The sequence below is a fragment of the Pantherophis guttatus genome, chromosome 7 (assembly GCF_059756535.1).
Source record: "Pantherophis guttatus breed Tessera chromosome 7, ASM5975653v1, whole genome shotgun sequence".
NCBI classification, from domain to species: domain Eukaryota; kingdom Metazoa; phylum Chordata; class Lepidosauria; order Squamata; family Colubridae; genus Pantherophis; species Pantherophis guttatus.
Genome location: NC_142069.1, coordinates 34,588,885 through 34,707,061, shown reverse-complemented (window position 1 = coordinate 34,707,061; position 118,177 = coordinate 34,588,885). Strand labels below are relative to the sequence as shown.

The following is a 118,177-nucleotide window of genomic DNA, read 5'->3' as shown; positions in this document are numbered from 1 at the left end:
ATTTAAGCTCCAGTCCATGCCTGATGCAGCCTTAAATTGTCTTTACCTGGCCTGGGGTTATAGGAGTGATTTCCCCCTTACCCAAATACTGATTTTGTTTTAAAGCCAATCTGATCCACTTCACTAAATGGTATGTTAATGATGCAGTCAGTGACTTCCACAGAGTGAGATTGCCTTATTTGCCACCTGAAGCTGATGCAGGTACAGATTTTTCTGCTTTGGGTAGCAGAAATGTCTTCTCCTTCCAGGCCTCTGACAGCTCTTGGCTGCATGTCATTTTGATTATCAGCTGACCAGAGAAATGCAGGGTTGGGAGGGCATCAGATTGCCTAATGAATTATGGGAAACAGAGCTAACTCTTTTTTTTTTTTTGCAGGTTCATGCACACTATCAATGTTTTTTTTGTTTGCTTATAAAATACAAAAACAAATAATAGGAAAAATAGGGGAGGGAAAGGAAAAGGGAAGAATGCAGACAAGAAGGGAAAAAGAAAAGGCATTGACTTCCAACCCCCTTGGTGCAGTATAATAAGATAGTAACATACAATCTCAACTTTTTACTTTCACATAGTAATATAAACTAGCCATTTCTCCATTTCTATTGTAGAAAGTTAGCACCCACCCCTCTCCTAGAAGAATGAAATATTCTAGGAAATATTAGAAAGACAGAATATTATATTTCCCTGGAGGAGAAATATGTTTTTTGAGACAGGAAGCAGACTCACTCTTAATAGCCCCTACCCTCCTCAATAGTCCACAGCAGATGTCAGCACTTAAGATATAAAGAGATGGCTAGGTCTATTCATAAGCAAATACCCTCACTCAAGATCCACAATAAAAATTGCCCAAAGCCCCTTCATTACATCACCCAGCAAGATTCAACCAAGCCTGGGATACAGACAGCTTACAAAATTAGCTAAGACCCCCGCCCCCTGGGAGTCTAATAGCAAATCGGATACTTGCCCTTGCCACAGGAACAGGAAGCTCAAGTTCAAAGACCAAGAGAGGGTATAATTAATTCACTTTCCATTCCATGTGTTCAGCTGTCCAGGATCAAAGTTTCATGTTTTCCACCTCAAGCACAAAATCCAGAAGCGGTTTCCGGGTAGAAACAAAAGTACTTTTAATTTTTTCTTTTATCAAAGAAGTCAATTTAGCCATCTCTGCTAACTCCATCAACTTTTGCAGCCATTCTTCCATTGTGGGGATTGAAGTGTCCTTCCATCATATTATCAGTGTTTGGATTGCTTTGTGGTACGGATTTAAACTTTAAATTTGAATCCAAAGGGAGTTTATCATTAGATAATGCTGGTAGTCAATTTCTCTTTAAATGCCCTCATGCAAAACTCCTGCACATAAACTCATTAGGTTTTTACAGGGATAAATACAAGGGTCTAATCAATTGTCAGATCTCATAACCCAGGTCTACTCCCAGACAATACAATATTAAGGGGAGTAAGCAGGGGATATATTCCCACTGGTTGATGATTTAATTTAATTTAATTTAATATTTAAATTTATATACCGCCCTTCTCCCGAAGGACTCAGGGCGGTGAACAGCCAGAAGTAAAAAACATCAAATACAAAATATAAAAACAATTTAAAAATGAATTAAACAATTTGGCCCAACAGTTAAAATCATCCATTAAAAATCCAAATTAAAATACACAATTGGAGAGATTAGGCCAGCCCGACTTGATGAAATAAAAAGGTTTAGAGGGCCCGACGGAAAGTACGTAAGTTCGGAATCGTCTGTATCTCCGGGGGGAGCTCGTTCCAGAGGGCAGGTGCTCCCACAGAGAAAGCTCTCCCCCTGGGGGCTGCCAGTCGGCATTGTTTGGCTGATGGCACCCGGAGGAGCCCCTCTCTGTGGGAGCGTACTGGCCGGTGGGAGGTTCTCGGTGGCAGAAGGCGGTCCCATAAATATCCCAGCCCTAAGCCATGGAGTGTTCTAAAGGTGGTCACCAACACCTTGAATCGCACCCGGAGGACCACTGGGAGCCAGTGCAGCTCACGCAGGAGAGGTGTTACATGGGAGCGCCATGACGCTCCCATAATCACCCGCGCAGCCGCATTCTGGACCAGTTGGAATCTCCGGGTGCTCTTCAAGGGGAGCCCCATGTAGAGAGCATTGCAGTAGTCCAGGCGGGAAGTGACGAGGGCATGAGTGACCATGCGTAAGGAGTCCCGATCCAGAAAGGGACGCAACTGGCGAATCAGGCGAACCTGATAAAAAGCCCCCCTGGCCATGGCTGTCACATGCTCTTCTAAAGACAGCAGTGCATCATGATGAGAGGAGGAAGATAAACCTTGTAAATTGTAAATTATCTTTAAAGTACCATTTATATTTTAACAAGGGTAGCACCACTTGGCTAGCATCATGCTTGTGGCAGGTTAGAGATTGGTATTGGAGGTAGAAAATATAGGTTGGTATAAATTTATGCTGGGGCAGGATGTGGTCGATAGGCTTTAAGCTTTGGGGAGTCCCAATAGACATTCTTCCAGAAACTAGTGTTTTCTCTTTTCAGTGGCTAATGCTTTTTAACTACAGTGCAGATCATTCTCTCCTAGGAATAGTAGCGTTTTTAAAACTTCTCTTCCATAATTCAAACGTTTGCAGAAGTTGAACGTTTGTGTCTTCTTTTTTGCCTTTTTTTGTGGCTCCTAATACAGTAAATGCATTACCTGACTACAGAGCTAGATTTTTTTCTGATGGAGCAAAAATGAACTATATGAACTATACTGAATAAACTAGGGCTGCTGTATATGGACCAGATTTTTGTACAAGTCCTACATAGATTGTTCATGCTGTTATGAATGTAACTGAAATGCAGAAAGCATTTATCAAATTGCAAATCTAACATAAATTAGTGTCTGTGTATTATTATGAGTACTATGCTACAGTTGCAGGTGGCTTTAAAAAGCTCGGAGTCGCAACCTCTTTAACTTGAGCCCTTGTTATTTTGTAGTGGTGTTAATCTCAGATATTTGTCACTTTTCGAATTGTATACAATGTGTATCTGAATAACCTTAAACATTAATCCAACAATAAATACCTTAAAGCAAAATAAGATCGTGTCTTAAAAACAGTAACGGCTATCCCCGTCGCTATCTTTTCCCTGTTAACACTTTTAAGTTATGCACCGAAGATGGTGTACAATTAACCCGGAAATTATGCGCTAGAGGCAAGTTTATCGAGTCTATGCGACCAAACGTCACTCATTTGGCCGGAAGTCGGCGCCGTGAGAGGATCTCTAGCCCGCTCTCGGTTTTGTTGGTACAGCCGTGAAATCGCGTGGATTTTTAAGATGGCGCCTGAGTAGAAAACTCTCTGGAAGCGGATTCGATTTCCACCCCACCCCCCCCGGGCTGGGCTAGCTGGTTGGAGGACTCCGTTTGAATGGGCTCTGTGGAAAACGTAGCCCGTAGTTTTGCCTTGGTGGCTGTCTGGGTGGTTTAGGACTTTCGGCCTTGGCGGCAGGTAAGGAAAATAAGGTAGAAAAGGTGATTTTTCTCTTCGGGATCTTCTCTGTCCTAAACAGTTACACTCTTTGCCCATCTAGGGTTGTTTATGTTGCACCTTCCGTTCTCCTGTCTAGATTTACAAATATTTCACGCTAGACTTGATTAAATATTAATAAGTGGCTGTTAATAGACTGGAGATTGTGGTTGTGCAGTATTGGATCTTTATTTTAATCTTATTCAGATCGTGAGCCGCCCGTTGACAGAACCAAGTAATCTCAATGCAGGAAAAAAAAGAAGATTAATTTGGATTCAGCAACTGTGGAGGAAAGTCTTCTGCCTTTCCTCTTTTGTTAATCAGGGATGTGTTTTAAGAGACTCCTTGGCAGAAGCAATGGTCACAAGAGATTCGAGGAAGGCCATGGGAAACTGATGAAGATGGCTTATTATTATTCTGTTAGGATATTACAGGAATTATGTTTTTTCTCTGGTCTAGTTTCATCAAGTGGAACAGTAAAAGAGATAAATAGTCAAAATGGGAAGGAGATCTACATCTTCCACTAAGAGTGGGAAGTTCATGAACCCCACGGACCAAGCTCGTAAGTACCTTGAAATCTTTTTCAAGTTTGGACATGGGATAGAGAGGATTTGTCATTGTTGGTTTGTAATATGTTTTGTGTATTTTAACACTATTCAGTTTTCACCAGTAAACCTGATTCTTCATATCCATATTCTTCAGTTCAGCAGTAAACAATATCACTTATTTAGAAAAATAAAACTATGTATGAATACATTGCATATACCTTCTAAATTTATGGGATGTAGACAAAAATACATTGCAAGGTGACCTCTAGATTGGAGAACCTAGCTTGCATAGAATAGCATGACCATGCTTCGAGTAAAGTTGGGATTTGATTGTGCTTAAGTTTACTGGACAAAATGTGCCCAAACTGACCAGACTGTCCTTACCATTAGCAGGGAATGTTTCATATGGCGTGAATGTTATTAAGGCTGGTAACTTAATCTACAGCTTCTCTGTTATACTTATCTCACTTAACCAAAGCCAGGATGCACACTGGGGATGAATACCTATAAAGCCCGCTAGTGACAATCGGGGCATATGAAGATTATGACTTGGAATATAAGAGGAAAAATAATAAATAATATGAATTAATGAAATGAAAGTGATTAATGAATTAAATTATATTGCATGCCTTTGAATCAAAGATGAATAATACAGTAGATCTGAATAAAAGTAATACCAACTTTGGAATGGGATTGATGCATCTATGCAGAAAGTGGAAGTGTAGATTTAATTATGAATGAAAAATTAAATATATATCAGAAAGTCTGAATTGAGGTTATTCAGATTGTACTGGAACATTTGAAAAAAGGAATCAATCAGTGATAGTTGGTAGAATATTACTTATAATGGAAAATGGATGGAAAAGTTTTAACCCAAATCCAGAGAGTTTCATTTTCTGCAGCAGTCCATAATTGGAATGCTGTCCTTCAAATGGATTATGAATAGATATATAATGGATTGTTTAAGTGCTGTAAGGTGGTATCCATTCTAAATGAACATACCAAATATAAAAGTAAATGAATACAAAAGACAGCCATTTGTTTAGTGACTTCAAAGTTGCAGTGGAACTGAAATAAACTGAGTTATGTCCGCTTTTCACTTTTATAACCATTTCAGCATCCCCATGTGATCAAAATTTGGGTGCTTGGGAACTGGTTCATATTTATGATGGTGTCCCAGGGTCATGTAATTACCTTTTGGGACTTCTGACAAGCAAAGTCAATGGGGAAGCCGAGTTCACTTAAGAGCCATGTTGCTAACTTAACAATTGCAGACTCACTTAACAACTGTGGCAAGAAAGATCATAAAGTGGGACAAAGCTCCCTTAACTGTCTTGCTTAGCAACAGAAATTATGGTTGTAAGTCAAGGTCATATATTGAGGTGGTTTGGTCATAGAGAATGAATGAGGATCAAGTTGCAAAAAAAAAAAACCTGTAGGAAGAGTTAATAGGTTAAGAAAAAGGGGAAGATCAAGAAAGTTGTTAGATTGAATTGACCAAATGCTGAAAAAGGGAAAGGTAAGAAGTTTTTAAAAAGTGTGTGTGTGATCAGAGATCAGACAGAAGGCAACATACATGAAGTGATAGACGGTCATTTAGAAGGAAAGTTTAGACAGGCATGTTGAATAATGGTGATATACAGTATTTTTAACTGGTTTATTTAATCTTGTGCCTTTCATTTCGTTGGATGACTATTTCTCCTTTTTTGGGCTTTTGAAAAGCTTATATTAAAAGGGAATTACATAATGGATATGTGCGTTTATGTGAAATTAATGTCCAGATAGACAACACCATGAATTCTTTTAAGGGAGAATAGAATTAATTGTGGCATTAGATTTTCCAGTAGATGCTGCAGTTAGTATAATTTAATCTTGCAACAATACTGGACAATATCAGAAAATGACAATTTCAAAGCAGTATTAAAATACATTGTGTACTGTGATATTCTATATAATGGTACTCTGAACAAATGAAGTCATTTGCTGACTATATAGATCAATGTGAAATGGCAATATTAGAAAAAAATTACCTTTTTATGCTAAAAAATAATAGCTGTATGTTTTGAATTACTTTGAAAAACAGTCGTTACACAGCAAAATAATAACTTTTGTATTAAATTGTTCATGATGTAAAGCTGCACATGATCCTTTTCTTTTAATGTTGCTCAAAATAACTTATTTTTAAGTGTATTATTTATTTATGATAGTAACCACCTTTTCTATGAAATGCAACATGGTTGGAGGGAGAATAGCTGCTCCAGAGTTAGCTTCTTGATTGAGTGGTGTCCTGAAGTGGGTCTAAGTCCAAACCCTTTATGCTATCTATTCTCCCAAATTTTCATATTCTTTATTATGTATATTATGACTAAATCCCCAACAGTTGTTCAAAATGGGTTTTTACATTTAGGAAGTGGAGTCAAATTTATTGCTGTTAATAGGTAATAACTACTAATACATAGAAAACTAAATTTCAAATTGTTTAAAAGTACAAGTTGAAATATTTCTGATTCGGTATAATTCATAATTTTATACATTCTTAATATACGAATTTGAAATCTAGTTATGATATAATTCTAGAACTATTCCAAAAATATTAGCTAGATTTATTTCATCTTATTTTTATCTTCATATATAAAATGTGCCCATTAATATACACTGCTCAAAAAAATAAAGGGAACACAAGCAGAAGACATCCGAGATCTGAATGAATGAAATAGCTTTATTAAATACTTTGTTCGTTACATACAGTAGTTTGGTATTCCCTTTAATTGTTTGAGCAATGTATAAACTACTGTATGTAAAGAACAAAGTATTTAATAAGGCTATTTCATTCATTCAGATCTTGGATGTCTTCTGCTTGTGTTCCCTTTATTTTTTTGAGCAGTATATTATTTCCATATTTGCACTGTACTTTTTACAAAATATTTATTTGTGATATTTTAAATTTCTTCTTGTAGGAAAGGAGGCCCGGAAGAGAGAACTGAAGAAGGTAATAGAACTGTAGAATAGAAATAGCCAAATTATAAACAGAGGCTGGCAATGCTGTATGTTTTTTGTTAGCTTTATATCTGACATTAAGCGCATATGTATTAATATAGAATTTACAAATCATGTTAGCTAATCAACTTTTTTCCTAATAAACTGTCTTGTCTGAGCAAGGTTTGATATAGGGCACTGGGTTAGGATTATGGTGCTATTAATAAAGCTATATTTCATAAATATTACAGTAAATTTTAAAAGGATACCAAAACTGCTTCATAAAACATGGACAGAAGATAGTATATGAAATCATTATGTATATACAATGGATATAAAAAGTCTACATACCCCTTGATAAAAGCCAGATTTTTGAAATTAAAAAAAATCAGACCAAGATAAATCACTTCAGAATTTTTTCCACCTTTAATATAACATAAACTATACAATTCAATTGAAAAACAAATTGAAAACTTTTAGGAGGAAAAATAACAATAAAAATACATAATGTAATTGCATAAGTGTGCACACCTTATAAGTATGGATGTGATTGTCTTCAGAATTAACTGATCACATTCAGCCTGATGGTAAATAGTAGTCATTATACACCTGAGAAGAGGAATTTTATCTTTCAACACAATTATGTTCCAGTGCATACATCCAAATCAAAAGAATGGCTTCACCAGAAGAAGATAAAAGAATAGCTAGAGCGCAGGTCTGAATCCAGTTGAAACTCTGGGGGGGTGGCCTGAAGAGGACTGTGCATAGGAGATGCCCTTTCAGTCTGACAGATTTACAGCGCTTTTGCAAGGAACAGTGGGCAAAGATTCCCAAGGCAAGCTGTGCCTTGCTAATAGGCTCCTACTCCAAAAGACTGAATGCTGTCATAAAATAGAAATGTGCTTTAACAAAATAGTTTAAGGGTATGTACACTTATGCAATCATGTTGGTGTATGTTTTATTGTTATTTTTCACCATAAAGATTTCAGTTCGTTTTCAAATTGAATTGCATAGCATATAGGTTACTGTATTTTCTGACGTATAAGATGACCCCCGACTTTTCCTATTAAAATATAGAGTTTGGGCTATACTCAACGTATAAGACTACCCCTCTTCCAACGCACACCAAATAAAAATTAAAAAACATCAACTGGCTCACACACAATGTAAAAGCAGCTTTGCTAGACCCAAAATGGCCCCTGCAACAAGCAGGAACCTCACACAGCCACAGGAAGCCCAAAAAAACAACTTTCACACGTTACACACACACAAAACACAACACAACACAACTGGCTCACCCACAATGTAAAAGCAGCTGTGTTAGACCCAAAATGGCCCCTGCAACAAGCAGGAACCTCACAGCCACAAAAAGCCCAAAAAAACAACTTTCACACTTTACACACACAAAATTCCACATACAGCTTTGTGAGATTTTGTGTGTTTGTGTAGTTAGAGTGAAACACTACAGAAACACACTAAATCTCAGAAAGCTGCACAAATATTTTATTTTATTTTATTTTAATTTTTATATGAAAGCTAAATTTAAAACTTCCTAAACTTTAAATGGCTAGGTCTAAAAAAGAACAACTAAAAAAAACCCCAATTAACTATTTTTTTTAAAGCTCCCAAAGGGGAAAAAAACTTACCCAATAGAACAGGGGTCTCCAACCTTGGCAACTTTAAGACTTGTAGACTTCAACTCCCAGAATTCCTCAGCCAGCTTTGTTTTGCTGGCTGAGGAATTCTGGGAGTTGAAGTCCACAACTCCCTGCCTGCTTGATTGCAGGCAGGGAGTGGCTTGCTGATGGAATGGATTCAGGCAAGCGTTGTGACTAGCAGCTAAGGTAAGCAAGCTGGAGGGGGAAAACTTTTTTCCTTTTACATGGCTCTGGCGATCCCAGCTGAGTTGCCTGATTAGCAGGCAAAGCTGGGATCGTCAGAGCTTGGATCGCCAGAGCCATTTAAGGCTTGTCAGAGCCTTTCAGGCTGGTCTCCTGGTTACAGGAGAACGACACCCGGCATATAAGACGACCCCCGACTTTTGAGAAGATTTTCATGTGTTAAAAAGTCGTCTTATATGCCGGAAAATACGGTATATTAAAGGTGGAAAAAATTCTGAAGTGATTTATCTTGGTCTGTTTTTTACATTTCAAAAACCTGGCATTTTAATAGGGTTATGTAGACTTCTTGTATTCACTGCAGGTGTTAAAGGGAGGAAGAATGATTCAGAGGTGATATTCAGCAGGTTCTAACCAGTTCTGGAGAACTGGTAGCGGAAAATTTGAGTAGTTTGGAGAACCGGTAAATACTACCTCTGAATGGCCCCACCCCCATCTATTCTCTGCCTCCCGAGTCCCAGCTGATCGGGAGGAAATGGGGATTTTGCAGTAACTTTCCCCTGGAGTGGGGAGGGAATGGAGATTTTATAGTATCCTTCCCCTGCCAAGCCCACCAAGCCATGCCCACAGAACTGGTAGTAAATTTTTTTGAATCCCACCACTGATTTGGATGTGTTGGTGGGTGTTGTATTGTCTATAAAACTTAAATAAATAAAACCCTCTTGAGTTTGCCAGATACATAACATTCAAAATTTTAAAAAGTTGCACTTTTATTGTATTAAGTAAATTAAATATATTGCCTGTGATGTCCAGGTCCTTAATTCTGGCTTTTTTTATTTTCTGCTGAGTTCAGAACAAAAAGCAGCGCATGATGGTGCGAGCAGCAGTGCTAAAGATGAAGGATCCCAAACAGATCATTCGAGACATGGAAAAGCTTGATGAAATGGGTAGGTTTGAATCTCTTTTTCAACTCGTATAGAAAAAGTAAAGTGATAGAAAATCTAGTTTAACAAGCATTATCCATAACTGTATGAGAAAGTAAACTCAGAATTAACAAGGGATAGATTGTATAGTCATACCGGCCACATGACCACAGAAATGTCTTTGGAAAATGCTGACTCCCTCAAACGAAAATGTGCACCACCCACTGCAGTTGGACACAACCAGACAAGGGAAATCTTTACTGTTTTTTTTTTGTGTGTGTGTGTGAGGGGGGATGATTATCAGAAAAAGTTGCTATTGTCTTTATCTATTTTCTGTACCCTTTATGATTGCGCTTGGCTGCTATGAACCTCATGTAGTGGGAGTGTGAAGGTCTGCACAATTTTTTTTTCATGTATCTGTCTCAATTCTGTTCATAGAATTTAATCCAGTACAACAGCCTCAATTAAATGAAAAGGTGCTTAAGGACAAGCGTAAGAAACTGCGTGAAACTTTTGAGCGTATCCTGCGACTATATGAGAAGGAGAATCCAGACATTTATAAGGAGTTGCGCAAGCTAGAGGTGGAATATGAGCAGAAAAGATCTCAGCTCAGTCAGTACTTTGATGCTGTAAAGGTACCTATTCACATTAGTTTTAAAATATTGGTTTGATTTTGCATTTTTATTTCCTAGGTATTCATGAAAGAGGTTGGTTGATTCTTCAGATTGCTTTTCAATTTTCAATTGTTTGGAATTGCTCATGTGCATAATATGTGTCTTGCTGATAACAGTATGGATGATGAGGTTATTGCTGTAATTTAATCTTATAAACATGGCTTCATTCAGGAGCCCAGATATCCACTAGAACTTTTCATAGAGTTTAGTAATTAGTGGTCACAGCAAAAAGGCTGTTTTTTTAAACCTTCTGATTTCATTTGCAGGGCTGAAATAACAGCTCAATTAATATAGTTTACCATATATTTCTTGTGTTACAGAATTTCACACTGTTACTTCTTTGTACGAATTGGTCCTCGGGGAAATCAAACATTGTGCAATTGGTTGCTAGTGTTCATTAAATACTATATTTTAAATCATTGGTTCTAGGCCTGTAGTTCAGAGATCAGTAATGGTCCACAAAGGACTAGTGGTCTCTGATATATTTCAAGTACTGTCTGGTGTGCATACCAATATATAAAAAATATTGGCCAAAAACGCCAGAGAGAGTCAAAGATTTTGGCATTCTCCCCCCAAATCTTATGAGATGAGGTAGTTTGTAAGAATTTGGCCATCTTTTAAAACTAGAATTGTTTTAGGGTTCCTTGCAGAAAGGGATCATGTGAGACGTGATGTCTGCAAACATTGTTGTCAGTCCTGGTTTATATAGTCATCCTGAAAATATGATGATGTATTTGCATAAGGAAAAAGTTAAAAACTGCTATTTAAACAGTTAAGATTGTTTTGCTTGTATTGATCTAATAAACATTAGGTAGGGAAGAAGAAAATGGACATAGCAATTCTTGAGGTTAACTTATTCTTCAAATGACCATTAAGAATGGAGACAGTTAAAGGAATGTAGAAACTGAAATGGGATACCACAATGAAGATAAATTCTTGAAGTTGAAAATAAATTATAATGTATATTTGTTACAATTGTTATTTTCTACCTTTCTGTCAAAGCACCTGAACATTTTAAAAAACATTATGTCTTATGTGTCTTACGTCAGAATGACACAATTAAAAAAGAATATGACATGGAACTTAAGGTCAATCAAGCAGTGTCAAGCACTTATGAGATGCAGTGGTAGGAAGCACTTCCAGGGAACAAAGGTGGGTTTTGCTTTTAGCAGAACTGATGACTGCAGTGGAAAATATAGCCGGTGAATGAATTGGCTCACCAAACTCTTTTCCAAATTAAGGACAGGACTTGGGATCAGACAGAATGCTCCTCACAGATACCTCCCCATCTCCAGTGGATTTTAGAGCTCTGGGAGTTGGGAGAGTCAGCTTTGCCCAAGATGCAGTTCGGAGCTTTCAAAAGGATGCTGGGTTGCTCACTTCCCTCCTTGATCAATTTATGGAAAATGGCTTGTAAATTGCTTTTTTGGATAGTAAGAACCTTCAGAAGGACAAGTTTTATTACACTGGATGGTTGTCCTTCAGCCTGCAATGAAAGCATTTTTATGTAAGTTTAAAACTTAAAACATTTTTTATTTGGAAATAAGCAGCAAAAGGATGATTAGAATGTTGATTTTGGAAAGCTTTTAAAGAGGCTTAAGGGGCCAAGTTGACTGGAAATAAGATGTTGAAAAAATTATAGGAATATTTCTTGTAGTTTATTTAAATTCCTATTAAAATATAAGGCGTTTTTGAATATAAATGTAAGAAACCTCTTCTACTTTCTTCCTGGTGAAAAATTCTGGATGAGAGAAATGTATAAGAGGAGATCTTGAATGCTAGCTATTAAAGACAGTCAGAAAGAATTAAAGATTATAATTAAAGGAGAAGAATTACTAGTACAGAATGAAGAAAAGAATTTTAATTCGGGAACAATTCAAGGATGTTTGGCAATGATGTACCCCAGAACTTTTTCTTTAGATTGTCTGATACAAAAAAAAGGGGCTTAAAAGAAGAGACAGGATATAACTGAAAATCAGGCTATTTTGAATATGGATTTAAAATTGGCAAGATACAAGAATGATCTGAAATGAAATCAGCTGAGGTTTTAATAGTTAAAAATTAATATTTATTTTTGATATTTTAAAATTTCATAACATATAAATAATAAGCCTAAATAAAAATAATTAAATAGAGAGCCAGTTTGGTCTAGTAGTTAAGGCACCGGGCTAGAAAGTAGGGGACTGTGAATCTTGTCTTAATGAAAGGGAAATCATTTCTATATTTTTTCTTTGGCTTTTTTCCTATATTTTTTTCCTTCTTTCCATCCCACCCTCATTTTTTCTTTTTTTAGGTGCACATTTTACTTCTACTTTTTTATATTTTTCTTAATCTATATTAATTTTTTATTGTTGTACTTTTAATTTCAATAAACTATTATAGAAAAAAGTTAATTAGGCAGTGTCATGCAATACTAATAGGCTATCAAATCTTTGCAAGAGGTAGTTCTGCAAAGAGAGGATGCCAGTAGAATTTACTTGTTATCTATTTTAACTGCCAAACTAAAACACTACATATCACTATTATTTCTGTACTTCTTTATTCTTGTTTACTACTTTAACTGCCATTTTATTTTTCTGGAAAGAATAGAATAGAATTCTTTATTAGCCAAGTGTGATTGGACACACAAGGAATTTGTCTTGGTGCATACGCTCTCAGTGTACATAAAAGAAAAGATACATTCGTCAAGAATCATAAGGTACAACACTTAATGATAGTCATAGGGAACAGATAAGCAATCAAATCATATTAGGAAACAGTCAATATAAATTGTAAGGATACCAGCAATTTATATACAAGCAGCATGTAAATATGTTTTCCTATATTTCAGTTTTGGTTTAATAAATCAGTTATTGAACAGAGTTGGACTTGTAAAATTTTTATGTGTAGTAATCCTTTTTCTCAATGTTTGTTACTGACAAATTGCTAGATCACTTGGTTCTGTTGCATTGATTTGAAATTCTGATTCAATGTTTCTAAATGTTACTACTTTGTTTCCATTAATTTTTCTTTTTGTAAAAAAAAAGGTTGCATGTTATAACTGGAAAGTTTTTTAAAAAAATCCTCCTGGTCTTATATTTTAACAGCTATTTTTTAAAAAGTATTTATTGTAAATCATTTTCAGGATATAATTCCTTAAAAATTAATAGAAATATGCAATTTATATTACAAACACTGATGAATATACCCATTGGCACCACTTAAGGAAACTTATTTTTTTTCCAGAATGCTCAGCATGTTGAGGTGGAGAGCATCCCCCTGCCCGACATGCCTCATGCTCCTTCCAACATCCTCATTCAAGACATCCCCCTGCCTGGAGCCCAGCCTCCTTCCATTCTCAAAAAGACATCAGCCTATGGGTAAGAAAGAAATTATAGTGCAGACAACTGAACTTGAATGGAGTTGGTAAAATTATTAGAATCCTGTATTGTTATTTTGTAATTGCTGTTTCATTCTAAGCATAATTGCTATTTTCTTTCCTTTATCATCACAAGCAATCATGATGTTCAAAGTGTAGATTAAGGAGTTCAAAATACACATTAAGACAAAAGTTGACTTTCTTTACAAGAAAGTGTAAGATTAGGACCAGAGAGATTCAGGTTTGAATCCTCATTCAGCCAGGAAGCTGATTTTAGATTGGGGGTGTCAAACTCACGTCGTCACATGACGTATCACGACTTTTTCTCCCTTCGCTAAACCAGGCCTGTTTTAAATCATCAGCATCACTTGGCCTAGTCTTCACTTTTCATGATCTTTGTGATAATTGCAAAAATGTTCCACATTTGTTATTTTCCTATTTGTTCCTATTTGTTTAATTTTTAGTTCTAGTATATCTTTTGCTTTTTGCCTTAAATATATTTTTTGATATTAATAATAAGGTTTTATAAATACCTTTTGCTGTTACTGCTGCTTTAATCTGTTCTGGTGAATACAAACCATGAAACAAAACTTTTGAAAATAATCTGTTCTTTAATATATGAAAATGCATGTTATGAAACATATCATGAACAGCTTGTAAGGATAGGAACTGAAGGCATCATTATGGCAAACCCATCACAACTCACAGGCTCTGTTTGCACATTACATTAAATCATTGTTTGGCATTGTATTCCAAAAAATAAGCTTCTGCAATTCCTTTTTCTTCTCTTCTTTTGATGAAGCTATCAGAAATAGCTAATTGTCCCTTGATTTTTTTTCCAGACTTGGATAAATCTGATTAGTATTAATTTTCTGCTTTAGTTAATAATACTGGCCAGTTTCAGTAATTAAACACTAATTGTTTTCATTTTTTTTTTATAAATTAGGCAATCAGATATCTTGATATCTTGAAAACTGAAGCAATTATTTCTGACCTTATATCTGTTTAAGGCAGTGTTTCTCAACCTTGGAAGCTTAAAGATGGGTGGACTTCAACTCCCAGAAGGCTGGGGGATTCTGGGAGTTGAAGTCCACCCATCTTCAAGCTACCAAGGTTCAGAAACACTGGTTTAAGGCGAAGCATACTCTTACGTTTGATAAGGGTTCAGACTGCCTTATCAGAAAAAAGTAGGAAAAGTTTCAGACTTCCAAAGTTCCTAATATTGTACTTACCTGAATCATATTTCTAGGCCTCCTGTCAGGCCTGTTACTGTAGTTCCACCTCCTGGGCATGGTGTACCCCGTCTACCGCCTGGTCGGAAGCCCCCTGGACCTCCACCAGGACCACCACCACCTCAGGTTTTGCAGATGTATGCGCGTAAAGTAGGATTCACTGTTGAAATGCCTCCTCGGAGAAGAGATGAAGACATGTCTTATAGTCCAGAGACAGGTAAATGGCTTCCCCTCTTCAAACTATTAGTACAGGTTGTCCTTGACTTACGACCACAATTTGGATTAGAATTTTGATTGCTAAGTGGTATAGTCGTTAAGCAAGTCATGAGGTGCCCACACCCAGATTTACAACCAATTTGTGGTCGTTAAGCGAATCCAGCTTCCCCCATTGGCTGTATGTTGGAAGCTGGGTAGGAAGGTCACAAATTGCAGTTGTGACTGCAGAACGCTGAAACCAGTCATAAGTAGGCATCAATTGCAAAGTGCCCAAATCATGATCGTGCGACTGCGGGGATGGTGCAACAGTTGTAACTTTGAAGACAGGTCAGAAGTCACTTTTTTTTTTAATGCCAACCATCATTAAACAAATGGTCATAAATCGAAGACTCCCTGTATGTCATTAGAAAAATAGATATTTTCTGAATATACCATCTATTTTGTCTCTTTAACTTGTATGGTTAAGAGAAAAATGTTTTAATTTTAAAAGCAAATGTGACAGAAAAGAATCTCTTTCTCTCCCTTCCACCTGCCTCAGATAAAACATCTCTTAAATTTTACAGGTCGAAGAGGCCACGATGAAGATGCTTCCAGTACAAGTGAAGATGAGGGATACCCTGACGATATGGATCAGGACAAGCATGATGACACTACTGATGACAGTGATAGTGAAAGAAGTGATGCTGACAGTGAAGGAGAGGAGTTCATGCATCATGATGACAGTGCTGAAAGGGAAGGTGGTGAAGACAAGAAATCTGGTAAGCTTAGGAAAGATGATTTGGATCAGAATTAACTAATAGAAAAATTAGTAAATATTGCACTTATAACATGCACGTCTATAGGCTTGGGAAGAAATTACTGTATTCTTGAACTGAAAACTGAATAGATAACTTTAGGGAAATTAGATATTGATAAACCTGATAGAAGTACTGATTAATGATGAAAAAAAATCTTCATATTTCATCTCATACTTTCGTAGGTCATAGTGTACGTTTTGCTGACATTCCTGGAAAATCAAGAAAAAAGAAGAAGAACCTGAAGGAACTCACACCACTTCAAGCAATGATGTTGCGGATGGCTGGTAAATAATTTTTAAATAATCTTCCCTCTGTCCCATGCTCTCTTTATTTTTTTAGTTAAAGCTAGGGATACTTGTTTAAAGAAATAACACCCAGGATAACTTTTAAGCAAGGATTTATATTAAGAACTCAGTATAGTAAAGAATGTGAGGTATTAATACAAACCAATTGTGATGAAATAATTTAAGATGATAGCTTGCTTGCAGTCATTGTCCTTCAGATTATTAAATTCACATGTTCCAGAAGCATCACACAGAGATCAAAAGTGGTGGGTTTGTGTTCTTCTCATAAAATGAGCTCATTTACAATTTTATTTGATATAATTGCTGTTATTTTAGTCAAGGAAATAATTGAAATACCAAGTAAAATAGTAAAAGTAAAACTAAAGCACAACTTAACAAAAGCCAAATGAAAAACTGTATCTTGAGTGAACTTTTAAAAGCATTGAGAATGGAGCCAAGTGTAAATCCAAAAGAATTAAATTTGGAACCTGTGAAGGAGCATACAGTATCATCCCAGTGAGGGCCTACAGATAAATTATTCACTGTGGATAAATGTAATTCAGTTTGTAATGGAAATTTGTTCCAATTGTAACTGACTTAAAGTAGAGTTGTCATGACTGGAAGATTAGTAGATTTATGGTAGCACATGCTCTTATTGGAATCACATTAGGACACACTTTTAGTTTGTACAAGCAAAAGCCTCTTGAGGATCTGTGGGATTTTATTTTTTTTTTACTAAATGTTGAACAGATGGGAATTCTGGGAGTTGAAGTCCACACATCTTAAATTTGAAAAATATACTAAACCATTTTATAAGTGCAGTTTTATTCTGGACCACGGTGATCTGTTCCAAACATTTTTATAAATTTCTTGATTTTAGTGCGTCACTGCAAGGCTGATCCAAAGTATATATAATATGATACCTTTTACATTCATTTACACAATCTTTGTTATTTCTGTTTAATGAAGACTTCCCTGATTCCCTTGGAAGCTTCCATTGCAATGAAGATAGAAGCCACAAATAAAGGGTAGTTATCCAGATCGTGGCGGGAAAGGGAATAAAATAATACATTCCTACCCTTCCATGCCCAATAACCTTGAAATTGCTAAACATTTGCCTTGTCTATTTGCATAGCAAAGATAATTTATATGTCTAAAGTGCATTTTTATCATAATGATTGAAAATATGCTTGTTTTTTAAAGTTCCATAACATTAAGAAAATACATAAAGGAATATTAGGCTATTATCCACAACCAACAACCCTTAATTTATTAAGTATTGTAAAGAGATAATTGTAATTGTTTGTAGGTCAGGAAATTCCTGAGGGTGGCAAAGAGATAGAAGAATATTCTGAAGAGGATGATGATGATGATGAAGATGACTCTGATGCAGAGGATTCTCAGCAACAACAGCAGCAGCAAATCACAGAAGAGTCACACTCAGAGATAGGCTCCTCAACGCCTTCCCAAACAAATCCGCCCCAGCAGCAACCTCCACCTCAGCCTGTCCCTCCAACTCCGATCCAAGCACCTCCGATGCCTGGGCCACCCCCTCTTGGACCACCTCCTGCACCACCTTTGAGGCCACCAGGACCTCCTACTGGCCTTCCTCCTGGGCCCCCTCCAGGTGGGTATTTGAACAGGCGGTTTTATTATTAAACTAGCTAAATGTAGGGGCACTGATGTCGTTTTATATGATTAATAAAATATTGCTATATTTTATAGCAGACTGAATGTCAGTTACCTCAGCAGAATTTGTCACAAAAGACACCCCCCCCCCATTTTTCTTTTGTGACAAATTGGGATGGACATATACTACTCTACATACATGTGACAAACTGGGATGGATATATATACTACTCTGCATTATATAATATAATGAACTTGATTCTGAAAGAAAATAATTTGTTTTAATTGCTGTCACCCTTCACATTCTTGAAACATCATTTTTCAATTTAAACTATATCAATTAGAAAATGATGATGAAGAATTGCCCTTAATTGAGAAATAGTCAACTAACGTGTATTTGTGTGATATTTTTAGGTGCTCCTCCTTTCTTAAGACCACCCGGATTGCCTGGACTGCGTGGACCTTTGCCACGGCTCTTACCACCTGGTCCTCCACCTGGTCGGCCACCTGGCCCTCCTCCTGGCCCTCCTCCTGGTTTGCCTCCTGGCCCACCTCCTAGGGGACCCCCACCTCGTCTGCCACCTCCAGCTCCTCCAGGTAATGTTATAATTAAGAAGTGGGATGTTTTTGTTTCTCCAGTGATTTCTAGTAGAACAGAGATCTTATACAATATTCTAAATTGGGATTCCATGAAATGTTGTGAGAGATTGTGATTGAAGAAAATAAATTTTGTTGAACTTTGTGTACTGCACAATGTTAGCAACTGCAGTGATAGGAATGTTTATACTTTGGAATTCAATTGTTGGCCTGTAACTCTGCCTGTAATTCACTAGGATATGTGTTTTAGGATTAGTCTTTCTTGGAAGATCTCTTGAATTTTCATTCAGATATTGTGCATGTAAGGAAACAAACACAATGAATTTATGCTTAGGAAAATACTTGAGAATCTTAACTGAGACAGTATATAATTTGAAATTTAAATTTTTATTCTTCATAAAGATCAGAAGAATAACCATTTCTCTTTCTGCAGGTATTCCACCTCCTCGTCCAGGCATGTTACGCCCTCCTTTGGTTCCTCCACCTGGGTTATTCCCACCTGCTCCCATTCCAAATCCAGGTGTATTGAGCGCTCCCCCCAGCTTGATTCAGCGCCCCAAGGCGGATGATACCAGTGCAGCCACCATTGAGAAGAAAGCCACAGCAACGATTAGTGCCAAGCCACAGATTACAAACCCCAAGGCTGAGATCACCCGGTTTGTGCCTACAGCTCTTCGAGTTCGGCGAGAGAATAAGGGAACAGCTGCCTCTGTCATGAGGAAACCTGATGATGAGCCTTCTGTTCAGATAACCAAAACAATTCCTAAAGCTGGCTCATCTGCCCCTGTTTCTGTGCAGACCAAGGATGATGTTTATGAAGCTTTTATGAAGGAGATGGAGGGGCTTCTGTGACAATCAGTTAAGATTTCTATCTTCTATGATGAGATATGGGAATGGGGTTCCATGTTATAGTGGCATCCAGTTGAACAACATCTTTTGTGACAATAAAGTATCTTCCATCTCAATCTATGATCATACTTGGGAGGATAAATCATAATAGAAAATGGACGAAAAGGCACTGTCATATTATCAATTCTTAAGAAAGACTTGGTTATGTCTGTGCTGTATGGGAAGTATATTGTCTTGAGTATTTTTAGTGATCAGAAGAAATACATAGTTTACCAGGGTAAATTCTGGCTCTAATCTCTTACATATAAACCTGATCATCAGGCTTTTGTGTTTGGGTGGCTTCTGTAAATATTTTGCAATGCTATTTTTTAGTTGGTGAAATTTCTTGGTTTGTGCACTGTCATAGACGTGGGCAGACAAGATTGGTTCCATATGTGGCATTGCAAACGGTTTGTATCCTGCTTATTCTGCAGTCACATTAGTGGCTTCTTGCTGGCAGGACAAATACCATTGTCTTATGAGAGAATAAATATTTGATGTAATACAACCCTTTTTGTGATCACGTGTCTGCATTAACACTTTATATTTAGAAAGAGAATGAGGGCTTTAAATTGTTTATCTGGAAATTAGGTAATGATAATGACATTTAATAAATCTTAATCTCCAATGAATCCAGGGAAGAGATACTAGTTTTTCCAGTATTCCCCAACTTTGTGACTTCTAAATTCATATTCCTAATTTTTGGTTATGGTAGCTGGTGGGATACAGAGGTAACATTCAATGCATTTGGTGCTCACGAGGTTCGGAAAGGACATGTCATTGATTTCATTTGAGAGAGAAGACACAGTCCATGAATTTATCACCTCTCTTGCATTCTTTTGTACTTTAGGCGTGCCTACAAACTCTTAAAATCTTGGCATTTGCCAGACAAAAAGGGAGAGGAAAGTCATTTTGTTCAGAGGTCTAGGCTTAAAAAGCAGCACACATTAAGGGAGGGAGCACTGACTCAATCTAGTGCTAATTTATTATTTTGGCAACATAACATTTCATCTGCTTCCAATTTAGGAAATCCTTTGTGGATTCTGCTTTGTGTACCTAACATTGTGGTTAGTTTTTCAATAAATTTTTGAACTCTTTAAATTGGGAAAAGTTATTTTGAGGTTACAAGGCATCTAAACCGTATTTATAGATGCATGACGCAGGAATGGAATGTGATAACAGCATGAATATTTTGTACAATCAGAAGATTTAACAACATCTGAAAGTAAAATTATTTATATTGGCTGGTGCTTTTTGGTGCTTTGAAGAGTCATGAATGAATTGAACAAGTGTCCTGAAAAAAAGATAAGTACTACATCTCGTTCCTGGGAATTTAATGGTTGGAGAATTCTGGAACCTTGCATTTTTTCTTTGGATCACACTGAGGCCGTCAGTTTAATATACTGAATCGGAAGTTGTTTGTACTACATATGTGCTTCAGATGAAACAAACCTCTCTTGGGGCATGACCATATCTGAAACATCATAAACCACTTTCAGTTTAGAGAATTATTAGAAAATCTGAATAGGTGGATTAGTATGGTTTAAAGGAAAAATGGAATGTTCCTTATGGAAGGAAAATTCCTGTAATAAAAGGAATTACAAAACGAAGGATGGCAATGTGAGGCATTTCTCAGGTATATTCCCATTAGCGGATAACCCGGCGTTGCTCAGGTATTTATTTATCCCAATCTTGTATTACACAGGAAGAGCAACTTCACCCTGAGCCCTGATTTTGCGAGAATTAAATTAGTTAAAAATGTTTTCCCTGTGCCCCCAGAAGTGTCAAGTAAAAAGATACCACCTTGTTTTGCTAGCTGATCCATGATCATTTGGTATGCTTGTTTCTGGTCTTGATTTAGAAATGGCTTCTTGTCCGCAATATACGTACTAAGCTGTTCAACGTTGTAGTTCTTTTCTCCTATGTAATTTGTCTGAAGTACATTGTGTTAGTCTTATAGTGGTGCTGGCAGGCTGAGTTGCACTAATGTTTTATTGATCATGGTCAACATTTGTCCTCAAGAATAATCAAAGCCTTGTTGAAAATCTCCCCACGAAACGTAATTTCTAATGTTGGATTTTCCCCCTTACCAGAGGGAGCCCCCTTGTGGAGTACTGTAAAGCCGTTACCATGGCAACTCCACTGTGCTGCACAGTAGAAGCCATTTTAAAGCACAACAGGCTTTACAACATACCCGAGTAAGGGTATGGCTATATATATATATATATATATATATATATATATATATATGGAAGAGGGATGTAGGAAGTATTAGCAAAACAGGTCTGAAATAGTCTCAGAAAGAAAGCCTGATAATATTTCCCCTCCCCCCTTGAGACATGGTTAGGAATATTTTTAACATCTGCCTAAGATTTGGGGGGAAATAGCAGAAGAGAGCCTATTTAAAGACTATGTTTAATTATTTAATAATTTCTTTGTTTCTATGGTAAGCAAGTATATGTACATCTCTTATTTTCCCCAGGTTCCATCTAAATGCTACCTTTGAGACTTTAAAGTCTAAATCAGAAAAGTTTAGTGATGGTAGATAGAAATAATAACAGCAAGGAAGGTATATGACAGCCATTCGGAAAGCATAAAATGTTTCACTTTGGTATCACTAATCAATTTTTGTGACTGCATTCATATGACATTCTTTCCATGGTTAACGATTTTCTCTATCCTGTGATCTGAACTCGTGCCACATACTGAAACAAACTCTCAACAGGGACTTATGCAAATTCATTGCTTGACTTCAGCATGGTAAACTGACTCATCGTATTAATAAAGCATTAATATAAAGACATAAAGCTACATTCAGCAAAGCAAAATATCACTAGCCAGTAGAAGTTTAAATACTGTGATCCTAAAAGGCATGTAGTTCTTGATTTACAACCATTTATTTAGTGATGGTTGAAAGTTACAATGGCATTGAAAGAAGTGACTTACAACCAGTCTTCACACGATTGTTACAGTATCCTCATGATCATGTGATCAGAATTTGGTTACTTAGCAAGTGGGACAGTTGCAGCATCCTGGGGTAACATGATCATCATTTGCAATCCTCTCAGCCAGTTTGCAACAAGCTAAGTCAATGGGGGAAACAAGATTTGCTAGCAACACTATGATTCACTTAACTGCAGTGATTCCCTTAGCAGCCATGGCAAAACAGATTGTAAAATTGGGCATGACTCACTTAATTTCCTTGCTTAGCAACGAGAATTGTGATTCCAATTGTGGTTGTAAGTCAAGGAGTACCTATAGTGAATTGTGGGTGGGTTATATCAATATCTAGGAATTTGTGAATAAGTAATGTGAGGTGGTTTTTCAAAGAATGGGGAAAGGGATAATTAAAGAAAAACTGAAACACATAACCAGGTTTTTAAAAGTTGTGTATTTGGCTCTCCTTGAAGTTACCTAGGGAATACATTTTATAGTATATTCCTGCAAGGAATATAAATCCTTCCAATTCACCAGTCAGAACTGATGAAGCTTCTTGGATGGACAAAACTTCAAGGAAAAACAACAAAACCCCCAAAAGAAAGCAAGTTATCTTGAAAAAGCACATTTGGGACATAGAGATCTGCAGTATCTTAAAATTTCAAATTAAAATATTGATGGAAACAGGTTTTGAGATGTTTAAGGTTAAACCCTTTGGGACACAGTTCCCAAAGGGTTCAGAAACATGTAGATTGCTAGGAATGTGACTACCTTGCTCTTTATCCAAAATTCAGGAGGCACTCTCCCCTACATGCAAATTACTATCTAGAGTTCCTGGGGAAAGTTGAATTGAGGTTTGTTCTCAACGGTTGGGCGGGAAGTTAGAAATTTACTTCTCCTTTTTCACTCATCTGAGAAGGATCAGAAACTTCGGGACTACCCTTGGGCAAATGCAGGAGTTGGTGGACTCCTGCACAATTGAGGTGAAATAACCCTCCTTCCAAAGCTACAAAAAACAAATTCTTCCAAAGATAGCCATAAATCTCCACACAAAAATACAGAATTTTCCAGATCCCAAAATGGCGATTCATATAATGGAAACTTGTGTCCAGATCAGGGCTTCAAATAAACTAAGCGGACAGAAATACTTCAAAATTCACCCCTTTTGGTGCTGCAATTTAGGTACGGGGCAACATTTCCTTAACCGCCTCGGGATTTGTTTGACAAATGGGCTCAAGCTCCTTTCGAGACGAAGGTGGCGGCTCTTAAAAGAGCCTTTGGGTTTGGTGGTGTTTTGCGAAAGAGGCCGAAGAGACTGGAGGGCGGCTGGGCTTAAGCTCTCTCCCCGCGGATGCGCCGCGCCAGCTGAATGTCCTTCGGCATGATGGTCACCCTCTTGGCGTGAATCGCGCACAGGTTCGTGTCCTCGAACAGCCCCACCAGGTACGCTTCGCTCGCCTCCTGCAGCGCCATCACGGCCGAGCTCTGGAAGCGCAAGTCGGTCTTGAAGTCTTGGGCGATTTCACGCACCAGCCGCTGGAAGGGCAGCTTGCGGATCAGCAGCTCGGTGGACTTCTGGTAGCGGCGGATCTCCCGCAGGGCCACGGTGCCCGGGCGGTAGCGGTGAGGCTTCTTCACGCCGCCCGTAGCCGGCGCGCTCTTCCGGGCAGCCTTGGTCGCCAGCTGCTTGCGGGGCGCTTTGCCGCCCGTTGACTTCCGAGCCGTCTGCTTCGTCCGAGCCATCTCTCCACTCGCGCCAAACGAGGACGAGGAAAGAAACCTTTAAGGAAAGGTCGAGTCTCCCGCTGCCTAATTTATAGCGAGTCCCGCTTTCTCTCTTGATTGGCTGGCTCCAGGAAGGCAATTTCCATTGGAAAGCTTCTGGATTTGAAAACGCGCGCTTTGGTTGATGCCAAAAAAGCTCCGCCTATTACCCTGGTTTTGATGTTTGTGTTGTTTTTGTGACTTTTCGCAGCATCTCTGCCAAACTGAGAGCTTCAGGATTTCGTGATTGCCGCTCTTTAGCAAAATGAGATTGTTGCTGCAGTTACATTTTCTATGGAGCGGAGGGCGTACATATCGTGTACGTAAGAGAAAGAGACTTTTTAAAATCCCTCCTGTATTACTATTATGCACCAAACACAAATTCCTTGTGTGTCCAATCATACTTGGCCAATAAAGAATTTTATTTCAAATATTTCAAGGAAGGGAACACAATATTCCTTCCTCCTATTTTTCCCACAACAACCCTGTGAGGTATTTGGGCTAAGAAAAACACCCAGCCAGCTTCCATGGCTAAGGGAGAAGTAGAACTCACTCCAGAACTCTTCATATTCATCATCTGAAAATATATAAAATACACGTATAATTCAAAGTTTAAAGCCTACCTAAATATTAACACTTTATATTTCTCCTAATTTTCAGAGTTGATTTGTTGGTTGTTTTCACTAGATGTATTTCAGGAAAGATAGTGGTATATGTAGCCACAAATGAAATATTCTAACTTCTTTGTTCTGGAAGAGAGTGAAGGATGAAATCTATCTGACTTGCAATTCTATTTTACTATGGGAAAAAGGGCTGAACGAGATTTGTTTAATAACATAGACTTGCCTTGGATTCTCTATAAAAGTTCATAATCCTATACAAGTATTTGAGTATAAATTCCATTGATTGCTAAATTTATTTCACTGCTGACATGCCCAGCATTTGTAGTTTCGTATACACATTGCTTCTAATGGTATGTGAAAGCACTTACATTTTGTTCATCCCTGTGTGCACTGTAAATTTACAATGAAATGAATCTCATGACTTGAGACTTTCACCCAAATAACTAAGTAGGATGTAGTTTTAAAGGCTATTTTGTACTCAAATGTAACAAGGGGAAATATGGTGATGCTCAGCAATCAGAATATTTCAAACTAAGGATTGAATGCCAAACTAATTAAAAAAAAAACTCTTTTAACAGCAAAGTAGTTTCCATGCTGACTGCGCTTATTTAAATTGAGGCATAAATCAGAATTTTTAATAAAATATTTGCTCCATAAAGCTTTTCGCCAATGAAAAGTGAAATTGTATCTAAACTGTAATCTCTATTTTTCTAGGTGTAAATCCCATTGAATTCAGCAGAATGTAGGTCTCTTATGAATAAAAATGTGTCTGGTCATTTTGTTTCTAATGCTTGGGTGAAATCTCAACAGGAAAATCCTTTTAAATTTACTATTATTCAATCCCCAGCCAGGAATATTAGTGTTAGTCTTCCTAAACTGAGTTGTAAAAGGTCCCACTAAAATGATCAATCTTTAGGTTGCCTTTTTGCATTCAATATAGGGTTAAATTTGTAAATGTGAGAAAAGGATATTATAGCATATATATTAGCATATGAAATTCTAATTTTGCCCATATTGTTATATTATCTGATAGTTTTTCTTTGAAGATAGTGACTTGCTTAGGGCTTGCTTGATTAGCAATGGTGAGTGTACTTTGTAGAAGTCTGTGTTACCTCAGTTTACTTGAACTTGATTTATAGTGAGACTGTTATGATAAAATCCACATATTGTGCCTCACCTCAGAGATTACTATCTAAAGAAGTGATCTGCATAGTTTTCCCGAACATTTAAAAAAATGCATTGTTTTAATTTACAAAGAAAAACAAAACTTCCACTCTTTCCAGGTCTTCCCAGATCCTGCATTCGGTGGTTATGTGCCCTTTTAAAAAGAATATGTTGCGTTCTGCTTTTTGAAAAATTAAAGGTATAAAAAGTACACTCTCTTCTTTCCCCCATTGTAAGATTTCGTTATTTAGTGGCATAAATTCTGTAAAATTTGCAATTTATTAACTCTAAAGAAACACAAACTGAGCGGTCGGAAGAGTCCCTTCAGCCTTGCAACAGGGCGGGTTCTGGAGCGGACCAATCACAAAGCAGCTCAGCTCTATAAATAAACAGCGGCTGACCTACTTGAGCTCACTTTTTGTGTTTGGAGAATTATTTTTTTTAGTTGCTTCTCTCAGCGATCATGTCTGAAACGGCGCCTGCTGTTGCTGTTACGGCCGCGGCCCCAGCTGTAACTTCCAAAGCTCCGGCGAAGAAGGCGAAGAAAGCGGGAGCGGCGAAAGCGCGCAAGGCGTCGGGTCCCAGCGTCACCGAGCTGATCACCAAGGCGGTGGCCGCTTCCAAGGAGCGCAAAGGGGTGTCTCTGGCTGCCCTGAAGAAAGCTTTGGCCGCTGGTGGCTACGATGTGGAGAAGAACAACAGCCGCATCAAGCTGGGTCTGAAGAGCCTGGTGAGCAAAGGGACCCTGGTGCACACGAAGGGAATCGGCGCTTCCGGCTCCTTCAAACTCGGCAAGAAATCGGGCGAAGGGAAAGAGAAAGCGCCCAAGAAGAAAGCCGCGAAGCCCAAGAAGCCGGTTGCCAAGAAGCCCGCGAGTGCCGTCAAGAAGCCCAAAAAGGCAGCGGCGGCCAAGAAGAGTCCCAAGAAACCCAAAAAGCCCGCGGCGGCTAAGAAGGCTACCAAGAGTCCCAAGAAGGCTAAACCAGTCAAGGCTAAGAAAGTCGCCAAAAGTCCGGCTAAAGCGAAGGCTGTGAAGGCGAAGCCGGTCAAGCCCAAGGCCAAGCCTAAAGCGGCCAAAGGGAAGAAGGCGGCGCCCAAGAAGTAAATCCAGAGTTGGCCCGTGGTTGCTTTTCTAAAAACCCAAAGGCTCTTTTAAGAGCCACCCACAGAATCCAAAAGAGAGCTGTCGTCCGCTCAGTAGAACACTGTCCGGATGCTTTTAATACCCTGAAACAAAATAACAATGCAGTGTAGCTTGCGTGGAATCCTTTACACTAGAGCAGAGGTGGGCAAATGTGGCTCTTTTTACAACCCGTGGACTTCAACTCCCAGAATTTCTGAGCCAGCTTGGCTGTCTCAGGAATTCTGGGAGTTGAAGTCCACGGGTTGTAAAAGAGCCACATTTGCCCACCCCTGCACTAGGGCATCATTCTTTAGCGTTCAGGGGTGTCCTTGCGCTTCGGGGCACGCGCACCTAAGAACGGAGCTCTACCACTAAAGCAGACGAATCATTACTTCTGAAAAGTGGGGAGGGAGCGGGGGGGGGATAGGTTTCCACCTCTTTGGGTTTGTAAGCAATTTGGTTAGTAAGCAACTGGGCAACAAATGCCACTCGGTTAAGTGGGCACTTTCTCATTAACAAGGGTGCACGGGGTCGGGTTTTCACTTGCTTAAAGGAAGTTTTCCACTTTCAGTAGTCTCCCCCCAATTTAGGGAATATCTATTAAAATGGACAAGGGCGTTTATATCGAAAGTTCCTATGAAATATATTGTTACCGATATCGCAGCCCTTCCAGATTTGCTTCGAAAAACCCTAAAAGCTTAAATGGGTGTCAATAAATGTGAATCACGCCTTTTAATTTAAAAAGAAGAAAAGATGCTTGTTTCCCCGACCGGGAAGCGGAATGGACGCGGCATAACTTTAAAAATGCTTGTGAATGAAGGTTTCGTTCGCTCAGGTTGAATTACAGGTCTTTTTCTTCCCTATCACAGGGTTTTGTGATGCGCTTGTGATAGGCTCACACTAAGACGTCATCTGAACAGCCAATAGCCGCTCGATGTCAAGTAATCCAATCGGTCGTCACTCTTTGCTCTGTTATCCAATAGAAAACCAGAATCAGAACCCTTTTATTTGCATGGAAGCTAGTATAAAATAAAGCAGCACATACTGTTTCATTATTGGGACATTTGATGTGGCGTATATTGGCTACAGCTAACTGGTCGCATGACACCCCCTCTTTCCTCCCCCCGATTACGAAGGAGAATGGAACATGATGAACGATGTTCTAATAGAGTTGCTCTATCAGTGTTTACATGATTTCGAAAACGTCACTGGATCTGGGAAATCCACTCGTTTAATTTATTTCACTCAGTGTTTCACTGACCCTTCCGGAGATTCAAACTGATAAATCTGTTGTGTGGTATCTGAGAGCACAAAGTTACTAAACAAGACTTTTCAAGAAGTCTCAGTTAAATGATCATACTCCTAAGAATCATCATGTCATCTCAAAATTTTCCACTATCCACAAGATAGTTTCTTAGAAGGGCTAAATAAACTAAATGGCTATTTTCTTAATATTAAATGGGAGACAGAACACTTAAGATTTAATAATTGATAATGTTATAATTGAAGAGAAACCACGTTCTCAACGGGTGCACCTGCATAAATGAAATTGATGTCCATTGAGTGTAATTGTATATAAGGCACTTCCAACAATAGAATATTTGAAAAAAAGATGCCATAGTAATAATCTAGGTTCCTCAATAATTTTCAGTCAACTACTCATAGAATTTTCTAACCATTTATAGAATTTTGCCCAGATTTTATAGTACAATGTTTCGCTTTTATACTTGAGTTCTAAGGTGAGTCTTGGTTAGATAAAAGGAGGATAGCCGAGACATGTGTAGTGTTAGACTAGAATTATACACGTTATTATAGATAAATATGTGAATTGTATAGATAGAGATAGGTATATGTAGGCATAGATATGTATAATTATATAGGAATAAGGTATAAATGATTAATATACTATGTTTAAATAACGTATAAGGTGTAAGGAATATATTATATCATCATTAGTATATTATTATTAACTTAAAGTGTTGGAAGATGCTTGAGACCAGTAATGTCATATCTATGTCCAATGTTTTTAATTTTGAATTACTAATAAAAAACTTTTTTTAAAAAAATAATTTTCAGTCAAGCTGTGAACGAACGGAAAAAAATAGATTTTACCTTCCGGCTTTTTTAAAACACAGTAATACTTGGGGAAAGCACAGAATACCAATTTAAAATTAAATACAGTAACAGTAACAAAAAAGCTAAAATTGTCAGTCTCATCTTAAATAATTGCGCGCACTTTTAAATTATCCAATGAAGCTTTGGTTTCCCAGCTTCAGCCAATCAACGATTAGCTTTCTTCCAATGGAAAGAGCCTTTTTCTTAGCAGCAGCCAATCAAAAGTGCAAGGCGATGTATAAATGCTGACCCGCGAATTTGTCTTTTTCAGTTCCCGTTTTTTCCTTTCTGCGAAGAGATGGCTCGGACGAAGCAGACGGCTCGGAAGTCAACGGGCGGCAAAGCGCCCCGCAAGCAGCTGGCGACCAAGGCTGCCCGGAAGAGCGCGCCGGCTACGGGCGGCGTGAAGAAGCCTCACCGCTACCGCCCGGGCACCGTGGCCCTGCGGGAGATCCGCCGCTACCAGAAGTCCACCGAGCTGCTGATCCGCAAGCTGCCCTTCCAGCGGCTGGTGCGTGAAATCGCCCAAGACTTCAAGACCGACTTGCGCTTCCAGAGCTCGGCCGTGATGGCGCTGCAGGAGGCGAGCGAAGCGTACCTGGTGGGGCTGTTCGAGGACACGAACCTGTGCGCGATTCACGCCAAGAGGGTGACCATCATGCCGAAGGACATTCAGCTGGCGCGGCGCATCCGCGGGGAGAGAGCTTAAGCCCAGCCGCCCTCCAGTCTCTTCGGCCTCTTTCGCAAAACACCACCAAACCCAAAGGCTCTTTTAAGAGCCGCCACCTTCGTCTCGAAAGGAGCTGAAAGTCTCTTTAATCCGAGTTTTAAGTGCTTTGAAAACTGAAAGCGGTCAGCCATCTTATGTATGCGTACTTACTCTAATCCTCTTTACTAAATTATAGTTTAATGGAATGGTTAAAGCCAGTTAGGACGGCCAGTTCTAATCCAGGCTAGGCACGAAGGTAAGTGGGAGCCATTGGGCCAATCGGCCTTGGCAGATAGCCAAAGGCAAGCCGTTTATGGAAAAGTTAATAGAATTAGGGCATTTTAGGAGGGAACATGGATGCGCATGCGCACACGGTAGCGACCACGGTACTCCTGGAACGGTTCAAATGGGGTTGAGTTGTAGAAGGCGCTGTTGTAGGCTATTTTAGGTTTAATTCCGAGTGGCAGAATCTATTTGGGAAGCGAATGTATTTAAATTTAAAACTGGATAGGCATCTTTTATTTCTCAAATTCTGAAACTTCCCGACAGGAATATGTTGAAATAAAAATTCAATACCTCAAGTTTGTTTTTTGATTTATAATAAACGAGTGTTTCATTTCCTGCTTAATTTCTTCTGGATTTAGGCAAAAGGTATCTACAACAAATACAAACTACCTTGCTGGATTACAGGTCAGTGACTAATAAAATGAACTGAGAACAACCCCTTTCTTTTCTCTTGATAATTATTCCTAATGGCTTTTGATTTGGGGAAGTTTAAAAGAGTTATGTTACTTTGTTAAAGGTGCATGTGTGTTCATGTACCTCAATCTTTCTTACAGACAGGAATAGCAATAGCACTTAGTGCCTTACAGCCCTCTAAGCTGTTTACAGAGTGCGTATTGTCCCCAACGATCTGGGTCCACAATGCAAGTATGGCTGTGCAGCTTTTTGTTACATTCCTTGCAACTGTATTCTCAATATTTATAGAGTGAAACGGCTTTTGAAAAATGCAAAGCTTCCCACATAGCTTTGTAATGAAATCAATGTTCTGATTATCTATGATATGTGAGCACCTGGTGTCTGGGCGTTTACTATGATCTTCCTGACCAGAGTTCAGTTGGGTAGTGTACCTCATTTTCCTGTAATAAGTCACCCACTCACCACAGCTCTAGTGCGGAATTATGAAGCTGCTTGCCATACATACTGGTTCATCGCATCTTTGTTCATGTTCCAGGACTCTGCTTGACATTAAAAAGTTGATGTGCAGTACCAATTGAGCTCAACTCACACTCCCTTCAATGTTTTGTGTTCTCGTAAACCAGGTGTTTTCTAGTTTGGTTTTGCATAATTTTCCCTGCATTGTGGTTAGGGATTTGCAAAGCGTTTTGGGCATGGGACAAGTGATTCCAGATAGTCTGTATTGTGGATGTTTTGTTCAGTAAACAACAGCTTTGTTTTCTGGATATGAATTGAAACATGGTCTGGGGCAGTCTGGCCTTGACACCTTGTAAGATAGGCTGTCACTTTGTACACTAATCGGTATACATTAAAATGAAATTTTGTTGCATACACCTCAAAGGATTACCACCTCCGATGTACACTACATAAACATGACAAAAATACATATATACCCACATATGACAAGAAACAGTCTAGTTTGGATGTATACATGTACATGGCAAGAAAAATGAATCTTGCAAGTTTTCCAGATGGATGGAATAGGGAACAAAGCTGTTACAGAATCTGGTCCTGCTAGAAATACTTAAAAACCTTTCAAGAGGGGAGCAACAGAAACAGACCATAACGTGGGTGTAGGGTCTCTAACAATGCTTTGAGGTCTAAGCACATAGTGCTTATAAGCAGTATTCTGAATAACAGTGAGCTTCCTATAATCTTGGCTATCCTTACCATTCTCTATATGGACTGACTGATGCACTGCTGTCACCAAACCAAACTGATGCAGTTTGTTAAAACATTCTCGGTCTTGCCTCTAAAAAGTGACCAAGACAAGGAGAAAGATGTGTTCTCATCTGACCAGTGGTGGATTGCCCCAGGTTCAGACCGGTTCGCAAGAACTGGTAGTAAAACCGGTGGGTGGCCGTGCCCCGGATGCAATCTGCGCAGAAGCAAACAAGATCCCCTTGCGAACTGGTAGTAAAGGTAAGTAGAACCTACTGCAGGATTTGCAGATGCTGGTTTGCCTGCTTCCCTAAGGATGATGTGTAGAGACCAGTTCAGATTGTTATCTGCACCCCCAGATACTTAATACTGCTCACCACCTATACAGATGCACTGAGTGGATTATGACCATGCCTGCTCTAAAATTTACAATTATCTCATTTGTTTTATTAATATTTAGAACGAGGTTATGGTTACTGCTTTTATTATGAGCTTTGGTATTGATAGTTTAAGAGAAGGATGGGCTGGAGTGACATGCTTTGTCAGGCATTGTGGGGGAGATGGAGGAAGGAAAGAAAAGCCATATGGAGAAATACTGTATGGTAGAACAAGTAACATGCATCAGGATGGTTCTTCTCTTTAAAATTACTCATTCCTTTGGATTTGATTTTTGCCTAAACTTATCCCAAATGATCCAGACATATTTCTGCTGAACTTCAGCTGATTCAATGATTTAGTCAAACTTCGGGAACATGAAAGTTTAGACTGAGCTTGAAAGAAAACTGTTCAGTGCATACCTATCCCAGCCTTATCCCCACTTGCATCCTACTCCTATAAATATGAGCACCATCTTTTTCCACTGTTATGCTTTGACACCCATTGTCTCAGAGGTAAAGATAGGTGAGTAATTGTGAATGATATCAGCTGGGCTTATGGTAGTGGCTGTTTCAAGCTGAGGTAAGAGTGCCCTTTTCCCTCTAAAGCAGAGCTGTCAAAACTGGCCCACTGGCTGGATGCGTCATGCACTGGCCATACCCACGCCCAGTTTAGCGAAGGAAAAAAGTCCTGATACATCATGTGATGCTGCTGTGACGCTGCACAATTGACACCCCTGCTCTAAAGGAAAATATTTGTAGCTTGGGGTTGAAATGAGGGTCCTCAACCAAGTTCAGAGCACCAAGGACTTCTTTTCCCTCTGATCAAGATCATCTGCCACTTTGTTATTGTCTCCTTTAAAAAATATAATTTCACTCTGGATGGCATACAGTAGTAAGGATACATTATAAAAATATTTAAAAATAGAAAAAACAGCATTAAAATTAAGATAATTAAAACAAAAATATATGCAAACTTCAAGCAGATTGAGTGAATACATCCACCTTAACTGCAGAGCCATCTAAACAAATCTCCAGTTCAGGGGTGAAATTCAGGTTCTGACAGGTTTTGGAGAACTGGTAGTGGAAATTTTGAGTAGTTCAGAGAACAGGCAAATACCACCTCTGGCTGGCCCCAGAGTGGGGTGGGAATGGAGATTTTACAGTGTCCTTCCCCTGCCACGCCCACCAAACCATGCCCACAGAACCGGTAGTAAAAAAAATTTGAATTCCACCACTGCTTCAGTTCCTTGATACCATAAAGAAACTTAAGGGACTTAAGGAAATGTAAACATTAAAAGGGATGGAGCTAGCTAACCTAATGTCAATGAGAATATTCCATAAGGCAGGCCTGCTTCCTAGGACCTGTCAATTGTAGGTCCCTGGCAGATAGTATCTTCAGCATGCTCCCTCTGGATCTAATGGGTTATGCTGATATAATTGGAAAGAGGTAATCTCTCAGATAACCTTGACCCACCTTCTCCACACCTTTCCTCCAAAAAGATGGTTAGATACCAGATAAAGAAGATCTAGGCTTTTTGAGAAGGAAGTAAACAAGGTCTCTTTAAGAGGAAAAGGAAAAATCATTTCAGTCAAAAAATTACCACCAAAACCCACTCTCTCAACACTCTGGGCCAGGAGGGGCCTACATCTAGGATTATGTGGCTGAGTTCCTAAGGACTCTGTCTGCTTATTCAGGTCCAACAGCCTCAAACTGTTCCCAAATAACTTTGCAAACACTTGTGAAGTAAGTTTAGAATATAATTGGTGTAAAGGCTTCATAGAAGCTTCTCCGCTCTAGTTATACCAGGAGAGTGCTGCATACATCATTAAAGCCTTACAGTTGTAACAATTGCACCAGGGGGTATTGAAGTATTTATTATTTTAGGGTAAGACCATTAATAAGAGTAATCCAAGTTTAGAAATGGAAGGATTTTAGAAATTACCACATTCTATGAAAATACTGTTTATTCCCAAACAACCTAACGATCCTTAAAAAAAATAAGGCTTTTGTGACTTAACATTTAGTGCTCATATAATGTAACTTAATTCATCTTAGACAGTTGGTACCCAATTTATTACTTGAATGTATTTTGCATCCTTTGATCTTAGAACAAAAGGAACATTTGAGCTCTGCATCTGTGCAGTAATTCAAGATCAAGGTAATGATTAAATTATGTTGATATTGTTACTTTATTCAGTTGCATTTAGTTATTCACATATAAATCAGCTGAGTAAACAAAATGAGAAATTAAACATCCATTCCAAATTTCTAAAGAGTTCTCTAAGATATTTTTTTTCTGAGGTGGCGGGAATACTTATTCAAATTTAGACAAGGTAAATTCTTCAGACAGCTGAATAATTAATGGAGAAAATTAATGGAGAAGGGGTGTCCTTCCAGCTTTGCAATATTGGCTTTTTGCAATCTTTAAGAGCATGAATGCTTTCACTGATTATGATGATTACATGCCATGAAGTCATTCTTGAATCGTAGTGACTGCATAGATTTTCTCCATAATGATCCATTCCTAAACTGGTCCTTCAGATCTTCTAATGTTGCACTCATCAGTACTATAACTGAGTCTATTCACCTTGCTGCTGGTTGTATTCTTCTCCCCCCCCACACCTTTCTCAGCATTTGACCTTCTCCAGAGAGCAAGATCGTCACATAGTCTGTTCAAATTATCAAAGTAGGATAATTTGACCCTGGTTATTTGTGCCTTGAATGAGAACTCTGTGTTGATTTGTTTAATGGTCCACTGTTTTATTATTTGTCTGTCTAAAATAATCTCAGAAGTTTTCTCCAACACCAAGGTTCAAAAGCATTGATGCTCTTCCTTTTCACTATCCTCCTATTAATATCTAAGTCATTAGTATATAATTAGAAAGAAAAAGAACAAGAAATCTACAAAAACCAGTAAGTCTTCCAGAACAACATTGATATGCTCAATATTCCTGTCTCCTATTTTCCCCCCAACAACAACCCTGGATTGTGCTGACATAAACTGACTGACCCAAAATCACCCTGTAAAACCTGGGCATTTTACAGCCCACAGGTTACTTCTGGCTCTTTGGCTATCCCTCTCTGGTCTGTGGTGGTGGTGGGAATGAGGCATTGGTAGGGAGTGGGGCATCAGAGGATGGGGCATTGGAAGGTGGTGGTGTGGGGCAGCGGCAGTGGGCCTCCACAACAGACCCAGTTTCTTAGCTAACCTGCGGTTCTAAATGTTCATCCTTTGCTATCTGTACTTATGGAACCGACTGCAGATTCAACTACCAAAATTAGCTGAATTTCAAGCACCTATGCCTGGTACCTGCAGACAGCTGTCATGATGGAGGCTCATTTATGTTTGCTGTTCCGTAACCTACTCTCTATTTTGAGAGACCCTGAATTCTAGGGCTTTTCTCCACTTGTATCTAATATCAGCTTAAACTTGTCCTTTAACAATAATGGGGGACACGAAATATGCTGTTTATAGTTTTCGGCAAACTCAGGATGAATGAATCACCCTTCAACTCAACAGTAGAAGGCCTATAATCAGTGGTGAAAGTCAGACGGTTCTATCCGGCTCAGGCGAACCAGTAGCGCTAGCGGCAGGAGGCTCCGCCCACCTACCCGGATGTCATCACGCCTGTTTTTTACCCTCTGCGCATGCACAGAAGGCTCTGTGCATGTGTGGAGGAGGCGCATGCTCACTTTTGCAAACCAGTAGCAAAGGTAAGTGAATTTCATCCCTGCCTATAATGTTTTAGTGGAATAATGATCAAACTAAGTTACTCAGTGTCACCCAATTCCTGAAACCTTTAAGTGATTTCTGTAAAATAAATGCACTGTGATTCCTTGAGATAAACACTATTTCAAAAAGAAAATTATAATCTGTATTTTCTGACCTTGCCTTCCCAAACCATCCTGCCCTTTTAGGAAATAAACTAGCTAAGAGACATATGATATAATGGTTAAAATGCTAGGCTTGGAGAGGGGAAACCCAGGTTCTAGTCCTGTCTTAGGTATGGAGGCAGGGGTGAAATCCACTTACCTTTGCTACCGGTTCGCAAATGTGAGCATGCGCAGAGCCTTCTGTGCATGCACAGAGGGTAAAAAATGGACGTGATGACGTCCAGTGGGTGGGCGGAGTCTCCCACCACCAGCTCTACCGGTTCGCCCAAGCAGGATAGAACAGGCTGCATTTCACCACTGTATGGAGGGCAGTTGGCACTTGCCTCTCAGTTCTATCAGAAAACAAAACAACTTGTGGCATCATGTACTGAAACTTTGCCGTGTGACCTCTGCAGACACAGCCTAAAAGAAGAGGTCTGCCAATCAAAAAAGAGAAATGCTAAGAAAAATAGAAGAAAATAAACTATCCAAGTTTCTGCTGTATATAGAGAGCAGAGCTCTTATTTCTTTATGTATATGTATGTTAAATACTAGCTAATACTTTCTGCCTGGAATTTGTACAGTTGTCACTGTGTTCTGGCTATTCCTGTTCAGTCAATTACACCGTGGACCCATTAGATCTTTATTTTACTGGATAAAATACACTATTCAAGATCTTTCTCACCACTTAGAATTTCCCAGCCAGCAGGTGTGGTGTGGGTGTCTTGGCTTTCAAGTTTGGAGAACAGCCTTTGGAGAAAAAAAGATTGTCACTGAAATTAATGGATAAAGAAGAGAAAATCTCCTGAATGCTGCAGAAGACATGTTGAAATGTCTGCACAGTATTTGAAAAAGCTGGTAAAAGAAAACATGCTACCCAAAGTTGCAGTCTTGGTTATTGTAGCTCTCCATTGGCTTATCGCATGTAAATGTAAGTAGCAGAGTATCAATTACTTTGCTGGATAATTTAGGTTTTAATCCTAATTTCAGTACATGAAATCCAGCAAAGTTTATATGGCTCCTATTGGATTTAATGTCACATTTAAGGCTGCCACCTGAGGCACAATAACTGGGACTAAAATCCATTGAATCTGGTAAAATTTATATAGAGGCCTAGGAGGCTGGAAAAAGAAATATATTGGGTCATGTGGCACATAGCTAAGGTATTAGAAATCAGTTAATTATCTCTGTTCTGGATCTGAATGTATATATTTTTAGTAATAGCTGGTCGTATTTGGCTCTGCTGGTTTTGCAACACTGCTATTGACTTAAAAAGAAAAGATTTCTGCCTACTTTTCCTTGCCATTTTCTCTACTACTTTCGCTACTTTTCTGCCATCTCTACTAACTGCCATCTGCTTTTCCGATTAGTAAATTCTTCTTCTTTTTAGATGGTGCAGGCAGTGGGGCTATGGTAGAAGCTTCAATAATCCCAGTTGGAGGTAAATATAAACTCTTGGCGTGCATGATATATTTATTTATAACTAAATGCTTCCCTATCCTATTTGTCTGTGATATTATATATTGTTATTGCAGCAATATAGACAAAATTATAGATATATTTTAAATCTCTCTCTGTTTTTGATTAGAAACCATCTGTCTGACTTTGATTAATCTAAAATAACTAAGGAAGGTTGATTTGTCTGTTTTTTATTTCCTGCCTTTATTATTTTTACAAATAACTCAAGGCGGTGAACATATCCAACACTTAAAAATAAGGCAGGGAGTTATGCTGCTAAAACATTCTTGAATGAGGAAATGTTCTCCATCGCCTAGAATCCAGATAGAGTACAAGAGAAAATCTCCCTTCACCAGCAATCAGCTTCCTCCCCCCACCCCACCTTAGGCTCCAGTTTTCCTTTTTTTTTAAACAAAGACACCAAATCCAAATGGGTATTGCAAAATGGAACTGGATTACAAACTTAAATCTGGAATATCCAAGAAAATAAATATTTTTATTTGATTGCAAGGCACAAAGTAGGGATTAGCAAGAAAAACTGAACTATAACCAACTATCTGAAACCAAGATCTACTTTACTAATTTATAAACAAACAAGGTAGACTGATAATTGAAGGAAATAACAAAAATCAACTTGTAGCACTGAACAGGTTTTCTGCAACTAAAACAAAAGTTCCCTGTCAGCTTTTTCCTTGCTGGTTGCCTTTCTCCTAAAGTTTGCTGGCTAAATCCTCAGGTCCTTGAACCCTGTCACTTCACTGTCACTAGGGAATACAATAGCTGTTATTGGGAAATACTTGAAGCTCTGCACCGCCCATCAAGTTAATTGCTCAAAATTAAGATGCAGGATCCCAGGCTGGGAATGGCACAATTAGATAATTTCCATTGAGGATAAAGTACTAGTAAAAACTGAAAACTACGGTAGTCCTACAATTTCCATCACCCTTACTAGATGATACTAAGAGATTATATTCTAATACATCAATTGTGTGTCTCATGTTATTAGATGCTCTCTTGTTTGCTTTTGCATTAAATAAATGTACCATTGTCTCTATTTCCATGCCAGATCCTAATGTAGCAGTGGGAAAACTATCATCTCAGTCTAGTACATTTGAAGAAAAAGGGGAGTCAAGGAAGGCCATTGATGGATCCCTGGCAAATATCTACACAAATGGAGATTGTACTCTGACAAAGAAGGATTTTGAACCCTGGTGGATGGTAGATTTGATTTCAGCCTTTCAGGTATCTGCAGTAGTGATCACAAACAGAGGAGATTGTTGTGAGTCACGGATACAAGGAGCTGAGATTCTGATTGGAGATTTGCCGCAGAAGGGCGGCACAATGAATCCCAGGTACTGGCACAATACAATATTGTCCTCTTAAGTGTGTTAATGAGAAATATGTCTTACTGAATCTTAAATCCAAGCATTTGTGTGAATAAACCCAATTGAAGCTTTCGTAAGACATGTAATTCACAGTAATTTAGGAAGATTTAGATTTCTTGTTCTGCGAAATGGAGTGTTGCAGAATGTGGCATTACAACATTATGCTTAAGTAGCAATTTTAGGAGGAGAGACATGTTAGTCTATGGTGGCAAAAAAATCAGAGGGAGTTTGGTACAATCTTTTCTGACTAACATTTTTTTAAAGGACATACACTTTTATGATCTGCAGCTCACTTCATAAGATGCATAGAGTGGCTTGACTGACAAAGGGTTGTATATTGTATCCCATGAGCCAGTGGTGGGTTGCCCCCGGTTCGCAAGAACAGGTAGTAAAACCGGCAGGAGGCTCCACCCACTGACCTGGACGTCATCATAAGCGATCTGCGCATGTGCAGAAGAGTGCACGTGCGAGTACAATGCAAACCGGTAGTAAAGGTAAGTAGAACCCACCCCTGCCATGAGCCCACATTCTGCCCCTTTCAAAGTAAATGTGGTTCTTTGAGACTTTGAAACAAATTCTAATCCACTTCCTATAATGAGTAAAAATGAGTGTTATAGTACCGTACAACTTTGTAGCATGATATGCACAACATAGTTGCAAAATATTGGAAGTATTTCAGGTTTTCTCTGTGTCTTTTCAATAGAGTCCTTGACTTACAACTGTAATAGAGCTTGCCCATCATGGTCATAAGTCATGACAGTTGTAAACTGAGTCACCCACATGATGGACCCAATTTTATGACTTTTTTGTGGCAGTCATTAAGTGAACCAATGTACTGGTTTTGCTGAAAACTGGTAAATGCCAGTTTTTGGCCAAACTCTCATAAAATGCAGTCACATGACAATGCAAATGGCCATAAATGAGGCCTAGTTGAGCACCCAAAACAATTATTTTAAGTAATTTTCTTGGCCTGTAAATTGTAAGTCCACTTTTGATACCATCTCTATCTTGTTATCTAAAATTTGTTCTATATCTGATATTTCAATGATAACATCTTTTGGACATAGTCTATCCTTAGAAGCAGACATCATTATAGACATTGTTGATGGCTATTTTCTGATTCCATTCTTCAAAAGTCTTCTTCAATATATTCATTATTAGAAAGTTTTCAACATTTTTCAGGTTATAAATTGTTCCTCTAAACTTTAGCCTCATCTAGTGTCCAGTTTTTGAATTCATGAAATTACTTGTTTTGTTTTGTAAAAGCCTAAAGAGAATTTATTTCCAGCTAGCAGCTGTTTGTTCTTTATAATTAATTCCAAAATCTTATAAAAGTTTCAATATTTCAATTTTATCTGCTCCCTTAGCCCATTCATAACTTTCTAAAATCAAAAACTTATTTAGCATTTTGCTGCTTATTTCAGATTCTTTAAATTCTTAAGATTAGCATTAAATTTTTCTTTCGTTTGTGATCCTGCATTTTAATCATCCTGCATTTTCAGATTTGTCAGTCCATGGAGCTTTAATAGCTTACTAGTTAATGAGCAATTTTTGAAATGATTAGAAAGTGAGATTTGTGAACTTAAAAAGTGTTGTTAAGTGTTTAAAAGTGTTTACAAGAGCTGCAAGCAAGATAGTGGTAATCGCATCATCTTCTGGCACTCACACCAGTGGAAAACAGCTGTCCTTTGATCTTATGAGGAGCAGCCTTCCTCACTTATCCTCTCGTTATGTGGGAATATTCCAGGGAACCATTTTATTACCCAGTTTCTTGGTCTTTGCTACAGCCGGCCATCTTCAGTTTGCCATACCTCCCCTGGAAATCCCAATTAAACTTCCCTTCTAATGCTTGACATGCAGCTACATCCACTGCCTGCTCTCGACACCACTGTGTAATCCAGACATAGCACTTTTCAGGTATTTAGCAGTCATCCAGACATCTATAGTCACATCTGTAGCTATAGTTCTAGCTAGGCATGGCTGTTTTCAAAATACTGCATTTCATTACTGATTATTTTCATCTCTTTTTGTCAGTTAGCATTCGAAGAGGCTCAGTTTTTACTATGTATTTTTTGACTCAAGCCCTTTTTCTTATTTCATTTTGTCTTTATTTCTGGAAAACTTGAAGTTTTTCCTAAACTCACCCTTTCGTTAGATGTTGCATTTTGATTGAATGAAGATCCAAATTTTTTTTTTTGTGTATTACTTAAATTTTTAATTACTACTTAAAACATTACGTTGAGCTGAACATTAATAAACTGCAATTGTTTTTGGAGAGGTTAAATATTTTGAAGCTGGGTTAAATAATAAATAGGTACTAATCAATGTTTGGTCAGTGCACCAATGTATCTAAAACTTACCCTGTGGTAAAATGGATAGCCAATAAATTTAATAAATAAATAAAATTTCAACGTGAATTAGTGCATCTGCAGTAAAATGTAACTAATTTACAAGTCAATGGAAAGATTGCCAATCTATACCATCTATACCATCATAATAATTTATTCTACTTGCTCCAGAAACAAAAGAATTGCAAAGTATAGTTTTACAAGGACCAACATTGGGAGAACAGAGATTACTAGCAGATATGTAATTATGGCAGATACAGTATAGTTCCCCATCCGTTCTGAGAATCTTGTGGAAATCATGCCATGAATGTTGATAGGGCTCACACATCAAACTCAGGGACTCAGATTCATGTTGCGCCAGTCTGCAGTTCAATAACAATCTGGCCCCTTGGCAGGTGTGCTACAATCAACAGCATGGAACGTGGGGAAACAATGTCATTTAACTGTGCAGGCATGCAAGGACAATACGTGACCATCACAATCCCCGGGAGATATGAATACCTAACAGTCTGTGAAGTGCAGGTGCTTGCATATCCATGGCTTCGTATCGGTAAGTATCAGACATCAGACATCTAATGTAAGAAAAATGTAGACTAAGATGCACATACCGACAGCATTAATTTAATTTAATTTAATTAATCGTATTTCTATGCTGCCCAACTCCCAAGGGACTCTGGGCGGCTTACAACAAAAATGATACAAACAATGAACATAAAAAATTGATGGTTGCCTGTTTTGTTGCGATAAGAAAAGTGCATTCTTGTATTTATGGGGTGATCAGCAGAATAGCAAAATAATCAGACAAACAGAAAGATAATCTAGTGTTTCACAACATCTTTCACTTCATGGAAAAGGAGGTGAAAGTTATAGAGTTAATAAATATTCAAGTAGTAGGGGCTGCATTGCAACAGTGGGGGTTTACTGGTCTGAAGGTGTAACTCTTAGCTATCCTGAAGCTGCACTATAAAATGTACCAGGAAAATGGCTAATTAGAGAAGTATCTACTTTATTTTTGAAAAAAAATATGATCAGAAGAGGGGACTTTTAGGAGTCAAACTGCCTGCAATGCTTATTTTGAGGGGGGAGGGGGAGGGAGAGGTGAAGAGAGAGATGAGAGGGAAGGGAGATATTTTTTCATGAGGGTGGGGTAAGGCACCCTTTTCCACATCCCTTTTACATCCTCTTTCATTTCCCAGTAGGCCAAAGTAGTGATACTGTCAAATCTTATGGTGAATATGAATCTTTCATTCTTGAATATTAGAAATTCAGACATTTCATTTCTTACAGTTCATGGAGGAAGGAGTCCTGTTCTAGACAGTGACACTGACTCAGGTATGTGAGAAGTCATCATGCCTTTGCCCAGATGTATCCACATGTACAATTACGGCATGTGGTTGAATACAGAAGTCACAGGGTGAGGATAGTAACTGAATGTCCCTGATTTGCTTTGTCCTGACTGATGTTTGGCTGGAAAGACGCAAAACAAGTATCAGATAAAAAAATGAGGCAATATGTTACTGCTGCTGCTGCTGCTTTTTGTCTCAGGGCCTTTCAGACTAATTCATTGAAAGTGAAATAATAGAGGAACGGGACAGTGATAGAGACAGAAGTAAACAATGAATCATTTTTATACACACATATATGTTTGAACACCCTAATAAAAGTTATTTAGAGGATACAAAAGGGGAATAAAGATACAAAAAAAATTTAACAAGAGAGAGCAGTTATATAATAGTTATTTGATTTATATTTCACCCCAATCAGAAAATACTGTTAGCAAAAATGCAATACAGCATCCATGGAAAAAGGCTAAAAACAATCAAATCATATCCCACTGTTATTTACACTACCTGATGACATCAGCTCAACCCTCCATGACTCTCCAAAGTAACTTTGTTTTTAACAATTTAAAGAAAGTCTGTAGAGTAAGGAGGGATTGAATTTCTGAGGTTCAAAGTGTCAGCATACCCCTAATGAAAGTACCTCTATGAATTCTTCCCTACCTCTATCTTTTAAAAATGTGTAGAATCACAAGGTGGTTCTGAGATGTTCAATTTGAATATGTTCAAGTGGGCCAAAATTGGGTAGAAAATATTGTCCTGTCATCATATACCAACCCCAACCCCCACCCCCAAGCACTTTAATTATACTTGAAGCTAATAGAAACCAATGTAGGGCACGGGTGCAGTGTGCTCATGTTAGAGTGTCCATCAGGAACTGGGCTGATGTGTTCTGGACAGGCAACCTCATGTACTGCATGCAATAGTCTAGTCCAAATGAGAGATGATAAGAAAGAGAGTCACTGCCATGATAGTTTGTCACTCCAGGTATGGCTGCAATTGGTATACAATTGGTATACAAACTGAAGTTAGGTAGGAATAGAATAGAAATAGAAATAGAAATAGAATAGATTAGATTAGATTAGATTAGATTAGATTAGATTAGAATAGAATAGAATAGAATAGAATAGAATAGAATAGAATAGAATAGAATAGAATAGAATTTTTTTATTGGCCAAGTGTGATTGGGCACACAAGGAATTTGTCTTGGTGCATATGACCTCCCTGGCCAGATTTTCACTTGCCCATCTAGCAATAGCTGTTACTCTAGAAAGACCCTTCTTCCTTCAAGATAGTACCATTCCATGAAGAACAACACTTGAGACATTGAAGAACTTTAATGAACAAATTAGTAGCTCTATCTTGCTTGGGTAGAATTTTTGGTTTTTATACCTGCTCAGTCTACAGACATTGTGTCTTGATATTGACAGCATCTCCTCTCTACCCCAGAGTAATAATGTACAGATAGGTATCAGTCGATTGTTGCTAACCATACCTATATAATATATAATGGTTTTCATAACGTATGCTAATTATTGTAGTATGTAAGATATAGCTCTGTGATAACACCTAAGAAAAAACACTGATTTAGTGTGCTTCTTGAAAGGTCATGAAAATGTTCTGTCTTCTAGGTCTACAAGGCAGAGTTCTGAGTTTTCCCAATGAATCAAAAGACAGTTTTGTGATCATATCCCCAATGCAGCCTTTCAATTTGATGGAATTCACACTCTGTATGAGGATTGCAGTAGAGTATTTAGATGAACACGAAATAATTCTCTTCTCCTATCATTCTCAAAGGGATGAATTGAGAGTCTTGCGTGAAGCAATGGGCCACTTTGGTTTACACATGGGGGGTAGGAGTGTGAGGTTTGCCCTTCCTGATCTCAGCCCTTTGGGGAGCCACATCTGTGTCACCTGGGAGTCAGTATTTGGCCTTACAGCCTTTTGGATGAATGGAAAAAGTAGTATCCGAAAGGTGCATAATATGGGACACATTCTGCAAGCAGGTGGCACAGCAATGCTTGGACAAGATCAAGGGGCACAAAATATGTCTGATCAGCAAAAGCCACATTTTGTGGGAGAAATAACAGATCTCTACATGTGGGATTATGTACTAAAATCACATGACATACAGAAAGTTTTCCAGGCCCATGAGTTTCCCAGAGGAAACATCTTTGACTGGAAAATATTGTCATATAAAATTAGAGGTAATGTGATGGTATTGCCTAAAGGCTAATAATTCTTTGTGTACACATAAATATGTATGGAAATACTATCATACTGCATTGGGCAGCAAGCAAATAAGCAATACTGGTATGATATCTAAGATGTTGAAACTAGTGAGCATTTTGTCCTTAGTTTGTAACTGTTCATGTTGAAATTCCTTGAATTAACCCATGAAAATATAATAAATAAAATTCTCTTAATGAATAACAAATTTGAAAAAGCGTATTTTTCTTTCTCATTTGATATGGCCAACTAAAATATAAAAAGACATGTCTGGTGTCTGGAGGCTGGCACAGTTTAAGGAAAAATGCAAATGGCTATAAATGTGGTCCAGTTGCTAGGCACCTGAAGCACAGTCACAGGGCCGCGGGTCGGGGGGGGGGAATGGGGGGCAGTTTGTCATAACTTCAAACAATTGCTAAGCAACTGATCATAAGTCAAGGACTTTTTGTACTTGATGATCAATCTGCAGCTCTTCCTTCTGTCTCCCAAGGTCATTCCCAAATACTATTATACCCCTTCTTGGTTTTCAGAACACTGAAAAGTTGGTATCATCCACAAACTTAGCCAGCTCACTGCCTATCCTTAAGCCAAGGTCTGTTCTGAACATTTACAAGCAGTGGTCCCAACACAGATCTATTTCTTACTTTCCTCCACTAAAAGTTGCTCATTCATTCTTGCGGTTTCCTTTTCTGTGTTTTAGCTAGAACCAGTTTGGGGTAGTGCTTAAGGCATCAGGTAAGAAACCGGAGGACCCTGAATTCTAGTCCCATCCCTAACACAAAGCCAACTGGGTGATCTTTGGACCACTTTCTCTTAGCCCTAGAAAGGAGGCAATGGTAAGCCACTTCTGAAAAATCTTGCCAAGAAAATTGCAGAGACATGTCCTGGCAGTCTCCAAGAATGTTTTAGATAGTTAACAATAAGTGGATGAATCCTCTTTATCTCATGTCCACTAAGTCTGCCCCTTTGATGAGGAAAGTTGTCTAAGGCTTTTTGAAAATTTTCAAGAGTGGATATAATAGGTGCTTATATGCATTTTTGAAAGCTGGATAACTCTGGACCTGGTGTATCCCAGGCAATCAAAAGTAGCGCTCCCGTGACACGTTTTTCCTTCATCAAGGAAACAGAATTCAAGTAATCTGGAAGATTGGATGAGATCATTCTGTATTTTCTGAAAAGATTCTGCCAACTTAGTCACCTGCCTGGAAGGCACAGAGTCCCATAAAATGAAAGAATGATGTCACCAGTTATTTCAAGAAGAGGAAGGGTAGAGTCCTCCCCTTGGGAAATGACCACATTTGATTAGAGTCAGGAACAGTAGTGTGTATGTTTGTGAGTGTGTGTAGATGTATTTTAGAAAAAGTGAACACACAGTTTAAAGATGGTTTCCTGAATCTAACAGGAGCAGCACTTGTCTCCATAGTCAGTGTTCAGTGTCATATCCTTCTGAAGTCTCCAGGGGAAGGATGGTGTGTAGGGGTGCCAGGAAATGACAAATTTCTGGTCTGATGCAAAGCATTCCCACTGGAGCAAAGGGGGGAGGGGTTGTGGAAAGTATAAATAAAGCTGGTCCCAAAACAGCTTGAGAATTGTTCATGAGAATACCAGTCTGAGAGAAAACGATGGTAGGTGGAATGATTACTTTTTCAAACTTTGAAAACTTTTTGAATATTTTATCGAAGATACTTTTATCCTTACTTTTCTATGAAATAATTTACTTTACCTAAAAAGAATGCTAACTAACCCACTTAAGTAAGTGATTCTTCTTTTGCACTTTCTGGTCAGTGTTGACTCCTGGTGACTGCCTGAACTAAATCTTGCAGTTTTCTTGGCCAGATTTTTGGAAGTGGTTTGCCATTTCTTTCTTCCTAGGGTTGAGAAAAGTGAATGATCCAAGATCACCCTGCTAGCTTTATGCCTAAGACCGGACTAGAATTCTCAGTTTTCCAGTTTATAGCCCTGTGCCTTAACCATTACTAAATTGGTTCTCATTATTATTCTACTTTATTTTAAATTGACATTCAAAGGTATCCAGCAAATCTTCTGCAATGTAATGATGTCTTGGGTTGCAGTTTACTCTCTTGGACTTGGAAAGGAAGGGGAAGACTTTTTTTTGATATAAAAAATTGTTATTGTAAAATATAGAAAACTACTATCCTAGTTTTAAAAAGATAGTGATTAAACAGTGAATGTGACAAAAACTAAAAAAAAACCTATATAACAGAGTATGGTAAAAATTAATTCAGTCCTTAGGCTTATCATTAAATATAATTGACATGGAGACATACTACATCACCTTCTCAGTTTTAAACAGAAACTTTCAAAATCAAACTTGTATCCTGAATCCATTTCTTAAAAACGGGAGAGTAGACTTCTTTTCAATCACATAAATTTATCATTTTGCTGTGTCCCAAGTTTGAAAAAGCCAAAATATTTTATGAAATGATAAATTCTATATTTTTGGAATGTAATTCAACATCACAGTAAAACCCTTATATATATCACATATCTTTCTTTGCACTTGTGCTGGATCCCCATAATATCACTTTTGTTTAGTTCTTAGCCTAGGAATGAGACAGCTTTAAGTCTTAGCTACACTAGTGTTAAAATATATTCCCCACTCCTTTATTCTAATATTGTCCAAGGGCAACCTCAAAGTTATAAAAGGTTAATCTTCTAAATCCATTATCTTTGAGATGTGAGGTGAGTGGCAGAGACTGAAAGACAGGTGAATAAAGCATAGCATAGAGATTGATACTGGGGCTAGCAAATTTGATTCCTGTATAGTTTTCTACTGAGTCAAAGAAGGCTGAAGTATTTTCAAAGCTGGGGAAAAGTCATATGTTATGTACATGAGAAAGGTAAAGTCTAAAATAGATCATGTTTATTTTCACTTAGGGATATATGCTTCTCTTTCTGGTGATTTACAAAGGAGTGCAGTAGTTTCATAGCTCTCAAAGGATACTACGAAAAATAGTCTGAAAATTTTCATGGGAAAGCTTGCCAAGATTTTAGGAATTATTTTTAGAGGGCAATACCAGGGGTAAAATCCAGCAGGTTCTGACAGGTTCTGGAGAATCGGTAGCGGAAATTTTGAGCAGTTCGGAGACCCGGCAGTGGAAATTTTGAGCAGTTTGGAGAACCAGCAAATGCCACCTCTGGCTGGCCCCAGAGTGTGGTGGGAATGGAGATTTTTCAATATGCTTCTCCCAGCAGTGGGGAGGGAATAGGGATTTTGCAGTATCCTTCCCCTGGAGTGGGGTGGGAATGGAGATTTTGCAGTACCTTTCCCCTGCCACACCCACCAAGCCACACCCACAGAACGGGTAGTAAAAAAAAAAAATGGATTTCATCACTGGGTGATACCAAAACAAAACAAACAACAAAAAGTCTTGGAGCCATCAGGAGTTAAAGGGCAAGGGTTTAAATCTCACATTAAAATAGAAGAAAGGGATAGTTTTATAGAATGATTAAAAGCAAATTGCCACATTGCTGCCCTCTAGATATATTAGAATGGCAACTATCAAAATTCCTGGGCGGGGCAAACTTTGTTTAGGATTCCAGATAACACCTGTATGTCTCTTGGTCAAAGTATGAGATTGCCTTTCTTAGTGACCTCCTTTTATTTTCCCTTCTCTTCCAAGAAGATTATGGAGTATGGCGTTTTCCCCTTCAGTTTTGATCCTACATGTCGCTTCTACAACACACTGCTTGACCAGCAAAGCCGATTATGCAACCACATCAAGAAACTCCAAAAGATATTACAGAGACTCAGTAAACTGAACAGATGTTCTCTCATTGCACATCTAACAGGAAATTCTTTAAGCGCAGCAGGAGCAATTATGGCCATAGTGGGGCTGTCTTTGAGCCCTGCAACTCTAGGAGCCTCCCTCTTGGCTTCTGGGGTGGGTTTAGGAGTGGCGGCTGCAGGAGGGGCTGTTTCCATGACTTCAGACTTTTCTTTAGTGCTCTATAACTCCAAGGAGGTGAAAAAAGTACAGAAGATTGCACTGGCTTGTCACAATCAGATGAAGGAAACAATGAATTGCTTGGAGTTCCTGCACCGCAGTTGGAATCCCACCGACCCTTTCTTATTGCAGACTGAAAAAAATGCTTCTATTGCCCTTTATAATTCTGCCTGCTTCCTGGTGTTCTGCGGTCCTCAGGGCTTTCTGGTGCCTGAGCATATAGAAGAGGAGACAAAAGTGAGCCATATTCTACTTAAGGCAAAAATCCAGAAACTGGCCGAAAACCTAGAAGCCTGTGCAAGACACATGGATGAAATCTGCAAGCTTTTAGAAAGCAGGAAAGCATGTTCCTGGAGGACAAAAGGATTAGTATGTTGACATGGGATCAATGGTCAGAATGACTCTGCAGTAACATGAGGTCTTCTTGAAAAAATAAAACCTGGGCATAAAAATGCTGAATACTGGTACTGTAATTTAAAATTAGGATTTTATGTACCCAGGAGTTTTCTCTACACATTTCCTAGGATTTGCAATTATCTGCACTCTTTCTATTTTGTGTTTTTTTTTTTTGCTGATCAATGTAACATGCAGAAATCATGGTTGTATCAGTTATAGTCTATACTTTCAGCACATTTCAAGGGAAGTTGTTTGTCACAAAGCACCATACTTTGTGTTTTCTGGGCAGATAGCACAGTAAGCTGAACTTTCCTTAACACATGAAATTTCAATTAATGTTTCACAATAGGAGGAAAAAATAGGCGGGAATAATTTTCAAAGCTCTGACAGTAATTGTATTCAAATGCTCAAGGGGTCATGATGGAATATACCAGCATAGACAAAAATATTTGGTAAATCCAAAACCTGTTGAACTGTGAGAACCAGACAGATAAGCAAAGCCTACATATTTCTGTACTTCTCCTTATGATGTTCTCATAGCAGATGGAAATTTGCCCTACAAGTAGGGTTAGAACTGAATCATTCCTTTACTTTCGTTTCTAGACTTTACAATCTTTGTCTCATTTGTCATAGCTATCTTTCATGTACTCTTTTCACACATATGCCAGAATATCATGTAGTTTTACATTTATTTATATGGGCCAGTATTATTGAACTCTTTGTTTAAAAGAATAAGGACATTGTCAACACAAGATAAAATAAGATATTCTTCACTATATCTGAGCCAACATCTTTAAATTGCTTGAAGTCATTTTCTTTGCCAATAATTTCATTCAAAAGACATGATAAAGAAGCCAGCTAAAAACTAGGTTGTAAACCAAGATTTTTTTCCCCAAAATTCTGTTAACATTTCATGTGAAGGATTATTTTTAAGATATCATCTCCCTATGCATTTATATTCAGAAACATTTTACTAGAATGTGCAAAAATAATTTTTTAAGAAAAGCCTTTGCAGATTGAATCTTTTGATAAAAACTGTTCTGTGTTCACTAACTTCACTGTAAAAATTAAATGCTACTTTTTACTTAATTGATTAATCATCAGTTTTGTATCTTCAAAATATTGTTGAATAGAAGGCTAGGAAGAAAAAAAACCTAAAGCAAAGATGGTGAGAAGCTTTCCTCAAAGACTTTTTCACAATTGAAAAGCTAGTTAGCCAAACATTTTTCTTTCTTTTTCTTTTTTCCATTTCTTTCACAAAGGATAAGGCATGCTGGGATCAAGAGTTGAGCTGTTGTTTTGTAATTGGATACTGTAACCTTCCATCATCTTATTATGTTTGAAATTCATTTAACATACAAGAAACTAAGATTCAGCTGTCCTGATGGAAAAACTAAGAATTACTTGGGATTGATTTATGCACGTTAGAGAACTTCTTCTTCACACATCTATACATATTCATGCAAATCATTTCGTAGTAATAGAGCTCCCAAATCTGGACACCAGACAGGGTCAACTGAAGATTTGCAGTCCAAATCTGGTAGTAGTACAACCTCCCCCCACCTCCCCCCATATCCCTGCAAGTAGATGTCAGTTCTGTAAACCTTTTCATGTGCTACTGGAAATTATTGCGTAGGATGTGATAAATTTGGAACCAGACTCCCTGAAAGAGAAAGAATGAGAGAAAAAAAAATGACCATACGTGTTTTTCAGAAGAATGAGAAAATGTTTCGAAGTATACATATAAGCTTAATTCTCATCCAGATGTTGTGTTTTGAGCAATACCATTTTACAGAGCAAGTTTAGGTTTTATGCAATTGAATGATTTCTCCTGTCTCTACAAATAAGAACAAGAGCTCACAACACGACAAACTTGTCCTGAAATGCCTGCCTTCTTTAGGCAGTGGTTTTATTTTCGTATTGGGGAGCATTCAGTCATATGTGTCCAAAGACACAGCTTGGGCTTATCGGTAGTGAGAACTAAGCCATCAGGCTGTCAGATCCAAAAATGATGTGATGTTTCTCATTTATTTCTGTATCAGTAAGGAGTATCTTGGGAGATCTCAAGTTCCTTAAGTGATGGCAATGAAGGAATTTAAATGCATGAGAGCCAAAGGATGTGAGTGTAAGGTATATTTTGTGAAGACCTTATAGCAAATCTGACATATTCTTTGCATGTCTGTCTTTGTGGGAAAGGAAAATGTGCCCATTATGATCTTTGGGTCACTTTAGTCATTATAAAATCAAGAAACATATTCTACAGAATCCTAATGCGGTATAAAAATCAGAACAAGTATGAAATTATTTTGTTATCCGTTATTTATATTATTTCTCCTCAATTCTTAAAAAGTCTACTTCAGAAATAGCAACTCCCTAAACATCTCAATGGATTCAGGAGATTTGGAAAAATAATTATGATAACTGGTATTATTTTCTTCATCTTCAAATATACAAATTCAGCAGAAATTATCAGTGGGGTAAAGTTCCATGATCATAATAATATAATCCTAGTTCTTTTAATCTAAGCTCTCTTCTGCTCTTCTACACATCTTCTGAGAACACTTATTATAAACTTAAATGCTTCATATTATGACTTATTGGTTAAACAATTAACCAAGTGAGATCTCAAAGGTCTACCTGCTATTTATGCAAGTAATACTTTGCCACATACTAAACAGACACTTCAGATACTGATGCAGTACTGTAGCTGAAATTCAGATCAAGAACACTGTGATCTGTGAGCTCCTGGGGCTAATGGATCTGAGTTTCAAAAATCAGCATGGCTACTAGATAAAAGCAGAGAGCTAATGCTTTCTGCACTTCTTTGCTGCCGTCTAGATTCTTGAAGTCCAGATCTTGTAGCCCTAGGATTTCCAGATGACTACTAACCAAGCAGCCTCTTTCGCATTTGTTAAACAAAATGCTGCATTGGTCTGCTCATTTAATTTGCAACAGCCACACGTTATGTTAGTGGCATACACTTTGAGGGAGGGAGATGGTTGTAATTGAATGCAGCCAATGGTGGCACTAGTTTCACTATAAACTTTCACCATTAATGAAAGATGAGGATGACCAGAATAGAGTGAATGTATTTATCTCCCTTCTGTGCTTTGTATTTTCAAGCACCTAAAGAGTGCAACTGAATAAGCAAACATGAACTAAAAGCCTGAGAAGGGAAACACGTATCACGGATCTAGAAATCTAACAAGATACAGTATATTTCTGATGCCACATTGCATTGCATAAACACTAGTATCACATGCTCCTATGGATTGTTGACATACATAAGAGATTCCAAAGTTATACAAAGGACAGATAATATGACAAACAGTTTATACTGCCATGTAAAAATGCCTAAAACAGGTCTAATGCAAATTTCTTGGAGATCTAATCCAGCATAAGGAAGAAAAATTCAAAGGAAAGGTGGATGTTGTAGATTTTTGAAGTATTGTATGTGAAAAAAGAAACTGACCAAGAATGAACAAAGAAATCAGAAAGATTATGTAAGTAGAAAGATTCATTAAGAAAAATGGAAAATAAAGGAAAAAACTCTACAGATAAGGCTGCCAGGTGACTATATGGGTCTCCTTTTTGAATAATGATAATCCATTAACGGTTGGTGGATGTTTAGTCACTGTATATGTTACCACTTCAATTTTTTGTTTGCAAATATTGTAATCTGGCAAGTGTTGCAGAAATGTGGCAAAAATAAATCTTTCATATTTATAACTGATAAATTGGTGACAATATTATTTGTAACTATACAGCGACTGTGAAGCTTGGACTTTAAGAAAGTCCACAAGTTTGTTTGGATTTCTTAACATATTTCCTGCTCTTATACAAGAAGAGGATATGGCACTGTGAGATACCAGCAACTAATGATGCAGGTACGTCATAGTTCTTCAGTGGTCACGCACTTAGCTAGGATGGGCTCTCCCCTCCCCCCACCATTAACTGGGAAAGTATTCATGCTATGAATACACTTCCTGATATGTTTTAGCCTACGTGAACTCCCTGCACAGCATATTTCCTGGTCACATGAGAGATCTGAATTTGGGAGCAGAGAGAATTGTTGTATATATAACACATGAAAGTATGACTTCTAAATGAATAAAACACACTGTATAAGGAATGCTGCTAATCTCTGTTTGTAGGATAGGCACTTAAAAAGTGCTACACCATCTCAACTTGGATAATAAAGAACAAAAATAAGAGGCTAAAATCTCAGATGAGTTTTTTTCCGAGTTAAGAGTAAAGGAGGCATGTAAATAAGGCAGTTAAAATGAGAAACATTTGTAAAAGTCACATTCGGATCTATGACAACTTGTGATCACTAGGTCTATCAGTTTTATAAATCCTTGACAAATTACACGTGCATTGTAAGTATATACAATAAACACACATATTAGAATAAAACTGCTTTGATCTGAGAGCTGTTTTTATAGTCTTTTACTAAAGCTTGCATGAAAGCTGGCTAGGTGTCCTTGGTCAGTCACTTTCTCTCAGCCCAACTCACCTCATAGGATTGTGGTTGTGGGCAAAAAAGGAGGGCATAGAACAGTGGTGGGTTGCCCCTGGTTCGGATCGGTTCACAAGAACCGGTAGTAAAACCAGCGGGAGGCTCCGCCCACCGCCCCGGATGTCATCATCGGCAATCTGCGCATGCGCAGAAGCAAGGCTCATGCACGAGCGAAGCAAGTGCGGGCACACGATCCCGTTGCGAACCGGTAGTAAAAGTAAGTAGAACCCACCCCTGGCATAGAAGTATTAGGTATGTTCACTACCTTGAGTTATTTATAAAAATTATAAAGGCAAGAAACAAATTAATAAAATGGGAGCTATTTTGATGTAGTGGCAAAGGTAGTGGACTAGAAACCAGGAGACTATGAATTTTAATTCTCTGATAAGCATAAAAGCTGACTGGATCATTTATATGTAACATTTCTACTTGGTAGTTCCAGTGAAGGAACTACCAATTCAGATAAACAATGAACAACAGATTAATCAAGGAGACACTAAAAACGCTCCCACCAGTACTGACAAGGTGAGCCATTTGTATAAACAGAACAAACCCCACTCCCTTCTAGCACAGATGTTACCTAGTTAAGTAATGAAAACAAGCTGAGAGCACCAAGGATCCTACATTTCTGCCGTATGCACAGCAGCCAGAACTATCCTTCTCTTTTGACTTGGGATAAAAACTTTACTGTTCCTAAGTGTAAGTCCCAATAAATCCAAATAGATTTGATAATTCAGAATAAATTTATTTAGTATTTACTCCTTTAGCAGTTTTTATCTTAAACTAGCAGAACGCATATCTAGGCTTAAGAAAAACTTTATGAAATATCAAACAGTTGCTCATTTTGGGGAAATAAATGTTTATACAATACCATTTCATAATTTTCTAGATGTTATGGAAAATGCAAGACTATACACTGCAGCAGCTTCCTTTACATGTATATAATTTTTTTAAGTCATCAAATTTTTGAGTCAGACATCAGCTAACAGTTTTGTTTCACTTCACTTGACCAGATCTAATAAAGGGCTTTATTTAAAAGTTTGCTTCTCTGGGTTTAGCTTTAGGAAGCATTTCTTTTTTTACTGTACTTAGCTCTACACTCCATACCTTCCCCAGGATCTCTTGGCAGCGGTCTTTAGGATCAGTAGTGTTTTGTATTGAAACACTCAAGAGCCTTCCACAGAAGCTTTGGGCAACGGGAAAAGAGATTATAAGAATTAGGCGCCTCTTTTTCTATATCGAGAACTCCGATTTCCATTTAAAAGACTAATCTAGAGATTCATTTCTGAGTTGCAAAAACCCGGACTAGCAACAGCGGCAGAAAACGGTAGTGGGAGTTTTCTGTATCTCTTTGCTGCTTAGCTGCCGTTTTCCACTTTTTTGCATCTCCATAGAGGATAATCTGCAACAAACCCGATTGTGACATCCCATATAAATCTATGGGGAAATTCAAGATTTGCTGAACGTAGGAATTCCAGGCTTGCCGTAAAGTAGGACACCCGCCCATCTTTGGGAAGAACGTCGTTTAAGTCTCCTGTCCATCGGAAGTTTTACTGCTGCGCTGGAGGCGAGTCGGGAAGAGACGCATTAACATTAGAGGCTAATCCAATAAACCCTTTCGGTTCAACGTTTTTAACTGTAAAGAGAATACATGCGGAACCGGAGGCTTTGAGATGGTGATGATGTGTTCTCCCTCGCTCTCTATACCGGAGTGGGAGGGGCAAATGTGAGCATTTGGACTTCCAGTCCCAAGATGCTTTGCGCTACCTCTGAGGTTAAAGGTGAAGAAGAACATGGCGGCGAGCGTGGAGCACGGGGGAGAGGTGGGAGAGATCGCGGAAACTTTCAAACAACTGGTGAGTGGGTTTTCCCTTATGAACTTTATTATTTATTGTCTCTTCATCTCTCTCCCTCTTCTAGTGCCTGATGTTTCTTCTATTTGCTTCTCCTTCATGTTAACTCTCTGAATGACTTGCTATCATATCTAGTTTCTAGTGCAGGGGTCTCCAACCTTGGCCACTTTAAGACTTGTGGACTTCAACTCCCAGAATTCCTCAGCCAGCAAAGCTTGCTGAGGAATTCTGGGAATTGAAGTCCACAAGTCTTAAAGTGGCCAAGGTTGAAAACCCCTGCACTAGTGGTCTGTTTTGCTGTTTCTTTTTTCTATTTCTTCCCCTTAACCTTCAAAGAAACAAACTATTATGGCAACACACACACACACACACACACACACACAAAATATCTCACAGCACAGCTTCATAAAAGCAGGGGTTTACCACACTAGGTAGGATCCAAGGTGCAGACTATGCAGAGAAGCTTCAGAGGTAGTCCACCAATACACAATGGCAGGGTGTGAGATGCAAGCAGGAGTAGCATATACTGAATGGCACCACAAAGTAGCTGGCATTGTGTACAGCAACATCTGCACAATATATGGGCTAGAACACTAGTGGGTTTCAATTTCGGGCGCTACCGGTTTGCTCGTGGGTGCGCGCTCAGGCATGACACTTCTGCATGCGCAGAACCTTCTGCGCATGTGCAGAGATGTCCGAGCGGGTGGGTGGAGCTTCCCGCTGCTACCGGTTTGCCCAATCTGGGGCGAACTGGTAGCAACCCACTACTTGGGCTAGAATCTCCCAAGTTCAGATGTGAGCTCACACCAGAAGGTCGTGGAGAAAACGTGGGTTAAGATCCTGTGAGACTTCCAGATTCTGATGGTCAGGAAGGTACTATGAATGAACAAGACATCATGGTAGTAGACAAACACCAGAAGATAGTTGTAATGATAAATGTAGTGGCAACTACAGGAAGAAGGAATAAGAGAAGCTGGAGAAGTTCTAAGGCCTGAAGGTGGAACTAGAGAGGATGTGGAAAGTAAAGGCCAAAGTAATGCCAATGGTGGTAGGAGCACTTGAGATTGTGACTCCTAAGATGGGAGAGTGTCTACAACTGATTCCAGGAACAACGTCAGAGCTTTCTATTCAAAATAGTGCAGTGTTAGGAACAGCTAAGATACTGTGTGGAACCTTCAGACTTTCAGGCCTCTGGTATTGAGGAAGATATAAGATTTTTAAGGATGAGAAGGGATTTTTATTTTTGTATACACATACCCCTATACACATGCCACCCTAATCTTCCAACTCTGGGCCATATAGAAGAAATAAAAAGACAAGTCATTTAATTTTTGTCTCAAATTTCCAATATCATGCAAAGATGATTTTGATTTTTTAAAATGTTCTTTAAAATTTTACAAAAGCTAGACATGGTGATTGTATAGATGCCCATATTGACTTATGGAATAGAGAAACAAAACTAGTCATCCATATAGAATCATCCTTAATAATCCTTAATTATCTTCTGATGCTACAGAACTCAGGTGTCTTCCTCTTTATCTTAAATGCTCTAGTTGTAAACTAAGCTAGAAGACACTACTATGCAGGGATGTGATTCATTTCAAAGCTGACTTGATAAGCTTTATTGTATACATGCACACAGGTATGATCTCTTTAGCGTGATCAAGCCTTATCATTTGCTCCAGAAATAACCTTATAAGGACAAAATAGTTAAGAGAATAATGGTTATGCAGTTGCAGATATCTTGGTCACATCTGTTTTTAGTCTGGTTTTTGGCATGGTTTGGAGATAAATTCAGTCATAGTAGACCTTCAGGGACAGAGGAAATAAGAGTTTTGATCTTGCTTGATCTTTTGACTGCTTTTGATACCATTAATCATGGAATTCAATGATTAATTGAATACTGGAATTCCTTCTTGAGTTAAGGATTGGGGACACTGTTATACTTGTTATCACTACAACTATTGTAACTAAATATTGTTAGTTGTAGGGATAGACTTAAACAAATAAGTAGGTCGCTGTACCCCTAGACCCGTGATGGCGAACTTAGGCACACATTTATTAGTTCGATTTATATGCCGCCCTTCTCTGGAGACTCAGGGCGGCTTACAATGCATTAAGCAATAGCCTTCATACTTTTGTATATACCTGCTTAGTAGGGCTTTTTGGGGCCCCCCAAGCGGTGTTCTTTTTTATACAAAGTCAGCTTATTGCCCCCACAAACCGGGTCCTCATTTTACCTACCTCGGAAGGATGGAAGGCTGAGTCAACCTTGAGCCTGGTGAGATTTGAACTCGCAGTAATTGCAGGCAGCTGGCAGCTAAATGCTACTTTAACAGCAGTTTAGTCCGCTGGGCCACCAAGGCATGCCAGAGGTGGCACGCAGAGCCTTCTCTGCTGGCACGCACGCCATTGCCCCAGGTCAGATCTCCATGGTGTTTCTTTCGTGAGCTTCTGTTTCCCTGCAAACAACGAAACAGAAGCTCACGAAAGAAAAAGATCTTACGTCTTGCCTCACTGCCGGTGTTGGGATGCCCTGCCTCCCTACGGCCAGCTAGTCTTCGGCTCTCTGCTGCAAATGTCCATGCATGCGTGCATGTCTGCAAGCACACACACTACTTTCAGTTTGGGCACTTGGCGTCTAAAAAGATTAGCCATCAGTGCCCTAGACCCTGACAACTATCCTGTAGAGTGGCAGAGAGTGCTTTACCAGTACTTTCAAACATCTAGATATAGGTTGTCATCAATATTCTGGTGGTACTGAAGTCTGCTTCCTAATTACATTTCAGTTAGATGTGGTTGTACATGTTCTAAACTGGTGTCTCTTTGTGAACCACATAAGAGATGTTGTGGAATGCACCAGGATGAGGTGGGTCAAGGAAAGGGGGACAAAAGAGAATGTGGAAATCCAAAGTAAACATTTTTCTGTTATGATCCTAAATCTATTTCCTACCTCTGCCATTATTCTGAGTTTTAGAACTCTTTAGAATCATTTAGCCACTGAGTTCAATCTCCTGAATACTGCAGGAATCCAAATTAAAGTATCTAAGATGATTTTTTAATTTCTATTTTAATACATATTGTGAAGATAAGGTACTGCCTCTAAAAGTAATTGGCTCCAATGTCAAAATGTACTTGTTTTTTCTGAGATTCAGTTCTCAGAAATCTTACCTGAGTTCATTGTTTCACATGGTCCATTCTGGAACAAAAGAGTCTTTATGTCGCATCCTTTTCAAGTATTTGAAAATTACTACTATAATTCCCGTCAGTGTTCTCTCCTCAAGACTAAGCATCTCTCCTCATAATCCCGAGTTTTAACCTCCTGATCATCCTTATTTGACTTTCTCTAAACCTATTCAGTTTTTATGAATACTTCAAAATTGGTGCCAAGAATTGGATTTATGGTGAGGTCTGATGTGGCTGATAGCAGAATACAGTGGAATGGTTATTTCCCACAAATTAGAAACGATGACTTTGTTGTATCTGCCTTTTTTGTAACCACATAACTCTGCTGGCTGATGTTCAGTTTGCAAACTGGTTGCAAGACCAAGTATCATCAAGAATCACAGTATCACGTATTACAACTATCGCCAAGCTAGGTATTTCCTAACTTATTTTTGTGCCTGTGATCTTTGTTTCCTTCGAGAACATTGCATTTCTTTTGTACAATTTCATTCTCTTACTCTCTGCCAATTTCTGTATCTTATCAAAATTGTATGCATTCTATTTCTGTCTTCCAGGATATTAGCTATCCTGTTCAATTTTGTGTAACTGGATCTGTTAAGCATTGTCTCTTCTTCATCCAAGTCATTAATACAAATATTGACAGGTAGAGATTTTGGGATTGAATCTTATGGGTATTCTTGGCAACTTTGTGTCCAGTTTGATGAGGAATCATTAATGGGAACTTTCTGTGTATAATTTTCAAAGACAGATATGTACTGATTTAATTGACATGCCATCTAACACTTAACTAGCTTGTAAGCTTGTTAATCAACATGTCATGGCATACTTCATCAAATGCTTTGTTGTAGTCAAGATTCATTATGTCTGCAATATTCCTACAATTTATTAAGGTTGATATAAAGACAGGCTGGCAAGATTTCTTCTTTCCAAATTAATGCTAATAAATTACTCTGTTGTCTTAAAAGTAATTACAAATTGACTCTTTTATGATCTGCCCTAGATTCTTAGAAAATAATGTTACATTGATTCTAGTTTATGCCCATTTTTGAATATACTTCCAGTCTTCACTTCCAGTCAACTAGCATTTTCCAGTCAACTAACATTGCATTTTTTACTTTAAATTTAGTCTTTCTTGATCATGTTTTTGTCTCAACCTTCAGTGCCAAAATAAAAGTTTTTGAATAGCTCTCACTTTACTTAGTGATTTGTTAGTAATTTTATGTCTTCATTGAGCAGCTATTATACTGATTCTTTCCTTTTTCTTTTATTTTGAATGTATCTATATAAATCTTTTCTGTCATTCTTACTAAACCTTGGCGGTTTAGTAAGCCTTGGTGGCGCAGCAGACTAAAGCACTGTTAAGTAACACCACCTGCCTGCAATTACTGCAAGTTCAAATCTCACCAGGCTCAAGGTTGACTCAGCCTTCCATCCTTTTGAGGTAGGTAAAATGAGGACCCGGTTTGTGGGGGCAATAAGCTGACTTTGTATATAAAAAAACACCGCTTGGGGGGGGGGCGCAAAAGCCCTACTAAGCAGGTATATACAAAAGTATGAAGGCTATTGCTTAACACATTGTAAGCCGCCCTGAGTCTCCGGATAAGGGCAGCATATAAACAAACAAACAAACAAACAAACAAACATAGCTCCTTCTGAGAGTTAGTTTTCCTGACATGAGCTATATAATTCCAAATTACTTGTCTATATACTTCTTTTGTGACCTGGACTTGATCCTTTTCCAATTTTCTAGATGTGCTTTTTGTCTTCAGATATTTTCTAAATTTCTGCAATGACATTGGTTTCTGATGTTCTCCATTTTTCCTCCTCACAATTGTTTACAAGTGTGTTTTTAGTGTTTCCTTCTTTAGGAATTCACACTCATCTTGAAGTACTTTTACCAGTTCTGTAAATAGACTAAAAGCAGAGGAGCAATTCATTTGGATTTTGGCAGGAGTAGTTGTTTTTTTTTACAGATAGTGCAACTGCTGTTTCTACTGTATATGTATCTTTTGAACAAATTCAGTTGCTATTTTCAGTCATGGAAGGCAACACTCCAGGTCCTACTTGCCTTTGTGTACTAAGAATTTAAACCTTATTTATTTTTGTTATTTATTTCATATAGCAATAGCACTTAGACCAGTGGGTCTCAACCTTCCTAATGCTGCGACCCTTTAATACAGTTCCTCATGTTGTGGTGACCCCCAACCATAAAATTATTCCTAAGATCATTGAAAATATGTGTTTTCGGATGGTCTTAGGTGACCCCTGTGAAAGGGTCGTTCGACCCCCAAAGGGGTCCCGACCCACAGGTTGAGAACCACTGACTTAGACTTAAAAAGTGCTTTACAACCCTCTCTAAGCGGTTTACAGAGTCAGCATATTGCCCCCAACAATCTAAGTCCTCATTTTACTGACCTCGGAAGGATGGAAGGCTGAGTCAACCTTGAGCCTGGTGAGATTCGAACTGCCAAATTGCATTAATTTATAGACACTAAAAGTTACAAACTATGCTATAATCTTTTTGATTTTTCAATGAGGGGTTTAAGATCCCATTTCATTAATATTTTCTCATGTTACATTACACAGTTTTAAAGCTCTTTAGAGTTGTTGCTTCTTCCTGTCTAAGAATTCAGTTTAAACCCTCCTAATCAACCTGCATTTCAACCTCTGGGCCTTGTTGAGTAGGATCAGGTGACTAAGGGTTTCAGCACTTTCCCCCCCTTCCTTTCTGAAGACAGACCAGTGTAAAAGAGAAACAGAATCAGGTTACTTTAAGTAAAATAAAAGATCGGTAAAAGTGTTTACTTTTTAAAAAAGTGATGTAATGTTTGAGACAGATCACAAGATGGCACTAATTTGCTACATTTAATGTGGCTGAGCAAGATCTTAGAAGAGAATCTGCTACTAGACCTTATATTTTAGTTCACAAGAAGTTAATACAGGAAAAAAAAAAAAAAAAAACCTGGATCCAGCCTGACAGGGGAAAAAAAGGCTGATGATGGATGGACAGAATTTTCTCTTTTTTCCCAGAAAATATACCCACAAGATAAAAAGGCTTAACTAGCACCCTAGAGAGAGAGAGAAAAAGATAAAAGATAACACTCTTTTTTCTCTGGGCTTGTTTACCAATTCCCAGGAGACAAATAGATTCCTGATGCACAAGTCCCTTTTTGCCTTCATGGATTTTTTGAGCTTCTGTCAGATTCCCACCTTCATCAGAGGAACACTTTCAGGTTTCTCCTTTTTCCAGCGCCAGTACTTGGTTTCTCCCTTGTTCTCAAAGAATTAAAGCTATTCTTTCATCTGCTGAGAAGGGGGGCTGGGAGAATTCTGATTCTGTATGAGATTGAAAACATGACTCTGTTACTCGTAGATTTAGCTCTGTCTGACATGAAGACTGAAGTCTGGAATAAGTGACTATAATCTGTCTTTGGAGCAATCCCATTTTGCAGTGTGTGGTTTTCATTTTCATTTTTCATTTTCATTTTATTGTATACCGCTCTACTCCCGCAGGACTCAGGGCGGTGAACAGGCACAGGATAAAACACATAGAATACAAAAATTTAAGAGCAGAAGTAAAATCGAATTAAATCAATTTAGCCCAAGACAAATTTAAAACCCCAGGTTAAGAACAAATTAAAATTTACATTAAAATTTACATTAAAAAGAGAATGGGAGAGGTTAGGCCAGACCAGCCTGGTGAAATAAAAAGGTCTTGAGAGCACGGCGGTTTTCTTCAGAGTCTGTTTCATCTACAAGGGCCTGAAAGTATTTCTGAGTTCCATTGGGCCAAAGCAGTTTTGTTGTTATTTGTTGTTATTCTGGTTGTTATTCTTGTCCTATGGGCTTGCTTCTTCCCCACCCCCCACACCGATCATTTTTGTTATGCTTTTTTTTGAACTGATAAATCCTTGTAGTTTCTCATCTCGGAAGTGTGGCCATTTGTTCCTCTATCTCTTTAACATTTCTTCAGCAGAGCTACTAAACTCCCTCAAGATGGAAGGAAAACTTGTAGTGAGTGGTTCCCAGAGATAGGAATTTATTTTCTATGAGATTCCACTTTGTCAGAAAGAATAAATACATACGGTAGTTGAGGGTATGTTAAATCACTGCTGACACTGGAGAATCAAGTAATTATGGCAGCTTTGGTTGGTATATCAACTACACATTTTTCTCAAGAGGGATATCTTAGCAATTCAATAGTTCATTATCTAATATTTAAATAATATTTTATTATTATTAAAAATAGTAATTTGTTTAAAAATAATTACATCAGCTGCCAGCAAGGTTCTAAAAACCAAGGTTTTATTTATGATTTGTAAGGCCCTGAATTGGATGGGATTGTCTTTGTAATTTCACCCTTAATCAATTTCTTTCTTTGTTGGAGGAGGTCCTCCTATATCTGCCTAGACCTGCAAAATGCAATTATGTTGCCTGTTGATGAGCTTTCTCTGTGATAAGGACTTTACTCTGGAATGTTTTCTCTCCTGAAATTCATGAGCCACGGTGGCGCAGTGGTTAGAATGCAGTACTGCAGGCTACTTCTGCTGAGTGCCGGCTGCCTACAATTTGGCAGTTCGATTCTCACTGGTTCAAGGTTGACTCAACCTTCCATCCTTCCAAGATCGGTAAAATGAGGGCCCAGATTGTTTGGGGCAATATGCTGACTCTGTAAATTGCTTAGAGAGGGTTGTAAAGCACTGTAAAATGGTATATAAGTCTAAGTGCTATTGCTATTGCTATGAACCACTGTTATTACTTACATTAGAAAACTGTTAAAGATCTATATCTTTACCCAAGTCTTCTCTGTGTGAAGGTTTGATAAATCATTTTTTCTTTTCCTTTATTACTATATGTTTTGCTTTATTTTATATTATATTTTGCATTGTATAAATTTGCTTTCAGATGATTTTGTACAGAAAGTTATAAACATACATTAATAAAAATATAATTGTCTTTGCTTTAAAATTTTCAATTTTCTGGAAATTGAGGGGGGGAAATGCTAGCGTGTGTATTCAGATCTGTGGCCTCTTGCTTGTCATAGATGTGCTTCTTCCCTCTTTTTTCTTTGAAATAACAGGGAGTGACAGATGTACTGGCTGAAGCATGCAGTCAATTAGGATGGAAGACACCAACAAAGATCCAAATAGAAGCTATTCCACTTGCACTCCAAGGTGAGTACGATTCTAGGACCTGCAATTTAAGAAAAAGGAAGAAAGTTTGCAATACTGATAGATTTAATGTGTTATTCAGAACAATGTAATTAACGGGTCTGCATTTCCAACTCTGTTAAGGCTAAACAGCAAGGCATCTTTTATTTATTTATGGGACCTTTCCACACACCTCCATTGTTTAACCCTACATTAATGATAAATATAGTTTTTAAAGATTGTTTGCTGTTTGGGAGAAAAGCCAAATGCTTCACTAAGTGAAAAAAGAACCAACTTACTTCTCGTGCTCTCTTTGTACATTTGCTGAACTAAAATTTTGGTTCTGTCAATCTTGTTGTTATTTTTTTTTCCCTGTTGGCATTGAATGTGACTCTTTTTTTCCCTCATAGGTCGAGATATCATTGGCTTAGCAGAGACAGGATCTGGAAAAACAGGGGCTTTTGCTTTGCCCATCCTTCAGGCATTATTAGAAACTCCCCAGCGCTTCTTTGCTCTGGTACTTACACCCACCCGGGAGTTAGCCTTTCAGATCTCTGAACAGTTTGAGGCTCTTGGATCTTCCATTGGTGTCCAGAGTAGTAAGTAGTATGGTTACAAGATTTCAAATGAATATAAAACATTGTGAAATTGAAGAGAATAAGTAGGTGCAAAAGCATCTTTACTAAATATTCTACCAAGGTACACAGATTCATCTAGTTGTTCTAAACGTTCTTTATCATATACATAAAATTTGCAACTATTGTTCCTGTTTACACGCAAATCTCACACAAATGTCTGTCTAATGTTCACTGCAAGTTATTTGGTTTCTTAGCTGACAATATAGCAAATACATTACTTACAATGACAAACTATTGGGGTAGGGGTTGTATAATGTTGTGATTGACTTGCTGAGGTGGCCATTATTTAATGTTTTCTTTTCTTTCCTAAGCTGTCATTGTTGGAGGAATTGACATGATGTCCCAATCTCTGGCCCTAGCCAAGAAGCCCCATGTAATTATTGGTAAGGATCTAGCCTACAATTAGATCTTATGAAAATGGTGAGATATTAAATAAGGGTTAGGAGATACAATTGACTATCTCAGTAATGGTGAACCTATGGCATGCGTGCCCAAAGTGGCACACGGAGCCACGTCGCATGGCACGTGCAGCGTTGCCCGTTCCTCTTCTGAGTTTCTAGCGTGCATGCACATACAACAATCAACTGGCCCTTTTGTGTGCAGCAGTGCCGGAAACTGGAAGAGGCAGACTTCTGTTTTCCTGCGTGAGCATGCGCACAGGCCAGCTGATCGTCGTGTGCGCATGCATGCCAGTACCAGAAGTTCATTTTCAGGTGTGCTCATGCGCCCTGGGCAGTTCCTTTTCCGGGTTGCGGCCCAGACACGCGCACACTCCCTTTTTCGCACCCAGTGCCAAAAAGATTCACCATCACTGGACTATCTGATGCACTCTCCATTTCTTGCCTTGCTACCTTAATGATCCTTGAGCCCAATTAACTAATTACTGGTCAATTGAGAAAACATATCTGACACAATGACTTATAATGTCCTTTTGGGTGCTGTGTTTGCTCCGCTTTGACATATTTCCTGTAGACAATAGTAACTGATATATGCTGTTTGAATAGCATTTTCTCATCAAATTTAGCTTTAGAATGAATAGATTAACCATCTTGCATCTACTCTTTCCTAGAGAGGAATTCATTTAAACTTATTTAGAGCAAGTCCCTGGGTTGCTGAGATTCAACAAGCCCATGTAATTTCAGGTCTATTTCGGACCCTAGCTTGACTTATATTCCTCAGCTATGCTCTGCAAACTTTTTGTCTGTTAACCAAAAGAGCCACAGCAGACTAGAAACCGGGAGACCGTGAGTTCTAGTCTTCCATAATTAGCTATAAAAGCCAACTGGGTAAACTTGCACCAGTCACACACTCTCAGCCCGACCAACTTTACAAAGTTTTTGTGAGGAAATAGGAGGAGGAAGCTGTGCTCTGTATGTTCACTGCCTTTGAGTTATTTGTAAAAAATAATAAAGGTGAGATATGAATAAATAAAGAACCCTTATAACACTCTTTCTCTTGGTAGCTACGCCTGGTCGTCTTATTGATCATCTTGAGAATACAAAGGGTTTCAATCTTAGAGCTCTGAAATACCTAGTTATGGATGAAGCTGACCGGATCCTCAATATGGATTTTGAAACAGAGGTGAGATGTGCCCATCCTTGCCATTTTAGAATGGTTCATTGTATTATTAAGCTGGTATTTTTCAGAAATATGGTTCCAAAATAACACATACATTCATGGGACCGGTCAGGCTTTCCTTCCTGCTATTGAATGTATACCCTGTTTTCTCTTGGTCATTTAGAAGTAGCTGCTTGGGAAGTAGATTTATTAAGTTCCTTTAATGTGGATATGACCCTTCCCAGTGCATCCTTGCTAAAGTGAACCCACTTAAATTTGAACTGTTCCCACTGGAACCTTTTAGCTGCTAAACTCATCATTCCTTGCTGAAGAGTAGTGCAATGTCTTGGCTTAAATTGAAAGTCCTTGCTCTATAGCTTCCATCAGGCATACCTGGTATAGGTCTCCATGCATGCACATTGACCAGTGTTCTATTTTTTTGCATTTCTCTTTATAGGTAGATAAGATCCTGAAAGTAATTCCCAGAGACAGGAAGACATTTCTCTTTTCTGCTACAATGACTAAAAAGGTATGAGGCAGCTTGACACTTTGCCTTTGCTTAGGAGAGTAAGTCAGAATTGGGAGATAGAGGTACAGTGGAATTATTGTCTGCAAATTTAATTTTAATTCTCAGGTGCAAAAACTCCAGCGTGCAGCCCTCAAAGACCCTGTGAAATGTGCAGTGTCATCAAAATATCAGACGGTTGAAAAACTTCAGCAATACTATATTTTTATTCCTTCCAAGTTCAAGGTAAATTTATTTTTCCTTTTTGTTTTAGACTTTCTTTACTGCTTGGCATCATTTTAAATTTGTTCCCCTTTGCCTTTCATATTTCCTGATTTAAGTTCTTTTTCTGATGCCCTTAGGATAGTTATCTTGTGTATATTCTGAATGAACTTGCTGGCAATTCATTCATGATATTCTGCAGCACTTGCAACAATACTCAAAGGACGGCACTCTTGCTTCGAAATTTGGGCTTTACTGCTATTCCCCTCCATGGACAGATGAGCCAGGTACAGGTTAATGTGCTTGCAAGAAAATTTCTAGATTACTATATGAAGTAACAAATGTGTAACAACAGCAAATAAGTATGTATGCATCCTCAAACCTGTTTCCCTTTCACTATTTTTTTGCCCAATGTGATTGTGTGTGACACATTCAAACATTGTGATTAATAAATAATGCTTTCATACTTTCCTTTTTGCCATGCTAAATGAAGTGAAAAAAACCATAAGTGAATGCTAATGTGCTCTTTTGTCCTTCTAGAATAAACGATTAGGATCACTGAACAAGTTCAAGGCTAAAGCACGGTCCATCTTGTTGGCTACTGATGTTGCAAGTAGAGGCCTTGACATCCCTCATGTTGATGTCGTGATAAACTTTGACATTCCTACCCATTCCAAGGTGAGTTGAAAAAGCTGTTAGCGGACTTTTGGCTGACTCTGCCGCCTAGAAATTGAAAAAACATCATTACAGATTTTGAAACTGAATCTATTAAGAGCTTTTTGTGAAGGCTTGTTGTGTGAAGTTTAAGAGACCTGGACCACACAGCAAGGCTTTTCTGTTGTGGCCTCCAGAATGTTGCTCTCACCAAGTTCCTGTAGCTCTTTCTATCTTAACATTTTGTAAGTTCATTGGAACAAGTCTGTTCTGCTGTGTCTTTAATCCTAATAGATTGATTAGCAACATTTGTCTTGGAGGTGGATTTAATATAATTTTTCATGTTTGTTTTCTTTATATACTGCTCAGAGTTTGTGAATTGGGGGAAATTACAAAAGATCTATAAAATAAACCAGAAGAAATGGGCAACTCTTGGCCCTGTTCTTCCATGATTTCATATAGAGTTGTGAAGCACTGAGTGATATTAAAGCTCAGAAGGCTAAAGGTATGCCAGCAAGAGCTTGAATGAAAGAATGAGAATTATAGATAAAATGAATTGGTATTGTAGGTATCAGGTAGTGATGATGAGTTGATGGGACCATCACCTTTAGTGATGGCAGCATCTCCAGAATGGACCTTTCCTGTTGGAATCTCAAATGACAGCAGGGTCACATATGCCTTTATATTTTACACTGCAAATTGGGCATACTGTATTGCTTTTTAAGAAATTAACTTGGTTTTCTCCTTACCAGTTTTAGAAAGCTGAGCTGGCTTCCTTTATTTGGAAAGCTGTCTGTTTTAATAATTGACATTTATGATGCAAAAGGTTTTTTTGGGGGGATATTTATTTTAGTGGTTGTCCTATGACCACCATCTTGTTCTGTTACTTACTTTGGATTCCTTTCAGGATTACATTCATCGAGTAGGGAGAACAGCTCGAGCTGGTCGATCTGGAAAATCAATCACCTTTGTGACACAGTAAGATGCTATTCTGTGCTACTCCAGTTGTGCAACCACCAGAATTTATGTATTCCAGTGCAATGATTTCCAGCTAATGGTCCTTGGGGAACAGACTTATTTCAAGGGACCCACGATTTTCAATAAACATGGGAGAAAAAAAGCAGGACCCCCCCCCCCCGCACAGTTGGAAGGAGATTTGAGAGAACAACACTTGAGTTGGACTAATTCCTCCTTCCTTCCAATGCTAGATTTCCCTACCTCCCAGGATATATAATGTAAGCATAGCTTTTCCTAACATTATTAAACTTCTGCATTACGCCTGGCCTTAATCTGTGTAGACCGCCCTTAAATTGATGAGTGAAGCCCCTACATGCTTTTACTGAGGGGTAAAACCTGGATGAGTAGATAGCCTGCCTGGTATTTGCAGCAGAATCCTCCAGACAGACCATAGTTTATGGTATTATTTGCTCTGTTCTTATATAACACTGATGTCTAGAATGGTTTTGGCTCAGAGGGCTCTTCAGAGATGTGTTGTATTTTTGCTATGTAGTGGAGAAAGTTCTGTTTTGTTAAGGATTGAAAGGAAAATTAATAAAATGAATCAATAGCATAAATATATTGGTGAGCTTGTTGCTTTTAACACTCAAGTAACTGACAGGGAATTAATTAGGGTGAGATTCTTTCTCCTCTTGCAGGTATGATGTGGAACTCTTCCAGCGCATTGAGCACCTGATTGGCAAAAAGCTGCCAGCCTTTCCCACTCAAGAGGAAGAGGTCATGATGTTGACCGAGCGTGTGGCTGAAGCCCAGAGATTTGCTCGCATGGTAGGCTGCTTTAATGCTCGATCTGGGTTTGTTTTATGTAGAAATGTAGCTGTTGCACCCATGATTGTGAGAATAATATTAGCATTTATACAGCATTTATACAGCCTGACTGCTTGAGTCAGATTCCAAACAAGGCTTCAAGAGCTGAGAGATTCTTTTATTGCATGAAGAGCTGTATTGCATGCCCTCGCTGTTCTAGTTCTTTTTCTTTTCTTTTTTCTTTTTTCAAAATTAAAAACATCCCATTAACTCAGGAGCAATTCTAAGGGGTCTTTTGCTTTTGCTACCACTATCAAACCTTTTCCTAATTAACTTTTATTAAATAACATGCCCAAAATGCTACCTATGGGAGTATCTGAATGCAAAATCACACACCAACAAGAATGGTTGTTTAATATTTTCAGCAGCTGTTTTATCTTCTTCATTGTCTCAGTGATTGATTTCCTTAGAGGTCTCCTGTTTCCTTTGCAGGAATTGCGGCAACAAGGGGAAAAGAAGAAACGCTCTCGAGACGAGGCAAATGATGATGATGATGGTGATGATGCAGAAGGAGCGTTGGGAGTCAGGAAAAAAGTTACTGGTGGGAAAAAAAAGAAATGGAAAGTTCAGAAATAAATACCATCAGACTTTATTTCTCTATATTTTTATGCAGTTTGGAATCATTAGTCCAACATCATTATCAGAATGACTTTCAAGGACTCATGAAGAACATCTCAGCAAGTTTAGCAGTCCACCTTCATTTATTTGTTCAACTTGTATGCCGCCTTTCTCCGAAGACTCAAGGCGGCTTACAATGCATTTAAAAGCCATATATAAAAACATTAAAAATTAAAACATTAAAAACAATTAACACCCATTCACACCATTCATGGCCGGATCTCACCAGATCGCAACAGCGAGATCAATGGCCCCAGGCCTGCCGGAAAAGCCAGGTCTTCACCGCTTTTCGGAAGGCCAATAGGGTGGGGATGGTCCGGATCTCAGGAGGTAACTGGTTCCAGAGAGCTGGGGCAGCCACAGAGGAGGCCCTCCCCCGCAGGCCCGCCAGCCGGCATTGTTTAGCTGACAGGACCCGGAGGAGACCAACTCTGTGGGATTTTCATGGATATTTTCCTTGCAAACTGGGGAAATCTCTTAACATTGGAGAAGTCTTATTGGTCTTTAACAGAAATTGGTATTCCTCTGAAGAAAGCAGATGAGAACAGATTTCATGTATTCTTTATGGACAGTGGAATTGGGAATATGGCAGAAGCTTTTCAGTCTGCTGCCACCCAAGTTGCAGTCAATTATTTTTACAGCCCATATTTATTTAATAAGATAATTTGCAAAAACATGGGGTGGAGTGGGGGAAAATAATGTAATGTATTCTAATGTTCAAGATGTGTCAGCAAATAGCAGACTAATAAGATCCTTGAATATTAAACTGAAGGACTTGATACAGAGGAGAAGAATTAAAAAAAAACTCTGCTAAAATTTGTGTTTGCTTATTTATATAATTGTGCTATGGCTGCAACTTCTCAGTTTCCTTTCTCAGTTTATCTGACATTTAGCCATATTTATTTGTCTTAGTCTGTTATGAATGCATCTGTGGATTCTTCAGTTTAGTAAACTTCTTTACTTTACTGCAGTTTAGTAATCTTTACTATAAAGACCACTGTCTTTTTGGTGGTTTTTCTTCTGCAGGTCATCCCTGAGGCAATTCTGCTTGACAGCCAACACTAAGAGGCGCTCTTTTTTCACATAAGGTCTGTTGTCTGTTACAGATTGATTGCTCATAAAGCAAAAATCCAAAGCTATGCCCAGGGATTTGAACGAGAGAGCACTGTTGCAAGGTTGTCATAATTTTCTGCCTTACAGCTTCCACTGTTGGCTCATTTCTTGTGGGTGACTATTAAGAAAGAAACTTCACCCAAGCAGATCAGATACCTGATTGATGAGTTGGAATTTGAAGGCATTCCTTTTAATTCCCCTGTTGATCACATGGCTTCATCTCTTGGAACTGTGTTTTACCTGTGTTGTGGAGCCACCCAATGGGGCAATCCCAGAGATATAATGAACAACCAAAGCCAGGACTACAGTAACATTTAGAAGTTTATAAAATAGAAGGAGCAACAGATGTCCATAGGGGAGCTCTCATCCTAATCAGTCATGATAGACAATGGCAGGAGGCACTTTGTCGACGTGTTTATCAGCTGGCTTCTTTAACATCCAGGCTATTTATTTATTTATTAAATTTGCCACCCACCTTGCTACAAGATTTACAGTTCTGGGCTCCCCTTTCCATCTGGTTCAGGAAATGATGAAAATAATTATAAGGTTGGCATTTGTATATTCATATTGGGAAAAACTGAGAGCTACTGTATTTCCTGCTCCCAAACTGCATGTAATAAAAACAGTTGATGGGAAAGGGAAGCTAGTTATGTGATCAAGGAGAGCTAAGGGTTAATTACATTGATAGCAGGAATGGAAAGACACTTTAAGTTGAAAAGCGGGGGTGGGGAGGCTCAGGCTTCTGAGTCTGAACCAGAAGGCAGCTGGACTTCCATGGAAAAACAGCAGGAAGAGACTAGTACTAATAAAACAGACTGGCTCTGGTCAGCCTTGCAGAATAGTTTTCACAACATTCTGATATTTTCATTTACAATGCATTTTTGAGCCAGGACATTTTATAATAAGATTTTGAAACTTAAATTTTTACATTTTTGTTGCTATCACAAAGCTTACGAGAGGGAGAGAGGCCTGTTTATAGCAAGGAATTGTAAGTACATATGCCATAACCTAATGGCATATGGCTACATTTTCAGTGGCTGGGAATAAACAGCCATTCATAACTAGGAGAAAATGGTCATAACAAAGCAAAATTTGTTCACTTGCAGTAGAGGTGGCTTCTTATTTTATATGCTGCTAAAGGGGTTTGGTAGAGGCTGAGTAGGAAACCCTGGATTTGGGGTAGAGAGTTACATGGACTCAAGGTGTGGCTGTTTTGAAAAACAGGGATTATTAGAATTTAATCATAATTTGTATGGTTCTGATCTTTGCATCTCCAAAAGTGTATTACACAGCTGGAAAAGTTGAAGAGCATCTTTTAAAACATCTTCAGCAATATTCCTTTTAGAGTATTTGGTGATGCTTGTAATGAAAGCTAAGGAACAATAAAGGCAGGTGAAGAGTTTGTATTAAAGCATCTATGTATGGTATATACTGTTGCAGTCATGTCTTGCTCTGGGATTTGCAGAGGCATCTAATTGGCTTCCACTAGTACAAAATGTTAGACAAGATGGGCTTTTGTTTACTTCAGCAGAGTGGTTGTATACATTGACCGTTTGGGTAAAATTAATATTTCCCCAGTTTTTAGTGATTCAAGCCAAAACAGAGGGTTTTTTTGGGAGGGGGGTGTTGCTTATCTATATCCTAGATTGTAGACGGTTATCCCTAGGATCTTGCCACTTCATAGAAATGAGAGAGAACTAGATTAACTAGTAGACTACTACTTACATATGACCAGTCATGTACTGCAGCTGCCAAAAAACCCAATGCAGTCCTAGGTTACATCAATAGCATCAAGATCACAAAAAGTGATAGTACCTTTTATACTGCATTAGTATGATCACACTTGGAATACTGCATCCAGTTCTGCTTGCCACAATACAAAAAAGATGCTGAAACTGTAGAAAGAACACGGATGAGCAACAAAGGTGATAAAAGGTCTAGAGAGTAAATTTTACAAAGAACGGTTAAGGGAACTTAGGTATGTCTAGCCTAAGAAATACAAGGGTTAGGGGGTGACATGATAAGTGTCTTCCAGTATTGTGGGGCAGTTACAGAGATGAGGGGGTTGATATTCTCCAATGCAGGGCTGGAGCAATGGGTGGAAGCTTGTTAAAGAGAGGTCCAATGTGGAATTAAGAAATTTCCACACAAAACAGTTAATGGGAGAGTTTGCCTCCTGAAGTTGTGGATGCTCCCTCGCTGAAGATTTTCAAGAAAAGGTTGGACATCCATTTATCTGGGCTGGAATAAGGACTTCTGCCTTGGGCAGGGGACTTGGACCTCAGGTCTCTTCCAGCCCTATGATCTATGATCTACTACTATGATGAAAGATGGGAGGGCAGAACACAACACTACAATGAAGTGACATTATGGCTGAGGATTGAAGGAATGAACGTATCCTCAGTAATTTCTACAGGGTTTCCAGCATCAATCAGTTGCAGCAAAAGTACAGAAAATTGTTGCATCTTAAAAATCAATAGCATTGCATATTATTTTATGTATATAAAAGTCATCAGGAACATTGGATTGTCTTCAGACAGGAATAAGTGTTCACACAGGTGTTGTTGAAGGCAAATTCAACACCACCTTGTGTTTTACACCTAAGTATTTTTTAATTTTTTAAAATACTTTTTTGATTTTTTTATGTATATTTGTTGGTTTTAACAGTCACTTGGTCAATTGTCGTTGTGAGCCGCCCTGAGTCCTCGGAGATAGGGTGGCATACAAATTTTATAAAATAAATAAATAAATAAATGGGGGGGGAGTAAAATGAGAGGTCACCAACAGTGAGAATTATAATGTCTTGCAAGCAAGTAGTAGTCACTTGTTCCAGCTTCTGCCAACCTAGCAGTTTGAAAACATGCAAATGCAAGTAAATGAATAAGTACCTTATGTAAGTATCTGGGAAGATAATATGTTTCACCATACACGCTGAACTGGCATGATGTCAGGCTGGCCACATGACCATGGAAACATCTCTGAACAACAATGGCTCTTTGGCTTAAGAAATAGAAATGAGCACCTCCCCCTAAAGTCAGTCAAACTAGTGGTAACTAGCGCTAAACTCATGTTGGACACTCTTATCATTATTTAGTAAACAAAACAATTGAGTGTGATGTAGTGTTGCACTGAAGAGAAGGTGAACATATGGTTTATACATCCTGCCAAGTGTTATTTGGGGTGATTCCTGATATAATAACCTAAATACTGTGGCTTATTAATTTTTTTAAAAAAATCTAGATTCAGTGTGAAGATTGACCCCAGAGATTATGTATGTTTGCTTTCTAATTTATGAGAAATAGGCAGGTCTCGTACTCAAATAGACAAGGTTAATTGCCACAAAATGTTAACCAAATGGAAGAGTAAAATGCAATGGCTTTCTAGTTTTGAACCAGGTCATTGCTTAGTAATTAAGAAATGTTATTTGAATTATTTTGGGAAGAATTGGTGGTATCTGCATTGATGGAGGAGTACCAGCTTTGGAGAATTGAAATACAATTTTTTGAGGGCAAGAATTGCTTTGAATGTCACCATGTAGCAGTCCTTTCTTCTGTAGAAAAATTGGATCTTAATTCTTTGCCAATCCATTGAACGTTAGCCAGGGATCTACCTGTAGTTTATGCTTCCCATAATCTGATATGTTAGATGTTTATCCGTCTTTCAGGAAAATTTATTTATCTGTTTAGAAAATTAGATGGCTACCTACTGGTAGTTTATACAAGATAATCCCAGGCAGTTCACAATAATTACAAATAAAAGCAGAGTAAATAAACCAATTCAACAGCACCAAAATGGCTTCTATATATTTAAAAAGTCTGAGTATACATTTCCCCCCAACATTTTATTTTATATTGATTCTTATCAAAAGAAAAAAAATACATCTAGTTTCCCTGCATGTCCTTTAAATTTCATTCAAGGCAGAAGTTATGACCATCTTCAGTCCAGCACATCTGCAAGAGGACATTGTCTTAGTCTGATATATTTAGCAGAACTTCTAGCATATTATGACCAGGGAAAAGGTAGTCAAAATATTTATATATTTTCTCTTTATTTTGCAAACATTTGCTGAGATATCTCTTGATTAAATGTTATAGACTGGAATGATACTTGAAAATAAATCCCAGATGTCTGACACTAGAGAGCAAATTATGCAAACTACCTTAAAAATACTTCGGCAAATAAAATGTTTTAACCTGGGCTAAAAGGCATTCCAGAGTCAAGATGCTGCCATAGAGCTTCTATGAGGTTTCCCATAGCAAAACTACCCAAGGACTGAGCATTTGAAGAGTCACTTGAGCTTTGAAAATATTGCCATTTTAATTGCATTTTGACAAGAACAATACATAAGGAAGAAAACCATTTCTTTTTGTATGACCAGTGTACTTTGATCAGCTGAATGGATTTATTTCTTTCCTTCCTTTTTCTTGCCTTATATTTAAATGTGTCCTGCTAGGCTATTTTGATATGCAACTAACTACAGATTAAATACTTGAAAACCACGTTACACCCACATTCTTAATAGTGGCCCCACCTGTTAAAAGTATGTGTGTTTTTTTGGCTAAAAATATTTTCTCCTACTTCCAGTTTCTGTGCTAAGAAATTGCTTCTCTCTGTGTAACAAGTCACAGGACAGCCAACAAGTTTGAATAGAGTCTTAAAAAGACTTCTAACAGACTAATTAATATGGGTACAAAAAGGTTCACCTTAGTATCTGCATATAGATTTTTGTTTTGAGAATTCCCACAAGCAAATGTTGAAAGAAAAAGGGATTCTATAGACAAAATAATTTAAGAGTTGATGCTGAAATAGCTATATGTCAAGACACAATAGATAAAGGTAAAGGTTTCCCCTGTCCAGTCATGTCCAACTCTAAGGGGCAGTGCTCACCTCCGTTTCTTAGCTGAGGAAGCCACCATTGTCCAAAGATGCTTCTGTGGTCATGTGGCCAGCATAACTATATGCTGAGGCGCACAGAACGCTGTTACAGAAGTGATACATATTTATCTATTCATATTTGAATGTTTTTCAACTGCTAGGTGGGTAGGAGCTGGGGCAGGTAACAGAAGCTCACCCTGTCACCCACGGTGCTCAGGTCTTGAACCTGGGTTGTCAACTTTCCAGCCGGCAAGCTTACCATCTTAATTGCTGAGCCATCGCACCCCTCACACTATAGATGGCATGTTTATAAATTGATACAACGATATTGCATTCTGGGGAAGAATTTATTTCTGCTCAGGAACTATGGCCCTTGGTGAAGAAGAAAAGAAGAGACTACTAGCTGCTTTCTAAATGACTCGGAAAGTTTTACAGAACATATTGAAATTTGTTCTGTAAGCTTTTTTTTTTTTTTCAGTTGAAGCACTTTCAAACAACACTTTGTGTTGAAGGCATTTGAACATGTGTTTAGAACCGACAAAAGAAAACTTGAAGAGTGCTTTATGTACTTACTTCATTGAGAAGGACAAAGGGAAGATGAAAGTAGTGACAAATTAGACTATCATTGAATATCGAAGTGGGACTGAATTGCCCAATTTATGATTGACATCCTAGCTACAATTATCTGAAAGAAGTCCCTTCTAAACAAGCAGATATATAATTTTGTGATAAAATCCCATTGATTGCAATAGGATTTAACATTTTTCCAGTATTTATTGTGGTTTTTAATTTCCTTAGGGTATCACCGCAACAGCTCTCTGGATGACTTGGTGGGTGTGCTGTGTAGCTTGAATGAACAATGTAATGAAATATATCAGGACAGGACAGTTTCTTATGAGTTAGGGAGATACTCTAAACAATTTTCTTTGACATCTAAACATCCTTTGGCTTGCTTGCTCTCCAGTGGCAAAACCGGGCAATCGGGTCCTTCAGAAGACAGTACATTGCATTCCCCTTTACATCAAAATATGGAATAATAGAGGTGGAAAGGATGTTGTGACCAATGAGTCCAAACTGAGGTATCCAGAGACATGGATGTCTAGCCTTTGCATGAGTATGTCCTCTCAATGAAGCACATCCTCTTTCCAGATAATTGATTCTGCAGACAAGCTCTGCTTACTCTTAAGGGATTTTTCTCCTAATAACATTTTTGTACAGTACTTTACTAAAGTCATTTTGCTTTGGCCATCCTTCCTCTCCATCTCACTTCTTTATATGTTTTAACCAGTGCATCTGTGGGATTTGTGTATGTGTCAAAAAAAATCAAGGTGATGGCACAGCTATGTGATTAAAGCCCTGTCTCTTTTTAAAAAGTTCCTCCAGTGCCCCTTGTCTTGAGTTTTAGCATTTAATTCTCAAGGTCTTTTTCTTCTTCTGATATTTGTATTTTTCCTTCTGATATGGGAAGAATGGGACAAAAGTGTGTTAAATGAATACATGCTGTCCAAATACACCTGTACAGTTACAGAATAATGTAATGTGGAGGATAGCTATCCAAGTTTGGTCTAGTAGTTAAGGCAGCAGGTTAGAAAGTGGAAGACTGTGACTTCAAGTCCTCTCTTAGCCATGAAAGCCAACCCAATTCACAAGTTGTTGTTGTGGGGAAAATAAGAGAAGGAAGATGTGTTGGATAAGTTTCCCGCCTTGAGTTATTTGTAAAACTAATGAAGGATAGATAGATAGATGATAGATAGATAGATAATGGAAGTGATCTCCCACCAATGACCAGATTTGCTTTCAAGCCCAGCTTTTCTGATGGTAAAGAACAATTCAAAACTCAACAGAATATGGAATAATTTATTAACTCTGTGAGGGAGGGAGATGGGTGGTTAAAAATTTGATATATAAATAAATGAATAAATAAAACTTATTAGATCTGACCTTTTTCTCCTCAATGTAGGATTTAATTCATTTCTGAACTGACTCAGATTTGGATGATACATCTGCTTTCATGGCTCAATCATGTAATAAATGAGGGGTGTGAATGTTTATCTGGGCTGAGAGCTGTGTTTGGCATGCGAGTGGTGTGCCAAGATTGCACTTAAAAAAAAATAATGAGGAGAGGCAGGACAAAAGTTAAAAGTGATTTGATGGGATTCAAAATTCAATGTATTGATTGTGATTATTGTCCTGCCATTAAACAATTATACTTTGGAGTTTTGGAAGTCTTTGCAGGCTATAGCCAACACTTCTTGTGGTCCTCGGTGGCCTTGGCAACTCAGATGTCTTTCTGCCATAGCTGAAGATGCAAAGGCCATTTTTCATGTCAGTGGTGAATGGCAAAAAGAAAGGCCAGGAGAGCTTTTAGAGAAGAACAAAAGTATGAAGCACCAATATATTTAGCAGGTTGTGAAAAGCAGCTACTTTGATTATTTTTAAAGAATAAGGGTGATTTAGAATATTGCTACTTCTGTTTATGCCAGTATCATGGAAACATTCTTAGCATTCCACCTATTTAGCTGAAAAACTGTGCTTGCAATGAACTCTTTTTCTTTCTCAGAATTACTTACCCTATTTATTTATTCAACTTCTATAGCTGCTCATCTCAGCCAAGAGACTCTGGGGGGCTTACAATTCTAAAACTATAAAACAGTCAAAACTATTAAAAACAATAAAAAATATCCAAAAGACAAATTCATAGAGCAGCTAAGATAATTACCAACTAATCGTAAAGCCAAGACACGGCACCCTTAACACATTCAGAGCCCCAGGTCTGAATATACAGCAAAGTTTTTGAAGCCTTATGAAAGGCTTCAAAGGCTTCCAATCTCCAAGGGGAGAATACTCCACAAAGCAGGGTCTACAGCAGAGAAAGCCCATCTTCTAGTTCGCACCAGTTAACAGGCTTTGGCTGATTGGATATGCAGCATGCTCAATCAGCTGGATCGATTTGGACAGGTAGAGGCTCTTGGGAAAAGATGGTTCTTCAGGTAACCCGATCCCAAGCCATGTAGAGCTTTAAAAGAGATAACCAGGACCTTGGTTATCAGTAGCAAATGCACTCATGTAATAGTATGCGGCTTGTGATGTGTATTCACTATCTGCACCGTCCTGTTCTGCATCAGCTGAAGTTTTCAAATGCTCTTCAAAGTCAGCACCGTGTATAGTATGTTGCAATAATCTAAGTGAGAGGTTACAAGGTGTGGGTGGTGGTGAGCAGGGCTTCCTGGTCCTAAAACACAGCTGGTACACCACTCAAAAGTGTGCAAAGACTCTCCTAGCCACAGCAGCCACCTGCACTTTGAGCAGGAGCAGTGACCCCCAGTCAGTGCATACCCAGTCCGTCTGAGACAGTGCCACCCCTCCCAAAACTAGAGAAGGTACAACCTTATCTCTGTAGGATCCAAATACCCACAGCACTCAGTCTTGTTTGGGTTGAATTGGAGCTCATTTTCCCCCATCCAGACTTAAACCACCTCCAGACATTGGGATAGGACATTTATGGCATCTCTCAAAGGGCTTGAACTCGAGATATAAAATTAGGTGTCATCCATATATTGGTGATATCTCACTTGACGTCAACAGATCACTTCATCCATTGGCCTCATGTACATGTTAAATAGAAGAGGAAAGAGGACCAAACCCTGAGGCATCCCACAAAATAGGCACTGCAGGCTGCATCTCCCCCTCCCCCCATCAACACCAACTGGACCTGAACCCAGAGGAAAGAGCAAAACCACATAAAGTTTCTGCCCTTATGTACTTCAGAGCCAGATGAATGGAATAACATGATTGATGGTAGAGGTCAAGAGGAGCCAGGATGGATGTACTATCTCCATCCTGTTCCTGCCAGGAGTCATCCATGAGTGCACTCAATGCTGTCTCAGTCCCAAACCTTGGCCTGAACCCCAACGGAAAGGGATCTGATAAGACATGATATGATAATCATATCATATGACCTGATCATCTGCCTCATTCAAGATCCTCTTAGGTTGCCATGCAACCACTCTCTCCACAACCTTCCCTAAAAACAGAATATGGGAAACTGGACAAAAGCTATCTAGCCTAGTTGGGTTGAGTGGCAGTCCTTTGAAGAGGGGGTACACCACTGCCTCTTTAAGAGCCAATAGGATCATTCCCTCTTTCAAAGAAGAGTTAACTAACATCCAAACCAAATCATACATCCCCTTCCACACAGCCATAACAAACTAGGAGGGGCACAAGTCTAACATATACTTGGCCAAACTAGCAGATGTGAGGGCCCTGTCCACTTCCTCAGGTTCCATGGGCTGAAACTCTTCCCTGGTCACCTTGCAAGGCATAGCCCCCATCCCCTCCATGAATTCTTCTGCGGCAATTATCCCTTTTCAAAAATGTTCACTAATTACTTTTGCTAAATGTCATATGTACATGGCCTGCTGATATGATTTTTCTTTAAAAAAGGAATGAAGTTAATTTTCAGGTCTTTTCTGCCTTTGTTCCTAACACCAAATGATCAATTTGATTATACTAGCAGGTAATCCACTTGATCAAACCAGATGGTTTTGCTTCGGTGATTTCAACAAGGCTTGACAAGTTTTAAAAATAACCAGACCAACTTGTCTGACTATGATTTGGTGTATGAATAGAAGGCAGTTTCCACAAATATTCTGCTTGGAGGGCAAAGTAGGCATCCTTAATTTTGGTTCACAAGTCCTGAAAAACTTTACGATTCTACTTTCTAAGATTATCTGATTGGATAGTCCCTTGTTTTAGGAAAGGGGAATTAATGGGAAAGGGAGGGAAGTATGAACAAAGGGCTGTTTTTTCTAAAGATCAGTTTCAGAAGATGCCAGATATGGCCCTCTTAAGATTCCATTTCATTGCAAACTGGCCGTTAGCCATTTGACCTGGTAGCGGAACTTTAGTGGGAAGAAACTGCATCATTTTGCCAAGATTTTCTAGGACATTCTTTATCTGCAGAGCTATGTGAGCTCTGATAAAGATCCCTTGGTTTCTCTGAAACTGTTCTTGCATTCCACTTGATGATGTTTCGAGTATTGGCAGAATATTCCTGAAGCCCTGCCAGGAGGTGGTGCCTTGAGAAGACCACAGAGACTGATTCAAGCCTGTGCCATATTTATTAGCTTGTGAGCTGCTACATAATAGGATTTGCTGTTGTGTTAGTGTCATTACTATTTATCTGGACAACCGGGTTTTTTTGTTAGAGTTGGTTTTAAAGTTAGAACAAGTCTCCATCTCTGTTCCTCAAAGGTAAGAAAGGACCAAAACTGGAAGATGAAGAGTAACTGGAAGATGAAAATTACCAAGAAAACCAGTTTTCTGTCATAAGGGGTCATAAGCCCTTTTGAGTAGAATGTCTGAAGCATTTCCTTCTAACCAGTGACAGCCGACAGACACACACACACACACACACACAGAGAGAGAGAGAGAGAGAGAGAGAGAGAGAGAGAGAGAGAGAGAGAGAGAGAGAGAGAGAGAGAGACGCTGATGCACTTGATTGGAAGTTGCTGCCGAACTCTTCAGGGCCTTAGCTGCAAGCAACTGTTATGACACTCCTTCTGCAAACTGTTCTTTGTATAGCACAGGGCTATGTAAACCACACAGCATGTCCAAATGTACTTAAAGGAGCCTGAACTTGGTTTGTTTCTGTGTTTTTATTCCCACTTGTCTATATTGTTTCTAAATATTTGTTAATAAAACAAACCTTAAGATAACCTTGCCTATGTTGATCTTAGCACACAGCCTCGGTTATTTTAGTTTTATTCAAAGCAACAGCAAAACAGTGGGGACCATGAAACTCCACATTACAGCTATAATATTCAATTACAACCATTCCAAAAACTGTGCCATATAAAAGCTTATAAGGCCACGATTTGTTAGCCTCCATTATATTTGATGTTCATGTCATCTTTATACAACTACATTAATATACTTGTTAAGATGCTCCCGAGAGACACATCTGACAAGACCCTGATTACTGTGGGTGCTTTTTTTTCTCTACAGGCTCCATTTCATAAAAGCAGAAAGTGTCTCTTATTAAGATAAATCTGCATGGCAACCAAAACTGTTTCTCTACCCTGCTGCTTCCAGCTACTCCTAAAACCAATTTTAACCATTTTCTGAAATGATTAAACCCCAGCAACCAGGGGTCCTCCTGATTGAGCATGATGATTTTATGACTGCATGTCCATTCATTCTTAACTTGTGAGCGATACAAAAACAGGCCGGATCTGGCCCTCAGACCATAATTTGCTCACCCCAATCTAAATAATTATTTGTTTCTGCATAATTTATTACGGAATCCATAACTGACTGAATTCATGTAAAAGAAAATCACAAACTACGGTTTACAAACAACTACATTTCTTCAATTTGCTAAGCCACAAACAAGATCTTCTTTATTTTGCATATTATTTGAACCCAGTTAAAAACCATTTAGTTTTTTGTTCAGATGAAAGACAGGAGGAGTGAGATGGGAAACAAATCCCAAGATTGATTCTGATCTTTGGAAAAATGTTCTGCAATTGGAAAGTTTAAAAAGTCTATGCAGCATCATCTCCATGGAGTGGTAGCAAACAGTTGATCAATGGGTTAATTCTGCAGCTTTCATAAATTTTATGTAGTAGGCTGTTGACATTATGGTGGCATAAATACACACTGAGGTACTTAACCATTAGATACATTGTGGTGTATGTGATACTATTGCTATGTGATCAGTTTCTATGTAAAAAGGCTGCTTTGACTTACCATACTTTTCAGAGTATAAGACGTACTTTTTGCCCCCTAAAAAAGAATGAAAAGTTGGGAGAATCTTATACATCGAATATACATCTTATACACCCACCCACTGGCCCCCACCCTTTGGCCATTTTCGGCCTCCGTGTGTCGTGTTTTCGGCCTCCGCATGCTGTTTTAGACCTGTTCCAGGCTGAGGGGATCGCCACAGCACATTGCCGCCTCCATGTGTCACATTTTTGGCCTCCATGTGTCGCATTTTTGGCCTCAGTGCGTTGCATTTTCAGCCTCCTAACACTCCATTTTAGACCAGTTCCAAGCTGCGGGGATCGCCACAGCACATCGCCGCCAATTGCCGCCTCAGCATGTCGCATGTTCAGGCTACGTGTGTCGCATATTTGGCCTCCGCACACCCTGTTTTTGGCCTCTGCGTGTTGCATTTTTGGGCGGTTCCAGATGGTGGGGATTGGCAGCGGGGATTGGCAGTGGGGATAAATATGAGCAGCTGATTGGCGGGTGGATCAGCCTCCTGGAATACCCCCAATCAGTTGTTCCAGGCTGCAGGGATTGCCACAGACTATTCCTGCTCCCATGCCTCATGTTTTGGGGCTCTATGCCTCGCGTTTTTGGCCTCTGCCTTGCATTTTTGGCCTCCGAATGCTCTGTTTTAGACCAGTTCCAGGCTGTGGGGATCATCACAGCACATCGCCGCCGATTGCCGTCTCCATGCATTGTGTTTTCAGTCTCCGTGTGTGACGTTTTCAGCCTCCACATGTCCTGTTTTTGGCCTCCAGGTGTCACGTTTTCGGGCAATTCCAGGTGGCAGGGATCGGTGGTGATGGTGATCCCCAGCACCTGGAACTGCCTGAAAATGCGATGCACAGAGGCCAAAAATGTCACATGCGGAGGCGGCGATCGGCAGCAATGTGCTATGGCAATCCCTGCAGCCTGGAACGGATCTAAAATGGAGCATTCGGAAGCCAAAAACACAAGGCACAGAGGCCAAAAATGCGAGGCACGGAGGTGGCAATGGTCTGTGGCAATCCCTGCAACCTGGAACAGCTGATTGGGGGTATTCTGGGAGACTGATCCACCCGCCAATCATCTGCTTGTGCTGAATCAGGCTGCGATAATGTGCTGAAGCTGACCAGGTTGTTTGCTATTTGCTGCAAGGATGCTAGCCAGATGAATACCGAAGGATGCTGGTAGGCAGAGGCAGAATTTTTTCCCCCTTGTTTTCCTCCCAAAAAACTAATGTGTGTCTTATACTCCGGAGCATCTTATACTCCGAAAAATACAGTATATGTTTTGTGTTCATTATGCAATCTAATTCAGTTTGAAGGAAGAACCTTGCTAATTTTCACTAGACCACTGTCTATTCTGGAAAAGTGGGATATGCATATTTTAATTAGTCATTAAGCATCCACCTGTGATAAATGTTTCATTTTTTTCCTGAATATTTTTCCTATAATCTATAACACCAAATGCAATCCACTGAACTGACCAGCACCGGCACCTCATCACAAAGCTGAACAAAATGACTCCCTTTGGCAACAGATACTGGAATTTGAGAAATACTAGTTAGAAGATGGAAATAAATCTCCATTTACCAAGAAACTTGCCCTCTGCCCCTCTACTAATGTTCTGGACTCAATGTTTAATAGAAGACATTGTTTGAAATCAACTTTTGAGAAAGATTTAACTGCCAATTCACTTAGCTTTTATATGTAAAATTTTTGATAGATTGACTCCCTGAAATTATATGCCTTCTATTCAACACACGACTCTGGGCAGCTAACAATCAATTAAAACAAGTAGCCATAAATAAGCAAAAGCACGTTTAAAACAGGCAATATGCACGGAGTGACTCAGAAACAATCATGGCATCAAGGCAGGCTCACCCAACAGCTTGGCTCAACACTTCAGAGAAAAAGCAGATATTCAGTGTCTTGTGAAAGGTGAGCGAGGTTCAGGCCATCTGAATCTGAGTGGGTATGGTGTTTTGAAGGGCAGGTGCTGTTACAGAGAAATAATGCTAACTGTACCTATTAGATTATACTGTGTGATAGCGTAGTGCCCACTCTCCATTTTGGGATGAATGGAAATAATCAGCAGCAGGTGGTCCTGTAAATAATACTGTCATGAAGGGTTTTAAGGGTGACAACCAGTACTTTGAATTGAGCTAGAAACCCATTAGGAACCACTGCAGTTTACAAAGTTGATTGCAGGTCAACTTAAAGTTAAATGAGTGTGCCAAAGCTCTCCAAGCTATGTGTGCTGTTGCATTCTGGACAAATGGTAGTTTCTGAGTGGTCTTCAAGGGCAGACCCATGTCAAGCACATTTCAATAATCCAGATGGGACATGACCAAATAATGAATGACCATGAGTAAAGACTCTGGGCAAGCAAGAACGATAGCACTAACAATAGCACTTAGACTTACATACCACTCCATAGTGCTTTACAACACTCTCCTGGCAGTTTACAGTGTCAGCATATTGCCCCCAACAATCTGGGTCCTCATTTTACTAACCTCGGAGAGGTGGAAATTTGAGTCAACTTTGAGCCTCATCAGGATGAAATTCGAGACTGTGGGCAGAGTTTGCCTGCAATACTGCATTCTAACCACTGCGCCACCAGAGTCTTGAAGGCCTCTGATAACTTTGTCTGGAGCTTTGTCCTACTTTATTCAGAATCAAAGGCGGTACGTTCTCAGATCTGAAAGCTCCCAAGATTCACAGCCAGTTGATCTTGCTTAGGTTGAATCTGAGCCTGTTCCTCTCTATCCAGATTCTCACGGCCTGCAGATACTAAGAAACAACCTAAGTGACAGTGTTGCTTGGTTGGCCCAAAAGACGAATTGTTCTTTGCCTGGAGGCAACAAAATGCCTTAGGAAAATCCTGATCAGGCATGCAATTTGACAGTCAGCCATGGAAGAATGATGTCAAAAATAGGCCCAGGTGTGTCTTCTGAAACTTGCAGATGAAGTTCCGTCTTTGCTAATCCAGTTTGGTTCTTGTCTAATATTACTTATGTTCTGAATTGGGTTCCCACTCTCCTATTAGAAGTTGACTAGGATTATTTGACACATCAAGAAAAATACCGGTTTTACAATATATTCTGGGAGGTGATTTGGTTGATGAATGATTTAAACTAGATTAGCAACTCCAAAAAGGACACCTTTTTACCTCCCTAAACTCTTGAAATGCCTGACATCTTGAACTGCTCACTCTCATGCATCTTCAGGAACTCATCGTTTCTAGCACAGTCAAAAGAAGCATAGCAATTAAAGGTTAGAGATCTCTGACAGTGATCATAAATCACTGTCTGCCAGTCATTTCTCATCAGTTTTAATGAATGTGCAACAGCCCTCCAGCTGATGTTAATCACTGCAACTCGAGGCTGATCTAATTGTCAGGAAACTGAGAAATCCCATTGTTGGCACATGGATGAGAAATTATTTCCTTTCCTTAACCTTTAGGTGCTGAATTAATTCTTATCCCTTGAAGAGAAAAAGAGAGTTGGGATCACTGAAGAATTCAGTTTCAACGCTTCAATCATAGAAAGGCAAATATATCAGTATTGGTAAATGGAATATTGGTAAAAATAGATATACCAGGAAGGGAATAGAACCTCCAATCCAAATATTACAACATGAGGTGTCCCTGTGCCCTGTGTTAAAGTACCCATTTGTTTTCCCTTCTCTATTTTTTTTTCTTTCTTCCTCCCAACCAGCAACTTGTGCTTAGCCATTGGCCACCCTCTATCCTGCATTGGTTTTCCCTTGAGTCTGCTGATACTTCCTATAAGTGTTAGAACAGATTGGTTGTGTTAGGTTTCACAACTGGAGAATAACTTCATGGGCAGAATATTGGATAGAATCAATACAGAAAACAGAATGATTTATTCACTTTTGAACTTGATTCTGAATACACACAGTCTCTCTCTCTCTTTCTCTTTGTCTGTCTGTCTGTCTGTCTGTCTCTCTCTCTCTCTCTCTGTCTCTCTGTCTGTCTCTGTCTCTATCTCTGTCTCTCTCTCTCTCTCTCTCTCTCTCTCACACACACACACACAAATTTGATTACAAGCCTTGATATGCTGAACCATGGAAAATCTGGTTGATCTGTTAAATCATGTTTATTTATTTATTTATTTATTTATTTATTTATTTATTTATTTATTTATTGGTTCGATTTATATGCCGCCCTTCTCCAGAGACTCAGGGCGGCTTACAATGCGTTAAGCAGTAGCCTTCATACTTTTGTATATACCTGTTTAGTAGGGCTTTTGCCCCCCCCCAGCGGTGTTCTTTTTTATACAAAGTCAGCTTATTGCCCCCACAATCTGGGTCCTCATTTTACCTACCTCGAAAGGATGGAAGGCTGAGTCAACCTTGAGCTTGGTGAGATTTTAACTTGCAGTAATTGCAGGCAGCTAGTGCTACTTTAACAGCACTTAGTCAACTGCGCCACCAAGGCTTCTAAATGTTGAAATTTAGAATCAAATTTGTTGAATTGGAACAGATGAACTTAATTTTTTTCTTCTAATTGCCAAGGACCATTATGAACACAATTGGTATTTCCACAAATGTTTTTAATTTTAATTTATAGATTTGTTAAGTCTACTTAACAGTTTTATATGTCTTTTAATCTACTTTTGTTAGCAAACTGATGACATTAAGCTTTGGTGATTTGCCATCCGACGTCAATGAGGTGATTTCCAAGGGCTCTCACAGGCAAAGAAAGTGGTTTGGGGGAAGGGAGAGCGTCTGCATGATTTTCTGGTCAATATATTGCCCATCCTGAATTAGGATTTGAATAGGGATGTTTGGATCATGGTAGGGACTTTAACATAGGAGAAGGTTTCTAGATAGAAAAATATTATCCTGATAGAAAATGGGACTTTCTGTCGAAAACAAGAAATTTAAAATCCTCCAACCGAAAGCTCTGGTGGAAATGGAGACTTTGTTTTATTTTAAGATATAATTTGTACGGTGTTGAGGGCAGTTCCACAGAAAGCCGATTAAATGTTTCGCTTTGATATACAACTCAGCCAGCACTGTAGCCATGCTGAGTAGATACACACTTTGCTCTGCTTCCCCTCTCCCCTCATACACCACACACAGACACATTCACATGCAGTTTTGATAACCCAGAAGGCATGAGGTGCTGCTATATAGGAAATCAGCCCTATCTTCATTTCTGATCTCCTTCCAAAATGTTACTTGTGATGAGTTGGCCAGAGACAATGAATACAGTACGCTGTTCTTTGACACATTGCAGCAAATTGCCAGTTACACATTTAATAATTTCTCCTATGTAGCCATTGTTTGTTCCCCTACACTTTTGTTTCTGTTTTGTTTTGTTTTGTTTTTTTAATCAAGGGGAGGAATGCACCTACATATTTCTGTTTCTCTGTGGACAGTGAGTGAAGGAGCCAAGGGATATGATACAGACCCTGATACAAAGGCCATCCTTTTATATGGTTCTGTTTCTGTGCTTGAAGGCCTTTATATACAAGGAAAGAAAAAAGGAAGATCCTTAACTTTTGTCTTTTTCACAAACATTGTGAAAATGTCTTTCTTTTTCCTTTAACTTTGTTTTAAAGCATGATAACATAAAAGCAAGAATAAAGCAACATAGAATACCCTATGAAATAAATCATCTCAGGAAGAGGTGGGTTTCAGCAGGTTCTGACCAGTTCTGGAGAACTGGTAGTGGAAATTTTGTGTAATTGGAGAACTGGTAGCAAAAATTCTGACTGGCCCCGCCCCCATCTATTCTCTGCCTCCCAAGCCCCAGCTGATTGGGAGGGAATGGAGATTTTACAGTATCCTTCCCCTGGAGTGGGGTGGGAATGGAGATTTTACACTATCCTTCCCCTGCCATGCCCACCAAACCATGCCCACCAAGCTATGCCATGCCACGCCCACCAAGCCATACCCACAGAACTGGTAGTAGAAATTTTTGAAACCCACCACTGATCTCAGGGTTTACATGGTGGCTTAGTTGTCAGAATCTGGTAGGGCCCTGGCTGGACTTCCCATAATGTGTAACTGATTTAGTCTACTCAGAAGACATGCAGGGTAGAGCTGAGGATTTTGGACAATTTCTGCATGATAAAATCGCTCAGATTTGGGCCGGCCTGGACTCCGATTGGATAGCCTCAGACGGGATGACGGAGGTGAGTCTTGAGAGTGTCACCTGGGAAGAGTTTGACCATGTGACTCCTGAGGACATGGACAGGATTTTGGGGAGGCTTAATGCTACCACATGTTTACTGGACCTGTGTCCCTCCTGGTTGGTGCTGGCCTCCCGGGAGATTACATGAGGCTGGTTTCAGGAGATTACCAATGCTTCATTGAGTGAAGGTATCTTCCCATCTGCCCTGAAAGAGGCAGTGGTGAGGCCCCTCTTCAAGAAGCTTTCCCTGGACCCGGCTGTATTAGCTAACTATCATCCTGTCTCCAACCTCCGCTTCGTGGCGAAGGTTGTTGAGAATGTGGTGGCAGGACAACTTCCTCGATTCCTGGATGAAGCTGTCTATCTAGATCTGTGCCAGTCAGGCTTCAGGGCGGGTTACAGCATGGAAACGGTATTGATCGCATTGGTTGATGATCTCTGGAGGGCCCGGGACAGAGGTTGCTTCTCTGTCCTGGTCCTCCTAGATCTCTCAGTGGCTTTTGATACCATCGATCATGGTATCATGCTGCATCGGCTAGAGGGGGTGGGAGTTGGGGGCACCGTGCTATGGTGGTTCTCCTCCTTCCTCTCTGACCGTATGCAGTTTGTGTTGATGGGGGGGCAGAGGTCGACCTCGAGGTTCCTTACTTGTGGGGTGCCGCAAGGGTCGGTCCTCTCGCCCCTTCTGTTTAACATTTATGTGAAGCCGCTGGGTGAGATCATCTGTGGCTTTGGGGTGAAGTGTCAACTGTATGCCGATGACACGCAGTTGTACATTTCTACCCCAGGCCACCCCAATGATGCCCTTGATGTGATATCCCACTGCCTGGAGGCCGTGTGGATCTGGATGGGGAGGAACAGGCTCAGACTCAACCCCTCCAAGACTGAGTGGCTGTGGCTCCCGACAGCCCGATATAGCCAGCTGACACCATCGCTGGCTATTGGGGATGAGATCTTACCCCCCTCAGAGAGGGCTTGCAACTTGGGTGTCCTCCTGGACTCACGGCTGTCCTTGGAGGATCATATGACAGCCGTGGCCAGGGGAGCTTTTTATCAGGTTCGCCTGATCTCCCAGTTGCGTCCCTTTCTGGATCGGGACGCCCTGCGCACAGTCACTCACACCCTCGTCACTTCCTGGCTGGACTATTGTAATGCTCTCTACATGGGGCTCCCCTTGAGAAGCACCTGGAGGCTCCAGCTGGTCCAGAATGTAGCCGCATGAGTAATAATGGGGGGCGACTCGTCGCTCCCATGTAACACCCATCTTGCGCGAGCTGCACTGGCTCCCGGTGGTCTTCCGGGTGTGCTTCAAGGTGTGGGTTACCACCTTTAAAGTGCTCCATGGCTTAGGACCTGGTTACCTACAGGACCGCATTCTGCCACCGATTGCCTCCCACTGACCAATACGCTCCCACAGAGAGGGCCTCCTCAGGGTGCCGTCAGCCAAACAGTGTACGTTGGCGACCCCCGGGGGAGAGCCTTCTCTGTGGGGCCTATGCCCCCGGACATACGAAGGATCCCCGACCTCCGTGCCTTCCGTCGCGCTCTGAAGACCCTATTATTCCAGCAAGCTGGTCTGACAGAATAAAGATTTTTTAAATTGGGTTTTGATAGGGGTTTTAAAATGATTTTAGTTGGATGTTTTAAATTTGGTCGAATGATTGAATTATTTTAATAAGCTTTTAATTTTTGTTGTATATTGTTTTTACCATGGCTGTTCACCGCCCTGAGTCCTTCGGGAGAAGGGCGGTATATAAATATAATAAACTAACTAACTAACTAACATGTTGAATAATAATGCACCTTATTTCATCATAGAATCATAAAATAGTAGAAGTGGAAGAGTCACTTCTCAGTGCAAAACTCCAGATTAGAGCATTCCTAACAAATATCTGTTCAGCCTCTTCTAAACATACCCAGTGAAAGGGAGCCCATCACTTATCTGAGTGATGGGTTCCCCTACATTTCTGTTCCTACCATGAGAAAAATTTTCTTAATTCTGTCATAACCTGTGTGGTCTTCTTTCGTAGTCCACTTCCCTTAACCAAACAGCAATGCTACTTTGAAGTCAAAAGCAGCAGCAATCTATTGGCAAATTCTGTTAGTGCTTTAATTTTTATAAGTAAATATAAATCATTTAAATATCCATGTAGGCTTGTAATCACTAGGGGCATGAAAGTACTGAGATGGAGAAAGATTTCCTGAAGGGTCTGTCCTTAGAATATCATAATATTCTTGTAGTTTCTGTCAACAAATTATGTTCCTATATTTATGAAGTTAGAAAGGACAAAATTATCTAACTGCCAAGGAAGATCCTGATTTTTTAAATAGGAACCTGTAGATTAAATTATATTGAAACACTGAGAGAATATATCCCATATTTTTACTTTTGATTAAGCTTTTCTTCTGGAACTGTTGGAACTACTGGTCTTCCCCAAAGAGCTGATAGGTTACAACAGATAAGTGCAGAGCAAACAAAATTATCTCTTGCTAGCTTTCCAAGAGCTATTAAAAAGAGCCACTGACCTTGATGAGGATTTGTCAGGGTGTTCATGTGACTGTATTCTATTCCAGAGGTTCTCTACTTAGATTATTTTATAATAGAAGAAGGTGAATACTATACCATCCACCTTTCTGTAAAGGAGGTACCAATAAAACTGTACTTGGCTAACTGCAGGACCAAACTAGGCACACGATAGAGCTAGAGCTCAATAGAAAAAAAAAATGTTTTAAATACATACCTAGCATGCAAACCATTCAGTCCTGGCATCTCCAAGTAGAAACAGAAAACATTCTTCCTGGCATTATGTCACTTCTTGGCAACCATTTTCACTTAAAGGACCAATAATTGATTCGATTTAAGGCATGTGTCTATAACTGTCCCTATCTCTAGTGATGTCAAATAATAGAAAAAGCCCTGTTCCTGTAGCTTGCCTCTTATATTTGGTTGCTCTTCCTCTTTCAGACTCCAGCATTGGACGTGATCTGTAAGTAGTAAATAAAGAGGAGAAACGTCTTGAAAGGGCAAAATGGCAAGTGGAGGTGATATATGCTTTGCATATATGGAGCAGACACATGTAAAGAAAAACATAATTGAATCTACCAGTTTCGATCAAATCTTTATTTTAGTAGAATACTTCTTTTTCAAACATTTAATTTTTTTAAAAAAATTCAACCAAACAAAAAAAAAATCTAAAGTATATCTAAAGTTTCTAAACAAAAAGAACATTAGATTTTACTGTTTTCCTATTAATTATGGGTTGTTTCTTGTCATAATTAAGTGGCATACGGATTAAGTATATTTACATAAATACATTTTATGTCAACTATCCTCCCCCTATTCTTAAAACGTTTAATACTTAAACCTAACTCTAACCCTAACTTGACATTATGAGGCAATTGGCTATATTTTCAGTTGGAGACAGACAGCAGTTAAGTTTATTTTTTTATGTTTCTCAGAGCAGAAGAGCTTGGACATTCTGTTGGAACAAACCCCCAACAAAATCATTAAAGAACTGTACCACTGAAATATCTTGTCCTGTACTCTCTTAGAATTGTTTGTGTAGATATAGAGACTAGATATAACTTTTCTATTTCTGGGTGGTTGATGCGTACTCACCCGTGTATTATCCCATTGGTCAGCAGATTGCTTGGCCAAGCCCTACAATAGCAGAACCAGATTATTTTTCTGGCTCATACTTCTTTCATTAAAAAAAAGTTAAGTACAAAGGAAACCTAGCCCTGCCTGAAGAAGGTAAGGACTGAATCTGGGGCCTATTGCAGGCAACCCATGTAGTGTACCATAAACGTTAATTGGTATGAATAATCTGTTGCTCACTCAGAATGTGTACTTAAAGAAAATTTTCACTTCCTCAGGACATGATAAGAAAATTTGCTTAAGATTTGCTTAACGACCTCAAGAAACTGCAAGTAAAGTAGTCAAAGATTTCAAGATCAAGGTTTGTCAGCTCTTCAAGAAAGACCAGGTCAAGAAACAGGCATGGTTGGGATTCTAGGTATGTTCCTTATTGTAACAAAGATAGATAATAGGATCTTAAAAGTTTCTATCTTTACCAATCAAAATCAAGGCAAGGTTATTTACACTTCCCTTTTTCTTAGGACTGAGTAATTTTTTTCTCAATGTACTTCCCTTAATGGATCACTTATTACTTTCTCTATCCCCAAAGTCATTTTTAACTTCCTATGTATGGTTTGAGGACTATCCTGCATGGACTTTGTGACACTGCAAAAGAGATACGCATAGGATTATGATGTGCATAAGTTAAGACTTCTTGACGATAGTGATGAGGAAGATGACTGAAATCTGGACTGATTTGCTGATGGCTTTTAGAATGTTGGTGGCTATGTTGTGTTCCTGTTCACCTTTCAAAGGGATCCCATAAGTAAAATGAACTGGTCCAATGTACTTTGGACCTTAGTTCAGTAGTGGTTCCACTTACCTTTGCTACCAGTTTGGAACTGTGAGCGCATGCGCGAGCGAAGTGAGCGCATAGTGCTTCTGTGCATGCGAAGAGCGTCCGTGATGATGGCCAGGCGGGTGGGTGGAGCCTTCCACCACTGCCATTACCAGTTCGCCTGAACCGGGGCGAACCAGTAGAAACCTACCACTGCCTTAGTTATAGATCAAAAAAATATATGAGCAAAGGAGACAGAAGAAACTGAAAGGGAAGAGGAGGATAGAATAAGAAGGAACAGGAGAATAGATAAATGGGTTGCAGGAAATTCTGGAGTTATATTATGGTGGGATCGGGAATAATAGGTTTCAAGAACTAAGGAAAAGGATGAAATAGGAATCTTAGAATAATCCATCTTAACTTTTCAAATTTTGGGTTTTGTTTTTTTTAATTTCTTTTCTACTAACTGGAAACTCTAGGGCAAGAAAAAGAGCCCAAAATATACAGAGAAGAGCAAAAAACATGACAAAGAGTCTGGAGGTGACTTGTACGATGAATGGTTGAGGGAGGGAGGGATGTTCTCCAGTTACAAGTCAAGGTGTTGGTTATTACCTTTAAAGCCCTACATGGCTCAGGGCCAGGTTATCTTCGAGACCGCCTTCTACCGCATAGCTCCCAGTGACCGGTAAGATCCCATAGAGTTAGTCTCCTCCGGGTCCCGTCAGCTAAACAATGCCGGCTGGCGGGCCCGCAGGGGAGGGCCTTCTCTGTGGCTGCCCCAGCTCTCTGGAACCAGTTACCTCCTGAGGTCCGGGCCATCCCCACCCTATTGGCCTTCTGAAAAGCGGTGAAGACCTAGCTTTTCTGGCAGGCCTGGGGCCATTGATCTCGCTTTGTGATCTGACGAGATCCGGCCATGAATGGTGTGAATGGTTTTTAATGTTTTTAATTTTTAACTGTTTTTATAGTGATTTTTTGAGTGTATTGTGAGCTGCCCTGGGTCTTCGGAGACAGGTGGCATATAAATTGAATAAATAAATAAATAAATAAATAAATAAATAAATAAATAAATGTCTAGATTATCAAAGACTTGGGATATAACTATCTTCCAGTATTTGAAGGTTTGTCACAGAAAAGAGGGAATTGACTTATTCTCCAGGGCATCAGAGTGCAGGATAAGAAGCAATGGGGAGCTTGTTAATAAGAGATCCAACCTCTTCCAAGGAGAAATTTTCTGACAGTGGGGACAATTAATCAATGGAATAGCCTACCTCCCAGAGTTGTGGGTGCTCCATTACTGGAGGTTTTCAAAAATAGACTGGACATACATTTGACTGGGGTGGTATAAGGTCTCCTGCCTTGAGCAGGGGGTTAGACTAGAAGACCTCTGAGGTCTCTTCCAGCCCTATGATTCTATGTTCTAAAAACAGAGGGGAACATGGAGAGCTTGCCTCCAGTTTCTATCTCCATCCTTCAGTTTAAGATTTAATGATTCATTTGGTGTTTGTTTGCTGAAAGGAGTGGTTCCTCAATGTAAACATGTGTTAAAGAAGCGGTGACGGGAATATCAAAAGACTTGCAAGTTCCTGTCAACCAAGGGAAGGGTGAAAAAAGGGCACTTTGAAAAAAATGATACTCCTAACTGCTTAGAGAACACAAGTGTTCGTAAGATTTTATGAAATCTAAAGTTGGTTTTCTTCTTCCCCCTAAATTCCTACTAAAAGAAATAAAAAGGGTGTTTCCTTAATGTCATTAAGGCATGCTTTATAAATAACTTAGGAGCAGAAATGAAAGAGGCATATTTGGTCTCCAGCCAATTGGCCCCAAACCCTTACTTTAGTTGAATGCATTCCAGAGGGATGAACAGAGTCACTCCCCACGTAGGTTGAAACTAGCTTTGCACAACTTATACTCCACCGAGCTGTGTGCAAGTGGCAGTTACAGCCTGTTCCCTTCCCTCTGTTCAGGAAGAGGAGGAGTCTTGAGCCCTTCGGGGACCCCCTTCTGTGATTGCTGAGCTGTGTTTTCTTTGCAAATTCATCAAATAAAGCCTCTTCTCTCTCTTATTCTCACCTCTCAATTTACATCATCGCAGAAGTCAATGTGCAAATTTATTTTTTAATGATTCAGGATGTGTCATTATTCTGGATTATATTAGTTGCTATTCTCAGTAAGTAAGTGAATGGATTCAGTCTGATAATTTGAGACACCTCATAAATATGCACATATTCATCATGCTATTCACTTTTGGTAAACAAAGTAATGCAGAGCACCTCAACTTCTTTTACAGTGGTGACTGGCTACTGTATTCCATTTCTCTTTACATCATTTACTAAGCATTCCATCTGATAATATGCTGACTTTACTTCCAATCAGCCTTAATAGTCACCTAAAATATTCTACAGTTCAAAGCTATTCAGTTTATTACGTACATATATACAAACTCACAAACACATGTAAAACACCTTCATATTTACACATTTCCCATTACCTATAAGAACTAAGGAGCCTTGGTAGTACAGTGGTCTAAAGCACCCTGTTATTAAGACCAGCTGCCTGCAATTACTGCAGGTTCGAATCTCGCCAGGCTCAAGGTTGACTCAGCCTTCCATCCTTTCTAAGGTAGGTAAAATGAGGACCCAGATTGTGGGGGCAATAAGCTGACTTTGTATAAATATACAAAAGGATGAAGGCTATTGCTTAGCATATTGTAAGCCGCCCTGAGTCTCTGGAGAAGGGCGGCATATAAATTAAATTAAAAAAAAAAAAAACTAACTAAAATTAGGTTTGCATGCCCAGCAAAACACTCCAATTTCCTCCCAAACTTTTCTCATGGTCACTTCTATTTAGTCAAACTCTGGCAAATACTAGCCTAGGAACATTTAACAAGCTAAGACCCCTTTGAGGGTCCTTGATGCGCTCTGCGCTAGCTTGCTTTCTTGCAGACATTTCATTACCCAAATTAGGTAACATCATCGGTGCTAAGACCTCTTTCATTTTGCTTTCACTTTTGCTACTTTCCCTTTGTATACAGAAATAATAACAGTAGTCTTCCAATTTTTGACACAGACACAGTTTTTTCATGCTCATTAAGTCACACAGACACTCGATAAACTGATTGTATTGTCACATTTTTAATAGCATCTACTCCCACAACTTTACCAGTTTTCTAAATCCTCACAGCATTTACAATGTCCTTTTTATTTATTTATCTATTTATTTATTGATTCAATTTATATGCCACCCCTCTCCGGAGACTCAGGGCGGCTTACAATGAGTTAAGCAATAGCCTTCATACTTTTGTATATACCTGCTTAGTAGGGCTTTGCCCCCCCCCAAGCGGTGTTCTTTTTTATACAAAGTCACAAACTGGGTCCTCATTTTACCTACCTTGAAAGGATGGAAAGCTGAATCAACCTTGAGCCTGATGAGATTCGAATTTGCAGTAATTGCAGGCAGCTGGTGCTACTTAATAGCACTTTCGTCTGCTGTGCCACCAAGGCTCTTAGTCTTTTACCTTTTCCTTTCTTGGGTACCAACATTTATAACATTCATTTCAGATCTACGGTTTCAAATATCATTATCATTTCTATACAGATCTCTAAAATACTCCTTCCATTATTCTCGTACTTTTGTTTCGCCCAAATAATATAATCATTTTTGTTTTTAATTCCATTTGTTGTGCTGGGAATTCCTTATTTGGCTGTCTTCACCCATTTCCAGAATGTTTTTAAATTTTCATCAAAATCACTCTGGACTTTCTCTGCCTTTCTAAATCTTAACTGTTAATTTCTCTCTTTGATTACATTCCTTGAAGCTATATTTTTCTTTCTATATTTATATTATACAACCTGTTTCTCTTATGTTCATTTTTTTGCAGCAACCATTCTCTGATGTGCATTATTTTCTCTTTTATCCCCATACAGCCCTTTTCAGCCTTCTCTTTGGCATCCACTTTCCATTCATTCTACTGGAAAATCAATTTATCTTTTAATACTTGTTCATTCAACCTCATCGTTTCCGTTCTTCAGGGCATTCTACTTTCATTCTACTTTCTTTTATTTCTTTCCTTCCATATCAATTTCCCCCCAAGGTCCGCTCTTAACAATACCAAAAATGTCTTGCTCCACATTCAGAACATCTCATCACCTTACTATCTCTCATTAATTCTCTCAATTTTTCATCATAAAATATCTCATCGATCATGCTTCCAGATTTATATTCATTCTTTTACCATGGATACATTGACATGCTTAAGCTATATATTTGAAAGAGGCGGATCTTTTTCTAAACAGGTAGTTAGTAGTCACCTTTTTTATTTATTCTTTATCCAATCAGTCAGTTCCACCTCATTTTTTTTCCCCACCCATCCATTTATGTCACCTAACTTTGTGCCATGGATCATGTTCATTTGGAACACTGTGCAGTCTTTTTTTCCAGACTCATTTCTGGTTCTTAAGCATCACCAACCTATCAATCTCTATTTCCAGGTATATGCGTAACAAATTAGATGACACCAATTCATATTTTATGACATGCATTTTATCTCTTTCTTTCATAATTAAATCTATGTTACATTTAAGTAAATGGAAGAGTACTAATTAACTCAGCAAAATCAAATCACCTTCATTCAGTTCTATTCCAAGCTTCTCCTATCTTTAATTTCATGGAAATCCAACCTATCTGTTTTTCTCTCATCTATTTCATCATCATCAGAGTTGGAAGGGATCTTAGAGGTCTTCTAGTCTGCCTCCCTGCTCAAGCAAGAAACCCTATACCAGGGTAACATAGTGACACTCTAGCACCAGTAACAACAATAAACTTTCCTTTCCATTCCATAAACACACAAAGGAAAGCAATCATGACCAAAAAATCACAACCTACAGGCAGGGGATTCATTTTTTTACTGTGTCAGTCAGAGGTGTGTTTCAGCAGGTTCTGACCAGTTCTGGAGAACCGGTAGCAGAAATTTTGAGTAGTTCGGAGAACCGGTAGTAAAAATTCTGACTGGCCCCGCCCCCATCTATTTTCTGCCCTGCCCTGCCTTGCCTCCCAAGTCCCAGCTGATCGGGAGGAAATGGGCATTTTGCAGTAAACTTCCCCTGGATTGGGGATGGAATGGAGATTTTACAGTATCCTTCCCCTGCCACGCCCATCAAGCCATGCCATGCCCACCAAGCCACACCCACAGAACCGGTAGTAAAAAAATTTGAAACCCACCACTGTTGTCAATCCTCCCAACCCTTTCAGAACAACTTAGCAGCTTAGTTAGATCATGCATCTTTCTTTGGAATAACTGAGTAGGTGCTCACATTTGGAAAGATTATTATAAATCTATAACTAAACTCTATCTGGTCAAAATTTAGCTAAATTGCCCATTCCAATAACCCAAAGGTCCAATAACCATCCCATTCCAAAATTGTTGGTTCTCCTATATTTTGTACTCTGAGTGAGAACTGGGAAAAGACAGGTGCTCCAACAATAACAAGATGCCTTTTGCAAATCAGACAGAGTCTGTGTCAAAAACCTAGAATTACAAATGTAAAGACCTATATTCTAAGGCCACATTTCACATAAGGAGACGGCTTTTGTTACAATAAGAAAACATGAATTTCGCAGCCAGTGTTGGGGGTCATATCCCCTTTCCACATTGACACAGAATGTACAACAGCATATACAGTTTTCTTGATTTTCATCATAAATAAAATATTCCAATGCAGAGCATAGTAACATCTGTTACGTATAGTACATCCTCAGTATATTTCCTTTCCTAAGAAGAAATCTTCCTTAGAAGATTTGGAGGGCTAAACAAGCACTCTATCCAAAGAAGAAAAGAAAGAACCCAATCTTGTTCTCATACTTGTTTATGAAAGCAAGACCAGGAAATCCCTGAAAAATTTCAGGTATGACCAACTTCTGCTCCAAGACCACACAGAACAATGGAGAAAGAAGGAACCTACTACATACAGTCATTTTTGTACACAAAAAATAACACGCAAAAGTATTATATAAAGCTGTGGGATCTCCTTGTCCTACACCCTCTAGGTTTCTCAAGCTCTAGGTGGCAGAAATTATTGGCTGACTGGATCAATGGGAGTAGAGTCTGTTGAGAGGTGAGCCAGTCAAAGATTCCTTCCCCACCCAGCCATCGGACTGACTATCCAGTTGACGTCAGAAATTTGACTTCATCTCCTGGCACTAGAATGTTATATTTATAACAGCACCAGGAGTAGTGGAACTGGAATAGGCGTGCCCAACTCCTTTATCCCCCGTGTTTTCTCTGTTTGCTTTTAAAGCTTCCCAAGAGAGCATGAGAGCAATTCTTTGCTTGTCCATGCAAGGGCAGAAAAGCAGCAAGAGCAGAGTATTTTTCAAGTGGGCAGTGCAGGCATATTCCTTTGCTGTCGACTACAACTCTTCTTCTCCTCTGAACCACATCACAGTCAAGGTAAGTCCATGCCAAAGCTTAATTGTGGGAGTACAAGAGTACACTAATCCTAGTAACAGGAGCAATAAGGGTGGATCTCTCTCAAGCTTACCAAAGACATTTTGTTATATTGCCTCCTTTACCTGATATGCCTAGTGTAATAGACATGTAATATAGATTCAGCAAAGTTTTTAAGAACTTTCCATATTTCAGCTTCTGAAAACCATTTTAGACTATTGTAAGGATTAATGGATAGAAGAGAGTACTGTCCTAGGGAGAGATGGATTCATTCAGGCTTAGCATGAGGTTTTCCATTGAAAACTCTAACCAGTTACAGTATTTTCTATTTTATCTTCTTTTTATACAATTATTGGGAAGATAAAATATCCTATTTTTCAAAATTTTTTCACTGAGTGGCTTGGATAAAGAGAAGCCAGGAAAGGGGAGAAGAACTTTTCAAATAGAGTAATCTTTATTAGTCAGATAATTTTGTAGCATTCATTGAAGCCTGGATCTTTCACAGTCATTTTGTTTATGTTTATGTCACAAAATGATCTACAAGAAAGAAAAAAAAGTCCTGGGAGCACAGCAAGGCATGATGTAGCACCAGTCTCAAGTAAGGAGGTATCCAGAGTAACACTGGATTTGGGGACAGCTATACTTGCCAAATGCTTTTCAAGCAAAACTCTATATGACTTGGGTGCTTGATATCTTTAGGACCATCTTCTCCAAGTAGAACGTTAGACAATTTGGCAAGGAAAAAATGTAGCAGTTCTTGGCCCCTAGAAAGTTTAGGGGTGAGAACCCAGAAAGTGGCATGCTTAACGGCAGTCTACTCTCTGTCAACAGCTTTCCCTTGGAGATTGGGCTGCCTCTTCCCTTTCTTTCATCTTTTAGAAAGCGGGAGAAGACCTTCCTCTTACACAGGAGTTATAAAGAATGGATTTTACGAAAGACTGCAGGAAGGTTCACCCTGACTCTGTCCAAGATTTAACATTTCAAGCATTTTACATTTTTATTGGGTTTTTTAAATGTATAACTGTAGACCACTTTCAGTCATTGAAAGAAGTGACATACAATCTTAATAAATAAGTAAATAAATATTCTTTGTTGCCATGTAGTGCCATCAGGATTTTATAGCTCAGATCTTGAGAGCGTGGGAGGTAGCAAATTTAAAGTATAGACATTGATTTGCTTCTGTTAACCAGTTTGCTTTCTATCAATGTACGGCAGGGATCAAACCACACTCCTTTTTAATAAAATGGAGATAAAAAAGAACCATAATTTGTGGATTGACGATATATTAATTTAACAAAGTTGGGCTGTGATTTTGGAGATGATTTGTGTGTGAGGGGATTGAGTTATAATTTATATTCTTTTTATAATAATAAAACAATCGGTAATAGCTTACCTAGATCTGTTAGACTTGTGCTACAGAAATCAGTGGATATCACATTTCCATTTTACAGCAGATTGCTGCTGAAATTCAGGATGGGTTAAAAAAAAGCAAGATGTCAGCCATGACCATGTGATTGAAGCCCCACCCGTTTTGTCCAAAGGTCACCCACAGTTGTACCTGCCATTTTGATATTTTTGCCCTCCCCCACAGGAGCATCTGTGTTTATGGGATCCATTAGGCTAAAGTGGCAGGTGTAACCAGGTGTTCAAAACCCTGTTCCTTTTTATACGTGTTTTGCATGCATCTCATGCATGTAAAAAAGGGTGGGGCTTTGATTACTTAGACACGCCTGCCATTTTTGTTATTTATCTGCCCTGGATGTCTCTGTCCTGCCACTGCCCTCTTTGTTTATAGGGGCTGCTGCTGCTGCTGCTCCTTCAGAAAAATAGAGATTATTGTTTATAGCAAAGTCCTGGTGTTTTTTCTTAAATTATAGAGACCCTTGTAGTGTTTTTCCTGCTATTTCTTATCTTATGTAGAAAAATATAGAGTTCATAAAAAGATGTGCCTTTTTATTATACTAAGGGCCTTTCCTATGGGAAGATTCCTTAATCTCTGTTTAATTGACCTATCTCCATCCCATTATTGGATCCAGATTTTACGTCCCAGCATTGTTCCCAATCAGAGCAGGTGATATTGGGCTAAGCAAATCAGTGGTCTAACTTGGGATAAGGTCATTTTATATTTTTGTGTGAAGTAAATAAGACTGTTATCTATATAAATTACTTGATTCATTTGACAGTAAAGTGTCTGATTATTAACTTATTCTGTTTTTTAAAATATATTTATAACCCCAAATTTATCTTATTTCCTACAGGTTTTCTTTTAAGATAAGACACCTGAAGTGCCATGCCTACTACTCATCCCCCCTTAGGCTGTGGCAACATATCCAATGACTACTATTTTCTCTGTGACATCAATGTTTATTGGGGGATTATTCTGGAAGCTCTGGCAGCAGCTGGTGTGTTTGTCACAATCATCCTCATTCTGGTGCTTTTTTGCCTTATCTCTAAAGCCCAAGACAATGCAAAACGTAGCCTGATCCCAATCCAGTTCCTCTTCCTCTTAGGCACTCTAGGAATTTTTGGGCTCACATTTGCTTTTATCATCAGGCTCAATGAGCAAACTGGTCCCACACGTTTCTTCCTTTTTGGGGTCCTCTTTGCCCTCTGCTTTTCCTGCCTTCTGGCTCATGCCTTGGACCTCACCAAATTGGTGAGAGGAAGACGTCCATTTTCAGCCCTAGTGTTGCTGATTATGGTCCTTGGTTTTACTGTTGTACAAGTGATTATAGCCATACAATATGTAGCAGTCAATATCACAGCCTTGAAGGCTCTACGCCATGTGATGGATGAGGAAAGACGAAGAGACTTTATTTTAATTCTCATCTATGTATTTTTCCTGATGTTTCTCCTCTTCATAGTTTCCATGTTTGTGCTTTGTGGCTCATACAAGAGGTGGAAGAGGCATGGTGTCCACTTACTCCTCACAGCTTTGTTCTCCATAGGCATTTGGGTGGCATGGATTGCTATCCTGATGCACGGTATCCATGCTTTAGGTGAGCGATCAAAATGGAATGATCCTCTCCTTGGTACTGTTCTGATAGTAAACGGCTGGCTTTTCCTGATTCTGTATGCAATACCTGAACTCTGTGTCCTCACTTCTCCACGGAAGCCTGGAGACTACCCTCTGGAGAATAATACTTGCCAGCCAAAGGGCATGAAAAAAACTTATGGAATAGAAAATCAAGGTTATGCTCAGGAAGACAACACACAAGGTAAGACAACAGCTACTATATTCCAATGAAAAGAAAATGCCAGCTGAAAGAAAATGGTTCAAGCAAAAGATTCATAATACGATTCCTAAAGCTAACATTATTGATGAATAACATATACAGTAAATTGATCATTAAGCATTAGTTCAATTACTGGATGTATTAATAATCTTTAGATATACACAACAAGGCCTTTATTCTACAGTTGATTTATTTGTGATGCTGATGATGACAAAGAAGAAGATGAAGAGAACAATGATAAATTAAGGATTTTATGTACCTCGATTCATCAAATAAATTGCTTAATAACTCTTTATGTATTAGAAAATCACCATTCTATAACATAAGACAATATCATTTTTGCTATTTTACTATACAGTGAAAAGCACATTAAAATTTTATGCGAGGTTTCATCAATTAAAACCTATCTGCTGATTAATCAGCCAAGGTTTTAATGGAACAATTCACTAATTGAAATATGCAGCTTTATTTAAAAAATTCTCTGATTAAGTAATCTGTAACCAGAATTAATTTAATTAAAACATTATTTGTTGAACTGCTTGAAAGGATTTAGTTGAACCTTTTGTTGGTATGAAAAGATAAATTTGTGACAGATATACATTGTGAGTGTCTAAATATTTCCTTTGTTTAAAGAGGAGTTAGGATATCTAAAATTGTTCAGAAGCATCAATAACAAGGACTTTTTGCAAGAATCCTTTGCAAGAATTCCTCATTCCCCTTAGTTCAATACATACAGGAATATCTTATGAATTGCATACGTGCAACAAGAGTTGGACTAAATGAGGAAGATTTTAGATTTATTGTATACGCAAGTCCTGCCTCCAAACGTCCCATGGGCTTGTCTACTCCTAGAATACTTCCATCCACCTATCACTATTTAAATTTTTTTGCTATAAAATCTTCATAGTTGACAATCAACATTCCTGTGGTTAGCTGTGGTGGCGCCATGGATGGAATGTGATATTGCAGGCTAATTCAGCTCATGGCCAGGAGTTTGTTCCTGACCAGCTCAAGGTTGACTCAGCCTTCCATTCTTCCAAGGTCGGTAAAATGAGGACCCAGATTGCTGACTCTGTAAACGCTTTAGAGAGGGCTGTAAAGCTCTATGAAGCAGTATATAAACCTAAGTGCTATTGCTATTGCTATTCCAACCTGAGATATGCCTCCCAACCTTTTCGTCATCTCAGCCCATTTGATTTGCAGCAAGAAAGAGGGTGAAATGGACATTTTCCACATTAGTTAGCAAGCCCTGGGAATTGGTAAGGTTGATGTTATGGCATTGTGGGGCGGGGAGGGGGAATCCCAGGACTTAGGAGATGACATATGACTCATTTTGCCAAATGGTCATACATTCTTTATAACTTTTTAAGAATAGATTCCAAAAATAGAAATAGAAGAGACTCCAAAAATAATATAAAATGACATTTTATTTATTTATTTATTGGTTCAATTTCTATGCCGCCCTTCTCCGGAGACTCAGGGCGGCTTACAATGCGTTAAGCAATAGCCTTCATACTTTTGTATATACCTGTTTAGTAGGGCTTTTGGCCCCCCCAAGCGGTGTTCTTTTTTATACAAAGTCAGCTTATTGCCCCCACAATCCGGGTCCTCATTTTACCTACCTTGGAAGGATGGAAAACTGAGTCAGCCTTGAGCCTGGTGAGATTTGAACTTGCAATAATTGCAGACAGCTGGTGTTATCTTAACAGTGCTTTAGTCTGCTGTGCCACCAAAGGTGGAGCCAACCTAGTGACACCCCAGAGGTGTTGAGATGGCACGTTTGAAATGTACTGGGAATTGATCATCCACAGCAATGGTTACTGGCTTCAAAATGACCAATGTAGCTCTTTTTATATCACTGCAATGTGTGCAATAGATGTCAAAAAGGGGCGGTGCTTTGATTGCTCGGTTGTGTCTGTCATTTTGAAGCCTCCTGGGAATTCTGAAACTATAGTCCCAATAAATTATTATTTTTTGTTTGTTTACTTCAGTGGACATGTGGAGCATGGCAGATTGGGAAAAGCTGGCATAAGTATTCATGCTAGACATTGTTATTTTGAACCAAACTAAATCTATTTATTTACTATATATTAATTCTAAGTCTCATTTCCTTTTGCCCTCTTTGCATCTCTTTCATCGTTCAAGAAGAAAATACTGACTCATATGTCCCTTATTCAACTCACTTTCAACTGAAGGTAAATGAAACAACTTTTCTTTCATTAGGGTAATAATCAAGTGCTGTAGGAGGAAAGTTTAACATATTTAGAAAATTAGACATCTGGGGAAAAGGGTGATATTCATATAGACTTATTAGTTAGTTAATAAGTTGCTTTTGATGTGATAACTAGTTATGGTAATATTTTTGTGTAGACGAACAGTTTCCTGACCAGAAAAAAAGTAAAATGTTTGTAAAAAGCTTTAAAGTGCTTGCAAAATGCTTGATAAAAATTGATTCTGGGACCTAGTACAAGTGATTTGATTAGGCTTATAACAGCAAATATTGCCCTCAGAATACTTTCAGAGGTAAAGTGTGATTTCAGAGAGAAATGATACATTTCCTAGTTATCTTTCTTTATATCCAGTGTTATCAGGTAGATCTAGGCTACAAAAATGTAGGTAACTATCAGATGTAGCTTAGTGTTACTGTATTTTTTTGTCATCCAGATGTTTAGATGTCTAGATATGCCAATTCTACTTATACTTACTTTGAAGAGCTTTCTGTAATAATTTACCAAGCTCAGCATTTTTGTTGTTGTCTCCAAAGTACCAACTAATTAGTGATTGCAGAGCAAGCATTGTGTTGGTGCTATGGAGGCTACTGAAGGCAACCAGAACCAAGTTAGAAAAAAGCCACTGAGACCTTTCCTATTCTCTATTGGAGTGGGGTTGATGGAAAAAGGTTAACTGTGCAAATGATAAGTGCCATTTTTTATCCCAAAGGTGCTTTTTCAAGAGGCAACTGGACTTCCTGTTTTTTCTTTTCATCCAAGAAGCTTCTTCAGCTGAAGAAGCTTCTTGGACCAGAAGCGAAACATCTTCAAAGAAAACCCAAAACGTGCAGTTGCCTCTTGAAAAAGCACTTTTGAGACAACCATGACCTGGATGACTGAGAATCTCCATAGACATGGCATTTCTTAGCATAACGGCACAGTCATTAAGGGTGTTCTTGGGCCTGCTATGAATTTAGTTTCTCTTTAGTTTAGAGATATGCTGTATAAACTAGTAATCTAGTACAAAGCTTTCTACATTTGACCAATTCATGATTAAATATCTAAGCTCTGGCTTTCCTTCTTGATATTTAATGAGATAGTAAATACTGCCACTCTGTCTTTGAAGGAGAAAGATCCACTCTTTATAGGTTACTCAGGTTACTCTCTAGGAGCATAAGAATGAACTAATAAGAGTCTGCTTTTGGGGATAGATGTTAATCTCAAAGTTACAATTCTCTTCCTTTTTCAGAACCTTGAGCCTCAACAGGAATTCTCCATTCCCCGCCCTAAAGCACGGCCCAGTCCATACCAAGAGTATTCCGGAGGGAAAGGTATCAAGCAGTAGCCTCACAATGAAGAAGGAGAAGCAATGTTGAGTTGACTGAGGTGTTGGTATAGCAGTGCCTCAGTTTTGCAAAATCAGGGACACTGCTCACATTGCCATGGATGAAGGAAGATTGTTTTCGTTTTCTTCTATAGGTCTTCTGGCTCAGCACACGTAGCACTTTATACCTCTGAATTCAGTAATGAACCTCTTTTGCTTCCCTCCCCCCACACAATTATAACTACCCTCCATCAAATCTTTATTAACTGGGCCTTCACCCTTGATCCACATGTGGGGATGGGAGGCTTGAAGTGGGATTCTTCCTCTGTGTTTATTGGTTCCCTGTGTAATTTTGTCTCCCTCTTCACATGAGTTCCAAATTGTTATCTATCTATGGGGAGCTTAGACCCTGTTTCAAATTTCTCACCATGATGGATGGGGAGGCAGCAAAGCTGCCATGGAAGGACCGTTCTTCCCATCAATCAGAATAGAGCTGGAAGGGACTTTGGAGATCTTCTAGGCCAGCCCTCTGCTCAAGCAGGAGACATTTGAATGATCACATATGGGCTGGTTACCTTATGAAAATGATAATGTCTCTAAGATCTATCAAGATTTTTTTCTCTTAACTATTTGTCTGAGCTCACTTTCCCTCAGCAGAGAGATTTATCCCAGTCATAGGGGCTGTTGAACACAGAAGCAGAGAGCTTGCTGACCATTAGTAGTCTCTAACTATACTTACTTATTTATTTTGCTCTCTAAAGCACTGAAATTAGGATGATCATCATGATGTTTAAAATACAATTTCATGACCTTCTATTTATCCAAAGGGGTCTGGTGAGGCCACCATAAGAGGGGGATAGCTTTCGGTTTAAGTCTGATTTCTTAGCCTATACTGTCTGGGGCAGAGGTCTTCAAACTTGGCAGCTTTAAGTCTTGTGGACTTCAACTCCCAGAATTCTCCAGCCAGCTATGCTAGTGTTGGCTGGGGAATTCTGGGAGTTGAAGTTCACAAGTTTTAAAGTTGCCAAGTTTGGGGACCCCTGGTCTGAGGTGAAGGGAGATGACACATCTGAGTAGACTGGGAAGCTTGCAAAGTGAGGTAGGTAAGCCTAGGTGGCAAGAACTTCTGAAATGGTTGCAATGGAAGCAATTGACCCTGCAGTATGTGATTCTTGAAAATAAGCCTTATTATATATAACCTTTGCCAATATCTGTTAAAATGTGTACCAAATACTCTAAGAGGAACAGCAAATAATAAGAACCTTAAAAGTGATTTATTTTAGAGAGAAACAGAAGGAAAAATCCTTGGCTCAAGTCAGTGACACCAAAATCTCTTACGTTGCTTGACTTTTATAGGAGAGTCAGACAGGTGTTTACATTTCCCCGCTGAAATCATTGGGAAAACACAAGTATATGGTATTCTGTATTTTGTGGGAAAGCAGTCCAGGGGGGTTGCTTATACGCTTTTGTCTGCCTTATGTAATATTTATTTATATAGTTCTTATATTACCTTGAATATAGGTACACACATGTAATAAATATATATATGCAGTATATATATTATATATGTTTGTACCTCCTCCTTTTGTTAATTACTTTTCATGCACAAACAGATGTGCTCTATGTACTTATGATGTACAGAGAGTTCATTACAAGGCCATTAGCATGTTTTAGAACACATTATTAAAGATTATCATTCACGGAGCAACTTTGCTTGACCTGAATTTTAAGCTTGCCAAGAAAAATATCTGGGTGATCTTGCTGAAAGCTTTGCTGTATTTAAAATATTACATCCATGGCCATCGCATTTCTCTAATCCACTAGTTTAGTATTTGTAAAAAGAAAAGAGAGAGAGGAAAAAGAGGAAGGATACAAAACTAGTCTGACATGCCTTATTTCTTGAGTGGCCATAGAATCACTGTCGTCATAGGAGATCCCTACACCACTGAGGTCAAGGCTGCTGCATCATGCGGGTGTCAAAATTAAACCATGAGTGTGAGATGACTGTCTTGAATCCATCTACACATATTGGATGCCAGTCCTGACCTGAAGACATCAAGGGATGGCGCATACATCGCGACACTTTCCTGTTGTAACTCTAACAATGGTGCAATTTTCTGAAGATATATACTGGATTTTTTGGAGTATAAGATGCTCCGGACTATAAGACGCACCTACCTTTTTTGGTGAGGAAAACAAGAAAAAGAAATCTGCCTCTGTCTCCCAGCAATTTTGCCTCGCTGCAGCAAACAGTAAATAGCCTGCTTTACTTTCATTTTCATTTTCAGCATAGCTTGATTAGCACACACACACAAAAAAATCTGCTCCCAGCAATTTACCTCCTTGCAGCAAGCAGCAGAGGCCCGCGCAGCAATAGACATGGCAATCTCTGCAGCCTGAAACAGCTGAGAGTTGGGAGGCTGATCCAAGGGACAATCAACTTGTGCTAATTAGGCTGTGCTGAAGCTGAAATGGTCTGTTTCTTGCTGCTTGCTGCAAGGAGGTAAATTGCTGGGAGGCAGAGGCCAAAGGGTGGGGGCCAGTGGGTGGGCGGGGCTACATTCAGTGTATAAGATGCACCCAAATTTTCACCCCCTTTTAGGGGAAAAAAGGTGCATCTTATATGAAAAATACGGGTACTTATTTTTATTAAAGAAACAATTAGAAAGTCAATCTGCCCACTCCAGTAATCCTGCTGGCTCATCAGCCATACCTCCTATGAGATATGCAGTTTCTGGCTATGGAAAAGTTGCCGGGCCCTAGTTTAAAAGGTGCATTTCCTTTAAAGGCTGCAGGAAAAATGGCAGATCACTCTCAGGCATTAAGTCCAGAGGTTTATTTTGTCAAGTCACCACCATCTACAAATAAACATCCTATAAACTGTCATAAACTGCACTGAGATTGCTTTTGATTCATTAAAAATAAACTTGTAAATGTGCGTACCCCAAGTGAAACCCCTTTAAACACAGAAGGCTTATTTCTGAGTAAATACATTTAACCAGCTAAGCCAGAAGCCTGCAATGATAATCTATTGGCAAACCATGTTACAAATGCTCCTGTGAATTGCTTTCAGAATTGACATAGCTAATAAAATTTGTGAAATAAATAAATATTCACGTTCATTTTCTCTTCCTTCTTAGCTTGCATTTGGTTTTCCTCATTTGCTCTCAGTTTCCAGCATTCCTCCTACATTGTCCTCTATGTGGCATTTCCAGCTTCTCTTTTCATTCATTCTCTGCATTTTTGCAATTTTGGTGGGGGTAGGGATGGGTTTTTTTCCGCAGGTGTTCTTTCTTTCCCCCTATGTTTAAAATCAACATATTGCTATATGGTAATCAAAGCAAACGTATGCTCGTTTTTGTTTTTGTTTACCATGGTGATTGCAGGCAATGTTGCATTATGCAACGAATATTTTCACACTTTTATTTTAAAGCAAATGAACAGAAAAAGAGCACACTTTTTTCCCCTGCCAAGCCAAAATATTTTATAGTGTTTGGTGTTTGGCCAGATAATATTAATGGGCAAATCAAATAATCTAGACTGGAATCTTCAAACAATTCTGATAATGGGCTTATGCCAGGTTCTGTCTCTGATAAGATTCAATCGTAATTCTCACCTTGGCATTATAAAACTCTCAGAAGAAATTGCCTGGAACTCCAACTTCTTACACCACTTTTTGTATGAATAGTTTTGTGTGAATACTGGACAAGTTTTTTTTTTAAGTTTTGCTTCCAGAAAAACTTCTGATTATGATCCTTCAAACTGAACACAAATATAATTTTAGAATGACTATATCACATGGGAATCTTGAGAAATATGAAATTAACTTTTAATGACTATAATGTATTTAATCATATAATGTTTCTGACATGCTACATGAGTTCAAAAGGGCTAAAAGTGTTTTGTTGCTGATTTTTGTTTGTACTCTGTCTGCTGCATCTCACTGCAGTGTGCATTGATGGATTCCAGTTGACCTAATACTGTTTTTCCATTGTGGCAATTTCCTGATAAAGCTTTTCACCATGTTTGTGACTGACTGCACCTAGATTTTCAGAAAAGAAGTCCAAGTGTGAATACAGAAAACAAATCTTCAGTGACATGTTGATGTCACAGTCCGGTATGCTATAAGAAGTTTGTAAACCAGCGGAATGTAATTTGGTGGTCTGTAATTGCCAAGAAAATTCTCAATGATATCCTTGAACGCTTTCCAAGCAATTTTCTCTCAGTCCACTAACAGATCTTTAAACCACTTTTCATTGATGCTGTATCTCAGGGGTGTCATACTCAGGTTGTCACAGCGTTGTCACGTGACATATCAGGACTTCCCCTCCCTTTGCTAAAACAGGCGTGGGCCTGGCCAGCGCGTGATGCATCCGGTCTGCCAACCCAGAGTTTGATAACCCTGCTTTATCTGATCTGTAGACCAACAAAAATGCCTTTTAAAATCTGTTATTGTTGGAAATATCTGCCTCAGGTATCAAAAACCTTCACCTTCCTTTTTCATCGCTCACACAAAAATTTTCATCAGGCCCAGTTTGATGCAAAGTGGAGGCAAAAATATCTTTATTGAATCAACAAGTGGTTCATGATCCATGTTTTTCTGTCCTGGAACCAAATTCTTTCAAAATGATAATTTCTTTTACAATTTCTCTCTTGCATGGCTGTTCCATTTGCATATGTAACAACAGTACTTGATATATCCAAACTGCTTTCCAAGCAGCAGAACTGCTACCTTTAGATCTCCACAGATATTCCAGTTGTCCTTGGTGTACTGGAAGTGCTTCAACAACAGTTCTATGTTTTCGTATGTTTCTTTCATCTGTGCAGCATAGTCAACAGCAACTAAACTGCCTAAACACAAGTTTTGACTTTTTAATAAAATGTATTAGAAAAGACACTGGCAGAGTCCTTCTGATTTTTTTTTACAAGCCATGTGTTATGCTGCACCACTTTCCCCTTGGAAAAACATACCCCAGGATAATAAAACAGAATGCTCTATATTATTACAAAGGCTTCACTGGAATTCCATGCATTAAATAAAAAATGGAAAGCTACACATTATCAAACTTTTTTTTAAAAAAAAACAATTGTTAGGTGGAATAACAATGGAGTATTACAAGTGAGGCAGGGCATTTATTGTCTCCACCTTTCTGGTAGGCCTGAGAAGTCAAAAGTAATTCTACGGCCTGGACTTCATAGCCTTGAGGGCTGTTACTTTGTTGGGAAACCATTGCTAGAGAACAAGCACAAGCTTGTTGTACAGTGAACACACACACACACACACACACACACAGATGGGCATCTTTGATATAACTTAAAATAATAGTAAAAAAGGCACTGTGTCCAGTGGTGGGATTCAGTCAGTTCTCTCTGGATTGTGTTAATTGGTAGTGGCAACTGCAGGAGGCTCCGCCCACCCGCCTGGATGTAATGCGCAGCTACTACGCATGCACAGAAGGCCATGCACATGTGCAGAGTTGGCATGTGCACTCGTTTTTGCAAAATGGTAGGGAAGGTAAGTGAATCCCACCTCTGTAGTGTGACCAACATCAGCCCCATTTCTCAGTAAGTTTATATCAGCCCAAAACTGAGTCTGAACCTCTTTGATGCTGCTGCTACTATATTGTTGCTGTTGCTCATGGTCCTGTTGTCAACTACTAGCCTTGGTCACCCTTGTCTGGGTGACTCTGAGCAAACATTCAAGCCCCCAGATTTTCCGGGCCTTACGACATTATTCTGATGCCACCCTCCAGCAGTTTCAGCCAAGAACTCACAGACAGAAGGAAGATGTAAGATTTCCATTTGAGACCCTGGAAATCAATGTTACCATCTATATCAGGGCTGTCAAACTCGTGGCCCGCAGGTCGGATGCGTCACACACTGGCCACGCCCAGTTTAGCGAAGGCGGAAAAAGTCACGATACATCATGTGACGCTGCCGTCACGACACAGGTTTGACATCTACATCATTTTCTTTTGACCCCAAAAGGATTCAGAGGACACAAGCTAGTCAATTGCCTATTAGAGGGGCAACAATCCAATCACTGTATTTTCCTGAAGTTTGTTTCAGCTGAGGAGTAACAACATTTTTCTCACCCTCTACTCACGTTTTTTCAGTACATGCAACTGTTGCATTTATCTGGGGATTCAGTACATGTAACTGTTGCATTTGTCAGGAAGGAAGGTAGGAAAAGAGGGGGGGGGGAAATCCTTTGATGGGAAGCTATATAAGGAAAAGTAAAGTATAAAAAAGAAAAAGAAAAAGAAAAAGAAAATAGAAATCCTTCAAAGTTTTCTGTTGGAACAGAAGAATGCTGCATCCCAATATTGCCTTTTAAAGCCTGTGACTTATAAAGGTGAAATAAATGGCAATTTTGCAGACAGGCATTTTTTCTACAACCCTCTATGCAAAGCAGCCAGGATACAGAAAACAACGTTAGCTGTGGTTTCAGATAAACCAAGTCACAGCCAAAATAAAGTGATCTGGCTCTAAAAACTAAAGGATGTTCAGAGATCTGTGAGGACTAGAGTGATGCAAAGATCAGTGGGGAAGTGCCCCAGAAGAACCACATTCCTTGCACTCATAAATTAAAAAATAATTGCCATTTCAAAAAAGCAATGTATCAAGTAGCCCTTGTACTATGAGAGCTTTAAATTGCGTTTCATTCTTAATGCCACAGCAAGTTTGCATTTCGGTTTGGTTCTGAATTTGTTAAATTCAAATCCATGTCAAATATTAATCTAACAATTTTCATCTGCCCCCAAAAGACACTACATGCTGGAGTGCTAATGCTCATTTGATTTCTTAGTGGATGACACCTGGCTCAGAAAGAGATATCATTGTCCTCCTGCATGTTTTTAGTACCTCAATAAGTGTTTCTATTTGAAAACAGGTGGCTCCTATTAAACCTGCCACCTCCTGATAATTGAACAGGTGATATCTGGATAAATACTGATTCCTGGGGGGTGCAAATACAGTAGATTGTAGCAAAAGTGTACCATTATTTCCTTTGCAGGTTAGCAAGTGGCCACTTGATGGCGAACTTGTATCACAACCCTCTTTGGAATTGCTTTAAGAATTGTTCTGACAGAATTCTGCCAGTATATAAGTCACTCTCATTCTTTCCCTCCCCACTTGTATATTTCTCGTTCATTCCAGTTGCCACAAACATCCTTTATATTAAAAGATGATGATCCATACATGATCTGTACTGTACTGTACTGTACTGTACTGTAACTTTCTCTTTCCAATTTTCAAGTAACTGGTATCCAGATATAAAGCCCAGTATTTTACAGCAGGGATTCCCAACCCTTGGACTGTGGCTCACTACCAGGCCATGACTGGTTCAGAAGTGGGCCATGGAAGCAGCAGGCTATGTGCGCACACCCACACCTCAGCCCACTGCTTGCACGGGCCAGTTTCCCTCCCCCCCCCACACTGGGCCACCAAGCTATAAAAGTTGGTGTAAATGCACTAAAGTGTATTACATAAGAGTTCTGACTTAAAAACACATGTTCTTGGTCCACAAAAGTTGCGTTCAGTGACACAGTGGTAGGGGGTGAAAATGTTTGACCCTTTTGAAAGGTTGGTGGCATTGGGGATTACATTTTATTCTTCTACCCAGGAAATGCAAAACAGCATGCTAATAGTGTTGAATTCTGGCATACATGCTAGTTTGCTTGAAAAGCTTTATAGCAAAGAGTTATACTTGAAATGCCATGTGAGCACAGAACAATTATTAAAGCTTTTTGGTTGAAAAACAAATAAATTTGAGCTTAATTTCTATATTATTACTTTACATATAGAACAATTGAAAAAATAATCATGCTGACTGCAAATTTATAACAAGAATTGTTAAAAATATAAAATTTACATGTTTGATAGTTCAAAGGAAAATATGTGGTTGCTAAGTTTTACATTGAAATGTAAGCACTTAATCATGAGTACATAAATACTGTAAATGTGTTTTTTATTATTATTTTAACAACTCAAATAATAATCAGAAAATCTCCATTTTCAGTTTTGTTTTCTTATTTTCAAGTCCTGAGCTTCTGGGGCAAATGTCTTGATATTTTTGGGTACTGGTTAATATATTTACTTGGATCAACTAAGCGTTCTAGAAATGTAGAAAAGTGCATTCTACTTTCGGTATATATGCTGCAGTATCATTAGGTCTTCCACAAATCGTGTTGCTTACACAAAAGTTTTCAAGAAATAATGAAGTTGTTTTGACTGGAAATATTGTGAAAATGTTTGTAATTTAAGCTCAAGTTGTAAAATGCCATAAGGATTCAAATATCAGAACACCGTTTATTCATATGACTACAAATAATTAGTAGAGTATGACTTGGTGAAGTTAGAATTCAATTTATATACTGAATATATCCAATATTTTTTAAAAAAACTTCCAGTGTTGGAGCATTCACAACTTCTGGAGGCAAGTTGTTCCACTGATTAATTGTTCTAACTGTCAGGAAATTTCTCCTCTAGTTCTAGGTTGCTATATACCGGTATTAAGGGAAAGTGAACTGGAAGAAGATGAGCATGGGTCATAAAATTGGAGGCAGAAATTTCAATATCCTGTGCTATGCTCATGATACTACTATGATAACCAAAAATGCAAAAGGAAAATACTAATAAGGGTTTGATGATGCATACAGTGAAATAGACTGCTTCTGAAAATGGGAACTAGGGCAATACCTTCAGGTAGTAGAACTCTGGAACTTGACTCTCTGGTAATTTCATCCCCTACAATGGCCTCAGAGAAGAGAAAAACGAGATAAGACCCAAGCAAAAATAATATATATGTTAAGTTTTTAAATTAAAATTTTGATCATGAGAATTTCTGTTCTATGGAAAGTACTAATTTCATTGGTAATGTAGGTGTCAGCCTACATCTTTGCTTTCTTTCAAGCTTGCTGCCAGCTGCCATGGAAACGGGGGTGGTGGTGGGGAGCCCTGGGCATTTGGGAGGGGAAGTGTGCAGGAGGTGGAAACAGCATTTCTGTGAAGTGATGAGGAGATTTGGACTCAGAGAGGACAGCTTGAGTTATTTAACATTTCCAAGGCTAATCGTCCTGACATTGGAATGCACAAAGGGGGAGAGATGCACCTGAACCAGAGACTTCCCCAAAACATGTTCTTGGCCAATGATTGAACTCTGGTTGCCTGGCTACTGGGGGAGTAGGAGTGGGGGCTCTGGGATATGTTTCAATTTTTTTTGCACAGGTTTTGCTTCAGATCTTGCCTGACTCTTGCTGCATTCAGTTCTTTCCTAGTAAAAGTACCTTTTCTCTAAATGTATGAATGTTCTGTATTTAATTGCATAATCCCCTTCCTTGTGGTCTGAAGTTTTTACTTATCACTATGATCCAGTTGGTGATTCAGCAAATATATTACCAACAGGTACTTTCCGTGGCTCTTTTTTGAATTAGGAAGTGTATATAACTGAGAAGTGTTATTGATGCAAAGCAAATAAAGTAACAAAGCACCCTCAGTTGCCCCACTACCTCCAAAATATAGGTTCTTAAAGAGAATAAAGAAATAAAAAAAAGCTGGCTATGATGGAGGGGGAAGTATTTCTAGGAATCAGAAAACTATATTTAGGCCTATCATAAATGAAAGGATACATGCATTGTTGCTTGGTTGATAGAAGCAAACAGGTAAATCTGGAATCAGAATTGCACAACTAGGTGATGAAAACCCAGAATAATATCACAGGAAAAAAGAGAAAAACGTTTGGAAGATATTAATAAATTCTCATTTTAAAAATGCTACATGAATTTAAATTACAGTAAAGCTGAGCGCCACATGCATAGCTCAAAGAGATAGAAACGGACAAGTAAAAGAACAGCAGCAATGTTTCAACCCCCTTCTTCTTCAAATTTTACCAGCTTAATACTGGTAGTCCTCTATGTCAGGGATCACCAACCTTTTGGACCTTAGGGACCACTAAATTCATAATTTTAAATCCCATGGACCACTAATATGATCTGCCTAATGACCGGCTGGGTGGGAGTGGCTAGGTGGTCATGTGACTGGGTGGGTGTGTCCAACTCTACTCACCCCTCCCCTCCCAGCCACTCCTTGCCTCCCCGCCCAGGCTCCTTAGGGCCACAACAGGAAGCAGTTGTTGAAGCTAAGCAGACACCACAAGAAAGAGTTGGCAAAACAGCTCAGCAGTTCAACAGTTCAAATTGGATCTGACCGAGAAGGAGGCTCAGTAGAAGCACCTCACTGTGGACTACGAGCATAGGCTTTCCAAGCAGAGGGAAGACCTGCGGGAGTGCAAGGCCAGGTACAGGTGCCTGGAGGCTCAGAGGGCTGAGATGGTCAGCCAGTTCCAGGCCATGATGCAGTCCCATTGGAACAAGCCCCCCCCGACTCTTTGCCACCAGCGGTGCTTCCCTCCAGCCTTTGCCCAAAGCCTTGCACCAGGAGGCCGAAGCAGACCTCAAGTTGGAATTTCTGTCCCCCTCTGACCCACACAAAAAGACCCTGAAGGGGGTCTCTCTGCAGCAACACAAATGTTCATTGCACGTATCTGTCCCAGCGGCCATAGTTGGAGGACCCCTGATTTAGTGCAATATAAAAAATGCAAATAGTTTTTCTGCAGACCACCAAAATTTTCTTGTGGACCACCAGTGGTCTATGGACCATCAGTTGGTGACCGCTGATCTATGTAAAACCACAATCAGGACCAGATAATTCATTGTTAAGCAGTGTGGTTTCTTAAGCGAGTCATCACTTGACCATACCCAATTTTTCAACCATTTTTCCCATGGTGATTAAGCGAATCACTGTGGTGATTAAGCAAGACATCATGTGATCATGACTTGCAACCTTCCCAGCCAGCTTCCTCCATTGAGTTTGCTTCTTGGAAGCCGGATGGGAGGGTCACAAATAGTGATCACATGACTCCCGAGACACTGCAACTTCCTTAAATGTGAGCTGGTTGTCAAGTGCCTGGATCACAATCACTTAACCATGGGGACACTGCAAAGATCGTAAGTGTAAGGATCAGGTGATAAGTCACGTTTTTCAAGGCTGTCGTAACTCCAAACAGTTGCTAAATGAATGGTTGTAAATCAAGGATTACCTATATGGTCTCCTAGCCTGCTGTCATATCTTGCTGGTATTCTGAACTTGTCTTTGTCTGATGTGTAAGGAAGCATAATTTGAATTCAAAGGTCACTAAAGACTCCGCAATTATCCCCCACACCTAAATCAGTGGTGAAATGTAAAATTTGTAATTACCGGTTCTATGGGTGTGACTTGATGGGGGTGTGTGTGTGTAATGTGACCAGTGGGTGTGGCCAACTCTTTTTTTTAACTTTTAAAAGCATTTTTTCTACAACCTCTTCAGCCGAAGAGGTTGTAGAAAAAATGCTTTTAAAAGCCTCTGATGATCCCAGCTGAGTTGCTTGATCATCAGAGCTTTTTTTTTCTTTTAAAAACATTTTTTTCTGCAATCTCTTCAGTCGAAGAAGTTGTAAAAAAATGCTTTTAAAAGCCTCTGACGATCAGGCAACTCAGCTGGGATCGTCAGAGGCTTTTAAAAGTATTTTTCCTACAACCTCTTCGGCCGAAGAGGTTGTAGAAAAAATGCTTTTATAAGCCTCTGACGATCCCAGCTGAGCCACACGATCATCAGAGGCTTTTTTTTTAACTTTTAAAAGCATTTTTTCAGCCGAATTGGTTGTAGAAAAAATGCTTTTAAAAATAAAAATAAAAGCCTCTGATGAT

At 39.0% G+C, this 118,177-nt stretch overlaps 8 protein-coding genes across 10 annotated transcripts; 7 read left to right on the top strand and 1 right to left on the bottom strand.

Moving 5' to 3' along the window:
• Window positions 1-3,201: 3,201 nt before the first annotated feature.
• Window positions 3,202-19,966, top strand: WBP11 (WW domain binding protein 11). Its single transcript, XM_034403636.3, has 12 exons — window positions 3,202-3,480; window positions 3,958-4,060; window positions 7,004-7,035; window positions 9,714-9,807; window positions 10,222-10,418; window positions 13,683-13,816; window positions 15,065-15,264; window positions 15,827-16,021; window positions 16,243-16,344; window positions 17,654-17,971; window positions 18,388-18,570; window positions 19,004-19,966. Exons 2-12 carry the CDS (start codon window positions 3,997-3,999, stop codon window positions 19,420-19,422), a joined length of 1,938 nt encoding a protein of 645 aa, XP_034259527.1. The 5' UTR covers window positions 3,202-3,480; window positions 3,958-3,996; the 3' UTR covers window positions 19,423-19,966.
• Window positions 19,967-22,336: 2,370 nt separating this feature from the next.
• On the bottom strand, window positions 22,337-24,407 carry LOC117655318 (histone H3). The gene has a single exon (XM_034402678.3). The coding sequence runs from the start codon at window positions 24,136-24,138 to the stop codon at window positions 23,728-23,730; it is 411 nt and encodes a 136-aa protein (XP_034258569.1). The 5' UTR covers window positions 24,139-24,407; the 3' UTR covers window positions 22,337-23,727.
• Window positions 24,408-26,324: 1,917 nt separating this feature from the next.
• Window positions 26,325-27,245, top strand: LOC117655317 (histone H1.11R-like). Its single transcript, XM_034402677.2, has one exon. The coding sequence runs from the start codon at window positions 26,410-26,412 to the stop codon at window positions 27,049-27,051; it is 642 nt and encodes a 213-aa protein (XP_034258568.2). The 5' UTR covers window positions 26,325-26,409; the 3' UTR covers window positions 27,052-27,245.
• A 2,213-nt stretch (window positions 27,246-29,458) lies between these two features.
• LOC117655568 (histone H3) lies at window positions 29,459-33,111 on the top strand. The gene has a single exon (XM_034403140.2). It carries the CDS (start codon window positions 29,483-29,485, stop codon window positions 29,891-29,893), a length of 411 nt encoding a protein of 136 aa, XP_034259031.1. The 5' UTR covers window positions 29,459-29,482; the 3' UTR covers window positions 29,894-33,111.
• A 3,696-nt stretch (window positions 33,112-36,807) lies between these two features.
• Window positions 36,808-45,008, top strand: LOC117655567 (pentraxin fusion protein-like). The gene is made up of 6 exons (XM_087873920.1): window positions 36,808-36,974; window positions 37,434-37,484; window positions 38,568-38,853; window positions 41,630-41,784; window positions 42,522-42,566; window positions 44,206-45,008. The coding sequence occupies exons 1-6, from the start codon at window positions 36,875-36,877 to the stop codon at window positions 44,808-44,810; spliced, it is 1,242 nt and encodes a 413-aa protein (XP_087730046.1). The 5' UTR covers window positions 36,808-36,874; the 3' UTR covers window positions 44,811-45,008.
• A 1,389-nt stretch (window positions 45,009-46,397) lies between these two features.
• APOLD1 (apolipoprotein L domain containing 1) lies at window positions 46,398-49,223 on the top strand. 2 transcript variants are annotated; one of them, XM_060694600.2, is made up of 2 exons: window positions 46,398-46,428; window positions 48,448-49,223. In XM_060694600.2, the coding sequence occupies exons 1-2, from the start codon at window positions 46,426-46,428 to the stop codon at window positions 49,147-49,149; spliced, it is 705 nt and encodes a 234-aa protein (XP_060550583.2). In that variant the 5' UTR covers window positions 46,398-46,425; the 3' UTR covers window positions 49,150-49,223. The 2 variants fall into 2 exon arrangements, with proteins under 2 accessions (XP_060550583.2, XP_034259686.2); XM_034403795.2 differs by having other exon boundaries at window positions 46,400-46,428; window positions 48,451-49,223.
• A 5,896-nt stretch (window positions 49,224-55,119) lies between these two features.
• DDX47 (DEAD-box helicase 47) lies at window positions 55,120-70,709 on the top strand. Its single transcript, XM_034403793.3, has 12 exons — window positions 55,120-55,542; window positions 63,806-63,899; window positions 64,286-64,474; window positions 64,825-64,896; window positions 65,976-66,094; window positions 66,528-66,599; window positions 66,705-66,821; window positions 66,938-67,084; window positions 67,338-67,475; window positions 68,359-68,429; window positions 69,107-69,236; window positions 69,708-70,709. The coding sequence occupies exons 1-12, from the start codon at window positions 55,480-55,482 to the stop codon at window positions 69,849-69,851; spliced, it is 1,356 nt and encodes a 451-aa protein (XP_034259684.2). The 5' UTR covers window positions 55,120-55,479; the 3' UTR covers window positions 69,852-70,709.
• A 28,753-nt stretch (window positions 70,710-99,462) lies between these two features.
• On the top strand, window positions 99,463-109,554 carry LOC117655407 (retinoic acid-induced protein 3). Of its 2 annotated transcripts, none has more exons than XM_034402832.3 (4): window positions 99,463-99,665; window positions 101,921-102,880; window positions 105,047-105,093; window positions 106,358-109,554. In XM_034402832.3, the coding sequence occupies exons 2-4, from the start codon at window positions 101,953-101,955 to the stop codon at window positions 106,451-106,453; spliced, it is 1,071 nt and encodes a 356-aa protein (XP_034258723.1). In that variant the 5' UTR covers window positions 99,463-99,665; window positions 101,921-101,952; the 3' UTR covers window positions 106,454-109,554. The 2 variants fall into 2 exon arrangements, with proteins under 2 accessions (XP_034258723.1, XP_034258722.1); XM_034402831.3 differs by having other exon boundaries at window positions 105,044-105,093.
• Window positions 109,555-118,177: the final 8,623 nt, after the last annotated feature.

Bases quoted from the DNA above. Each gene is read 5' to 3' on its own strand.
- DDX47 (XM_034403793.3), top strand. From the start codon at position 55,480: ATGGCGGCGAGCGTGGAGCACGGGGGAGAGGTGGGAGAGATCGCGGAA. The intron at 64,897-65,975 runs GTAAGGATCTAG...TTCTCTTGGTAG, and splicing joins GAAGCCCCATGTAATTATTG to CTACGCCTGGTCGTCTTATT. The intron at 66,600-66,704 runs GTATGAGGCAGC...TTTAATTCTCAG, and splicing joins CTGCTACAATGACTAAAAAG to GTGCAAAAACTCCAGCGTGC.
- WBP11 (XM_034403636.3), top strand. From the start codon at position 3,997: ATGGGAAGGAGATCTACATCTTCCACTAAGAGTGGGAAGTTCATGAAC. The intron at 9,808-10,221 runs GTAGGTTTGAAT...TTCTGTTCATAG, and splicing joins GGAAAAGCTTGATGAAATGG to AATTTAATCCAGTACAACAG. The intron at 18,571-19,003 runs GTAATGTTATAA...CTCTTTCTGCAG, and splicing joins GCCACCTCCAGCTCCTCCAG to GTATTCCACCTCCTCGTCCA.
- LOC117655318 (XM_034402678.3), bottom strand. From the start codon at position 24,138: ATGGCTCGGACGAAGCAGACGGCTCGGAAGTCAACGGGCGGCAAAGCG.
- LOC117655407 (XM_034402831.3), top strand. From the start codon at position 101,953: ATGCCTACTACTCATCCCCCCTTAGGCTGTGGCAACATATCCAATGAC. The intron at 102,881-105,043 runs GTAAGACAACAG...TCATCGTTCAAG, and splicing joins TCAGGAAGACAACACACAAG to AAGAAAATACTGACTCATAT. The intron at 105,094-106,357 runs GTAAATGAAACA...TTCCTTTTTCAG, and splicing joins CAACTCACTTTCAACTGAAG to AACCTTGAGCCTCAACAGGA.
- LOC117655567 (XM_087873920.1), top strand. From the start codon at position 36,875: ATGTCTGCACAGTATTTGAAAAAGCTGGTAAAAGAAAACATGCTACCC. The intron at 38,854-41,629 runs GTACTGGCACAA...GCCCCTTGGCAG, and splicing joins GGCGGCACAATGAATCCCAG to GTGTGCTACAATCAACAGCA. The intron at 42,567-44,205 runs GTATGTGAGAAG...TCTGTCTTCTAG, and splicing joins AGACAGTGACACTGACTCAG to GTCTACAAGGCAGAGTTCTG.
- LOC117655568 (XM_034403140.2), top strand. From the start codon at position 29,483: ATGGCTCGGACGAAGCAGACGGCTCGGAAGTCAACGGGCGGCAAAGCG.
- LOC117655317 (XM_034402677.2), top strand. From the start codon at position 26,410: ATGTCTGAAACGGCGCCTGCTGTTGCTGTTACGGCCGCGGCCCCAGCT.